Below are 144,179 nucleotides of genomic sequence, written 5' to 3'. Positions count from 1 at the left end.
CATTAAGGTGCCTGCTTGGCATATAGTTTCTAGTTATTATTATTATTATTAGGGCCCGAGCACCGTTCAGTGCGAGACCCTATTGTTTTTGAAGGATTATTATTAGGGCCCGAGCCCTATAGGGCGAAGGCCCTATTGTTCTTGTAAGAGTTCACTATTATTAGGGCCCGAGCCCTATAGGGCGAAGGCCCTATTGTTCTTGTAAGAGTTCACTATTATTATTCTTCCGTCTTCTTCTTCTTCTTCTTCTTTATTTTTCTCCGCTGTTGGGCCATTTTTGGGGCGCTTGCCATGGGCGAAAACGCACCAAATTTGGCACCAGTTCCGAGAATTGCCACCGCTACTCAGAACCAAAAGCCCAAACTTGGCCGGGGCTCAGGGCCTCTATAGCGCCCCCTAAGTCGTTGTGATTTTGGCCTCCCGCATTAAGGTGCCTGGGTGCCGTGTACTTTGTAGTACTGGCATGCCATTTGGTACGCATATGTATCTCACTAAGCCGGACAAAAATTTAATGCCAATGCATTAGCCACGCCCAACAGGAAGTGAGGTAATTTCACTTTTGTGCGAAATGCATGGCCACGAAGACGGCGCAACTCCTCCTAGACCGTTCATAGGAATGTCACCAAAATTGATACACGTCATCTACAGACATGGCTGACAAAAGTTACTAAATACGTTTCACGTTGGATAAACCGTTCAGAAGTTATACATCAATCAATTTTTGATGCAATATTTTACATGCTTAAAAATTCATAACAAATCTTCTGATTGCTCAAAACTGCTCATACTTCACATGCAAATCACTCATTGGGCTTCTGACATGTTACCCAATTTCTGTGGTATTTCGCCACTGGGGGCGCTATTTTTGGGCAAAAAATCCAATCTTTCCTCAAATTTGGTCAAACTTCACGGCCACCCTCTTCCTACCTCCCATGTCATGTATACCACATTTTGGGACTTTTCGTCCATGGGGGGCGCTGTTTTTGGCCGAAGCATTTGCTCCAAAACGGGTTTTTGGTAAATAATTCCATAATGCTTTTCCTTCACACCACTACCTTGTCATAGTACGTTGCTGTTGTAGACTCTTATTTTTCCAACTCATAATCGCTCATGTACAGCATAGCGCCACCTACTGACTTGGGAAAAACCAAAAAATTTATTCTTCAAAAATCTATATCTCATCTTCTATTTACTCAATTGTCATCAAACTTCATTCGCAAACTCTTCATAGCTCACCTGACATATTCGCCAAATTTTGTGCACTTTCGCCACTGGGGGCGCTATTTTTGGGCAAGAAATCCAATCTTTCCTCAAATTTGGTCAAACTCCACAGCCACCCTCTTACTACCTCCCCTGTCATGTATACCACATTTTGGGAATTTTCGTCCATGGGGGGCACTGTTTTTGGCCGACGCAATTGCTCCAAAACGGGTTTTTGGTAAATAATTCCATAATGCTTTTCCTTCACACCACTACCTTGTGATAGTATGTTGCTGTTGTAGACACTTATTTTTCCAACTCATAATCGCTCATGTACAGCATAGCGCCACCTTCTGACATGGGAAAAACCAAAAAATTTACTCTTCTAAAATCTATATCTCATCTTCTATTTACTCAATTGTCATCAAACTTCATACCCAAACTCTTCATAGCTCACCTGACACATACGCCAAATTTTGTGCACTTTCGCCCCTGGGGGTGCTGGTTATGGCAAAAATGATATTGCAGCTTCTGATTTGTCAAACTTGGCAAGCAAACTCTTTTCAAGACCCTTATTGGGGCGCTTACCATGGTCGACAACGCACGAAATTTGGCTCCTTTTTCTTAGACTGCCACCGCTACTGAGAACCAGAAGCCCTGATCCATGCGGGCCTCAGGGCCTCTATAGCGCCCCCCGAGTACCGTTCAGTGCGAGACCCTATTGTTGCCATGTGTCCAATTCTGTGCTTTGTCGCCATTGTGGGAGTAATGTCTCTTGCCGAAGAAGCTGTGGAAGGTCTTTCCCGGGGACGCATGCCCCCGCCCCCCTTGGCCGCTGGCGCGAGGGCCCGTCGAGGCCGCTTGCGGCTTTAATTAGGGCCCGAGCCCTATGGGCGAAGGCCCTATTGTTCTTGTAAGAGTTCACTATTATTATTCTTCCGTCTTCTTCTTCTTCTTTATTTTTCTCCGCTGTTGGGCCATTTTCGGGTCGCTTGCCATGGGCGAAAACGCACGAAATTTGGCACCAGTTCCGAGAATTGCCACCGCTACTCAGAACCAAAAGCCCAAACTTGGCCGGGGCTCAGGGCCTCTATAGCGCCCCCTAAGTCGTTGTGATTTTGGTCTCCCGCCTTAAGGTGCCTGGTTGCCATGTAGTTTGTAGTAGTGGCATGCCATTTGGTACGCATATGTATCTCACTAAGCCGGACAAAAATGTAATGCCAATGCATTAGCCACGCCCAACAGGAAGTGAGGTAATTTCACTTTTGTGCGAAATGCATGGCCACGAAGACGGCGCAACTCCTCCTAGACCGTTCATAGGAATGTCACCAAAATTGATACACATCATCTACAAACATGGCTGACAAAAGTTACTAAATACGTTTCACGTAGCATAAACCGTTCAGATGTTATACGTCAATCAATTTTCAATGCAAAATTTTACATGCTTAAAAATTCATAACAAATCTTCTAATTGCTCAAAACTGCTCATACTTCACACGCAAGTCAGTCATTGGGCTTCTGACATGTTACGCAATTTCTGTGATATTTCGCCACTGGGGGCGCTATTTTTGGGCAAAAAATCCAATCTTTCCTCAAATTTGGTCAAACTTCACGGCCACCCTCTTACTACCTCCCATGTCATGTATACCACATTTTGGGAATTTTTGTCCATGGGGGGCGCTGTTTTTGGCCGACGCAATTGCTCCAAAACGGGTTTTACGTAAATAATTCCATAATGCTTTTCCTTCACACCACTATCTTGTGATAGTGCGTTGCTGTTGTAGACACTTATTTTTCCAACTCATAATCGCTCATGTACAGCATAGCGCCACCTACTGACATGGGAAAAACCAAAAAATTTATTCTTCAAAAATCTATATCTCATCTTCTATTTACTCAATTGTCATCAAACTTCATATGCAAACTCTTCATAGCTCACCTGACATGTATGCCAAATTTTGTGCACTTTCGCCCCTGGGGGTGCTGGTTATGGCAGAAATGATATTGCAGCTTCTGATTTGTCAAACTTGGCAAGCAAACTCTTTACAAGACCCTTATTGGGGCGCTTGCCATGGTCGACATCGCACGAAATTTGGCTCCTTTTTCTTAGACTGCCACCGCTACTGAGAACCAGAAGCCCAGATCCAGGCGGGCCTCAGGGCCTCTATAGCGCCCCCTAACGTGTTGTGATTTTTGCCTCTCGCATTAAGGTGCCTGGTTGCCATGTAGTTTGTAGTAGTGGCATGCCCTTTGGTACGCATATGTATCTCACCAGGCCGGACAAAAATGTAATGCCAATGCATTAGCCACGCCCTACAGGAAGTGAGGTAATTTCACTTTTGTGCGAAATGCATGGCCACGAAGACGGCGCAACTCCTCCTAGACCGTTCATAGGAACGTCACCAAAATTGATACACATCATCTACAGACATGGCTGACAAAAGTTGCTAAGTACGTTTCACGTAGGGTAAACCGTTCAGAAGTTATACGTCAATCATTTTTCAATGCAGAATTTTACATGCTTAAAAATTCATAACAAATCTTCTAAGTGCTCAACACTGCTCATACTTCACACGCAAATCACTCATTGGGCTTCTGACATGTGACCCAATTTCTGTGATGTTTCGCCACTGGGGGCGCTATTTTTGGGCAAAAAATCCAATCTTTCCTCAAATTTGGTCAACCTTCACGGCCACCCTCTTACTACCTCCCATGTCATGTCTACCACATTTTGGGAATTTTCGTCCATGGGGGGCGCTGTTTTTGGCCCACGCAATTGCTCCAAAACGGGTTTTTGGTAAATAATTCCATAATGCTTTTCCTTCACACCACTACCTTGTGATTGTACGTTGCTGTTGTAGACACTTATTTTTCCAACTCATAATCGCTCATGTACAGCATAGCGCCACCTACTGACATGGGAAAAACCAAAAAATTTATTCTTCAAAAATCTATATCTCATCTTCTATTTACTCAATTGTCATCAAACTTCATAGGCAAACTCTTCATAGCTCACCTGACATATACGCCAAATTTTGTGCACTTTCGCCCCTGGGGGTGCTGATAATGGCAAAAATGATATTGCAGCTTCTGATTTGTCAAACTTGGCAAGCAAACTCTTTTCAGGACCCTTATTGAGGCGCTTGCCATGGTCGACAATGCACGAAGTGCGAGACCCTATTGTTGCCATGTGTCCAATTCTGTGCTTTGTCGCCATTGTGGGAGTAATGTCTCTTGCCGCAGAAGCTGTGGAAGGTTTTTCGCAGGGACGCATGCCCCCACCCCCCTTGGCCGCTGGCGCGAGGGCCCGTCGAGGCCGCTTGCGGCTTTAATTAGGGCCCGAGCCCTATAGGGCGAAGGCCCTATTGTTCTTGTAAGAGTTCACTATTATTATTCTTCTTCTTTATTTTTCTCCGCTGTTGGGCCATTTTCGGGGCGCTTGCCATCGGCGAAAACGCGCGAAATTTGGCGCCACTTCCGAGAATTGCCACCGCTACTCAGAACCAAAAGCCCACACTTGGCCGGGGCTCAGGGCCTCTATAGCGCCCCCTAAGTCGTTGTGATTTTGGCCTCCTGCATTAAGGTGCCTGGTTGCCATATAGTTTGTAGTAGTGGCATGCCATTTGGTACGCATATGTATCTCACTAAGCCGGACAAAAATGTAATGCCAATGCATTAGCCACGCCCAACAGGAAGTGAGGTAATTTCACTTTTGTGTGAAATGCATGGCCACGAAGACGGCGCAACTCCTCCTAGACCGTTCATAGGAATGTCACCAAAATTGATACACATCATCTACAGACATGGCTGACAAAAGTTACTAAATACGTTTCACGTAGGATAAACCTTTCAGAAGTTATACGTCAATCAATTTTCACTTCAAAATTTTACATGCTAAAAAATTCATAACAAATCTTCTAATTGCTCAACACTGCTCATACTTCACACGCTAATCACTCATTGGGCTTCTGACATGTTACCCAATTTCTGTGATATTTCGCCACTGGGGGCGCTATTTTTGGGCAAAAAATCCAATCTTTCCTCAAATTTGGTCAAACTTCACGGCCACCCTCTTCCTACCTCCCATGTCATGTATACCACATTTTGGGAATTTTCGTCCATGGGGGGCGCTGTTTTTGGCCGACGCAATTTCTCCAAAACGGGTTTTTGGTAAATTATTCCATAATGCTTTTCCTTTACACCACTACCTTGTGATAGTGCGTTGCTGTTGTGGACACTTATTTTTCCATCTCATAATCACTCATGTACAGCATAGCGCCACCTACTGACATGGGAAAAACCAAAAAGTTTATTCTTCAAAAATCTATTTCTCATCTTCTGTTTACTCAATTGTCATCAAACTTCATACGCAAACTCTTCATAGCTCACCTGACATGTACGCCAAATTTTGTGCACTTTCGCCCCTGGGGGTGCGGGTTATGGCAGAAATGATATTGCAGCTTCTGATTTGTCAAACTTGGCAAGCAAACTCTTTACAAGACCCTTTTTGGGGCGCTTGCCATGGTCGACATCGCACGAAATTTGGCTCCTTTTTCTTAGACTCCCACCGCTACTGAGAACCAGAAGCCCAGATCCAGGCGGGCCTCAGGGCCTCTATAGCGCCCCCTAACTCATTGTGATTTTGGCCTCCCGCATTAAGGTGCCTGGTTGCCATGTAGTTTGTAGTAGTGGCATGCCATTTGGTACGCATATGTATCTCACTAAGCCGGACAAAAATGTAATGCCAATGCATTAGCCACGCCCAACAGGAAGTAAGGTAATTTCACTTTTGTGCGACATGCATGGCCACGAAAACGGCGCAACTCCTCCTAGACCGGTCATAGGAATGTCACCAACATTGATACACATCATCTACAGACATGCCTGACAAAAGGTCCTAAATACGTTTCACGTAGAATAAACCATTCAGAAGTTATACGTCAATCAATTTTCAATGCAAAATTTTACATGCTTAAAAATTCATAACATATCTTCAAATTGCTCAAAACTGCTCATACTTCACACGCAAATCACTCATTGGGCATCTGACATGTTACCCAATTTCTGTGATATTTCGCCACTGGAGGCGCTATTTTTGGGCAAAAAATCCAATCTTTCCTCAAATTTGGTCAAACTTCACGGCCACCCTCTTACTACCTCCCATGTCATGTACACCTCATTTTGTGAATTTTCGTCCATGGGGGGCGCTGTTTTTGGCCAACGCAATTGCTCCAAAACAGGTTTTTGGTAAATAATTCCATAATGCTTCTCCTTCACACCACTACCTTGTGATAGTACGTTGCTGTTGTAGACACTTATTTTTCCAACTCATAATCGCTCATGTGCAGCATAGCGCCACCTACTGACATGGGAGAAACCAAAAAATTTATTCTTCAAAAATCAATATCTCATCTTCTATTTTCTCAATCTTGATCAAACTTGATACACACACTCTTAACAGGTCACCTGACATATGTGCCAAATTTTGTGAACTTTTGCCACTGGGGGCGCTGTTTTCAGGCAACAATTTATATCTCGGCTTCTGATTGGTCAAACTTGATCAAACTTTACAAAACAACTCTTCATAGGTCCCTTGACATGTTTACCAAATTTGGTGAACTTTCACCACTGGGGGTGCTCATTGCGCTGTAGCAGTTGCAGGAGAGGTGTTTACAATCATGAGGCACCAGGAGTATGTTGTTTTGGTTGCCTTAAACACACATGACTTGTGGGGAATGGGTAGGCAGTCGGGAGCAAGTGTTGTAGCATAGCACCACCTACTGACATGGGAGAAACCAAAAAATTTATTCTTCAAAAATCAATATCTCATCTTCTATTTTCTCAATCTTGATCAAACTTGATACGCACACTCTTAACAGGTCACCTGACATATGTGCCAACTTTTGTGAACTTTTGCCACTGGGGGCGCTGTTTTCAGGCAACAATTTATATCTCGGCTTCTGATTGGTCAAACTTGATCAAACTTTACAAAACAACTCTTCATAGGTCCCTTGACATGTATACCAAATTTGGTGAACTTTCACCACTGGGGGCGCTCATTGCGCTGTAGCAGTTGCAGGAGAGGTGTTTACAATCATGAGGCACCAGGAGTATGTTGTTTTGGTTGCCTTAAACACACATGACTTGGGGACCACTGGGGGCGCTCATTGCACTGTAGCAGTTGCGGGAGAGGTGTTTACAATCATGAGGCACCAGGAGTATGTTGTTTTGGTTGCCTTAAACACACATGACTTGTGGGGAATGGGTAGGCAGTCGGGAGCAAGTGTTGTAGCATAGCGCCACCTACTGACATGGGAGAAACCAAAAAATTTATTCTTTAAAAATCAATATCTCATCTTCTATTTTCTCAATCTTGATCAAACTTGATACGCACACTCTTAACAGGTCACCTGACATATGTGCCAAATTTTGTGAACTTTTGCCACTGGGGGCGCTGTTTTCAGGCAACAATTTATATCTCGGCTTCTGATTGGTCAAACTTGATCAAACTTTACAAAACAACTCTTCATAGGTCCCTTGACATGTATACCAAATTTGGTGAACTTTCACCACTGGGGGCGCTCATTGCACTGTAGCAGTTGCAGGAGAGGTGTTTACAATCATGAGGCACCAGGAGTATGTTGTTTTGGTTGCCTTAAACACACATGACTTGTGGACCACTGGGGGCGCTCATTGCACTGTAGCAGTTGCAGGAGAGGTGTTTACAATCATGAGGCACCAGGAGTATGTTGTTTTGGTTGCCTTAAACACACATGACTTGTGGGGAATGGGTAGGCAGTCGGGAGCAAGTGTTGTAGCGTTACATACAGACTAATAGATGTCTAACAGAAGACAATCCTATGTAGCTATAGCTTGGTGACTGATGAGGTAAATACATTAATTTGGTTGGGAAGCCATGGCATAAAATGTTCTGTCCGTGACAACATCTCAGCGCACCGTGTACTCTGTGTCCAATTCTGTGCTTTGTCACCATTGTGGGAGTAATGTCTCTTGCCAAAGAAGCTGTGGAAGGTATTTCGCGGGGACGCATGCCCCCGCCCCCCTTGGCCGCTGGCGCGAGGGCCCGTCGAGGCCGCTTGCGGCTTTAATTCTTCTTCTTCCGTCTTCTTCTTCTTCTTTATTTTTCTCCGCTGTTGGGCCATTTTCGGGGCGCTTGCCATGGGCGAAAACGCACGAAATTTGGCACCAGTTCCGAGAATTGCCACCGCTACTCAGAACCAAAAGCCCAAACTTGGCCGGGGCTCAGGGCCTCTATAGCGCCCCCTAAGTCGTTGTGATTTTGGCCTCCCGCGTTACGGTGCCTGGTTGCCATATAGTTTGTAGTACTGGCATGCCATTTGGTACACATATGTATCTCACTAAGCCGGACAAAAATGTAATGCCAATGCATTAGCCACGCCCAACAGGAAGTGAGGTAATTTCACTTTTGTGCGAAATGCATCGCCACGAAGACGGCGCAACTCCTCCTAGACCGTTCATAGGAATGTCACCAAAATTGATACACATCATCTAGAGACATGGCTGACAAAAGTTACTAAATAAGTTTCACGTAGGATCAACCGTTCAGAAGTTATACGTCAATCAATTTTCACTTCAAAATTTTACATGCTTAAAAATTCATAACAAATCATCTAATTGCTCAAAACTGCTCATACTTCACAGGCAGATCACTCATGGGGCTTCTGACATGTTACCAAATTTCTGTCACATTTCGCCACTGGGGGCGCTATTTTTGGGCAAAAAATCCAATCTTTCCTCAAATTTGGTCAAACTTCACGGCCACCCTCTTCCTACCTCCCATGTCATGTATACCACATTTTGGGAATTTTCGTCCATGGGGGGCGCTGTTTTTGGCCGACGCAATTGCTCCAAAACGGGTTTTTGGTAAATAATTCCATAATGCTTTTCCTTCACACCACTTCCTTGTGATAGTGCGTTGCTGTTGTAGACACTTATTTTTCCAACTCATAATCGCTCATGTACAGCATAGCGCCACCTACTGACATGGGAAAAACCAAAAAATTTATTCTTCAAAAATCTATATCTCATCTTCTATTTTCTCAATTGTCATCAAACTTCATACGCAAACTCTTCATAGCTCACCTGACATGTACGCCAAATTTTGTGCACTTTCGCCCCTGGGGGTGCTGGTTATGGCAGAAATGATATTGCAGCTTCGGATTTGTCAAACTTGGCAAGCAAACTCTTTACAAGACCCTTATTGGGGCGCTTGCCATGGTCGACAACTCACGAAATTTGGCTCCTTTTTCTTAGACTGCCACCGCTACTGAGAACCAGAAGCCCAGATCCAGGCGGGCCTCAGGGCCTCTATAGCGCCCCCTAACTCGTTGTGATTTTGGCCTCCCGCATTAAGGTGCCTGGTTGCCATGTAGTTTGTAGTAGTGGCATGCCATTTGGTACCCATATGTATCTCACTAAGCCAGACAAAAATGTCATGCCAATGCATTAGCCACGCCCAACAGGAAGTGAGGTAATTTCACTTTTGTGCGAAATGCATGGCCACGAAGACGGCGCAACTCCTCCTAGACCGTTCATAGGAATGTCACCAAAATTGATACACATCATCTACAGACAGGTCTGACAAAAGCTACTAAATACGTTTCACGTCGGATAAACCGTTCAGAAGTTATACGTCAATCAATTTTCAATGCACAATTTTACATGCTTAAAAATTCATAACAAATCTTCTACTTGCTCAAAACTGCTCATACTTCACACGCAAATCACTCACTGGGCTTCTGACATGTTACCCAATTTCTGTGATATTTCGCCACTGGGGGCGCTATTTTTGGACAAAAAATCCTATCTTTCCTCAAATTTGGTCAAACTTCACGGCCACCCTCTTACTACCTCCCATGTCATGTATACCACATTTTGGGAATTTTCGTTCATGGGGGGCGCTGTTTTTGGCCGACACAGTTGCTCCAAAACGGCTTTTTGGTTAATAATTCCAAAATGCTTTTCCTTCACACCACTACCTTGTGATAGAACGTTGCTGTTGTAGACTCGTATTTTTCCAACTCATAATCGCTCATGTACAGCATAGCGCCAACTTCTGACATGGGAAAAACCAAAAAATTTATTCTTCAAAAATCAATATCTCATCTTCTATTTACTCAATCTTGATCAAACTTGATACGCACACTCTTAACAGGTCACCTGACATATCTACCAAATTTTGTGAACTTTTGCCACTGGGGGCGCTGTTTTCAGGCAACAATTTATATCTCGGCTTCTGATTGGTCAAACTTGATCAAACTTGACACAACAACTCTTCATAGTTCCCTTGACATGTATACCAAATTTGGTGATCTTTCACCACTGGGGGCGCTCATTGCGCTGTAGCAGTTGCAGGAGAGGTGTTTACAATCATGAGGCACCAGGAGTATGTTGTTTTGGTTGCCTTAAACACAAATGACTTGAGGGGATTGGGTAGGCAGTCGGGAGAAAGTGTTGTAGCGTTACATACAGACTAATAGATGTCTAACAGAAGACAATCCTATGTAGCTATAGCTTGGTGACTGATGAGGTAAATACATTAATTTGGTTGGGAAGCCATGGCATAAAATGTTCTGTCCATGACAACATCTCAGCGCACCGTGTACTCTGTGTCCAATTCTGTGCTTTGTCGCCATTGTGGGAGTAATGTCTATTGCCGAAGAAGCTGTGGAAGGTATTTCGCGGGGACGCATGCCCCCGCCCCCCTTGGCCGCTGGCGCGAGGGCCCGTCGAGGCCGCTTGCGGCTTTAATTATTCTTCTTCCGTCTTCTTCTTTATTTTTCTCCGCTGTTGGGCCATTTTCGGGGCACTTACCATGGGCGAAAACGCACGAAATTTGGCACCAGTTCCGAGAATTGCCACCGCTACTCAGACCCAAAAGCCCAAACTTGGCCGGGGCTCAGGGCCTCTATAGCGCCCCCTAAGTCGTTGTGATTTTGGTCTCCCGCATTAAGGTGCCTGGTTGCCATGTAGTTTGTAGTAGTGGCATGCCATTTGGTACGCATATGTATCTCAGTAGGCCGGACAAAAATGTAATGCCAATGCATTAGCCACGCCCAACAGGAAGTGAGGTAATTTCACTTTTGTGCGAAATGCATGGCCACGAAGACGGCGCAACTCCTCCTAGACCGTTCATAGGAATGTCACCAAAATTGATACACATCATCTACAGACATGGCTGACAAAAGTTACTAAATACGTTTCACGTAGCATACACCGTTCAGAAGTTATACGTCAATCAATTTTCGATGCAAAATTTTACATGCTTAAAAATTCATAACAAATCTTCTAGTTGCTCAAAACTGCTCATAATTCACAGGCACATCACTCATTGGGCTTCTGACATGTTACCCAATTTCTGTGATATTTCGCCACTGGGGGCGCTATTTTTGGGCAAAAAATCCAATCTTTCCTCAAATTTGGTCAAACTTCACGGCCACCCTCTTACTACCTCCCATGTCATGTATACCACATTTTGGGAATTTTCGTCCATGGGGGGCGCTGTTTTTGGCCGACGCAATTGCTCAAAAACGGGTTTTTGGTAAATTATTCCATAATGCTTTCCCTTCACACCACTACCTTGTGATAGTACGTTGCTGTTGTAGACACTTATTTTTCCAACTCATTATCGCTCATGTACAGCATAGCGCCACCTACTGACATGGGAAAAACCAAAAAATTTATTCTTCACAAATCTATATCTCATCTTCTATTTACTCAATTGTCATCAAACTTCATACACAAACTCTTCATAGCTCACCTGACATATACGCCAAATTTTGTGCACTTTCGCCCCTGGGGGTGCTGGTTATGGCAAAAATGATATTGCAGCTTCTGATTTGTCAAACTTGGCTAGCAAACTCTTTACAAGACCCTTTTTGGGGCGCTTGCCATGGTCGACAACGCACGAAATTTGGCTCCTTTTTCTTAGACTGCCACCGCTACTGAGAACCAGAAGCCCAGATCCAGGCGGGCCTCAGGGCCTCTTTAGCGCCCCCTAAGTCGTTGTGAATTTGGCCTCCCGCATAAAGGTGCCTGGTTGCCATGTAGTTTGTAGTAGTGGCATGCCATTTGGTACGCATATGTATCTCACTAAGCTGGACAAAAATGTGTTGCCAATGCATTAGCCACGCCCAACAGGAAGTGAGGTAATTTCACTTTTGTGCGAAATGCATGGCCACGAAGTCGGCGCACCTCCTCCAAGGCCGTTCATAGGAATGTCACCAAAATTGATAGACATCATCTACAGACATGGCTGACAAAAGTTCCTAAATACGTTTCACGTAGGATAAGCCGTTCAGAAGTTATACGTCAATCAATTTTCAATGCAAAATTTTACATGCTTAAAAATTCATAACAAATCTTCTAATTGCTCAAAACTGCTCATACTTCACACGCAAATCACTCATTGGGCTTCTGACATGTTTCCCAATTTCTGTGATATTTCGCCACTGGGGGCGCTATTTTTGGGCAAAAAATCCAATCTTTCCTCAAATTTGGTCAAACTTCACGGCCACCCTCTTACTACCTCCCATGTCATGTATACCCCATTTTGGGAATTTTCGTCCATGGGGGGCGCTGTTTTTGGCCGACGCAATTGCTCCAAAACGGGTTTTTGGTAAATAATTCCTTAATGCTTTTCCTTCACACCACTACCTTGTGATAGTACGTTGCTGTTGTAGACACTTATTTTTCCAACTCATAATCGCTCATGTACAGCATAGCGCCACCTTCTGACATGGGAAAAACCAAAACATTTTTTCTTCAAAAATCAATATCTCATCTTCTATTTACTCAATCTTGATCATACTTGATACGCACACTCGTAACAGGTCACCTGACATATCTCCCAAATTTTGTGAACTTTTGCCTCTGGGGGCGCTGTTTTCAGGCAACATTTTATATCTCGGCTTCTGATTGGTCAAACTTGATCAAACTTGACACAACAACTCTTCATAGGTCCCTTGACATGTATACCAAATTTGGTGAACTTTCACCACTGGGGCCACTCATTGCGCTGTATCAGTTGCGGGAGAGGTGTTTCCAATCATGAGGCACCAGGAGTATGTTGTTTATGTTGCCTTAAACACACATGACTTGTGGGGAATGGGTAGGCAGTCGGGAGCAAGTGTTGTAGCGTTACATACAGACTAATAGATGTCTAACAGAAGACAATCCTATGTAGCTATAGCTTGGTGACTGAGGAGGTAAATACATTAATTTGGTTGGGGAGCCATGGCATAAAATTTTCTGTCCATGACAACATCTCAGCGCACCGTGTACTCTGTGTCCGATTCTGTGCTTTGTCGCCATTGCGGGAGTAATGTCTCTTGCCGAAGAAGCTGTGGAAGGTATTTCGCGGGGACGTATGCCCCCGCCCCCCTTGGCCGCTGGCGCGAGGGCCCGTCGAGGCCGCTTGCGGCTTTAATTAGGGCCCGAGCCCTATGGGCGAAGGCCCTATTGTTCTTGTAAGAGTTCACTTTTATTATTCTTCCGTCTTCTTCTTCTTCTTCCGTCTTCTTCTTTATTTTTCTCCGCTGTTGGGCCATTTTCGGGGCGCTTGCCATGGGCGAAAACGCACGAAATTTGGCACCAGTTCCGAGAATTGCCACCGCTACTCAGAACCAGAAGCCCAAACTTGGCCAGGGCTCAGGGCCTCCATAGCGCCCCCTAAGTCGTTGTGATTTTGGCCTCCCGCATTAAGGTGTCTGGTTGCCATACAGTTTGTAGTAGTGGCATGCAATTTGGTACGCATATGTATCTCACTAAGCCGGACAAAAATGTAATGCCAATGCATTAGCCACGCCCAACAGGAAGTGAGGTAATTTCACTTTTGTGCGAGATGCATGGCCACGTAGACGGCGCAACTCCTCCTAGACCGTTCATAGGAATGTCACCAAAATTGATATACTTCATCTACAGACATGGCTGACAAAAGTTACTAAATACGTTTCACGTAGGATTAACCGTTCAGAAGTTATACGTCAATCAATTTTCGATGCAAAATTTTACATGCTTAAAAATTCATAACAAATCTTCTGATTGCTCAAAACTGCTCATACTTCACACGCAAATCACTCATTGGGCTTCTGACATGTTACCCAATTTCTGTGATATTTCGCCACTGGGGGCGCTATTTTTGGGCAAAAATTCCAATCTTTCCTCAATTTTGGTCAAACTTCACGGCCACCCTCTTACTACCGCCCATGTCATGTATTCCACGTTTTGGAAATTTTCGTCCATGGGGGGCGCTGTTTTTGGCCGACGCAATTGCTCCAAAACGGGTTTTTGGTAAATAATTCCATAATGCTTTTCCTTCACACCACTTCCTTGTGATAGTACGTTGCTGTTGTAGACACTTATTTTTCCAACTCATAATCGCTCATGTACAGCATAGCGCCACCTACTGACATGGGAAAAACCAAAAAATTTATTCTTCAAAAATCTATATCTCATCTTCTATTTACTCAATTGTCATCAAACTTCATACGCAAACTCTTCATAGCTCACCTGACGTCTACGCCAAATTTTGTGCACTTTCGCCCCTGGGGGTGCTGGTTATGGCAAAAATGATATTGCAGCTTCTGATTTGTCAAACTTGCCAAGCAAACTCTTTACAAGACCCTTATTGGGGCGCTTGCCATGGTCGACAATGCACAAAATTTGGCTCCTTTTTCTTAGACTGCCACCGCTACTGAGAACCAGAAGCCCAGATCCAGGCGGGCCTCAGGGCCTCTATAGCGCCCCTTAACTCGTTGTGATTTTGGCCTCCCGCATTAAGGTGCCTGGTTGCCATGTAGTTTGTAGTAGTGGCATGTCATTTGGTATGCATATGTATCTCACTAAGCCGGACAAAAATGTAATGCCAATGCATTAGCCACGCCCAACAGGAAGTGAGGTTATTTCACTTTTGTGCGAAATGCATGGCCACGAAGACGGCGCAACTCCTCCTAGACCGTTCATAGGAATGTCACCAAAATTGATAGACATCATCTACAGACATGGCTGACAAAAGTTACTAAATAGGTTTCACGTAGCATAAACCGTTCAGAAGTTATACGTCAATCAATTTTCAATGCAACATTTTACATGCTTAAAAATTCATAACAAATCTTCTACTTGCTCAAAACTGCTCATACTTCACACGCAGATCACTCATTGGGCTTCTGACATGTTACCCACTTTCTGTGATATTTCGCCACTGGGGGCGCTATTTTTGGGCAAAAATTCCAATCTTTCCTCAAATTTGGTCAAACTTCACGGCCACCCTCTTCCTACCTCCCATGTCATGTATACCACATTTTGGGAATTTTCGTCCATGGGGGGCGCTGTTTTTGGCCGACGCAATTGCTCCAAAACGGGTTTTTGGTAAATAATTCCATAATGCTTTTGCTTCACACCACTACCTTGTGATAGTGCGTTGCTGTTGTAGACACTTATTTTTCCAACTCATAATCGCTCATGTACAGCATAGCACCACCTACTGACATGGGAAAAACCAAAAATTTTATTCTTCAAAAATCTATATCTCATCTTCTATTTACTCAATTGTCATCAAACTTCATACACAAACTCTTCATAGCTCACCTGACATGTACGCCTAATTTTGTGCACTTTCGCCCCTGGGGGTGCTGGTTATGGCATAAATGCTATTGCAGCTTCTGATTTGTCAAACTTGGCAAGCAAACTCTTTACAAGACCCTTATTAGGGCACTATTATTATTAGGGCCCGAGCACCGTACAGTGCGAGACCCTATCGTTGCCATGTGTCCAATTCTGTTCTTTGTCCCCATTGCGGGAGTAATGTCTCTTGCCGAAGAAGCTGTGGAAGGTATTTCGCGGGGACTCATGCCCCCGCCCCCCTTGGCCGCTGGCGCGAGGGCCCGTCGAGGCCGCTTGCGGCTTTAATTAGGGCCCGAGCCCTATAGGGCGAAGGCCCTATTGTTCTTGTAAGAGTTCACTATTATTATTCTTCTTCTTTATTTTTCTCCGCTGTTGGGCCATTTTCGGGGCACTTGCCATGGGCGAAAACGCGCGAAATTTGGCGCCACTTCCGAGAATTGCCACCGCTACTCAGAACCAAAAGCCCACACTTGGCCGGGGCTCAGGGCCTCTATAGCGCCCCCTAACTCATTGTGATTTTGGCCTCCCGCATTAAGGTGCCTGGTTGCCATGTAGTTTGTAGTAGTGGCATGCCATTTGGTACGCATATGTATCTCACTAAGCCGGACAAAAATGTAATGCCAATGCATTAGCCACGCCCAACAGGAAGTAAGGTAATTTCACTTTTGTGCGAAATGCATGGCAACGAAAACGGCGCAACTCCTCCTAGACCGTTCATAGGAATGTCACCAAAATTGATACACATCATCTACAGACATGGCTGACAAAAGTTCCTAAAGAAGTTTCACGTAGAATAAACCGTTCAGAAGTTATACGTCAATCAATTTTCAATGCAAAATTTTACATGCTTAAAAATTCATAACATATCTTCAAATTGCTCAAAACTGCTCATACTTCACACGCAAATCACTCATTGGGCATCTGACATGTTACCCAATTTCTGTGATATTTCGCCACTGGGGGCGCTATTTTTGGGCAAAAAATCCAATCTTTCCTCAAATTTGGTCAAACTTCACGGCCACCCTCTTACTTCCTCCCATGTCATGTACACCTCATTTTGGGAATTTTCGTCCATGGGGGGCGCTGTTTTTGGCCAACGCAATTGCTCCAAAACAGGTTTTTGGTAAATAATTCCATAATGCTTCTCCTTCACACCACTACCTTGTGATAGTACGTTGCTGTTGTAGACACTTATTTTTCCAACTCATAATCGCTCATGTGCAGCATAGCGCCACCTACTGACATGGGAGAAACCAAAAAATTTATTCTTCAAAAATCAATATCTCATCTTCTATTTTCTCAATCTTGATCAAACTTGATACGCACACTCTTAACAGGTCACCTGACATATGTGCCAAATTTTGTGAACTTTTGCCACTGGGGGCGCTGTTTTCAGGCAACAATTTATATCTCGGCTTCTGATTGGTCAAACTTGATCAAACTTTACAAAACAACTCTTCATAGGTCCCTTGACATGTATACCAAATTTGGTGAACTTTCACCACTGGGGGCGCTCATTGCGCTGTAGCAGTTGCAGGAGAGGTGTTTACAATCATGAGGCACCAGGAGTATGTTGTTTTGGTTGCCTTAAACACACATGACTTGTGGACCACTGGGGGCGCTCATTGCACTGTAGCAGTTGCAGGAGAGGTGTTTACAATCATGAGGCACCAGGAGTATGTTGTTTTGGTTGCCTTAAACACACATGACTTGTGGGGAATGGGTAGGCAGTCGGGAGCAAGTGTTGTAGCATAGCGCCACCTACTGACATGGGAGAAACCAAAAAATTTATTCTTCAAAAATCAATATCTCATCTTCTATTTTCTCAATCTTGATCAAACATGATACGCACACTCTTAACAGGTCACCTGACATATGTGCCAAATTTTGTGAACTTTTGCCACTGGGGGCGCTGTTTTCAGGCAACAATTTATATCTCGGCTTCTGATTGGTCAAACTTGATCAAACTTTACAAAACAACTCTTCATAGGTCCCTTGACATGTATACCAAACTTGGTGAACTTTCACCACTGGGGGCGCTCATTGCGCTGTAGCAGTTGCAGGAGAGGTGTTTACAATCATGAGGCACCAGGAGTATGTTGTTTTGGTTGCCTTAAACACACATGACTTGTGGGGAATGGGTAGGCAGTCGGGAGCAAGTGTTGTAGCGTTACATACAGACTAATAGATGTCTAACAGAAGACAATCCTATGTAGCTATAGCTTGGTGACTGATGAGGTAAATACATTAATTTGGTTGGGAAGCCATGGCATAAAATGTTCTGTCCATGACAACATCTCAGCGCACCGTGTACTCTGTGTCCAATTCTGTGCTTTGTCACCATTGTGGGAGTAATGTCTCTTGCCAAAGAAGCTGTGGAAGGTATTTCGCGGGGACGCATGCCCCCGCCCCCCTTGGCCGCTGGCGCGAGGGCCCGTCGAGGCCGCTTGCGGCTTTAATTATTCTTCTTCTTTATTTTTCTCCGCTGTTGGGCCATTTTCGGGGCGCTTGCCATGGGCGAAAACGTGCGAAATTTGGCGCCACTTCCGAGAATTGCCACCGCTACTCAGAACCAAAAGCCCACACTTGGCCGGGGCTCAGGGCCTCTATAGCGCCCCCTAAGTCGTTGTGATTTTGGCCTCCCGCATTAAGGTGCCTGGTTGCCATATAGTTTGTAGTAGTGGCATGCCATTTGGTATGCATATGTATCTCACTAAGCCGGACAAAAATGTATTGCCAATGCATTAGCCACGCCCAACAGGAAGTGAGGTAATTTCACTTTTGTGTGAAATGCATGGCCACGAAGACGGCGCAACTCCTCCTAGACCGTTCATAGGAATGTCACCAAAATTGATACACATCATCTAGAGACATGGCTGACAAAAGTTACTAAATACGTTTCACGTAGGATAAACCGTTCAGAAGTTATACGTCAATCAATTTTCACTTCAAAATTTTACATGCTAAAAAATTCATAACAAATCTTCTAATTGCTCAACACTGCTCATACTTCACACGCTAATCACTCATTGGGCTTCTGACATGTTACCCAATTTCTGTGATATTTCTCCACTGGGGGCGCTATTTTTGGGCAAAAAATCCAATCTTTCCTCAAATATGGTCAAACTTCACGGCCACCCTCTTCCTACCTCCCAAGTCATGTATACCACATTTTGGGAATTTTCGTCCATGGGGGGCGCTGTTTTTGGCCGACGCAATTTCTCCAAAACGGGTTTTTGGTAAATTATTCCATAATGCTTTTCCTTTACACCACTACCTTGTGACAGTGCGTTGCTGTTGTGGACACTTATTTTTCCATCTCATAATCACTCATGTACAGCATAGCGCCACCTACTGACATGGGAAAAACCAAAAAATTTATTCTTCAAAAATCTATATCTCATCTTCTGTTTACTCAATTGTCATCAAACTTCATAGGCAAACTCTTCATAGCTCACCTGACATGTACGCCAAATTTTGTGCACTTTCGCCCCTGGGGGTGCGGGTTATGGCAGAAATGATATTGCAGCTTCTGATTTGTCAAACTTGGCAAGCAAACTCTTTACAAGACCCTTTTTGGGGCGCTTGCCATGGTCGACATCGCACGAAATTTGGCTCCTTTTTCTTAGACTCCCACCGCTACTGAGAACCAGAAGCCCAGATCCAGGCGGGCCTCAGGGCCTCTATAGCGCCCCCTAACTCATTGTGATTTTGGCCTCCCGCATTAAGGTGCCTGGTTGCCATGTAGTTTGTAGTAGTGGCATGCCATTTGGTACGCATATGTATCTCACTAAGCCAGACAAAAATGTAATGCCAATGCATTAGCCACGCCCAACAGGAAGTAAGGTAATTTCACTTTTGTGCGAAATGCATGGCCACGAAAACGGCGCAACTCCTCCTAGACCGTTCATAGGAATGTCACCAAAATTGATACACATCATCTACAGACATGGCTGACAAAAGTTCCTAAATACGTTTCACGTAGAATAAACCGTTCAGAAGTTATACGTCAATCAATTTTCAATGCAAAATTTTACATGCTTAAAAATTCATAACATATCTTCAAATTGCTCAAAACTGCTCATACTTCACACGCAAATCACTCATTGGGCATCTGACATGTTACCCAATTTCTGTGATATTTCGCCACTGGGGGCGCTATTTTTGGGCAAAAAATCCAATCTTTCCTCAAATTTGGTCAAACTTCACGGCCACCCTCTTACTAACTCCCATGTCATGTACACCTCATTTTGGGAATTTTCGTCCATGGGGGGCGCTGTTTTTTGCCAACGCAATTGCTCCAAAACAGGTTTTTGGTAAATAATTCCATAATGCTTCTCCTTCACACCACTACCTTGTGATAGTACGTTGCTGTTGTAGACACTTATTTTTCCAACTCATAATCGCTCATGTGCAGCATAGCGCCCCCTACTGACATGGGAGAAACCAAAAAATTTATTCTTCAAAAATCAATATCTCATCTTCTATTTTCTCAATCTTGATCAAACTTGATACGCACACTCTTAACAGGTCACCTGACATATGTGCCAAATTTTGTGAACTTTTGCCAATGGGGGCGCTGTTTTCAGGCAACAATTTATATCTCGGCTTCTGATTGCTCAAACTTGATCAAACTTTACAAAACAACTCTTCATAGGTCCCTTGACATGTATACCAAATTTGGTGAACTTTCACCACTGGGGGCGCTCATTGCGCTGTAGCAGTTGCAGGAGAGGTGTTTACAATCATGAGGCACCAGGAGTATGTTGTTTTGGTTGCCTTAAACACACATGACTTGTGGGGAATGGGTAGGCAGTCGGGAGCAAGTGTTGTAGCATAGCGCCACCTACTGACATGGGAGAAACCAAAAAATTTATTCTTCAAAAATCAATATCTCATCTTCTATTTAGTCAATCTTGATCAAACTTGATATGCACACTCTTAACAGGTCACCTGACATATGTGCCAAATTTTGTGAACTTTTGCCACTGGGGGCGCTGTTTTCAGGCAACAATTTATATCTCGGCTTCTGATTGGTCAAACTTGATCAAACTTTACAAAACAACTCTTCATAGGTCCCTTGACATGTATACCAAATTTGGTGAATGTTCACCACTGGGGGCGCTCATTGCGCTGTAGCAGTTGCAGGAGAGGTGTTTACAATCATGAGGTACCAGGAGTATGTTGTTTTGGTTGCCTTAAACACACATGACTTGTGGGGAATGGGTAGGCAGTCGGGAGCAAGTGTTGTAGCGTTACAAACAGACTAATAGATGTCTAACAGAAGACAATCCTATGTAGCTATAGCTTGGTGACTGATGAGGTAAATACATTAATTTGGTTGGGAAGCCATGGCATAAAATGTTCTGTCCATGACAACATCTCAGCGCACCGTGTACTCTGTGTCCAATTCTGTGCTTTGTCACCATTGTGGGAGTAATGTCTCTTGCCAAAGAAGCTGTGGAAGGTATTTCGTGGGGACGCATGCCCCCGCCCCCCTTGGCCGCTGGCGCGAGGGCCCGTCGAGGCCGCTTGCGGCTTTAATTATTCTTCCGTCTTCTTCTTCTTCTTCTTCTTCTTCTTCCGTCTTCTTCTTCTTCTTTATTTTTCTCCGCTGTTGGGCCATTTTCGGGGCACTTGCCATGGGCAAAAACGCACGAAATTTGGCGCCACTTCCGAGAATTGCCACCGCTACTCAGAACCAGAAGCCCAAACTTGGCCGGGGCTCAGGGCCTCTATAGCGCCCCCTAAGTCATTGTGATTTTGGCCTCCCGCTTTAAGGTGCCTGGGTGCCATGTAGTTTGTAGTAGTGGCATGCCATTTGGTACGCATATGTGTCTCACTAAGCCGGACAAAAATGTAATGCCAATGCATTAGCCACGCCCAACAGGAAGTGAGGTAATTTCACTTTTGTGCGAAATGCATGGCCACGAAGACAGCGCAACTCCTCCTAGACAGTTCATAGGAATGTCACCAAAATTGATACACATCATCTAGAGACATGGCTGACAAAAGTTACTAAATACGTTTCATGTAGGATATAGCGTTCAGAAGTTATACGTCAATCAATTTTCGATGCAAAATTTTACATGCTTAAAAATTCATTACAAATCTTCTGATTGCTCAAAACTGCTCATACTTCACACGCAAATCACTCATTGGGCTTCTGACATGTTACCCAATTTCTGTGATATTTCGCCACTGGGGGCGCTATTTTTGGGCAAAAATTCCAATCTTTCCTCAAATTTGGTCAAACTTCATGGCCACCCTCTATCTACCTCCCATGTCATGTATACCACATTTTGGAAATTTTCGTCCATGGGGGGCGCTGTTTTTGGCCAACGCAATTGCTCCAAAACGGGTTTTTGGTTAATATTTGCATGATGCTTTTCCTTCACACCACTACCTTGTGACAGTACGTTGCTGTTGTAGACACTTACTTTTCCAACTCATAATCGCTCATGTACAGCATAGCGCCACCTACTGACATGGGAAAAACCAAAAAATTTATTCTTCAAAAATCTATATCTCATCTTCTATTTACTCAATTGTCATCAAACTTCATACGCAAACTCTTCATAGCTCACCTGACATATACGCCAAATTTTGTGCACTTTCGCCACTGGGGGCGCTATTTTTGGGCAAAAAATCCAATCTTTCCTCAAATTTGGTCAAACTTCACGGCCACCCTCTTACTACCTCCCATGTCATGTATACCACATTTTGGGAATTTTCGTCCATGGGGGGCGCTGTTTTTGGCCGACGCAATTGCTCCAAAACGGGTTTTTGGGAAATAATTCCATAATGCTTTTCCTTCACGCCACAACCTTGTGATAGTACGTTGCTGTTGTAGACACTTATTTCTCCAACTCATAATCGCTCATGTACAGCATAGCGCCACCTACTGACATGGGAAAAACCAAAAAATTTATTCTTCAAAAATCTATATCTCATCTTCTATTTACTCAATTGTCATCAAACTTCATACGCAAACTCTTCATAGCTCACCTGACATTTACGCCAAATTTTGTGCACTTTCGCTATTATTATTAGGCCCCGAGCACCGTACAGTGCGAGACCCTATTGTTGCCATGTGTCCAATTCTGTGCTTTGTCGCCATTGTGGGAGTAATGTCTCTTGCCGAGGACGCTGTGGAAGGTATTTCGCGGGGACGCATGCCCCCGCCCCCCTTGGCCGCTGGCGCGAGGGCCCGTCGAGGCCGCTTGCGGCTTTAATTAGTTTTATTATTATTAGGCCCCAAGCACCGTACAGTGCGAGACCCTATTGTTGCCATGTGTCCAATTCTGTGCTTTGTCGCCATTGTGGGAGTGATGTCTCTTGCCGAAGAAGCTGTGGAAGGTTTTTCGCGGGGACGCATGCCCCCGCCCCCCTTGGCCGCTGGCGCGAGGGCCCGTCGAGGCCGCTTGCGGCTTTAATTAGGGCCCAAGCCCTATGGGCGAAGGCCCTATTGTTCTTGTAAGAGTTCACTATTATTATTCTTCTGACTTCTTCTTCTTCTTCTTCTTCCGTCTTCTTCTTCTTCTTTATTTTTCTCCGCTGTTGGGCCATTTTCGGGGTGCTTGCCATGGGCGAAAACGCACGAAATTTGGCACCAGTTCCGAGAATTGCCACCGCTACTCAGAACCAGAAGCCCAAACTTGGCCGGGGCTCAGGGCCTCCATAGCGCCCCCTAAGTCGTTGTGATTTTGGCCTCCCGCATTAAGGTGCCTGGTTGCCATATAGTTTGTAGTAGTGGCATGCAATTTGGTACACGTATGTATCTCACTAAGCCGGACAAAAATGTAATGCCAATGCATTAGCCACGCCCAACAGGAAGTGAGGTAATTTCACTTTTGTGCGAAATGCATGGCCACGAAGACGGCGCAACTCCTCCTAGACCGTTCATAGGAATATCACCAAAATTGATACACATCATCTACAGACATGGCTGACAAAAGTTACTAAATACGTTTCACGTAGGATTAACCGTTCAGAAGTTATACGTCAATCAATTTTCGATGCAAAATTTTACATGCTTAAAAATTCATAACAAATCTTCTGATTGCTCAAAACTGCTCATACTTCACACGCAAATCACTCATTGGGCTTCTGACATGTTACCCAATTTCTGTGATATTTCGCCACTGGGGGCGCTATTTTTGGGCAAAAATTCCAATCTTTCCTCAATTTTGGTCAAACTTCACGGCCGCCCTCTTACTACCTCCCATGTCATGTATACCACGTTTTGGAAATTTTCGTCCATGGGGGGCGCTGTTTTTGGCCGACGCAATTGCTCCAAAACGGGTTTTTGGTAAATAATTCCATTATGCTTTTCCTTCACACCACCACCTTGTGATAGTACGTTGCTGTTGTAGACACTTATTTTTCCAACTCATAATCGCTCATGTACAGCATAGCGCCACCTACTGACATGGGAAAAACCAAAAAATTTATTCTTCAAAAATCTATATCTCATCTTCTATTTACTCAATTGTCATCAAACTTCATACGCAAACTCTTCATAGCTCACCTGACGTCTACGCCAAATTTTGTGCACTTTCGCCCCTGGGGGTGCTGGTTATGGCAAAAATGATATTGCAGCTTCTGATTTGTCAAACTTGCCAAGCAAACTCTTTACAAGACCCTTATTGGGGCGCTTGCCATGGTCGACAACGCACGAAATTTGGCTCCTTTTTCTTAGACTGCCACCGCTACTGAGAACCAGAAGCCCAGATCCAGGCGGGCCTCAGGGCCTCTATAGCGCCCCCTAACTCGTTGTGATTTTGGCCTCCCGCATTAAGGTGCCTGGTTGCCATGTAGTTTGTAGTAGTGGCATGCCATTTGGTATGCATATGTATCTCACTAAGCCAGACAAAAATGTAATGCCTATGCATTAGCCACGCCCAACAGGAAGTGAGGTAATTTCACTTTTGTGCGAAATGCATGGCCACGAAGACGGCGCACCTCCTCCTAGACCGTTCATAGGAATGTCACCAAAATTGATACACATCATCTACAGACATGGCTGACAGAAGTTACTAAATAGGTTTCACGTAGCATTAACCGTTCAGAAGTTATACGTCAATCAATTTTCAATGCAACATTTTACATGCTTAAAAGTTCATAACAAATCTTCTACTTGCTCAAAACTGCTCATACTTCACAAGCAGATCACTCATTGGGCTTCTGACATGTTACCCACTTTCTGTGATATTTCGCCACTGGGGGCGCTATTTTTGGGCAAAAATTCCAGTCTTTCCTCAAATTTGGTCAAACTTCACGGCCACCCACTTCCTACCTCCCATGTCATGTATACCACATTTTGGGAACTTTCGTCCATGGGGGGCCCTGTTTTTGGCCGACGCAATTGCTCCAAAACGGGTTTTTGGTAAATAATTCCATAATGCTTTCCCTTCACACCACTACCTTGTGATAGTGCGTTGCTGTTGTAGACACTTATTTTTCCAACTCATAATCGCTCATGTACAGCATAGTGCCACCTACTGACATGGGAAAAACCAAAAATTTTATTCTTCAAAAATCTATATCTCATCTTCTATTTACTCAATTGTCATCAAACTTCATACGCAAACTCTTCATAGCTCACCTGACATGTACGCCTAATTTTGTGCACTTTCGCCCCTGGGGGTGTTGGTTATGGCAAAAATGATATTGCAGCTTCTGATTTGTCAAACTTGGCAAGCAAACTCTTTACAAGACCCTTATTAGGGCGCTATTATTATTAGGGCCCGAGCACCGTACAGTGCGAGACCCTATCGTTGCCATGTGTCCAATTCTGTTCTTTGTCGCCATTGCGGGAGTAATGTCTCTTGCCGAAGAAGCTGTGGAAGGTATTTCGCGGGGACGCATGCCCCCGCCCCCCTTGGCCGCTGGCGCGAGGGCCCGTCGAGGCCGCTTGCGGCTTTAATTATTCTTCTTCTTTATTTTTCTCCGCTGTTGGGCCATTTTCGGGGCGCTTGCCATGGGCGAAAACGCGCGAAATTTTGCGCCACTTCCGAGAATTGCCACCGCTACTCAGAACCAAAAGCCCACACTTGGCCGGGGCTCAGGGCCTCTATAGCGCCCCCTAAGTCATTGTGATTTTGGCCTCCCGCATTAAGGTGCCTGGTTGCCATATAGTTTGTAGTAGTGGCATGCCATTTGGTATGCATATGTATCTCACTAAGCCGGACAAAAATGTAATGCCAATGCATTAGCCACGCCCAACAGGAAGTGAGGTAATTTCACTTTTGTGTGAAATGCATGGCCACGAAGACGGCGCAACTCCTCCTAGACCGTTCATAGCAATGTCACCAAAATTGATACACCTCATCTACAGACATGGCTGACAAAAGTTACTAAATACGTTTCACGTAGGATAAACCGTTCAGAAGTTATACGTCAATCAATTTTCACTTCAAAATTTTACATGCTAAAAAATTCATAACAAATCTTCTAATTGCTCAACACTGCTCATACTTCACACGCTAATCAATCATTGGGCTTCTGACATGCTACCCAATTTCTGTGATATTTCGCCACTGGGGGCGCTATTTTTGGGCAAAAAATCCAATCTTTCCTCAAATTTGGTCAAACTTCACGGCCACCCTCTTACTACCTCCCATGTCATGTATACCACATTTTGGGAATTTTCGTCCATGGGGGGCGCTGTTTTTGGCCGACGCAATTTCTCCAAAACGGGTTTTTGGTAAATTATTCCATAATGCTTTTCCTTTACACCACTACCTTGTGCTAGTGCGTTGCTGTTGTGGACACTTATTTTTCCATCTCATAATCACTCATGTACAGCATAGCGCCACCTACTGACATGGGAAAAACCAAAAAATTTATTCTTCAAAAATCTATATCTCATCTTCTGTTTACTCAATTGTCATCAAACTTCATACGCAAACTCTTCATAGCTCACCTGACATGTACGCCAAATTTTGTGCACTTTCGCCCCTGGGGGTGCGGGTTATGGCAGAAATGATATTGCAGCTTCTGATTTGTCAAACTTGGCAAGCAAACTCTTTACAAGACCCTTTTTGGGGCACTTGCCATGGTCGACATCGCACGAAATTTGGCTCCTTTTTCTTAGACTCCCACCGCTACTGAGAACCAGAAGCCCAGATCCAGGCGGGCCTCAGGGCCTCTATAGCGCCCCCTAACTCATTGTGATTTTGGCCTCCCGCATTAAGGTGCCTGGTTGCCATGTAGTTTGTAGTAGTGGCATGCCATTTGGTACGCATATGTATCTCACTAAGCCGGACAAAAATGTAATGCCAATGCATTAGCCACGCCCAACAGGAAGTAAGGTAATTTCACTTTTGTGCGAAATGCATGGCCACGAAAACGGCGCAACTCCTCCTAGACCGTTCATAGGAATGTCACCAAAATTGATACACATCATCTACAGACATGGCTGACAAAAGTTCCTAAATACGTTTCACGTAGAATAAACCGTTCAGAAGTTATACGTCAATCAATTTTCAATGCAAAATTTTACATGCTTAAAAATTCATAACATATCTTCAAATTGCTCAAAACTGCTCATACTTCACACGCATATCACTCATTGGGCATCTGACATGTTACCCAATTTCTGTGATATTTCGCCACTGGGGGCGCTATTTTTGGGCAAAAAATCCAATCTTTCCTCAAATTTGGTCAAACTTCACGGCCACCCTCTTACTACCTCCCATATCATGTACACCTCATTTTTGGAATTTTCGTCCATGGGGGGCGCTGTTTTTGGCCAACGCAATTGCTCCAAAACAGGTTTTTGGTAAATAATTCCATAATGCTTCTCCTTCACACCACTACCTTGTGATAGTACGCTGCTGTTGTAGACACTTATTTTTCCAACTCATAATCGCTCATGTGCAGCATAGCGCCACCTACTGACATGGGAGAAACCAAAAAATTTATTCTTCAAAAATCAATATCTCATCTTCTATTTTCTCAATCTTGATCAAACTTGATACGCACACTCGTAACAGGTCACCTGACATATGTGCCAAATTTTGTGAACTTTTGCCACTGGGGGCGCTGTTTTCAGGCAGCAATTTATATCTCGGCTTCTGATTGGTCAAACTTGATCAAACTTTACAGAACAACTCTTCTTAGGTCCCTTGACATGTATACCAAATTTGGTGAACTTTCACCACTGGGGGCGCTCATTGCGCTGTAGCAGTTGCAGGAGAGGTGTTTACAATCATGAGGCACCAGGAGTATGTTGTTTTGGTTGCCTTAAACACACATGACTTGTGGGGAATGGGTAGGCAGTCGGGAGCAAGTGTTGTAGCATAGCGCCACCTACTGACATGGGAGAAACCAAAAAATTTATTCTTCAAAAATCAATTTCTCATCTTCTATTTTCTCAATCTTGATCAAACTTGATACGCACACTCTTAACAGGTCACCTGACATATGTGCCAAATTTTGTGAACTTTTGCCTCTGGGGGCGCTGTTTTCAGGCAACAATTTATATCTCGGCTTCTGATTGCTCAAACTTGATCAAACTTTACAAAACAACTCTTCATAGGTCCCTTGACATGTATACCAAATTTGGTGAACTTTCACCACTGGGGGCGCTCATTGCGCTCTAGCAGTTGCAGGAGAGGTGTTTACAATCATGAGGCACCAGGAGTATGTTGTTTTGGTTGCCTTAAACACACATGACTTGTGGACCACTGGGGGCGCTCATTGCACTGTAGCAGTTGCAGGAGAGGTGTTTACAATCATGAGGCACCAGGAGTATGTTGTTTTGGTTGCCTTAAACACACATGACTTGTGGGGAATGGGTAGGCAGTCGGGAGCAAGTGTTGTAGCGTTACATACAGACTAATAGATGTCTAACAGAAGACAATCCTATGTAGCTATAGCTTGGTGACTGATGAGGTAAATACATTAATTTGGTTGGGAAGCCATGGCATAAAATGTTCTGTCCATGACAACATCTCAGCGCACCGTGTACTCTGTGTCCAATTCTGTGCTTTGTCACCATTGTGGGAGTAATGTCTCTTGCCAAAGAAGCTGTGGAAGGTATTTCGCGGGGACGCATGCCCCCGCCCCCCTTGGCCGCTGGCGCGAGGGCCCGTCGAGGCCGCTTGCGGCTTTAATTTTAAACTTGAAACTATAAAAGGACCACGAAAAGTCAAATGCACACATCGGTACTATAATATCAAAACCGGCAAAGATGGCTGGTCACTACAGGACAGCATTGCTTTCAAGTCCCTGGCTGTCATGACGTCGGCTGAGCTGGAGAGGATTGAGCTGCTGTTAGGAAACGTTCACACGATTGGAAAGAAGTTGATCCCGCCCCAACTATCAACTTATGGCCTGCTGGAAGCCTCAGGTCACGAAGACCATTTTTCATGGACCATTCAGACTCATCTGATAATGAATGTAATGAGGACATTTAATGTCTCTCTCTACACATGTTCACACACACTATTAATAGATAATACATAATATACATAATAATACTTGATAATACACTGTGGCAGCGGGGGCGTGGTTAAGCGTCGGTCTGTGAATGGAGGGCGGAGTCAGGGAAGGTAAGTGGCAGAATCACTGCACCTGATGTAAGTTAACCTGTGTTTGTGTGTCTTCCCCAGTGACCGCACCCTATAAAAGGAGAGAGAGAGAGCAGAGGAAGGGAGCTCTCTCCCCAACCAGAACACGTGTGTGTGTGCGCGTGCGTGGCTGGGAGAGTGTGAAAAGCTACAAATAAAAAGGAGTTTTGAGAACTCAGTTCTGGCCTGCCGTGCTTCTGTGCTCCACCCACCCGCTCTGATTCCTACAGTGGTGCTGAAACCCGGGACCGGAGCACAGAGGAGAACAGCCCCATGGAGTCCTCCCCCTTCAAGGACCTGATCCATGCCCTCGCTACGGCCCAACAGAGCCAGCACCAGGCGCTGGTCGCCCTCCGGAAGGAGCAGGAGCAAAGGTTCGAGGCCCTGGTGCTGGCGCAGCAGGAAGATCGTCAGGCGTTCCGGCACCTACTCGGGTCGGCGGGGTCCACTGCCGCAGGCCCTCCCCATCTCACCCTAACAAAGATGGGCCCACACGACGACCCCGAGGCCTTCCTCGAGCTCTTTGTTATTACAAAACATGCCCAGAAGCGCAGCGCCGCACCGCGCCCCCCTCCCCCCCTCTTTTTTTCCGCACCGGAGCCGCTCATCCTCTGCGCTCCGGGACCTCCCACTTTACAAATTAAGCACTGCCTACAAATAAGTGTTCAAAACAAGAGGAACATGTATTTGTCTCTTAAATCCAGGCCGTTCCCTGTAATCTGTAACAACGGTTGGAGAAAGTAATGGCAAATAGTGAGTGCACAAACCATAGAAGGTAAACTGTACACAGCGCCAGGGCAGTGTGATGGTATGTCTACTTTTAGATTGTGTTAGCTTATCAATGAACACACTCGTCAGTTGACGAGTTTCACGTCTTTACGACGGATACTTAAATGTGTGTTAGGTATTATTGTTGCAGTCTAAGCAGTCATTGTAGCAGCTAGATGAGCGAGAACCGAAAGGGTCTGTGCCATAAACCGTTATTTCTGTATGGCATTGCTAATGTGTCGTTACTGTTGTTATTTCTCCCTCTGCTCGCCCTGTAAATGCCCTACGTCGCTGGATAGCGAAGGTGTTTTCTGCATCTCGCTCCTTTTTCTTGTATGTTCTCCATTTGTCGCCTTCCTCGCATTCAAACCAATTCGAGCCGAAGTCCGCTACATGTCCAAAATGGTGGTCGCGTTTATGAAGGTCACGTGACTGAAAAGGGTCTATACGGAATGTCCGTATTTTATATGGATTTGATTCAATAAACGTAGTATACGGGCGTATAAATAAAGTTATACGGATTCTTTAAAAAAACTTCAATATTTATTTAGAGCTATAATCAATTCCCACGATGATAAAAGAGCGCATAACATTTACAAACGTACTGTATACCACAGACAGCCAGTAAAGAGTCTTATGAAATTGCGCGTTATCTTGTGGTAGCGAGACTTCGTTCCACTTTTGATCATGCGCACACCGCATTGCGAGAATCCCGCCAACCGTGAAGTCATAGACATATAAACATAGACGCCGCCTTCTGCGTAGAATCATACGTCATCCTCGCCGCCATATTGGATGTGGCAAAGTGGAGATTCTTCAACCGTCTCTGGTATAGCGTCTAGACAGTAGCCGAGAATAAAGATGCCTCATTCATGTGCTGCGTTTAACTGTACCAACAGGTTTACCGTCTGTAGCAGCGGGGGCGTGGTCAAGCGCCGGTCTGTGACAGGAGGGCGGAGTCGGGGAAGGTAAGTGGCAGAATCGCTACACCTGAGGGTAATTAACCTGTGTTTGTGTGTGTTTTCCCCAGTGAACCGCCCTCTACTTAAGGAGGGAGAGGGAGAGGGGAAGGGAGCTCTCTCCCCAGCCAGACGACTTGTGTGTGTGTGTGCCTGTGTGCGTGGCTGAGAGAGTGGTGTATGCGTCTGAAAAGAGCAAATAAAAAGAGTGATTGAATTTTACTCTGTCCTGCCGTCCTCTGTGCTCCACCCACACGCGATTCTCGCTACAGTGGTGCTGAAACCCGGGAAAGGTGGAGCATCAGTCCTGCAGCCCCATGGAATCCTCCCCGTTCGCGGACTTGGTCCACGCCCTCGCCATGGCTCAGCAGAGCCAGCACCAGGCACTCGTCACGCTCCGGAAGGAGCAGGAGCACCGCTTCGAAGCCCTGGTGCTGGCTCAGCAGGAAGATCGAGAGGCGTTCCGGCGTCTCCTCGCGTCGGCGGGGTCCCCCAGCGCCCCGGCCGCGGGCCCGTCTCCCCTCACCTTAACCAAGATGGGCCCGCAGGACGACCCTGAGGCTTTCATCACGTTGTTCGAGCAGGTCGCCGAAGCCTCGGGGTGGCCGATGGAGCAGCGCGCGGCGTGCCTCCTCCCCCTCCTGACGGGAGAGGCGCAGCTAGCCGCACTACAGCTCCCCGCCGATCGCCGGCTGGCCTACGCCGACCTTCGCCGGGCTGTCCTCCAGCGCGTGGGGCGCACGCCGAAGCAGCAGCGCCAGCGCTTCTGCGCGCTGCGGATGGAGGAAGGCGGCAGCCCGTTCGCGTTTGGCCAGCAGCTCCGGGACGCCTGCTGGCGGTGGCTGAGGGCCGAAGATCGCGACGCCGAGGGAATCATCGACCAGGTGGCGCTGGAACAGTTCATCGCCCGCTTACCAGCCGGAACCGCGGAGTGGGTCCAGTGCCACCGCCCGGCGTCGCTGGATCAGGCCGTAGGACTGGCGGAGGATCATCTGGCGGCTGTTCCGGCGGCAGGACAACCAACGACATCGTCTTCTCTTTCTTCTTCTCTCTCTCTTTCTCCCCCCCCCGTGTCCCGTCCTCGCCCCATTCCCCCACCACAGAGGTGGGAGCTGGCTCCACCCCAGCCGGCCCGCCGCACCCGTGGTGCCCTCCTGTTTCTCCCTTCTGTGTCTGTCTCTCCCCCCCCTCAGGTGAGTGAGCCTCAGAACACAGCTGCAAAGGGAAGGCCCGGGCCGGTTTGCTGGTGCTGTGGGGAACCGGGCCACCTGCAGCAACAGTGTGCAGCGATGGAGGTGGGGGCGGTGGTGTGGATCCCCGACGCGCCAGAGGCTGCCCTCGATCGGGCCGGAGCGTATCGCATACCGGTAAGTGTACAAGGGGCTACATATCAGGCGTTGGTGGATTCAGGCTGCAATCAGACCTCGATCCGCCAAAGCCTGGTGCAAGACGAGGCATTGGGGGGAGCACAAGGGGTGAAGGTGTTGTGTGTGCACAGGGATATTCACAGCTACCCGTTGGTGTCGGTCCACATACATTTCAGAGGGGAAAAATCAATAGTGAAGGCGGCGGTTAATCCTCGCCTTACCCACTCTTTGATCTTGGGGACTGATTGGCCGGGATTTCGGGGTTTGATGGCACGCCTAGTAAAGAGTGGGTCCTGCCGGTTGATAGGGGAGGGTCCCGGTGTCGCTTTGGCTGGAGCTGCGGTCGCAGAGCCGTCTACGTCATCTCCGCGACAGAGTGAGGAGCCCCCGGCCCCTCCTCTTTCTATTGGGGAATCCCTCGCAGATTTCCCACTGGAACAATCGCGAGACGAGACTCTGCGACACGCGTTTGACCAAGTGAGAGTAATCGATGGTCAAACGCTCCAGCCGAACGCCACCCCGTCCTTCCCCTATTTTTCCATTTTGAAGGATAGGTTATACCGAGTGACGCAGGACACTCAGACGAAAGAGCGAGTCACCCAGTTGTTAATTCCAAAGAGCCGCCGGGAATTGGTATTCCAGGCGGCTCACTTTAATCCCATGGCTGGACACCTCGGGCAGGATAAGACACTCGCCCGGATAATGGCCCGATTCTATTGGCCGGGGATTCGCGGCGACGTCCATAAGTGGTGTACGGCGTGCCTCGAATGCCAGTTAGTAAATCCAGCGGCCATTCCAAAAGTGCCCTTGCGCCCCCTACCATTAATCGAGACCCCATTCGAAAGAATTGGGATGGATCTCGTCGGGCCATTAGATCGGTCAACACGAGGGTACCGCTTTATATTGGTTCTGGTGGACTATGCAACGCGATACCCGGAAGCGGTGCCTCTTCGCAATATCTCAGCACGCAGTATTGCAGAGGCCCTCTTCCATGTCATCTCCCGGGTTGGAATCCCGAAAGAGATTCTGACTGACCAAGGCACCTCGTTTACGTCACGAACACTGAGCGAACTGTATGGGCTACTGGGTATTAAGCCGATCCGCACCAGCGTTTATCACCCACAGACGGACGGTTTAGTTGAACAGTTCAATCGCACCCTCAAGAATATTATCAAAAAATTCGTAAGTGAGGACGCACGTAACTGGGATAAGTGGCTCGAACCCTTGCTGTTTGCAGTGCGAGAGGTCCCCCAAGCCTCCACGGGGTTCTCCCCGTTTGAATTATTATACGGGCGTAAGCCGCGCGGCATCTTAGATGTACTGCGGGAAAATTGGGAGGAGGGACCTTCACAGAGCAAAAACGAGATTCAGTACGTTATGGATCTGCGCGCAAAACTCCACACGCTCACCCACCTAACTCAGGAGAATTTGCGGCAGGCCCAGGAACGGCAAACCCGCCTGTACAACAAGGGCACGTGCCTTAGAGAGTTCACTCCGGGAGATAAGGTACTCGTCCTGTTGCCCACGTCGAGCTCCAAATTAATCGCCAAGTGGCAAGGACCCTTTGAGGTCACACGGCGAGTCGGGGACGTCGACTATGAGGTGAGGCGAATGGACAGGGAGGGGGCGCTACAGATCTACCACCTCAATCTGCTAAAACTCTGGAACGAGGAGGTCCCCGTGGCGTTGGTGTCGGTAGTTCCGGAGAAGGCGGAGCTGGGGCCGGAGGTCCAAAAAGGGACATTGGCATCTCGTACCTCTCCGGTCCCCTGTGGAGACCACCTCTCCCCAACCCAACTCACGGAGGTCGCCCAGTTGCAGGCCGAGTTTTCGGATGTGTTCTCGCCCCTGCCCGGTCGCACTAACCTCATAGAACACCACATAGAGATGCCCCCGGGGGTGATAGTGCGTAGCCGTCCTTATAGATTACCCGAACACAAAAAAAAGGTGGTTCGGGAAGAACTTCAGGCCATGCTCGAAATGGGCATCGTCGAGGAGTCCCACAGTGACTGGAGCAGCCCGGTGGTCTTGGTTCCTAAGGCCGACGGCTCGGTCCGGTTCTGTGTGGACTATAGAAAAGTCAACGCGGTGTCTAAATTCGACGCGTACCCAATGCCTCGTATTGACGAGCTGCTCGATCGACTAGGCACGGCTCGCTTTTACTCGACACTGGATTTGACAAAGGGATATTGGCAGATCCCCTTGACTCCATTATCCCGGGAAAAAACGGCCTTTTCCACACCGTTCGGCTTACACCAGTTCGTCACACTTCCGTTTGGGCTGTTTGGGGCGCCTGCTACGTTTCAGCGGCTGATGGACCGGGTCCTCCGGCCCCACGCCACCTACGCGGCCGCTTACCTTGACGACATCATTATTTATAGTAATGACTGGCAGCGGCACCTGCAACACCTGCTGGGGCGCTCTTTCACCCTCTGTTCGGACCACGCGCCCCTCCAGTGGCTCCACCGCATGAAGGATGCCAACGCGCGGATCACCCGTTGGTATCTGGCACTCCAACCCTTCAACTTCAAGGTGGTCCACAGGCCAGGGGCGCAGATGGTCGTGGCGGACTTCCTCTCCCATTCAAGGGGGGGGAGTCGGTTGCGGGCCGGACGGGCGCCCGGCCTGAGTCGGGCGGTGGGGGTATGTGGCAGCGGGGGCGTGGTCAAGCGCCGGTCTGTGACAGGAGGGCGGAGTCAGGGAAGGTAAGTGGCAGAATCGCTACACCTGAGGGTAATTAACCTGTGTTTGTGTGTGTTTTCCCCAGTGAACCGCCCTCTACTTAAGGAGGGAGAGGGAGAGTGGAAGGGAGCTCTCTCCCCAGCCAGACGACTTGTGTGTGTGTGTGCCTGTGTGCGTGGCTGAGAGAGTGGTGTATGCGTCTGAAAAGAGCAAATAAAAAGAGTGATTGAATTTTACTCTGTCCTGCCGTCCTCTGTGCTCCACCCACACGCGATTCTCGCTACACCATCCAAACGAGATCACATGGGATTACCTTTCACAGGTGAGACTGGAAAAATACTTTTCATTGTATTTGGTCATTATAACGTAATTTTACGAACAGATTTTCCTGACTTTGTGGCTAATATGAAGTCTCGCGCATAATAGCCGCTCGGTGAAACCTGTCTCCAAACAACGAAGTATTTCCTTCGTAACTATGCTGATAACACTTTGTGTTTTTGTCAAACATTGGAGCTTTGTATTCATTCTGAAGGTTTATTGTTATTAATATTGAATAAAAAGTAACTGGGATATATCATTGTTAATTATCATTCAAATTTTAGGTAAATTATTTTAATTTGCATCTTATACGGATTTTGGAGGTTGGTTATACAGGTTTGATTGACCAAAGGTTGACATGTATGCCGCCGACAGCCGGCTGGTCTACGCCGACCTCCGCCGGGCCGTCCTCCAGCGTGTGGGGCGCACCCCGGAACAACAACGGCAGCGCTTCTGTGCTCTGCGCCTGGAGGAGGTCGGCCGGCCATTCGCCTTTGGCCAGCAACTCCGGGACGCCTGCCGGCGGTGGCTGAGGGCCGACAACCGCGACGCCAAGGGAATCGTCGATCTGGTGGCGCTGGAACAATTTATCGCCCGACTTCCCGAAGGAACAAGTGTTCTGGTTGGGGAGAGAGCTCCCTTCCTCTGCTCTCTCTCTCCTTTTATAGGGCGCGGTCACTGGGGAAGACACACAAACACAGGTTAACTTACATCAGGTGCAGTGATTCTGCCACTTACCTTCCCTGGCTCCGCCCTCCATTCACAGACTGACGCTTGACCACGCCCCCACTGCCACATACACATAATACTTGCATATCAAAACATCACATGTTTTTCAATGATAAATGTTTTGAATTGGACTTTTAATATTAGAATCAGTTCAGTTGTACTGAATGTTATTTTTCATATTATTCGATGTTTCATATTGTAAGGGGCTTGGATTTGAGTTCAATAAACAGAATGCTCTGTTTATATTTTTGCCTGAATTGGTTCCATGTTTTCATATAGGGAGCTACCTTAACAGCACTGAATACTTGAGTGCTACTGTAGATATATATTATATGCTGCCATTCATAATTAAATCTAGATCTTCCGAACTTTAAGGGATCATGGTGAAGAAAAAACTGCGATTTCCTGGCAACAAAATTGTGGCTAGTGAAAAGGCTGAATGGCTAGTGACTCGGGAAAACCACTAGCCACAGTGGCTGGTGAGCAAAAAAGTTAATGTAAAGCCCTGCTGCAAACTATATTAAATGCTCATTTTTTATCTGTTTCCATTCTTAAATAAACCACTCTGGCTCCAGGTAAAAGAAAACAAACTACCTGTTCATTTCTTATCTCATCTCAATATCTCGAGCCACTTTATCCTTCTACAGGGTCGCAGGCAAGCTGGAGCCTATCCCAGCTGACTATGGGCGAAAGGCGGGGTACACCCTGGACAAGTCTCCAGGTCATCACAGGGCTGACACATAGACACAGACACCCATTCACACCTACAATCAATTTAGAGTCACCAGTTAACCTAACCTGCATGTTTTTGGACTGTGGGGGAAACTGGAGCACGCAGAGGAAACCCACGCGGACACGGGGAGAACATGCAAACTCCGCACAGAAAGGCCCTCACCGGCCACGGGGCTCGAACCCGGACCTTCTTGCTGTGAGGCGACAGCGCTAACCACTACACCACCGTGCTGCCCACACCTGTTCATTCCATCCGCTAAATTATAAGGGCACTCGGTTCATACCTCCGCCAAGCCACATATTATCAACATCAAAATCAAAGGACTTGAACCAAGGATAATACTAAAGCTAGACACCAAATTTCATCAAACTCAGTTCTCTACTTTTTGAGTTATGTTGGGAACAGACAAAAAAAATCCTGAATCCTTATACAACCCCAATTCCATAAATTTGGGACACTGTGTAAAACGTAAATAAGAAACAGAATATAACGATTTGCAGATCCTGAAAACCCTATATTTCACTGAAAATAATACAAAGACAACATATCAAATGTTGAAACAAATTTAATTGTTTTTTGAAAAATATATATGCTCGTTTTGGGGGCAGCACAGTGGTGTAGTGGTTATCACTGTCGCCTCACAGCAAGAAGGTCCCGGGTTTGAGCACAGTGGCTGGCAAGGGTCTTTCTGTGCAGAGTTTGCATGTTCTCCCCATGTCTGCGTGGGTTTCCCCCAAAGACATGCAGGTTAGGTTAATTGGTGGCTCTAAATTGACTGTAGGTGTGAATGTGAGTATGAATGGTTGTTTGTCTCTGTGTCAGCCCTGCGATGACCTGGCGACTTGTCCAGGGTGTACCCCACCTCTCGCCCATAGTCAGCTGGGATAGGCTCCATCGACCCTGTAGAACAGGATAAGCGGCTACAGATAATGGATGGATATGCTCATTTTGAATTTGATGTCAGCAACACATTTCAAAAAAGTTGGGACTGGGCCATGTTTACCATTGTGTTGCATCACCTCTACTTTTAACAGCACTCTGCAAACATTTGGGAACTGAGGAGTCCAATTGCTGTCGTCTTGAAATAGAAATGTCCCATTCTTGGCTAACATACAATTTCAGTTGCTCAACAGTTCAGGGTCTCCTTTTTTGTATTTTGCACTTCATAATGCGCCAAATGTTTTAAATGGTAGACGGGTCTGGACTGCAGGCAGGCCAGTTTAGCACACTGACTCTCTTACTACGAAGCCATGCAGTTTTAATATGTGCAGAAAGCAGTTTGGCATTGTCTCGCTGAAATAAGGAAGGCCTTCCCTGAAAAAGATTTTGTCTGGATGGCAGCATATTGCTCTGAAACATGTATACATCATTCAGCATTAATTATGCCTTCCCAGATGTACAAGTTACCCATGTCAAGTGCACTAATGCACCCTCATACCATCACAGATGCTGGCTTTTGAACTGTGTACTGATAACAAGCCGGATGGTCCATCTCTTCTTCAGCCTGGAGGATGTGGTGTCCATGATTTCTGAAAAGAATTTCTACTTTTGATTTGTCAGAATTCAGGACAATTTTCCACTTCGCCTCAGTCCATCATAAAAGAGCTTGGGCCCAAAGAAGGTAGCGGGGTTTCTGGATATTGTTTATATATATGGTTTTAACTTGCATTTGTGGATGCAGTAATGAACTGTTTTCACAGACAATGGTTTCCTGAAGTGTTCCTGAGCCTATACAGTGATTTCCACTACAGACAAGTCAGGTTTATTTTTATAGCACTTTTAACAATATATATTGTTGCAAAGCAGCTTTACAGAAATTTAAAGACTTTAAACATGAGCTAATTTTATCCCTAATGTATCCCCAATGAGCAAGCCTGTGGCAATGGTGGCAAGGGAAAATTCCCTCAGATGACACAAGGAAGAAACCTCAAGAGGAACCAGACTCAAAAGGGAACCCATTCTCATTTGGCTGATAACAGACAACATGATTATAAATAACTTTTTTCTATAACAGTGTCCTGTATAGTCACAAAGTATAACTGTGAAACCAGGAAGTTCATTACAGTTTTAACATGAAGTCTGTTTTTTTTTTAAAGTTATAAATTGTTCATTGATGGAAACTTGAGTACAAAACTGTTCATGACAACTGCTGTCCTAAGGTTAGCAAGTTAACTGTAGTCCTCAGCTATAAAAGTATTACTGTAAGTGTCCAGAGACATCTTCCAAATGCGACTTTTGACTGTCCATACGGGGCTGTCCTCCACAGGAACAATGTGATTAGACTTTAGCCAGACGTAGGGCATCAGGATGGATCAGGCAGGTCCGAGGAGTAGAAGAGGTCAGGATCTCGATCTCAGGATCAACATGTAACTCAGAGGGACAGATGGGGCAGGGGGGGACACACAGGTTGTTAGGTATGCCCAATGTCACCTAATGAGTAAGAACAGTATACATTTTGCGCTGAGTGCAAGCAGAGACTCCGGCAAAACTAACTATGACAACATAACTAAAAGGGGAGAGCCAGAAGGTAACACAGGCATGAGGGCACCCTGGGACATAAAGCAGGCAGCCACTACACTGTCAACAAACCTGAGTGAGCGAGTGAGAGTCTGACACGTGTCTGCTTTTAATGCAGTGTTGCCTGACGGCCTGAAGATCACAGGCATCGAATGTCAGTTTTTAGCCTTGTCTGCTGCATACAGAGATTTCTCCAGATTCTCTGAATCTTTTAATGATGTTATGTACCATAGATGTTGTGAGCCCCAAATTCTTTGTAACTTTACATTGAGGTACATTATTCTTAAATTATTGCACCGTTTGGCCATGTAGTCTTTCACAGAGCGGTGAACCCCTCTCCATCTTTACTTCTGAGAGACTCAGCCTCTCTGGGATGCTCTTTTTATACCCAATTATGTCATTGACCTGTTGCCAATTAAGCAAATTAGTTTTTTAGGACAACTTTTTCAGTCTTTTGTTGCCCTTGTTCCAACTTTTCTGAAACGTGTTGTTGACATCAAATTCAAAATGAGCATATATTTTTAAAAAACAATAAAATTTCTCAGTTTCAACATTTGATATGTTGTCTGTACTATTTTCAATTAAATATGTGGTTTCCATGTTTTGCAAATCATCGTATTCTGTTTTTATTTACATTTTACACAGTGTCCCAAATTTATGGAATTGGGATTGTACATATCTGGATTTACAATAAAATCTAATCAATTGTTCCTTGGCCCATGGCCCACCTTTCCTCAAAATTTCATCAAAACCTGTTCACTAAATTTTGAGTTACTGGGAACAGACAAATAAACAACCAAACTGAGGTGAAAACATTACCTCCTCCAAAAAAGTTGGCAGAGGTAAAAAGTATACCATGAATTATGTCTACTTATTGAAACAAAATTGCCACAGTGAACATTTACATACTAAATATCAACAGAGTGAAGGTCTTACTATTAATAAAGCCTCTATTTTATCCCGTTGTTTTGCAAATCCCATTTCCAGAAAAGTTGTGATATTTTCCAAAATGCAATAAAAATAAAAATCTGTGATTTGTTAATTCAGATGAACCTTTATTTAACTGATAAAAGTACAAATAAAAGATTTTCAATAGTTTTACTGGCCAACTTAATTGTATTTTGTAAATATAAATGGAGTTAGAATTTGATGCCTGCAACACAAAAAAAAGTTGGGACAGCATATAAATTCCAAAATGATGAAAAAAAGGACAAGAAGATATCTTTTCACCGCTTACCTGGCCAGAATCATCTGACTATTTACAAGAAATGGATTCATGCCATCGGAAGACCTCAAAAAAGCCTGCGATGCCCTACTTATGCTCCGAACATTTTGAAACATCCTGTTTCAATGAATCAACGGAATTAAAAGCAAGATTAATGGGGGCTTCAGTGAGATAAACATCAAAGATGCTTTGCTACAAGCCTGAAGCTACTAGGATGATGGTGCTGGAGAATAACAGGAAACTCCCTATGTTGATACTCCTAAGTAAGAGGATGGTCTGTGCTTCCACAATGTTGAGAACCCTTCTGCATCATCAGCAAGTGTCTCAGGTTCACCTGTGTTTTGCCCCTTAACCTGTACGCTTCGCCTGAGTGGAGCAGCAAAGGGTGGTTAGCCTTCACCTGCAGAAGGGTTCCAACTGTGGGCTCTCTTTAACCACAGCCATCTTGAACTGGTCTCAGCTGCCAGGCCTATTTCCCTGATGGCTTTCTTCAAGTGTCTTGGCTCCAGGCCGAGCCTTTGCAAGAAGTAGTCCACCAATGTTGCTGGGAAACCTCGACAGCCTACTTCAATGGGAAAAGTGTTTGCATGCCATCCTTTGATAACAGCCTCGTCAATCAAATCCTGGTATTTTGCTTTTTTCTGTTGGTGTGAGATGGCTAGCCTGTCTTCCCAAGGTACGGTAAGTTCAGCTAGTATGATGGTCTTAGTGCTCCTGGATATCAGTACCATGTCAGGACGGAGTGAGGTCACTGCTACCTCTTGTGGAAAGATAAGTTTCCTTCTCAAGTCCACTTGCAACTCCCAGTCGGCCGCATGCTGTAAAATGGAAGGTGAGTTCATGGCTATCATCTTTGCCCTGGGAACCTGGTCACCTTGAAGGTGAAATTTGGTGACTACAGGAGGAGGTGCCTGGTTCTTGTTGGCTCTAACTTTCTGGAACTCCACCCATTTGGCAATTCCTGTTAGTACCTTGTCATGCCTCCACCTGTATCATCCTTCTCCCAGTGCTTTTGGACATCCTGTCAAGGTACGATTCAGTGTGCACAGTGTTGCACCACATAATGTGCATGATGAGCTTTCCTCCTTCCCCCAAATCTTTAAATTACTTGGGGTTGGCAAGAGATCAGCCACGGCACGCAATAAGAAGGTCAGCTTGCCTTGATCAGTGTTCCATAGCTCCTTCCAGGACAGCGGTCGATCAAGTGCTTGGTCCCACTGCATCCACTGACCCTGGGAGGCAAACCCCACCACTTTCACCTGCCAGTCTTTTTCTGCTGCCTCTCGGACCCTCTACACCAACAGCTCTCTCCTACCTTTAGCATTGGCCTTGCTCCACTGCCTTGTGTTGTAATTTCCAAGGCCCAAGCGACCCTGGCAAACGACGCCAATGATTTCTTGGTTGCACTGTACTGACTGCTCTTGCCTTGGTAGCTTTGAATTCTTCAACCACTGATGAAACTGGTAAGCGGAGCTTTGATGTCTTACTATACAGGTTCACAGAGCTGAAAGAAGGGGGAACACCCAGCCACTTTCGCAGAAACTTGCTCCACAGCTTCTCCATTATTTCCACTTGTGACATGGGGAAGTCATACAGTAGGAATGGCCACTGCAGTCTGGGTATGATGCCAAACTGAAAGCACCATCCCTTAAATCGACCAAGCTGTTGTTAATTGCCTTGAGCCAAGCAGAATAAAAAGAAAGAAAAGACGATGCCGTGCCAACAATATTTGCCCATCATTCAACTCCAAACATCCGCCGATGCAGTGTTGAGTGGCAACAGAGACAGACACAGTGGTGTTACAGTGTGATGTACTTCTTGTTTCCTGAGTTGTTTGCAATGAGTCTTTTTTCCGTAGGTGTTGGCGTTAATCACTAATCTTTTTTATCTTCTCTACTAATAATTTTCCAGTATCCTTTTCATTTTTGATTGTACTTTCACTTTACTTTTTCTGCATTTTACATTTTTTTTCAGAAGAACACAGAGACCGGAAGTTTTTTTCCTCCCACGACTTGTACTAGGACCACATACAGCTAGAAGTAAGTTTTCTGATTACACAGTGACTCTGGATGGCCTTTCTGTTTCTTCACGTGCAGCAGTAAAAGACCTCGGGGTGATTATTGACCCCAGTCTTTCGTTCGAAACTCACATTGATAACATTACCCGGATAGCTTTCTTTCATCTCAGAAATATTGCTAAGATAAGAAATTTAATGTCACTACATGATGCGGGAAAAACTAGTTCATGCTTTCGTTACCTCCAGTTTGGATTACTGTAATGCCTTACTGTCTGGATGTTCCAATAAGTGCATAAACAAGCTCCAGTTAGTTCAAAATGCACCAGCAAGAGTCCTTACTAGAACTAGAAAATATGACCACATCACCCCTGTCTTATCCACACTGCAGTGGCTCCCAATCAAATTTCGTATTGATTATAAAATACTACTATTGACCTTTAAAGCACTAAATGGTCTCGCACCACAGTACCTGAGTGAACTTCTGGTCCTCTGTGACCCGCCACGCCGACTCCCCTTTTAGTTATGCTGTCATAGTTAGTTGCCGGAGTCCCTGCTTGTACTCAGTGCAATATGTATACTGTTCCTACTTATTTAGGTGACATTGGGCATACCTAACAACTTGTGTTTTCTCTCTCTCTCTCTCTCTCTCTCTCTTTCCCCTCCCCCCCCCAAATCTGTCCCTCTGAGTTACATGTCGGTCCTGGGATTGAGATGCTGACCTCTTCTGCCCCTTGGACCTGCTTGATCCATCCTGGTGCCCTGTGTCTGGTTGGAGTCTTATCGCATCACTCCTGTGGAGGATGGCCCCATGAGGACAGTTGAAATTTACACCTGGAGGACGCTCTGGACTCTTACAGTAATGCTTTTATGGCTGAGGACTACAGTTGACTTGCTAACTTTAGGACTGCAGTTGTCATGAACAGTTTTGCACTCAAGTTTCCATCAATGAAGAGTTACAACATCAACGAAACTGACTTCATGTTAAAACTGTTAATGTTATAGTCATACTGTCTGTTGTTGCCCAAATGAGGATGGGTTCCCTTTTGAGTCTGGTTCCTCTCGAGGTTTCTTCCTCATGTCGTCTGAGGGAGTTTTTCCTTGCCACCGTCGCCGCAGGCTTGCTCATTGGGGATAGATTAGGGATAAAATTAGCTTATGTTTTAAGTCGTTCAAATTCTGTAAAGCTGCTTTGCGACAATGTTTATTGTTAAAAGCGCTATACAAATAAACTTGACTTGACTTGATTAGAGAGAAAAAATTAGCACCCTGGTATAACGATGACACTCACACTTTAAAATAGACCACTCAAAAATTGGAATGTAAATGAAATCAAACAAAATTGGTAGCATTCAAATTAGCTTGGAAGGAGAGCTTCTTGAAGTACAGAAAAGCTCTTAGTGCTGCAACATATCTCTCCTCCCTAATAGAAGATAACAAAAATAATCCTAGATTCCTATTTAATGCTGTAGCAAAATTAACCAGGAAAAAGACCACTACAGACACATGCACACCAGTAATATGTAGTAGCAACGACTTCATGAATTTTTTCAAGCAAGAGTCCCGGCCCCCATCATGCACACATTCTACAGAGGCACCATCGAGAACATCCTGACCAGCCGCATCACCGTGTGGTACGGCGCCTGCACCGTGTCCTGCTGCAAGACTCTACAGCGCATCGTGAGAGCAGCTGAGAGGATCATCGGTGTCTCTCTCCCTTCTCTTATAGATATTTATAACTCCCACCTCACCCGCAAAGCCATCAGGATCGCAGGTGACCCCACCCACCCATCTCACAGCCTCTTCAGCCTGCTGCCGTTGGGGAGGAGACTGCGGAGTCTCCAGGCCAAAACCAGCAGGCTCAAGAACAGTTTCTTTCACCAGGCGGTCAGGAGGCTCAACTCCCTCCCTGTTCTGCCCCTCCTCCCCCCTCTGCCCCCTGCCACAGATTCTGCTCGCACACCCCCCTGCCCCCCCTTCAGCATCTGACATGTCATCCTCACAGTTTCCCCCCAACACACACACACACACATCTCATCGTTCATTAACACACTGAACTCAGGGACCGCACATCTCACTTTACCTCGTTCATTAACGCACTGAACTCAGGGACCACACATCTCACTTTACCTCACTCATTTGCACTATTCCACACTACCTCACCTTAACAGCTGCTAGTTTGTTTATACTGCTTATTTCATGTTTCATGTTTACCTGCTATACCTCAAGTGCCCTTGACTGTTTGGTTATTTGTACCAATTTATATGTGTGTGTATATGAGTGTTTAGTCTAGTTCATATCTAGAGTGTTTATACTGTTTATATTGTCTGTTTGAGTGTTTAGTCTGTCTTGTTCTTATCTAGTGTTTATACTGTTTATTTATACTGTTTATATTGTTTGAGTGTTTAGTCTGTCTAGTTCCTATCTAGAGTGTTTATACTGTTTATTTATACTGTTTATATTGTTTGAGTGTTTAGTCTGTCTAGTTCCTATCTAGAGTGTTTATACTGTTTATATTGTTTGTTTTTTTCAATTATTCTATTTTTATTTATTGCATTGCCAGTTTGCACCGTGGGTCAGAGAGGACTGATATTTCATCTGTGCTGTATGTCGAGCATGTATAGCATATTTGACAATAAAGTTGACTTGAAAATATCCAACAAAAAATTCAAACTACTAATTTAAGGCCAGACAATTTAAGTGACAATTTAAGGAACCCTGTAGTTAACAATATAAGTGTATCAGATCAGCAATTAGAATGTTTTACTCCCCTTAGCAAAATCGAACTAATTTCATTAATCTCCGCATCAAAATCCTCAACTTGTTTACTAGATCCCTTACCTACATGACTCTTCAAACAGATAATACCAGAAGTAATTGACTCGCTTCTAAAAATAATAAATTATTCCCTTAGAATTGGCTATGTACCCAAATCCTTTAAACTCACAGTTATCAAACCTCTGATTAAAAATACCTGACCTTGACCCCATCAGCTGTCCAATTATTGGCCAATATCAAACCTCTCCTTTATCTCCAAGATCCTAGAAAAAGCTGTGGCACAGCAGTTATGCTTCTATTTACATAGGAATAACATCCATGAAATGTATCAGTCAGGATTTAGACCTCATCATAGCACAGAAACAGCACTGGTTAAAGTAGTAAATGACCTACTGTTGGCATCTGATCAGGGCTGTGTCTCGCTGCTTGTGTTGCTTGATCTTATTAGTGCAGCATTTGACACCATTGATCATTCCATTCTCCTGGATAGACTAGAAAATGTTGTGGGAGTTAAGGGAACGGCCCTCTCCTGGCTCAGCTCTTAATTAACTGATCGCTATCAGTATGTTGATTATAAATGGTGATTTTTCTAGACATACTGAAGTAAAGCTTGGTGTTCCACAAGGTTCTGTCTTTCTGCCTACTGCTTTTTTCTTTATATACGTTACCTCTGGGTGATATTATTCATAAGCATGGTATTAGTTTCTACTGTTATTCTGATGACACACAGTTGTATGTTTCTGCAAAACCAGATGAGAGACACCAGCTTAATAGAATTGAGGAATGTGTAAAGGACATTAGACACTGGATGCTTATTAATTTCCTTCTGCTAAATTCTGACAAGACAGACGTACTTGTACTAGGACCACATGCAGCTAGAAGTAGGTTTTCTGATTACACAGTAACTCTGGATGGCCTTTCTGTTTCTTCAGCAGCAGTAAAAGACTTCGGGGTGATCACTGATTCCAGTCTTTTATTTGACACTCATTTCGATAACATTACCTGGATAGCTTTCTTTCACCTCAGAAATATTTCTAAGATAAGAAATATAATGTCAGTACATGATGCAGAAAAACTAGTTCATGCTTTTGTTACCTCTAGGTTGGATTATTGTAATGCCTTACTGTCTGGATGTATGTGCATAAACTGGGATGTATGGATGCTGTCAGCCCCCCACTCACTTGCTCACTTGGGTTTGTTGACGGTGTAGTGGCTGGCTGCTTTATGTCCCAGGGTGCCCTCATGCCTGTGTTACCTTCTGGCTCTCCCCTTTTAGTTACATTGTCATAGTTAGCTTTGCTGGAGTCCCTGCTTGCACTCAGCGCAAAATGTATACTGTTCTTACTCATCAGGTGACATAGGGTATACTTAACAACCTGTGTTTTCTCTTCCCCCCTTCACTCTGTCTCTCCCTCTGAGTTACATGTCGATCCTGAGATCAAGATCCTGACCTCTTCTGCTCCTCGGACCTGCCTGATTCATCCTGATGCCCTACGTCTGGCTGGAGTCTAATCACATTGCTCCTATGGAGGACAGCCCCAAATGGACAGTCGAAAGTCGCATTTGGAAGATGGCTCAGGACATTTACAGTAATGCTTTTATGGCTGAGGACTAAGTTGATTTGCTAACTTTAGGACTGCAGTTGTCATGAACAGTTTTGCGCTCAAGTTTCCATCAATGAACAGTTTATAACTTCAACAAAACAGACTTCATGGTAAAACTATAATGAATTTCCTGGTTTCACAGTTATACTTTGTGACTATATAGGACACTGTTATAGAAGCAAGTTATTTATAATAACGTTGTCTGTTATCACCCAAATGAGGATGGGTTCCCTTTTGAGTCTAGTTCCTTTCAAGGTTTCTTCCTCATGTCATCTAAGGGAGTTTTTCCTTGCCACCGTCACCACAGGCTTGCTCATTGGGAATAAATTAGGGATAAAATTAGCTCATGTTTAAAGTCTTTAAATTTCTGTAAAGCTGCTTTGCGACAATGTCTATTGTTAAAAGCGCTATAAAAATAAACTTGACAACACCGGGAGATTAGTTTCAACTTTGTTCTACCATGGTTTTATGTAGTATAACAGGGACAGATCCAGCCCAAGAATCTGACAGATGCACATTTGCAGAAATATTTTCACTAATTTTAACAGATCACTATGGATTTTCACAGGGACGTAGAGCACGCTGAGCCCTTTCCGAAGAAGGCAGCCACGGCTCGCTACGACCGCAGCTCAGCCCGGTCTGTTGGTTGAGCATGGCTATAGCCCATGTAGCTGGCTAGCGGTAAAGTAAACAAACGCCCCATGACCGATGCCAAGTGGTGCACATACATTTCTGCATGTGCATCAGTCTGGATCCATCCCTGGTATATTATTGGTGTCTTACCTGGTGAATTGTAATTGGCATTCTGATGCATTGTAGGCTCTTCAGCATATACTGGAAGAAAATATGAGTAACAAAGAAAACACTGAGATGAAAGAACAATTACAGACGGATCAAGAGATGGAGTATTCGACTGAGCTTCAGGTACGGTCAACTACAGTTGTGTTCAAAATTATTCAACCCCCAATGCTGTAAAGGGTTTTAGGGAATTCAGTGTACATTTGTAATTGTGTTCATAATGACATCTTACAAGGACTTGTTAAAGAACCAAATGCAACTAAAATGACATCAATTGCTTTTGTAATAAAGTATTAAATGGCCTTTTTGTGATTTCTTCATTGACACAATTATTCAACCCCTTTAAGACTACCACTCTTAAGAACAGAGGTTCATTCAAGTGTTTTCAATCAGGTATTGAAAACACCTGTGGATGTCAATGAGCATCAATCAAGCATAATAAGCACCAATTAGGCAGATTTAAAAGGACTGTGATACTCAGCTCCTTCTAGACATTTACTGGTGTGTTGACAAACATGGTGAAGGCAAGAGAATGGTCCCAGAAGACAAGAGAAGAGGTTATTTCTCTTCACAAGAATGGCAATGGATATAAGAAGATTTCCAAAATGTTAAACATTCCAAGAGATACTATCGGAAGCATCATCTGTAAATTCAAGGCAAAGGGCACAGTGGAAACGCTACCTGGTTGTGGCAGAAAGAAGATCCTGACGGCGACTGCTGTGCGCTACCTGAAGCGCCAGGTGGATAAAAATCCCAGTGTGACTGGTGAGGAACTGAAAAAAGATCTGTCAGATGTGGGCATTGAGGTTTCAGCACAGACAATAAGGCGCACACTGCGTAATGACGGCCTCTATGCCAGAACTCCCAGGCGCACCCCCTTGCTGACTCCAAAGAATAAGAAAAGTCGACTGCAGTATGCCAAAAGTCATGTGGACAAGCCACAAAAGTTTTGGGAAAGTGTTCTGTGGACTGATGAAACTAAATTAGAACTGTTTGGGCCCATGGACCAGCGCTATGTTTGGAGGAGGAAGAACCAGGCCTATGAAGAAAAGAACACCTTGCCTACTGTGAAGCATGGCGGGGGGTCAATTATGCTTTGGGGCTGTTTTGCTTCTAATGGTACAGGGAAGCTTCATCGTGTGCAGGGTACCATGAATTCTCTTCAGTACCAGGAAATCTTGGAAGAAAATGTGATGGAGTCTGTCACAAACCTGCGGCTTGGGAGACGTTGAACCTTTCAGCAGGACAATGATCCTAAGCACACATCCAAGTCCACTAGAGCATGGTTGAAGATGAAGGGCTGGAACATTCTGGAGTGGCCATCGCAGTCACCAGACTTAAATCCGATTGAGATCCTCTGGTGGGACCTAAAGAAGGCAGTTGCAGCGCGCAAGCCTAAGAATGTGACTGAACTGGAGGCTTTTGCCCATGAAGAATGGGCTAAGATACCCGTTGGTCGCTGCAAGACACTTGTGTCAAGCTATGCTTCACGCTTGAAAGATGTTATAACTGGAAAAGGATGTTGTACTAAGTACTAAGAATGAATGTCACTTGGGGGTTGAATAAAACTGATAATGATGTGAGCACAGAAAAGACATTTGTGGTCATTTTATTATAAATGTTATGTTATATTTGTCTAATTTACAAGTGCCTCTTTGATTTAATTGTAAATAAGATGACTGAAATGATCAAAATTGGTCAAACTGGCCAAAACACTTAATTTCAGTGGGGGTTGAATAATTGTGAACACAACTGTATACTCCAGATAAGAAAATTACTCAGAACATTTTGCATGAAACTCACTCATTTGAAAGTTCCAAAGTTTTATTTCATGGTAGTTTCAGTTTCATTTTCATTTATGTGCTCAGAATGTGAATTGACCGGAAAGAGGGATATTGCTGTGCAAACAGATGAACCAGTCAGTGTTGAAATCCAGACAGAGACAGTTGTCTTCAAACACAAGATTATCCAGTGTTCTTTGTTGGGAGAAGAAAGCATCCCATTAGATGATTCTTTTGAACTCTACTCGCAAAACCATGATGTAAGCAGAGGATATAAACAGCCAGGTTGCTCCAAGCTTCCACTAAGACACATCATCGCATACGTCACTTCTGCAGGAGGCCCATCACATATTTTAATAAAAATTTATTTTTCTAGAACACTATTTGGTCTCTGAAAATGAATGTTTGACTGAGATCTACAAATACTTTTATTTCACATAAGTTTAAGAGTAAATCCACTGGCAGATCCCTTTAAAAACAGAATGAACTTCAGATGCATGCTGTGGTCAAAGACTGTTGTCCATTTTATGCAGACAAATCTGTTATTGTGAATATTTTATTTGTCTCCGTGTCCACACCAAACATGGTTTCATTTCTAACAATGTGTAACTTTAATTTCAGTGGGGGCTGCAAGTTTATCTGAATATTTCACACTGTGCAAGCTGTTTACAATTTTCCAAACTAAATACCATCGCAGGAGTGCTTTAGCAATCTCTAATTTCAGAACATATCAATATATTTCTAACCAGAGAATAAAAAACATTTAAAATTTATTAGAATTTTAAAATCATACTTTTTAAAATCAACAATCAATAAGGAAATTAGGGAATAAATACATTTATTTAGTCTATAAGGAATAGCTTAAAATCATGATATTGAGCAGTGTAATATTAGCAGATAAGTTTTTACTGTTGCCATCTCTATTACAAATCAGTCATAATAAATGTTTCCTTACACTTTAGCCACTTACAATAAGCTGACTGATGTGGGTGGGTAGAGTGTACAAGATCAGGAAAAGGAACAGTGCCAGAATTGCCAGAATAACCAAAGCAATGATATATTTCTTGTATTTCTTCCAGATAAAGAATACAAATGTCTTCATTGGGTTCACAAACCAGTTAAAAGATGTCTTGGGGCGACTGTAAGAGACAAAGTGAGAAGAATTATAGATAATTTCACACAAATAGAACTCTATTATTCCAAAGTTACCAGATTGCTAAGCTGGTTGAAGTCAAATGAATCAGTTTGAATTTATCAGAACATTCTTGAAACTTTCCAATGATCACACAAGCTGTTCACAACATCACTGTGAGTGAGTGTTTTAGTTATTCTTGTGTGGCTTCAGTTTTGGTTCAGTGTATAAAATAGATATGATACAGAAAACTGAATATCACAGTAGCTGTATGAATGTATAGATAGGCACTTGTACTAATCTCTTACTTTGGCTTATCTAGTGGCTCTGGTTCCTTGCGTGCTTTGCCCACAGGGTTCTTCTCAGCTTCTTCAGCAGTGACTAAGTGGAATTCAGCCTCAACTTTGCCCTTAAAAGCAGACAGTGTGAATAGTAGTTCCTAAAAGAGAGCCTTTACCACAGTCATCAGATTGTTTTACAATCCATGAAACCAATATTCTTGACAATAATTATCATCATTATCATAACAGCAGAAAAATAAAGTGATCTTTGCACATTTAATACCATTAAGAGGAAGGTGTTCCCACTGCTGTCCACAAACTGTATATCTTCTGGCTTCATCTTGCTGCGTTTGCTCCTTTTCTTTTTCTTTTTCTTCTTATTCTTCTTCTCTAGTTCAGCTTCTCTCTCCTCCCTCTCTATGTCCTCTTGACTCTTCAGTTTGATGAGGGGCCACCAGCCTTTCATCCTCTTGCTGCGAAAGATGGAGAACCGTGGGCTGGCCTTGTCCTTAGCCATCTTCACGGTACAGTGCTCGGAGGATTTAGCTGCACGGACCATGTCGCTCAGTCGCAGTTCAATGGAACCTTATGAAAATAATAATTTAAAAAAAGATTCTGAGCTGACATTTATTGCAATAAAATGAAGGAAAGTAATAAATTAGATGCTTTGACATCCAAAAGTACTGGAACAGCAAGGACTATTCTTTTGTTTTTGACATAAACTGAAGGCATTTTGTTTCAAAAGACGAACTTGAGATGATAAAACAGAATTTCTGCTTTCATGTCCATATATTTACATCTAACTGTGTTAATTTAGAACATTGCACCTTTTGTGCCAAACCACTAAGTGAATGAAAGTATTGGAACAGACTTAATGTCAATTAAAGTGAATAACACTTTGGTTGCATATTCCTTGCCTGCAATAACTGCATCAAGCCAGTGACCCACTGACATCTCCAAACTGTTGCATTCTTCTTTTCCAGGCTTGTACTGTGAAATGCATGCTCAGTTGGGTTAAGGTCTGGTGACTGATTTGGTCAATCTAAAGCCTTTCACTTTTCCCCCCCGATGAAGTACTTTGTTGTGTTGGTGTATATTTTGGGTCATTGTTTTACTGTATGATGAAGTTCCTTCCAATTAGATTGGATGCATTTCTCTGTAAATTGGCAGACAGAATGCTTCTGTAGATTTCTAAATTCATTCTGCTGTTGCCATCATGAATTACATTGTCAGTAAAGATAGATTAGTTAACCTGTTCCTGACCCATTCCTGGCCTAGTGGTTAGCATGTCCCCCTCTCAACTGGGAGAACGCGAGTTCTATTCGCAGTTGGGTCATACCAAAGACCATTAACAAAATGGTACCTACTGTCATCTGGCAATGCACGCCTCAATACAGATGTGAGTAGGGAGTTAAACTCTCGTGGTGACCAGAAGACTGGCCCCCACTGTAACCCCAGCTATGTAATAGGCGAGAAGCCAAGGGCTACTGAAACGGAGATTGGTGCCGCCCAATGCACCTCAGGGGCCTGGTTAGGACTGGGACAAGAGACTGCCTGGGAAGATCAGGTCCTGGCATGGGAAGGGACTTTGAACTTTTGAGTTAATCCGTTCCAGAAGCAGCCATGCAAGCCCACGCCATGATACTACCTTCACAGTGCTTGACAAATGAGCTTGTATGTTTTGGATCATGAGCAGATCCCCCCTTTTTTTTCTTTGGCCTTTGCATCACTTTGGTAAAGGTTAATCTTGGTTCCAAAACTTTTGTGGCTCATCTCTGTATTTCATTGTGGAATTCCAAACTGGCGGGGCGGCACGGTGGTGTATTGGTTAGCACTGTCGCCTCACAGCAAGAAGGTCCGGGTTCGAGCCCCGTGGCCGGCGAGGGCCTTTCTGTGTGGAGTTTGCATGTTCTCCCCATGTCCGCGTGGGTTTCCTCCGGGTGCTCCGGTTTCCCCCACAGTCCAAAGACATGCAGATTAGGTTAACTGGTGACTCTAAATTGACCGTAGGTGTGAATGTGAGTGTGAATGGTTGTCTGTGTCTATGTGTCAGCCCTGTGATGACCTGGCGACTTGTCCAGGGTGTACCCCGCCTTTTGCCCGTAGTCAGCTGGGATAGGCTCCAGCTTGCCTGCGACCCTGTAGAACAGGATAAAGCGGCTACAGATAATGAGATGAGATGAGATTCCAAACTGGCCTTCTGATTCTTACTTTTGATGAGTAGTTTGCATCTTGTGCTATAGCCTCTATATTTCTGCTCTTAAAGTCAGCTTTGAATAGTGGATTGTGATACCTTCACCCCTCCCATGTAGAGGTCATTGGAGATATCACTGTTAGTTTTAGGTTTTTCTTCACAGCTCTCACAATGTTTGTCATCAACTGCTGTAGTTTTTGTTGGATGATCTGTTCAATATCTGGTTGTTAGTACATGAGTGGTTCATTTCTTTTTCAGGGCATTCCACATATTTGTATTGGTTACATCCCATGGTCCTGGTCAATTTTCCCTCATTTCTCAGCTTTAAAATAGCTTGCTTTGTCCCCATAGACAGCTCTCTAGTCTTCATGTTGTTTTATCCTTTTTAACAACAAATGCAGTCTTCACATGGGAACCCAGGGCTCAAACCAAGAGTAGATATTCAGAACTATTAATTGTTCATACAGTCAAGCTAATAGGGCATACCTGGGTAACAAGAAGCACCTACGGTATCAGTCACATGTTCCAATATTTTTGATCACTTGAAAATGGATGGGTTTTAAACAAATGGTACCATGTTCTAAATTGTTTAACACATCTAGATGTAAATATTAGACAATGAAATCTTCTCATATTCATCTTTTGATCGCAAACCAGAATTTCTTCAGTGTAAAACAAAAGAATTGGCCTTGCCCTTCTAATACATTTGGAGGGGACTATATCAAGCAATGCTAAGACTAGCTTTGATGGTGTTATACAATGAGTTGTTCTTGGACCTGGACTCATGGGCCATGTTTTCAGTTAAACCTACTACGTGAATTTTTACTGACTGTAGCCCACCTGATCTGTGTCTAATTTGTTAATCTGTACCCATTCATTAACATGAGAGGGCCACTACAGGACCACCACTGACTAGATATCACTTGGATGGTGGTTCCTTCAGAGTATAGCAATGACATGGACTGACATGGTAGTGTGTTATAATAATATCTATTTAGAATTGGTCCTAGATTTCTACAGAGTGCACCTATAATGTAGGCAATAAGCTAAAACAAAAACAAACTAGAAGGGCACTTGGTAGAGTGCATACCTCCACCAAGCCACATATTCGGATTTGCATCAAAATCTAATCAATTGTTCCTTGGCCCATTGCAAGCTTTTCCTCAACATTTCCTCAAAATCCATTCACTACTTTTTGAGTTACATTAGGAACAGGCAAACAAACAAACAAACAAACAAACAAACAAACAAACAGAGGTGAAAACATAACTTCTTCCAACAAAGTTGGCAGAGGTAAAAACTAGTGACTCAGTGTATTATCACACATTGTATAAACACAATCATTTTAGATTTTAATCAAATAAGTGTCTGTTTACTCAGAAACCTTTTCATATCAATGGATGCAACAAAGTTTTCATTTATCAAGCTGCTCAGCAGTGATGTCCATATCAGCAAATGTTTACTACTGGATCAATGTCTGACAAAGCTATAGAGAGGAAAGAAAGTGACACCTTTCTAAATATTCCTGCTTCATGTCTGTACACACAGCTTACCCAAGAAGTCATTGGAACCAATGCGGTCATAGTCCCAGACCTGGAGCACCAGCACAGCAGGCTGCCGAAACTCTGACTCTTCTAGAGAAAAGATGGACTCTTTCTTTTTATATGTGATCTCTTTCTCTGTGGGTAAGTAGTCAAAGCAGAAGATGAAGCGCCAGTTGAAATTGCCTTCTCCTGTCAGTGAATTAAAATGCACATCTGTCTCTTGCTTTTCATTCTCCAGTCCCTTAATCCAGCTGGAGGATACGCACACACACACACACACACACACACACACACACACACACACACACACACACACACACACACACACACACACACAAATTTGGCAGTTAGCCATGAAGGTCAGACATTGCTGTAATTGTACAAGCCTATAAAAATCAACAAAGAACCTATCAAACCATTAAAAGATTACATTGTGAAATATTAAATCAAATAAACTGTGTGATTGTGTTATGCATATGTGTTCTGACTGACCCTTTAACATAAATGTCACTTGAAGGCTCTCCTGTAAAGGGGTTAACATCATCCAGGACAACATCATCAGTATTCCAAATAATGACCCGGAGCTCATAGCTGGAAAGAAAAGAAGAGAAAGACAATGGAAATAGGAGACAGGGAAGAAAAGAAACATGTTTTACTCCATCCAAGCTCAGAATATAGGATGCACTCTTTTGAGTAATATATAATGTTCTATAAGTTCATATTCTTCATACTACATGTATTTATTGTTATTTCTTATTTGATAGACTCTAAACATACTGTAAGATCATATCCAGAACTTCAGCAACAGATACTAATCACAGCTCTTTATTTAATACAGTTATTCTAACTTGAGTAGTACCTTATGGGGAGTCTGGGTTTGATGTTGATGGGTGGAGGAGCAGGTACATCCACAGGAAACATGTCAATCCACATATGAACATAGCCCTGCCATAAACATAAAGACTTGTTTAAGTGTGCTTATTCTCAAACTACACAACATCTGGAAAAGACACAATTCTCAAAAGACCTTTTGTACTGAAAGAATACAGGGTGTTTCAAAAAAATGTACATTATTTGAGATGTAAATATCCCAGAAACTACACAGTCTAGGCAAATTAAACTGAACAGGCTTAATGTTGAGCAATATAAGATTTATTCCTCAAAATTTGAATAAGAAATTCAAAGGTATGTGGATTCCATGAACGATTTCACAAATTTTCAATATGCGTGTCACCTGAGACACAGACACACACAGACAGACAGCCTCCTCTTTGAACTTTTTGTGCCGTGTCCAAATCTGCATTGCAGTTGGTGCATTTTTAGAGAATTCTCTCATAAATGCACGTGGCACAGTCTTGTTCAACTGTGTTCAAGCGTACTCGAACACAAAACACCTTTTCTTTTCCAGTGAATGGCATTTCTATACTTAAAAAGATAAAAACAAAAACATTAAACATAAAATTTTGACCTGTTTGCACACATGCTGTTAAAATTTGAGGTCAATTTAATGAGAATTGGTAAAGTTATTAGATTGTGAAATGATATAAAAAATTTTTGAAACACCCTGTACATCTATTTCTGACTTTTATATAAACATAGTTCATCTTTTATAACCTAAAGTTTAACCAACCTGGGGCAGGCCTGGTTTGTCTGGGTTGAGTAGTGATCGGACCTCCACATGCTCAGGCACCAGAGGACATGCTCCCACACAAAACTCTCTCATCTCTGCCCAACGGTGAAGAACACTCAGGGCCCTGTGCTGGTCCATCTCCTCATAGTCCTCCTCTGTCTTCTTATTCTTCTTCAGCAGCTCTGAGAGAAGTGAATTGTTTTTTAAACTCAACAACTATCTTGCCACAGCTACTATGATTAATAACTAATATAACAACCAGTGTGTTAGCATATATTAAACAATGTAAATATGAGAGTTATGATTCAGTTCATGCATGTATTACTCTTTATTGAACATTAAGCTATATGTTAATCCACAGACCTTCTGGAAAATCCTCATTGGGGATTTTGAATATTTTGTTGAGAACTTTGACTGCTGACTCTCTGTATTCCGGGGAGGGGATCCCATTCTTGCGGCAGAGTTCAGCCAAGAGGGTGCACGGTTTCTTGGCATCTCGCCACTGATTATAGCCATCCCTACCATCACAAGACATGTACTTCTACAGCTTAGTCTGATTTAGGTTATATTTAGCACCAACACATCAAATCAAATATACTCGACAGCATCACCAGCAGAACCATTCATTCTTAATGTGAGACATTCTACTGTATTTATTCTATTTCTAAATATACACATACAATATAAAATAAAGTTCCAGAGTCTCATAAATAATTTAAGGGTAAAGTTGATCATTTTCGTTTTGGCCAGATGCCAGTGAAAAGTGGTGATCATGATGATGATGATATTGACCACAGATGCCATCACTCACTTGTCATAATGCAGTGAGATACCACATGTAGCTCGGTGGTGGCTGTAGAAACGATTCTCCAGGTCAATGTGTGTTTCTCCAATCATATCATCAGATCCCACCAAGTCATGATCAAACACAGTCAGTATAAGCTCCGTCTCCAGAGGAAAGGACACAGTCAGCTCAAACACTCTACAGAAAAAGCAGGGATCGCAAGCTGTCAAACAAACACCCTACACACACAAAATAGACGGTGGACTGGTCACTTTTAGAAATGACTGTTTCCGTATAACCACCTTAAGAGTTCCTCAGTTTGTCCCATTGGGGACCTTTAAAGGCTCACTGTAGAACCTTACAACAGAAGGTTCCAAGCATAACTACAGTGGCATGCAAAAGTTTGGGCACCCTTACTGAAAATGTCTGTTACTGTGAATAGTTAAGTGAGCAGAAGATGAACTGATCACCAAAAGGCAGAAAGGTAAAGACGACACATTTCTTTTCAGCGTTTTCTGCAAGATGTGTGTATTATTTTTGTTTTGTACAATTGGAGAGTGAAAAAAGAAAAGGAACACCATGCGAAAGTTTGGGCACCCCAATACATTTGAGTTCTCAGGTAACTTTTACCAAGGTTCCAGACCTTAATTAGCTTATTGAGCTGTGGCTTGTTCAAATTCTTCATTAGGAAAGGTCAGATGATGCAGATTTCAAAGCTGTATAAATTCTGACTCCTCAAACTTGTCCCTAAAATCAACAGCCATGGGCTCCTCTAAGCAACTCCCTCGCATTCTGAATAATAAAATAATTGATGCTCACAAAGCAGGAGAAGGCTACAAGAACGTAGCAAAGTGTTTTCAGGTAGCTGTTTCCTCAGATTGTAATGTTATTAAGAAATGGCAGTTAACAGAAACAGTGGAGATCAAAGTGAGGTCTGGAAGATGAAGAAAACTTTCTGAAAGAACTGCTCGTGGGATTGCTAGAAAGGCAAATAAAAACCCCTGTTTGACTGCAAAAGACCTTCAGAAAGATTTAGCAGACCCTGGAGTGGTGGTGCACTGTTCTACTATGCAGCGACACCTGAACAAATATGACCTTCATAGGAGAGTCATCAGAAGAAACCCTTTCCGGCATCCTAGCCACAAAATTCAGCATCTGAAGTTTGCAAATGAACCTCTAAGCAAACCTGATGCATTTTGGAAACAAGTCCTGTGGACTGATGAAATCAAAATAGAACTTTTTGGCCACAATGTGCAAAGGTATGTTTGGAGAAAAAAAGGGTGCCAAATTCCAGGAAAAGAACACCTCTCCAACTCTGAAGCATGGGTGTGGATCGATCATGCTTTGGGGTTGTGTTGCAGCCAGTGGCACAGGGCACATTTCATTGGTTGAGGGAAGCATGGATTTGAATAAATACCAGCAAATTCTGGAAGCAAACATCACACCATCTATAAAAAAGTTGAAGTTAAAAAGAGGATGGGTCCTACAATAAGACGATGATTCAAAACACACCTCAAAATCTACAATGGAATACCTCAAGAGGCACAAGCTGAAGGTTTTGCCCTGGCCCTCACAGTCCCCTGACCTAAACATCATTGAAAATCTGTGGATAGATCTCAAAAGGGCAGTGCATGCAAGACAGCCCAAGAAACTTGTAGAACTGGAAGCCTTTTGCAAGGACGAATGTGTGAAAATCCCCCAGGTAAGAACTGAAAGATTATTAGCTGGCTACAAAAAGTGTTTACAAGCTGTGATACTTGCCAAAGGGGTTGTTACTAGGTACTAACCATGCAGGGTGCCCAAACTTTTGCTTCGGGCCCTTTTCCTTTTTTGTCATTTAGAAAATGTAAAAGATGAAAATAAAAAATTGTTTTTGCTTAAAATATTAAGGGAATGAGTCATCTTTAAGTTTATGCCTTTTGGAGATCATTTCATCTTCAACTTGCTTAACTGTTCACAGTAACAGCAATTTTGACCAGGGGTGCCCAAACTTTTGCATACCACTGTACTTCAGGAAGTCAAGAACCCTTTAACTATTCAAGAAACCTTGAGGAACTTAAACACACACACACACACACACACTGTAAAGTCAAACATAAGCTTCATGTGGTGTTGGGGTTACTCATAGGAAAACGTGCGTGGAAAAAAATAAATAAATAAAAATAGAAAAAATGAGTGGCATTTGAGTGGTGTAAAGCGCGAGTCAGCGCGTTGATAATTGGAGCGGAGCAAGTCGGCTGATCAGCGTCAGCTGGCCGCACTTTGGCCTAGTTGAGTGGGCGGAAAAAGGGAGCGTAGGTGTTTTTAATTACCTTGGTGCATTCAGTTTGGAGAAGCGTTGGTGAGGGCTACACACGCAGAAACATGCTCGCTCTGAAAATTGGAAACTTGTGCTAACTGAATTCTGGAACGGCAGCCGGTAAGCGCTTGTTTATTGTATTTCTCGGGTTTGGTAACTTGTGCTTTCTGGAACATTGGAGAGGCAGCCGGTAAGCGTTTGTTTATTGTATTCCTTGGGTTTGGTAACTTGCGCTCAAATCACGTCCAGTGGATTTGATGTCTGCTTCGGCACTCTTGTTGGCTGTAATGTCTAGCATTTGTTGTTGCTGTAATGTTAATATCATGGGCACGAGGTGCATTTTCTTGAACTGACCGTTGGATGGTTGTATTTAGAGTAATTGGTGTCATTGCGGAGGCTCGCGTTACTTATTAAATGTGAGCGTCTGGTATTTGTAGTGGGGTGGCTTATGGTAGTAATTCTACAGCTTTTGGTTAATTTTAAATGTGCATTTTTGTATACATATAGTTTATTTTTCTATAGTAGTTAGAATTAATTTATAGGTTCTGGTCTGTAATTTAGGGTGGCACGGTGGTGTAGTGGTTGGTGCTGTCGCCTCACAGCAAGAAGGTCCTGGGTTCGAGCCCCGGGGCCGGCGAGGGCCTTTCTGTGTGGAGTTTGCATGTTCTCCCCGTGTCCACGTGGGTTTCCTCCGGGTGCTCCGGTTTCCCCCACAGTCCAAAGACATGCAGGTTAGGTTAACTGGTGACTCTAAATTGACCGTAGGTGTGAATGTGAGTGTGAATGGTTGTCTGTGTCTATGTGTCAGCCCTGTGATGACCTGGCGACTTGTCCAGGGTGTACCCCGCCTTTCGCCCGTAGTCAGCTGGGATAGGCTCCAGCTTGCCTGCAACCCTGTAGAAGGATAAAGTGGCTAGAGATAATGAGATGAGATGAGGTCTGTAATTTAACAAATTGTATAGTTTATTTTTGATAAATACTTATTGTCATGTTTGCATATTGCAGTCTCTGCATGGACATATTTACACAGTAAGAGATTGCATTTTTGCACAGAATTATTGTACATTTAACTAACACCCGCTGTTTCCATTTTTTTCATTTGTTTACCCTTAGGTTTTTCACCTAAGGGTGGTCCGCTGGAAATGAGTTGTTTCTTGTATTAAAGCATCGTTTGAACTATGAACTTTTAAATAAAAAGGAAAAAAAAGGAAAATTCAAATGGAAACTACTGTTGTTGCGTCATCTCCTTGAGTGAAGTCCAGTGCCTTAAATCTCCACCAGAGTTCACACCCTTTTCAAGTTGGGGAAAAGTGCACAAACCAACTAACCAAACAAATAAATCAACCAAACAAATAAACCAAACCAACAAGCAGGCAAAACTTGACAGTGAAAAACTGGGAGTCCAGGAACTGGAACCGGAAAGGAACCCATCCAGCCAACGAAGCAGAGCAGAGCCCTGATGACCAAGACCTGGCCATTAAGGATATTGAGCCAGGTGCTGGAGGGAGAATCAGGAGCCTGACTGCTGTTGCCTGGAAAAAGGAGAAGGAAAAAGAAAAAGACAGAGAGGAGAGATCATTCACCTTGCTGTCCACACCCAACCTGCAGGGGGAGACATGTCGAAGACCGTGGAGGAGTTGAAGAGGGATCGGGCTGTGGCAAAAAGGGCATTCACCCGAGCAGCGAACTCCTTGCAGAGGACGTTCAAAGACAAGTCAGCGGAGGAGCTGGAAGGTTTATTCAATACCCTCTCAAAAGCAGCAGAAAAGGTTTGGGAAGCCAACGATGATCTGGAGGCCAAGCTCCTTGAAGATAAAGAGGAAGAGGGTGATGCGATCTTGGATGAGTGTCAAAAGGTTGACCTATCAAGGACCGCTGCTGAATGTGAGGATAAAATGAACGAGATCAAAAGTCTGCTCCAAGAGATGCTGTGGTCGAATGCTGTAGAGGTGCTTAGTGCACTCCAGATGGCAGAGATCGAAGGAAAACGTACAGCTTCAGTAGACCCCAACAGCAATCTAGAGGGCTACCAGTTCCTGCTTGCACACCTCCGAGACCTCACCGCAGCAGCAAAGGTCTCCTTTGAGCGGTGGAAGAGATGGGCCCCAGCTGGACGGAGTCATGAAATCCAGGACCGGCTGAGAGAGCTAAACCAGCAAATCCCTATGCTCACGTCCAGAAAAGCAGACTTCATTTACCAGAGACTGAAACAAGAGCAGCATCAAGTCACCTCAATCTCACAGAACCCAACCACCCCTGCTGTTAGACTGCGACCAACTGCACTCCCAAAGTTCTCTGGCAATAAGCGAGACTTCCATAGATGGAGGAAAGATTGGGAGGCTCTGCAGAAGCAAGGTGAGTCCTCAGGCTCCAAAGAGGTGAGGAAGTTCCAGCTGCTGGATAGCCTGGAGGAGAGGATCGCTCGGGACTTGAGGCTTACCAGCTATCAAGAGGCAGATGATATCTTCCGCATTCTGGAGAACCGCTTTGGCAATCAAACCACCATTGCTATCGAGATTGTGGAGGAGGTGCAAAAAATGCCGGCTGTTAAGAACCATCAACCAAGTAAAATAGTGGAACTCATTCAAACAGTGGAGAAGGCTCTGCAAGATTTGTGTGACCTCGGAGACAGGGGTGCGATCAAGAATCCCCTTGTCACAAAGTCCATTGAAAGCAAGCTCCCTGATACCCTGAAGAAAGAATGGCTGGTGCACGCAGCAGATGGCCAGAACAAAGTGGTCCCTGGCAACTGGTTCGACAGTCTGCTGGCCTTCCTTAAAAAACAAGAAGCCATTTATGAGCAGCTTGAGCACTTGAAGGAGGAGGAGCCAAAGAGGGACGCACGAGCCGAGCCAAGGCACGCGAGGACCAGAGCCACCAAGTCCAGCGATTGAACCTACTGGATGTGTTGTCTGTGGTGACATAAAGCACAAAAGGAAGCTGTTCTTCTGTAAGCAGTTCCGGGCCCTGAAACCAGCAGAGAAGGGTGCTGCTGTTAAGAAGCTGGGGGTGTGCGAAAGGTGCCTGGAGGTGCATGACAGCCAAGCGTTCTGCAAGCCAACGTACCTCTGCAGACAATCTGATTGCAAGGATGGACGCCGTCCAGAGCACCACTATTTCCTCTGCTCAAATGCTGCTGCTCGAACCACTGCTGCACTGAGAAGGAAAGATAACCTCAAGGCAGGGAGGAAAGGATGCACTGCTGAGCAGGAGGACTTCATCAGCAGCCTGCCCATAGAGCTTGCAGTGCGGTGTCGAGATGTGTTTTCCAACTCTGCCTCACGGACTCTTAATACAACAAGGGAACCATCAAGCCTCCTCATGCAGCATGGTTTGAGAGAACTGCCAGTCATAATGATGCTCCTTCAGGTGACTGCAAACGCTGGGCAACAGATTGGCACCCTGATTGACTTGGCCTCTGATACGAATTATATCACCCACAAGGCAGCAGACAGACTCAACCTCCGTAGTGAAGAGATGACCCTCGTCGTCCACGGTGTCGGAGGGATGAAGGTCCATGTGCAGACAAAAAGGTACCTGTTGAAGATCAGGGTGAAGACCTCAAAAGGTAGCCTCCAGTCTCACCAGTTGGTCTGTTACGGACTAGACAATATTGCAGACATCCAATGTGGCGTAACTGCAAAACAGCTGCACCGATTATTCCCTGATGTACTCATAAGAGAGCTCACTAGACCCAAAGAAATTGACCTTCTGATAAGCCAGAGAGGGCAAGCTGGCACCACAGCGAATCAGGGTTATTGGAGATCTTGTGCTCTGGGACGGGCCACTGGGGAAAACGGTTGGAGGCACGCACCCAGATCTTTTTGAAGATGTCTCGATGTCAGCCTATACATCAGGCACGCACTTTGCCAGGTCCATGAGAACTGCTGCCACCAAGTATGAGGAACTTTCAGCCAGGCTTCCCAATCAGCTGCTGCCAACCACCCAGTCTTATTGTGGCATCCAGGAGGCTGCAACTCTGACCACCTGCCGAGACTTCCGGGAGTGGTGGAGGTGGGATAGCATTGGCGCTGCCTGCGAGCCAAGATGTGGAGGCTGTCGATGTGGAAACTGCCAGCCTGGGGGCAAAGAAATGACGCTTGCAGAGGAACGGGAACTTGAAGTAGTGAGAGGGGGACTCACCTATGTCACAAGCGACAACCACAGTGAGGATCCACATTGGCATGCTAAATACCCCTGGCTAGAAGAGCCAGCTGCACTTCCAAACAATAGAGGAGCTGTTGAGGCAACATTCCTCAGAACAGAACGACAGCTTGCAAAAGAGCCCAAGTGGAAGGCAGTCTACGCTTCCCAAGTGCATGACATGGTCTCCCGAGGAGCTGTAGTCAAGCTGTCTCAGGAAGAAGTTACCAGCTGGGCCGGACCTGTGTGGTATGTGAGTCACCTCATAGCACCGAACCCTCACTCCATCACAACCCCAGTCAGGCTCGTTTGGAACAGCAGCCAAAAGTTCAGAGGTGTGAGCCTGAACGACATGCTCATGAAAGGTCCAGACATCCTCAACCCCATTCGAGCAGTCCTCCTGAAATTTCGAAGTGGAGTGTTTGTGGCTCTGGGTGACATCAAAAAGATGTACAACTCTGTCTGGTTGGAAGAACGTGAGGTACACCTGCACAGGTTCCTGTGGCGGGACACTGAGGATGAAGAGCTTGGAGTGTATGCTATTACAAGGGTGAATATCGGAGACAAGCCTGCAGGATGCATTGCCCAGCTTGCCATGTGAGAAACGGCCAATCTTCCTCAGTTCATGCACCTTGAGCAAGAACGCCGAGTACAGCAACAAGACAGCTATGTAGATGACATTCTTACCTCGGACAATGACCTAAGCCGGCTTAAAGCCACTGCCACAAATGTAGAGCTCATCCTCAAGGCCGGAGGGTTCCAGCTCAAGCCGTGGGTGTTCTCTGGGCAAAGTGGGAGGCAGGAGTCTCCTGAAGAGCTACGGTCCAGAGACGGGGCTAAAACTCAAGTTATTGTCCTTCCAAACCAAATGGGTGATGACGACAATAAAGCACTTGGCTTAGGCTACATTGTCCAGGAAGACAAGCTTCATGTCATGTCCTCCATTAATTTCTCAAAGAGGAAAAAGATGCGGCTTGGCCAGAACCTCCTTCAAGAGGAAGTGAAAGCTCAGACCCCAAATCCCCTGACAAGAAGAGAGCTGCTCAGTCAAGTGGCTGGACTGTATGACCCTGCTGGCCTTGTCACTCCTGCTAAGCAAAAGGGAGCAATCCTAGTGCGTAAAGCATTCCAGGAAGCCAAAGGCAGTGGTTTTTCTGCTAAAGACACATGGGACACAGCGCTCTCTGATGGTCTGAGAGCAGATGCAATTGAGCTCTTTAAAGAGTATGTCCAGCTTTGCCAAGTGCAGTTCTCCAGGGCCCTGACTCCACCATCTCACACACAGATGCCACTTGCAGTTACATTCTCTGATGGGAGCGAGCACGCATATGGTGCAGTGATGTACTTGAGGTGGTGTTCTAGTCAAGGTCCCATCGTGAGGTTAGTGGAGTCAAAAGCCAAACTGACCCCTTTAGACCAGAAGGGTGATGCTGTGAAAGCCGAAGTCTGTGGTGCTGTGTTCGCCTCCCGTCTTAAGAAGTACTTTGAAGCCCACTGCAGGATCCAGGTGGAGAAGTGGTTCCACTTTGTGGACAGCCAGACAGTCCTTGGTGCGATCCAGAGGGAGAGCTATGGATACCAAACCTTCTTTGCGAATCGCATTGGAGAGATCCAAAGCAACTCACAAGTTCAGGACTGGTGGTGGGTCCCAGGGCCTCAGAACATCGCAGACCTGATTACAAGAGGTGGAGGCCCCAAAGACCTGGATGAGGACTCGGAATGGCAGACTGGTCCTAAGTTCTTGACTCTACCTGTGAGCGAGTGGCCCATCAAGTCTGCAAAGGAAATTGCTGCTGCTGTAAGAGAAGGCATCAACAAGCTGCAAAAGAAAGCTTTCGTGGCTGCACTAACAAGGTCCCAGTCTGTAAAGCAAGTGCCAGTCCAGAGTCAAGACCAGAAGGCAAGTGGTCAGAGGCTGATAGGATCGGCAGTTCAGAGGCTCATTGATGTGAAGCGGTTCAGTGATTTTGTCCAAGCTCCTGAAAACCATTGCCTGGGTCTGGAGAGCAGCAAAACGGTTCCTCAGACCAAACCGAACCCTCAACAGGCCAAAGTGGGAGGAGGTTCCACTAAACGGCATCACTGCCAAGGAGAGGAAAGATGCACTGATGGACCTTCTACTTGATGCACAAGAGGGTGCCAAATTCCCTGGCACCACAACAGACCGGCTTGTGGTCTTCAAAGAACAAGGCACAGGACTCCTTGTGTGCGGAGGAAGAGTGCAGAGTTTCAAAGAAGACCATGCTGCCGTTCCGTTGCTACCAGGTGACTCGTGGGTGTCCACATTGCTAGCTCATGAGTCTCATGGTGAAGCACATGATGGAGTGGCCGGGACCCTGCTCAAAATGAGGAAGAAGGCCTGGGTCATCAGAGGAAGGAGAATTGCCCAAAAAGTTGTTGACTCTTGCCTCTTCTGCAGAAAATCAAGAGTAAGGAAGTGCCAACAAGTTATGGCTGACCTGCCTCTCGAGAGAACTGAGCCCGCTGCACCTTTTGAATTCACCACTGTGGACCTCTTCGGGCCGTACCAGGTCAAAGATGAGGTCAAGAAAAGGGTGACTATGAAGGTCTGGGGTGTGGTTTTCTGTTGCATGGCCAGCAGAGCCATCCACACCGAGCTGGCCAGTGCAGCATCCACAGAAGCTTTCCTGATGGCTTATCAAAAGTTCACAGCAGTCCGGGGCCATCCAAGAAAGATCTGGTCAGACCCAGGCACCAACTTTATAGGTGCAAAGCCAGTCTTGGCTGACTTGATTGAGTTCCTGGACAACCAGAATAAGGGGGCCCTGGAAGAGACTGCTGCGAGGAATGGAACTGCATGGGAGTGGAAGATCCATCCAGCTGATTCCCCACACAGAAACGGTGCTGCAGAGGCTGCTGTCCGCATTGTCAAGAAGGCACTACAGAGTTTGGGGAAGGAATCAATGCTGAGTTACAGTGAGTTCCAAACGGCTTTGTACATGGCAGCCAACCTTGCAAATGAACGCCCGATTGATGCCAGGATGCAGAGCCGGGAGGACTGTGTCCAGTATGTAACTCCTAACTCTCTCTCTTGTTGGGAAGAGCTTCCCAATGTAGTGATGTCAAGACTTTTGATTTCACCACTTACCCTTACAAAAGACTTCAAGCAATGCAGTCAGAGGTCAGCAAGTACTGGAAAAGCTGGAGTCAGCTGGCTGGTCCCAACCTCTTTGTAAGAAGCAAGTGGCACACAGCTGAGAGGAACGTGGCTGTTGGAGACATTGTCTGGCTGTGCGACCAGAATGCAATGCGAGGTCAATTCAGACTGGGCAGAGTGGTCAGCACCAACCCCGACAGCAAAGGCATCGTGAGATGCAAACGTGAGAGTCGTCCCAAGCTACTGTGTTCCACTGGTGAGAGCTTTTGGTGCAAGGCAGTTGAAGACAGACGAGCAGAAGGAGGCAATCCAAACTACCGTCCTCCACAGAGATGTCCGTCGTCTGGTGGTTCTGTTGCCTGTCGAGGAGCAGGAGGGTCAATGAAGGGGTTTGTGTTTGACCTTTTGAGCAAGCGACCTTCCCAGTATGTCCACTGGGAAGGTCGAGGGGGAGGTGTAAAGTCAAACATAAGCTTCATGTGGTGTTGGGGTTACTCATAGGAAAACATGCGTGGAAAAATAAATAAATAAAAATAGAAAAAATGGGTGGCATTTGAGTGGTGTAAAGCGCGAGTCAGCGCGTTGATAATTGGAGCGGAGCAAGTCGGCTGATCAGCGTCAGCTGGCCGCACTTTGGCCTAGTTGAGTGGGCGGAAAAAGGGAGCGTAGGTGTTTTTTAATTACCTTGGTGCATTCAGTTTGGAGAAGCGTTGGTGAGGGCTACACACGCAGAAACATGCTCGCTCTGAAAATTGGAAACTTGTGCTAACTGAATTCTGGAACACTGGAGAGGCAGCCGGTAAGCGCTTGTTTATTGTATTTCTCGGGTTTGGTAACTTGTGCTTTCTGGAACATTGGAGAGGCAGCCGGTAAGCGTTTGTTTATTGTATTCCTTGGGTTTGGTAACTTGCGCTCAAATCACGTCCAGTGGATTTGATGTCTGCTTCGGCACTCTTGTTGGCTGTAATGTCTAGCATTTGTTGTTGCTGTAATGTTAATATCATGGGCACGAGGTGCATTTTCTTGAACTGACCGTTGGATGGTTGTATTTAGAGTAATTGGTGTCATTGCGGAGGCTCGCGTTACTTATTAAATGTGAGCGTCTGGTATTTGTAGTGGGGTGGCTTATGGTAGTAATTCTACAGCTTTTGGTTAATTTTAAATGTGCATTTTTGTATACATATAGTTTATTTTTCTATAGTAGTTAGAATTAATTTATAGGTTCTGGTCTGTAATTTAACAAATTTGTATAGTTTATTTTTGATAATACTTATTGTCATGTTTGCATATTGCAGTCTCTGCATGGACATATTTGCACAGTGAGATTGCATTTTTGCACAAAATTATTGTACATTTAACTAACACCCGCTGTTTCCATTTTTTTTCATTTGTTTACCCTTAGGTTTTTCACCTAAGGGCGGTCCGCTGGAAATGAGTTGTTTCCTGTATTAAAGCATCGTTTGAACTTTGAACTATGAACTTTTAAATAAAAAGGAAAATTCAAATGGAAACTACTGTTGCGTCATCTCCTTGAGTGAAGTCCAGTGCCTTAAATCTCCACTAGAGTTCACACCCTTTTCAAGTTGGGGAAAAGTGCACAAACCAACTAACCAAACCAACAAGCAGGCAAAACTTGACACACACACACACACACACACACACACAAAACTGAAAAAGTGAGCAACTGGGTGACCAGGAAGTTTACATTACTTTTATAGCATTTTGCAAAATATTAAAATAAAAGGAGCAAAAAATGAAGAGCTTCATAAGAAATGAACTATTATATTGTATTACACAGTCATATCCATAAATATTTAGGCATTTACAATTGACAGTAATTATTTTACCTGTCTCCTACAGTATTTTGGATGCATAGTGTTAAAGTGTTAAAGTATTTAATACACAGTATTAAATAACGAATATGAGCTCAAAGTGACTTTCAGCTTTAAATTTAAATCTAAATCAGGTGAACTGTGTACAATTTACAGCAGTTTTTATGTGGTCATAACCCTCCTTCCACCCCTTTTTTAATGAACCAAAAGTAATTGGACAAACTAAAATAATGCTAAATTAAATTGTCATTTTAAATACATTCAGATCATTTGCAGTCAATATCTGCCTGAAGTCTGGAATCCACAGACATCAGATACTAGGCCTTTACTGCAACTGTCATCAGTTCTGGTTTGTTCTGAGGAAATTTTGCCATCAGCAAGTGAAATGCATCCTCACTTGAACTCAGGTCTGATGATTGACTTGGCATTCCAAGAACATTCCACTTTTTTTGAACATTCCACTACTTGTCAGGTCATTGTCCATCTGCTCTGTGAAGGGCTGTCTAATGAGTTTTGAAGCCTTTGGCAGAATCTAAGAAGATAATATACTCTATACACTTCACAATTCATCCTGATACTTTTGTCAGCAGTCACATCAATGAATACAAGGGAATCAGTTCCATTGGCATGCCCACACCATAAGATGAGGTGGTGTGCTTCAAATCATGAGCTGTTCCTTCCCTTGGCCTGCTCATTCCATTGTTCTGGGAGAAGTTGATCTTTGCTTCATCTGTCCCTCTGGTCTAAGCCTGTCTTTTAGGCTTACCAACAGTTTATATATTGTTGCAAACCATCTGTATTTACTCTGGTGAAGTCTCATCTTGATTATTGACTTTGAAAAAGACATACCCACCTCCTGGAGGTTGTTCTTGATCTGGTTAATTGTTGTAAAAAGGATTTTATTTCTTCACAAGAGAAAGAATAAGTCTGTCATTCACCAGTTATTTTATGTGATCTTCTGGTCCTTTTGATAGTCTTGAGCTGAACTCTTTTGAAGAATGCACTAAATAATTGATTTGACCACACTTTTTTTCGATTTCTCTGATGGGTTTGTTTGGATTTTGTTTTTAGACTAATGATGGATTGATTCACCAGCAATGATGGCTCTTTGGACTTCATATTGAGACTGAACAGAAACAGATTCCTCATGAAACTGGCACACTCTAGAATTTTTATCTGCTTACTTGTAAGTGAAATAATGAGGGAATATCACACACCTGACCAAAGAAGAGCTGAACAACTATCCAGTTACCTTTTGATGTAAATCCCCTTAAATTAAAGCTGAAAGACAATGTTGAAATGTTTATGAACTTGACTGTATATATGGGAAGTCAACCAACTATATTAGAAACTACGAAACAGGCTACAAAGAGTAATAATTGAGCAGTGGGCGGGCTAGGCGTTGAAAGAATGCACAAACACAGTACAACGTAGATTATTTATGGTCATTGACTGATGTGTATGTTCATTTGGGCCTGGGAATCTGTGAGACTTAACAGCAAAGCCTGAACTCTGGGATAACTTGAGTCAGCAGAACACCAGTGTAACTGCTAGTTCATCATTGGCAATTTCTCCATTTGAGAATTTTTTTTAAATCATAAAATATTTCTTAAGACAATAACAGGGTTTGATATAAAGGCAGGTATATAAAAGGAATACCGGCTAGTGGCCTAGTGGTAGCATGTCCGCCTCTCGATCGGGAGTTCTATTCACGGTCGGGTCATACCAAAGACCATCATAAAAATGGTACCTACTACCATCTGGCAAGGCACGCTGCAATACAGATGCGAGTGGGGAATTAAACTCTCGTGGTTACCAGAGGACTAGCCCCCCACTGTAACCCTAGCTATGTAGTAGGCGAGAGGCCGAGGGCTGCGGAAACGGAGATCGGCACCGCCCGATGCGCCACACGGCGCGGGAAGGGAAGGAGGAGGATATACAGTGGTGCTTGAAAGTTTGTGAACCCTTTAGAATTTTCTATATTTCTGCATAAATATGACCTAAAACATCAGATTTTCACACAAGTCCTAAAAGTAGATAAAGAGAACCCAGTTAAATAAATGAGACAAAAATATTATACTTGGCCATTTATTTATTGAGGAAAATGATCCAATATTACATATCGGTGAGTGGCAAAAGTACGTGAACCTCTAGGATTAGCAGTTCATTTGAAGGTGAAATTTGAGTCAGGTGTTTTCAATCAATGGGATGACAATCAGGTGTGAGTGGGCACCCTGTTTTATTTAAATAACTGGGATCTATCAAAGTCTGATCTTCACAACACATGTTTGTGGAAGTGTATCATGGCACGAACAAAGGAAATTTCTGAGGACCTCAGAAAAAGCGTTGTTGATGCTCATCAGGCTAGAAAAGGTTACAAAACCATGTCTAAAGAGTTCGGACTCCACCAATCCACAGTCAGACAAATTGTGTACAAATGGAGGAAATTCAAGACCATTGTTACCCTCCCCAGGAGTGGTTGACCAACAAAGATCACTCCAAGAGCAAGGCGTGTAATAGTCGGTGAGGTCACAAAGGACCCCAGGGTAACTTCTAAGCAACTGAAGGCCTCTCTCACATTGGCTAATGTTAATGTTCATGAGTCCACCATCAGAAGAACACTGAACACCAATGGTGTGCATGGCAGGGTTGCAAGGAGAAAGCCACTGCTCTCCAAAAAGAACATTGCTGTTCATCTGCAGTTTGCTAAAGATCACGTGGACAAGCCAGAAGGCTACTGGAAAAATGTTTTGTGGACAGATGAGACCAAAATAGAACCTTTTGGTTTAAATGAGAAGCGTTATGTTTGGAGAAAGGAAAACACTCCATTCCAGCATAAGAACCTTATCCCATCTGTGAAACATGGTGGTGGTAGTATCATGGTTTGGGCCTGTTTTGCTGCATCTGGGCCAGGACGGCTTGCCGTCATTGATGGAACAATGAATTGTGAATTATACCAGCGAATTCTAAAGGAAAATGTCAGGACATCTGCCCATGAACTGAATCTCAAGAGAAGGTGGGTCATGCAGCAAGACAACGACCCTAAGCACACAAGTCATTCTACCAAAGAATGGTTAAAGAAGAATAAAGTTAATGTTTTGGAATGGCCAAGTCAAAGTCCTGACCTTAATCCAATGGAAATGTTGTGGAAGGACCTGAAGTGAGCAGTTCATGTGAGGAAACCCACCAACATCCCAGAGTTGAAGCTGTTCTTTATGGAGGAATGGGCTAAAATTCCTCCAAGCCGGTGTGCAGGACCAATCAGCAGTTACTGGAAACATTTAGTTGCAGTTATTGCTGCACAAGGGGGTTACACCAGATACTGAAAGCAAAGATTCACATACTTTTGCCACTCACAGATATGTAATATTGGATAATTTTCCTCAATAAATAAATGGCCAAGTATAATATTTTTGTCTCATTTGTTTAACTGGGTTCTCTATCTACTTTTAGGACTTGTGTGAAAATTTGATGTTTTCAGTCATATTTATGCAGAAATAAAGAAAATTCTAAAGGGTTCACAAACTTTCAAGCACCACTGTAAAAGGAATCAGAGCAGAAGAACCAAAAGGGAAATCTAGAAATAATGAAATGTGACTCAGGTACATGTCCACAGTCTGTACTAGACAATGAAACTCAACAGTTAGGCAAAACAAAACTGAAACCAGAATAACAATACATATGCTAGAAATGCTCAAAAACGTCAGTGATGGTTGCATGAGTAAAACCTGACAAATATGGTGAGATGGTGGTAAATTGGTGATTAAATCTATGGACAGGTGTTACCAAGGGTATTGTGAACAGGGAATACTGATCAGTTTAATTTAGGTTATATTTCTACACTACACTGCTCCATACGCTTGTATTGTTATGGTTTGGTAACTGGAAAAAGAAATCACAATTGTATGATTTTAAATTATTATAAAATTAGACCGAGTAATTACAAAATCACAACTGTTGAATATAAACTCAGTTTTGAGATATGAAGTCACAACTGAGTTGTGAAAATGGATCCCATTGTGCATGTTTGTAAGACTCTTTCAGCAAAAAAAATCACAGTAAAAGAAATCTTAATTCAGTTATTTCACTAATGAATATTATTAATATCAAATACTCTACTAATACTTATCAAGATGATCAAAAAATGCTAAAAAATAAAGGAAAATAGAGACTATGTAAAGAAACACACTCACTCTCCAAACACAGGGTGCAGTTGTTTGGGAATGTAGCGCTCCTTAGAGTCTAGTTGCTGCTCTCCAACCTTCACCACCACGTATGGGTCAGCCTTCCCATTTGGATCAGCTGGGGCCAAATTTGTGGCCTTTAAACAACATCAAGAACATCATGAAGAATTATAAATATTTTCTCTGAGAGGAAAAAAAAGCATAAAAATAATATTTTTGCTAATGCTAATTTACTAATAAATCTAATGTGATATACAGTACTGTGCAAAAGTCTTAGGCACATGTAAAGAAATTATGTAGCCCAAAAATGACTTTAAAATAATGAAATGTTTCAACATAAAACTCTATAAACAGCAGTAAGCCCTAATCAATGAAATAAAGTCAATATTTGGTGTGAGACAACCCTTTGCTTTAAAAAAAAAATGGTAATCTCAGGTACTATTAGTGCAGTTTTATAAGGAAATGAGCTGTAGGCTTTACTGAGCCTCTTACAGAACCAGCCACAGTTCTTCTGTCACACTTGCTTCTTAATTTTGCAGCAAAACCCAGTAGCCTTCATTATGTTTTCTTTTATAATCTGAAAAGTGGTCTCTTATGTAATATGCTGATCAGATATAAACTTTTTTCAGTAGCATTTAATTTTGTGCTGGAAACAAATGTTTGGAAGTCTAAAATGTTTTTGTACTGACTCGATAATGCAGAAGTCATAAAATAGAAATATATAACAAAGTTTGTATGAAAAAAATAGGGTGCCGAAGCCTTTTGCATAGTACTATATCCAGTGTCTTGCAAAAGTATTCATCCCCCTTGGTGTTTGTCCTGTTTTGTCGCATTACAAGATGGAATTAAAATGGATGTTTTTGGGTGATTAACACCATTTGATTTACACAGCATGCCTACAGATTTAAAGGTGAAAATTGTTGTTTTATTGTGACACAAAAAATAATTAAGATGAAAAAACAGAAACCTGGAGTGTGCATAGGTATTCACCCCCTTTTGTATGAAACCCCTAAATAAGAGCTGCTCCAACCAATTCACTTCATAAGTCACATAATTAGTTAAGAGCAACCTGTGCGCAATCAAAGTGTCACATGATCTATCACATGATGTCTGTAGAAATCAACCTGTTCTGGAAGAACCCTGACTTTGAAACACTACTAAGCAAGTAACATGAAAACCAAGGAGCACTCCAAATATGTCAGAGACAAAGTTTTGGAGATGTATAGATCAGGGTTATAAAAAATATCCCAAACTTTGAATATCCCAGGGAGCACCATTAAATTCATTAGAGCAAAATGGAAAGAAAATGTCACCACTATAAACCTGACAAGAGAAGGCCACCCACCAAAACTCACAGACCAGGTAAGGAGGGCATTAATCAGAGATGCAACAAAGACACCAAAGATAACACTGAAGGAGCTGCAAAGATCCACAGCAGAGATGGGAGTATCTGTCCATAGGACCACTTTAAGCTGATTACAGATAACAGAATGGGGCTTTATGGAAGAGTGGCCAGAAAAAAAGCCATTACTTAAAGAAAAAATATATATAAGAAAACACATTTGGAGTTTGCCCAACAGCATATGGCAGACTCCCCAAACACATGGGAGAAGATTGTCTGGCCAAATGAGACTAAAATTGATCTTTTTGGCCATCATGGGAAACACCATGTGTGGTGCAAACCCAACACCCTGAGAATACCATTCCTACAGTGAAGCACGGTGGTGGCAGCATCATGCTGTGGGGATATTTTTCATCTGCAGGGACAGGAAAGCTGGTCAGGACTGAAGGAAAGATGGATGGCACTAAATACAGGGCAATTCTGGAGGAAAACCTGTTTGAGTCAGCCAGAGGTTTGAGACTGGGACGAAGGTTCACATTCCAGCAGGACAATGACCCTAAACATACTGCTAAATCTACACTGGAGTGGTTTAAAGGGAAACATTTAAATGTCTTGGAATGGCCTAGTCAAAGCCCAGACCTCAATCTAGTTGAGAATCTGTGGCATAACTTGAAGATTGCTGTACACCAACACAACCCATCTAACTTGAAGGAGTTGGAGCAGTTTTGCCTTGAGGAAAGAGCAAAAATCCCAGTGGCTAGATGTGCTAAGCTAATAGAGACATACCCCAAGCGACCTGCAGCTGTAATTGCAGCAAAAGGTGGCTCTACAAAGTATTGACTTTGGGGGGTGAATACCTATGCACACTCCAGATTTCTGGGTTTATTTGTTTTTTCATCTTAATTATTGTTTGTCACAATAAAACAACAATTTTTACCTTTAAAGTTGTATACAAGTAGTGTAAATCAAATGGTGCTAACCCCCCAAAAATCCATTTTAATTCTTGTGTATAAATATACACACACACACACACACACACACACACACACACACACACACACACACATACATATATGTATGTATGTAAGTAAGAGAGTGTGTGCGTGTGTGTGTGCGCGCGCGCATGCGTGCGTGGACACCAGTGTTTTACTGGGAAATATGCCACTTGTATTTTTCATGCAAACTACATCCAGGATATGGAGAGGCAAAACTGACATAAATCTCTCTATGTCACTCATGAGGAAATCAATGAATTGTTTTGATAAATTTGGGTACTTTTTGTTTGTGAATGTGTCTATATAATGAAAAGAAAATCACACATTGGCTTGAAGATATCAAGTTTATCTTCTCGTGTTGAAAAACTCGCGTTTTTCATATGAAATACATCGCGGATCTGAGTGACATATTTTCTAGCATTTCATTCCAATGACGTCACTCCCAGTGTTTTCCAGCTTACTCAACGCGTGTTGTCAAAATGGCAAACTGGTTCAAAATTAAAATTCTTTTGATGAACTTACGTATTTTTTTTTGTGAATGTATCCATATGCTGTAATATCAAGAACGTTACACAGTGGCACGAAGATATGAAGTTTATCTTCTCATGTTGAAAAATATATACAATCACCACTCGAAGATAAACTTCATATCTTCACACAACCATGTAATATCATATATATATATATGGATGCTAGTGGTATGTATAAATGAAGCTCAGGAATTTAAGCATGAAATAATTTGAAACTAAACATACAAATTCAAACTGAAGCAAAGATTATACATGTTTATATAAACCAAACATCCATCCATCCATCAAGTATCTATTCCGCTTATCCATCAGGGTTGTGGGTTGACTTCAGGCAAGAAGTGAGGTACACCATGGACAGGTCTCCAATCTTTTGCAGGGCTAACACGGAGACAAACAACCATTCACACTGACACCCTCCCCTAACTCTAACTATTTACACCTATAGACAATTTAGAGTAGCCAGTTGACCTCGTCCACATGTCTTTGGACTGTTGGAGGAAACCGGAGCACCCAGAGGAAACATGAATTTAAGCCTGAAAGATTAGAAATCAAACATAAAATATACTCACACCTCAAAGGGCTAAAGCATAGGCAACTGGGCAATATGTCTACACATCATGTTCACACATAACTCTGATGAAAAATCCAGCTCAGTCTCACCAACTGCTAAAACACAGTCCAAGCTGTTTGACCATCTCCACCAACTGGTAAGTTATTTTAAGCACCCTTATTACTTCACCGCAGTGATCAATAAATGGTTGAGATTTCCTAATTGCCTTATTGTTATTTTCTCGTAGTAGGTATTTATAAACTGTTTCCATCCTCCAGCTCAACCAGCTCTGTGTTCTGGCAGCTGACATCAATCAAAGAAGCAGCAAAATTTCGAAATAATTAGTGCAGTGTTTTATTTGGTTAGTTTCATTTTTACCTTTACCACATACACACGGGCAAGGATTTTGATTGGGGAATTTCTGGGGATTCCATTAGTGATCTGGAAGTCAACGTCCTCATCTTCAGCATCAATGGGATAAATCAGAAAAGAACCCTGCAACACAACAAAACAATTGTAGTGATGACTGCCATAATACAAACACTGAAGCTTCAAAGTTACAAAAAATTATGTAACAAACAGAGGAGAAGTGATGAACCTGTTAAATAAAGTTCATTATGTGTCATTCACCTTGTATTTTCCCATGATCCTTTCACTTTCATCCTCATCATCATCATCACAATTAGACTTGCCTTTGTAGAGGGGAAAGGTGTGTAGACAGTCCATGAACTGATCAAATTCATTTTCTAGCTCTGACTTGTACAGCTAATGTAGGGAGGAAAGGACATTGTTTTGAATGTTACTAGTTAACACAATTATTGTACAGTATCTGAGGAATAATCATGGAGTAAAAAATAAGAACCTTTAAGGTAGCAATTTTCTTTCTCTTTGGTTTGGGTGGCTCTATCTCAACAATCACAGCATTATCCTCCTCTGCTTCTAAAGATGATATGTTAAAGTTCCCTCCCTCTGGTGAAAGAAACGTTAAAGGTGAAATTATTTGTGTTTAGGACACAGTTATAATCATGCAAAGAACCATGAACAAACAGCTGAACTACCTCCTTTCACAAGTGAAGAAATCATGGATGATACAGAAAGTGTAAAGCAAAATGATTGAAATGCATGCACTGGTACACTATTGGTGTTTTTCAGTAAAAGCCATAAAGAGAATCAAAATGCTAATGAGGTCCACATTAGCCACCTCATACATCACAATCCCAAATGTATAGACACTTGAGCGAGACACATTATTCTTTTTTTGGGGGGGGGCTTTTTTCACCTTTATTGGATAGGACAGTGCAGAGACAGGACAGGAAATGAGAGGGAGAGAGAGACGGGGAGGGACATGACCTCGGGTCGGAACCGAACCCGGGTCCCAGGATTCATGGCACGGCACCCCAGCCACCTGAGCCACGATGCCCCGAGACACATTATTCTGATGTCAGATGCATATCCTGGTTGTAAACACATAGGAGGAGACTACAGTGATTTTAAGGCTACATCCACACGACAACGGCAACGAGATTTTATTTAAAAAAATATCGCGTCCACATGGGCAACGGATCAGTAAAATATCAGGTACATATGGCAACTACCTACATAGGACATTCATGAAATGTATATCAGTTAGGATTTAGACCTCATGTAGCACAGAGACAGCACTGGTTAAAGTAGTAAATGACTGACTACTGGACTCTGATCAGGGTTGTCTCTCCATGCTTGTGTTGCTTGACCTTAGTGCAGCTTTTGACACCATTTATTATACTATTTTCCTTGATAGACTAGAAAATGTTGTTGGAGTTAAAGGAATGGCCTTCTCCTGGCTCAGGTCATATTTAACTAATCATTATCCGTTTATTTATGTAAATGGAGACTTCTCTATGCATACTAAAGTAAAGCTTGGTGTTCCAGAGGGTTCTGTCTTAGGCCCACTGCTTTTTTCTTTATATATGCTACCTCTAGGTAATATTATTCATAAGCATGGTATTAACTTGCACTGTTATGCTGATGACACACAGTTGTATGCTTCTGCAAAGCCAGATGAGAGACACCAGTTTAATAAAATTGAGAAAAAATGTAAAGGACATTAGACATTGGATGCTTATTGACTTCCTTCTACTTAATTTTGACAAGACAGAAGTACTTGTACTAGGACCACATGCTAAGCTTTCTGATTACATAGGAACTCTGGATGGCCTTTCTGTTTCTTCATGTGTAGCAGTAAAAGACCTTGGTGTGATTATTGATTCCAGTCTTTCATTTGAAACTCATATCGATAATATTACTAGGATAGCCTTCTTTCATCTCAAAAATATTGCTAAGATAAGAAATGTCACTACACAATGCAGAAAAACTAGTTCATGCCTTTGTTACCTCAAGGTTGGATTATTATAATACCTTATTGTCTGGATTTTCTAGTAGTAGTAAAGCATAAATATCCTTTAGGTAGTCCAGAATGCAGCAGCAAGGGTCCTTACTAGAACCAGAAGATATGACCATTTCACTCCTATCTTATCCACACTACATTGGCCCAATTAAATTTTTCATTGACTATAAAATACTACTATTGACCTATAAAGCCCTGAATGGTCTCTTGCCACAGTACCTGAGTGAACGTCTGGTCTTTTATGACCTGCTATGTCCACTTAGATCAAAAGGTGCAGGCTATTTGTTGGTACCTCAAACAGTAAAAGGCTAAAGCGGGATAGAGCCTTCTCTTTCAAAGCCCCACAGGTATGGAACAACCTTCCAAGTAGTGTTTGGGACTCACACAGTATCAGTGTTCAAGTGTCAGCTGAAAACAAAATTGTTTAGTCAAGCCTTTTGTTAATTGCTTGTTATTAGGTAAAGGAGCAGATCTGGAGGGTTCTTGGGCATAGAGTGTTTTGATAAACTGGGATGTATGAATGCTGTCACACCCCCACTACTCTTACACGTTGACTCAGGTTTGTTGATGGTGGAATGGTTGGCCACTTTATGTCCCAGGGCTCCCTCATGTCTGTGTTACCTTCTGGCTCTCCTTTTTAGTTATGCTGTCATAGTTAGTCTTGCTGGAGTCCTTGCTTGCACTCAGCACACAATGTACACTGTTCTTAACCATTAGGTGACAACATGCATACCTAACAATCTGTTTTTTTCCTCTCTCTGTCGAGTTAAACATGACAATCCTGAGATACCAGTGATGCTGACCTCTCCTGCTCTCTGGACCTGCCTGATCCATCCTGATGCCCTACTTCTGGCTGAGGTTCTCATTGCTTCACTCCTGTGGAAGATGGCCCTATATGGACAGCTTAAAAGTACACTTAGAAGATAGCTTTGGCCACTTGATACAAACGGTAAAACTTTAGAACTACAGTTGTCATGAACAGTCTCCATCAATGAACAGTTGATAATTTCAACAAAATAGAGTTCATGTCAAAATTATAATGAATTTCTTGGTTACACAATTGCACTTTTCGACAATTTAAAGCCAGACAATTTGATAAGTAACCATTTAGATAACAATATAACTATCATATAACTATATCAGATCAGCAATTAGAATGTTTACTCCCCTTAGAGAGACCAAAATAAGTTCACTAATTTCCTCATCAAAATCTTCAACTTGTGTGCTAGATCCCTTACCATAACAGATAACACCAGAAGCAATCAAACCTCTTCTAAAAATAACAAATTCTTCCTTTAGCATTGACTATGTATCTAAAACCTTTAAACTAGGAGTTATTAGACCCCAATTAAAAAAAACTGACCTTGGCCCCTGTCAGCTGTCCAAAAATAGGCCGATATCAAACCTTCCCTTTATCTCTAAGATCCGAGAAAAAGCTATGGCACAGCAGTTATGCTCATACCTACATAGGACATTCATGAAATGTATATCAGTTAGGATTTAGACCTCATGTAGCACAGAGACAGCACTGGTTAAAGTAGTAAATGACCGACTACTGGACTCTGATCAGGGTTGTCTCTCCATCCTTGTGTTGCTTGACCTTAGTGCAGCTTTTGATACCATTTATTATACTATTTTCCTTGATAGACTAGAAAATGTTGTTGGAGTTAAAGGAATGGCCTTCTCCTTCTCTACACTTAGAGAAGCAAGTTATTTATAATCACACTATATTTCATCACCCAAATGAGGAGGGGTTCCTTTTTGAGTCTGATTCCTCTCAAGGTTTCTTCCACATATCATCTCAGTGAGTTTTTCCTTGCCACTGCCTCTATTTTGCTCAATAGGGATAACTGTATTAATTCATATGTTTAAAGTCTATATTTTTCTGTAAAGCTGCTTTGCAACTATGTCTATTGTTAAAAGCGCTATACAAATAAATTGATTTGACTTAAACCAACTTTGACATTGCTTCATGAGTGGGACTTGTTTGCTTGTTTATAAAAAAATAAAAGCTTTTACTTGCAACCATTTCTGCTTGACATGCAGTTCCCAAGCTCATCTCTCAAACTGAAAAGTATGTTGCGTGTGTGCAGACTAAAAGCAGAACAAGAGAGACCGAAGAAAACTAGGTTCCTCCCTCTGTTCCTTCTTTCACATCATGGTCACATTGATAGTCCTGCTGCAAAGATAATGTAACAGTCACACCGATACTGTGACCAGCACACTTCTCCAAAGCGAATACTGAAAATGGAGACATTAAAAATGCCATGCGTCCTGCAGCTAACAAGGGGTACACTGGCTAATGGTATAGGAATTGGCTAAACTTTACTGCATCTAGCAAGTTGATTTGGGTAGCAATGTCATGATTAATTTGCCTTTTACAAACCACTAAACGTTCACATTTGTATATACATTTATTAAATAGGAAAAAAACTTCACAAATGACTTAAGTCTGGACCTCACTGTCCTCGTATAGTTACGGCCATGTTTTTAGTTTTTGGTTGTAGCATCAAAGACAGTCAGAGACCAGCTCTTTTTTTCTCTGAATCTCAAACATCAAATAGATAGCTCTAAGAATGTAATACACCTTCATGGACTTTAGGCATGAAAGAAGTCTGACTGCCCTTTGGCAGGTGAGTGCAAAATTAATCTGGACCAGACTCTGAATAAATGTCTCATAAATTTTGACTGGTTCCCCTCAATCTGTCCCAGATGCACATCAGGGTGAAAAGAGCATGGGTTCCAGATTGTAAGCAGGGCTCTCACTAGCCCTATTCTATCACTTCTTCAGTACTCCTCCTGTCTCATCTATTTTACATCTTCCTCTGAATCAGTTCAGCACCAGTTTTTACCATTTGCTGTTCTCAAGAAATCAGTTTGCATATACTACATTTAAAACTAAATTTCTCATTTATTTTTAAATAAGTAGTAGTTCACATAATATTAAGACGTTAGTTTTATCCTAGCACATTGTATGACATTAACATCATAAACATAAAAAATTTTTTAAATTAATTTATTTTTTATTGATTTACTGTGCACTATCTTAATGTCAGTTGGATTATTCTTGGGTACTGTGATCTGTAGGACTTGATCCAATGCACTGTGTCACTAACCTGAAGAGACACCACAGTTAAGACATGCATTACTATTACAGTATACCGTGTTATCAGTTTTTACATTATGAAGTACAACATACACTTTTTTCTTATAAATGTCTTTTTTTAATCATGCAATCATTTATTTTATCCATTCTAAGTGACAAGGTTTTTTTCCCTGAAAACAACCTCAGCATCTTTTCGATGATGCTACGTTTCAGAGCAGTGTAACACATTCAGAGTAAAGTGCTGTCTGCCTTGTTGTGCACACATGAACTCACAGATGTGAAGTAATTTTGTCGCATCATGCACAGCTTTTGTTTTAAATTGCAATATGCTGCTATGAGTCTGAATGAATCACACAAACACTGTCATTATGATGTTTCAGTTATTGAATTTTTATGCATATATTGAATGTTTTAGGGGTCGTATGGTGGTGCAGTGGTTAGCACTGTCACTTCACAGCAAGAAGGTTCTGGATTCGAACCTCATGGCCAACTGGGGCCTTTCTGTGTGGAGTTTGTATGTTCTCCTCGTGCCTGTGTGGGTTTCCTCCAGGTGCTCTGGTTTCCTCCCATAGTCAAAAGACATGCAGATGAGGTCAACTGGTTATTCTAAACTGTTCGTAGGTGTGAGTGTGACTGGTTGTTTGTCTCTGTGTTATCCCTGTGATGGACTGGTGACCTGCCTAGAGTGTACCCTGCCTCTCATACAAAGTCAGCTGACTCCAGCATTCCCTGCAGCCCTGATGGATAAGCGCTATAGATGATGGATGGATGAATGTTTAAGTCAAATGAAAAACTTAAGGGACATCTCATCTCATTATCTCTAGCCACTTTATCCTGTTCTACAGGGTCGCAGGCAAGCTGCAGCCTATCCCAGCTGACTATGGGCGAAAGGCAGGGTACACCCTGGACAAGTCGCCAGGTCATCACAGGGCTGACACATAGACACAGACAACCATTCACACTCACATTCACACCTACGGTCAATTTAGAGTCACCAGTTAACCTAACCTGCATGTCTTTGGACTGTGGGGAAAAACGGAGCACCCAGAGGAAACCCACGTGGACACGGGGAGAACATGCAAACTCCACACAGAAAGGCCCTTGCCGGCCACGGGGCTCGAACCTGGACCTTCTTGCTGTGAGGCGACAGTGCTAACCACTACACCACCGTGCCGGCCCTTAAGGGACATATTCCAGTAATTCTTATTTTTTCTGTATCAAAAATGTATCATATCCAGACACACTGTGTCATAACAACTTTGAATTTTGTGTATTGTTACACCACTAATAAAGGTTTTGAATGATATATAATTAAACAAAGACAGGTAAAATATCAGTTCTGTTGATGCTAGACCTTAGTGCTGTATTAGACACTGTAGATAATAGTATATGTATAAACAGGTTGTAAACTTGAGTAGGACTTTCTAGAAGAGTCCTTAACTGGTTTAGGTCTTATTTAGAAGGTTGGAGCTGCTTTGTCACCATTGACAACTACAGTTGTGGTCAGAGGTTTACATACACAGACATGAATATCATGGCAGTGTTGGGCTTTTAGTGATTTCTTTGAACTGTTCTTTTTCTGTGGCAGAATGAGTGTACAACATGCATTTTAACACACACACACACACACACACACACACACACACACACACACACACACACAGAATTTGGTTCACAAGTTTTAATTTATTTTGGGTTTTCTGAAACCAACACAGGGTCAAAACTATACATACAGGATCAAAAATTTAGATATGCCTACTTAGATTATTAATTCAGTGGTGCTGAAAGTTCCAAAATGTCTTTTAGCTTGCCAAGGCCTCTTAACTTCTTGTTAGTGATTATGATTGACTACAGCTGGTACAGGTAGCTTCTCTTTATCGACATAAAAAGAGTTTGTTTGACAGCACTCACTGGAGTGACCAATAGGAAAGTCCAAGGAGCTCAGTGCAGATTTAAGAAAGAGGATCATAGATTTACACAGCTCAAGAATGACTCTTGAAGCCATTTTAAATAACTGCAGATTCCAAGATCATCAGTTCAAACAACTGTATGCAAGTACAAGTTATTGGAAAGTGTAGCCATTTTGCCAAGCAATTTTGCTGAAAGAAGACCCAAACTGTCACCCTCAGCTGAGAGAAAATTGGTTCACATTGTCAGAAACAACCCAGGCAAGGCACAGGACTGCCATGAATTGGAATCTGCTGGAACCCAGTGTCACTGTCTATAGTCAAGCAAGTTTTACATCTCCATGGGCTGAGAGGCCACTTTCCAAGGAAGAAAATTGACACCTAATGTCTAAAATAGATACCTTCAAGCTTGACTAAAGCTTGCAGCTGGCCACATGAACAAAGAAAAAGCCTTTTAGTGCATTGCACAAATAATGAAAAAGGACTACCTTAGAATTCTGCAACATAACCTGAAACCATCAGAAACTCAGACATAATTGAAACTGACTTCATGGTAAAACTGTTAATGTTGTAGTCATGCTGTCTGTTGTTGCCCAAATGAGGATGGGTTCCCTTTTGAGTCTGGTTCCTCTTGAGGTTTCTTCCTCATGTCGTCTGAGGGAGTTTTTCCTTGCCACTGTCGCCACAGGCTTGCTCATTGGGGATAGATTAGGGATAAAATTAGCTCATGTTTTAAGTCATTCAAATTCTGTAAAGCTGCTTTGCAACAATGTTTATTGTTAAAAGCGCTATACAAATAAACTTGACTTGACTGAGGCAGCGCCATCGTCCTTGGACACTGGTTCTGGAACAGGCTCAGGTTCTGGCATTGGCTCAGACTCTGGTGCTGGCACTGGTTCTGGAGCAGACACTGGCGCTGACTCTGACTCCAACTCTGGTGCTGGCACTGGTTGTGGAGCCGACACTGGTGCTGGAGCAGACACTGGAGCTGACTCTGACTCCGACTCTGGCAGTAGCACTGGTTCTGGAGCTGGTGCTGGCTCTGACGCTGGTATTGGCACCAGCTCTGACACTGGGACTGGTTCTGGAGCGGACACTGACTCTAGCTCTGATGCTGGCACAGGCTCTGCCACTGGAGATGACTCCAACTCTGGCACTGGTTCAGGAGCTGGTACTGGCTCTGATGCTGGCATTGGCTCTGGTGCTGACTCTGGCACTAAAGCTGGCTCTGACTCTGGCACTGGTTCTGGTTCAGGTGCTTGTTCTTGTTCAGGCACAGATTCTGATGCAGGCTCTGGTTCAGGTATTCTTGCAGGTGCTGGGTCTGATGCCAGCTCTGGTTCAGACATTGGTTCAGGTGCTGGCTCTGATGCAGGCTGAGAAACCAGCTCTGGAACAACAGCCTCTAGGAGGGAGCTCTGGAGCAATGGCCTCCTCCGCTGCCACTGCATTGGCCATAGCCATGATAGGCCCCCCCCCAAAAAAAAAAAATTTATGGGGGTCCTCCTTTTCTAAAGATTCATCGATGAACTGGAGCATGGCTAAGAAAGTCTGTGAGCTCCACAGGCACGGGCACTCTACTCGGATCAGGTAATCCACCCATTGGCGTACTTGTCCAGCAATCAGCGTGATCATGAAGCTCACCCAGATTGGTTCTGGTGGCTTGGGTTCTTCGAGGTCCAAGTAGAAAATATTACACTGCAGACTGAATCCCCCAGGAGGATATATTCCATAGTACGGTGCTGGGGCTTCAATCCCAATACGCCGCCAGAAATAAAAAGTGAGGGGCTTAGGTATGGAGACCTGGAAGCGGCGTGGAATGGCATAATGGAATACTTCTGCTACATCCACCGTTTGTCAAAGTATTCTGTCAGGTACAAAGTGGGAGGCAGATGTATGTGCAAAAGTGATGTCTATTTACAGTGCAAAACACACACAGGCAAACAGTTCAAATTGGCAGGCAAAATCCAAAACATAAAACAAGCCAAGGGTCAGACAAGGTGCAAACAGGATATCACAGGCAACAAGAAAACAGGAATGAAGAACAGGTACAGGAATCAGGAAACCAGGATATCAAACATGGGTAACAAGGCTCAGTAATGTGTACTAATGTAGCATAATATTTTGCACCAATAGTGCATCTAAACAGTCTATATATAGGTGCACATATAGCTCCTTAATTATGTTCAGGTGTGCGTCATTAACGGCATGCGTGCAAGAGTCCGCTTGATGTGCACGCAGCCCGGGGAGTGCCTGAGAGTTCTTCAGGTGCACGCGCCACAGCGCACAGGACTGACAGAAACACACACACACACCAAAGAGCTCCCTTTGGGAGTGACAATCCATCCTTCTTGGCTCTAATGGGGGCTCAGGTTCAGGCTCAGGACAAAACTTGGACTCCTGACTTGCACTGGTCTTGGGCTCTGAAAATGGCTCTGGCTCTGTACTGGACTTGGGCTCAAGCTGTGGAGATGATGCTGGCTCTGGACTGGACTTGGGCTCTGGGCAGGAAGCACGGCCAGTCTCTGGACTTGACTTGGACCCTGGACTTGGCTCAGATCCAGGATTGAAAGTGGGCTCGAGCTTTGGACTGGACTTGGGCTGTGGGGATGACTTGAGCTGTGGGCTGGACTCTGGCTCCAGCTCAGGAGATGACTCAAGCTTGAGCTCAGGATCTGGCTCGGACTCAGGGCTGGTAGTGTGCTCGAACTCTGGGGATGACTCAAGCTCTGGGCTGGACTCTGGCTTGAACTCTGAACTGGACTCAGGCATGGGCTCAAGCTCTGTCAAGTGCATTGGTATGGTCCTGGTCAGGACCTGGCGGTGGGACAACGACGACGCCTTCATGTCCGGGTGGCAGCGGGACGATGATGTCCTCATTACCAGCATAATTTTAGGACTTGTAGTCTGGAGCAGCCATGCTGGAAGGCTGCTCCAAACTCATGTTTGCAGCATCATTACTGACAGAACCCCCCTGAAGAGCTCCCTCTGGGAGCAACTATCTTTCTTGGCCACCCTCTCCTTCTCTGTGCAGGTTTGTTAGGGTGTTGACTGTGGAACTCTTGAGTCAGGAGGGGGTCGAATATGCCCCTGGAAGTCACCCAGCTTCGTTCCTCAGGGTCAAAGCCCTCCCAATCTACCAGGTATTCTAGCTGACCCTGTCTGTGGCAAGAGTTTAAGATCTTAGTTACCTGGTAGATGGGTTCACCCTCGATGTCTGGGGGTAGGGGCTCCTGGGTGGGTGTATCCATGGCTAGGGGACCTTATATGGCTGGTTTTAGGCAGGAGACATGGAAGGTAGGTGCCATTCTGCTGTAAGGTGGTAGTTCTAGCCTATAGGATACCTCATTGATCCTGTGCAGTATGGGCCAAAGTAACGTGCTTGCAGTTTCTTACACCTGTTTGGTTCCCTTAGGTCCCTTGTGAAGATCCATACCTGATCTCCTGGAGCACACTCTGGGTTCTCAGTTCTGTGTTTATCTGTGTATTGTTTATACTTGGCATTTACTAATTCCAGCCTCTAGTGAAGCTCCTCCCACACCTGTTGGCTTCTTTTGAACCAGGTGTCAATGGCTGGTAACTGGGTGCATACTCGGCCCATGGGAGAAACTGTGCCCAGTCCTTCTGGTTTCTCATGCAGGATATTCTCAGAAAACAACCCACCTCCTAGTTAGCGCATTCCACCTGACTGTTGGACTGTGGGTGGTAGCTGGACATGAGGCTTACTGATATGCCTAATCTCTCCATAAAATTGGACCAAAACCTAGAGATGAATTGAGGACCCTGGTCACTTACAATGTCCTCAGGGATACCAAAATAGCCAAAGACATGATTAAACATCAGTTTGGCTGTCTGGAAAGCAGTAGGTAGGCCAGGTAGTGGGATGAGTCGTTGAGCTTTGGAGAATCTGTCAATGATTACCATGATGACTGTGTTTCCCTGTGATGGTGGTAAGTCCGTGATAAAGTCTGTGGCTATGTGTGACCAGGATCTCTGAGGCACTGAGAGAGGGCATAGTTTCCTGGCAGGTAGGGCATGTGGTATCTTGGCTTGGTCACACACTGAACAAGAGAAAACAAAATGATTAATGTCCGAAATCATGTTCTCCCACCAATACTTGTTCCTGATGAGTTGATGTGTGATGACTGCTGGAATGACCTGGGGCAGGGGAAGAGTGGGCCCAGGTGATGAGCTTCCCTCTGAGGTCAGGTGGACCATGTAAGAATCTGGGGGGGACTGTTGGATCTTCTTATCTATGTCCCAAGTAATGGATTGTATGAAGCATTCTGGTGGTAGTATGGGAGTGGGTTCCAAGGCATGGGGTGAGGGGTTATGGATTCTAGAAAGAGCATCTGCCTTAGTATTTCTGGAACTGGGGTGGTAGGATATTGTGAATCGGAACTGAGTGAAAAACAGGACCCACCTGGCTTGCTTTGGGTTGAAACGTTTTGCCGTCTTCAGGTATTCTAAGTTCTTATGGTCAGTTAGAATTGCGAATGGGTGTGTGGCACCCTCCAGCCAGTGTCTCCACCCTTCCAAAGCTAGTTTAATGGCTAGGAGCTCTCAATTACCAATGTCATAGTTTCTCTCTGTAGGTATGAGTTTCTTGGAAAAGAAGGCAACCGGGTGCAATTTTGGCTTCTCCCTGAATCACTGCGCACCTACTCCTGTTTCTGATGCATCTACCTATACAATGGTAGAGGTTTGGTAGGGTCTTGATGTTGTAAAATGGGAGCAGAGGTGAATGCTGCCTTGAGCCAGTTGAAAGCCTCCTCAGCTGCTGGGTTCCATTGGAGGTGACATGGACAGTTCTTTAACAGAGAGGTTAGGGGAGCGGCGATAGTACTGAAGCCCCAAATGAAGTGCCAGTAAAAATTTGCAAAGCCCAAGAAGCATTGTAGTTATTTCACTGATGTGGGTGTGGGCCATGATGTGACTGCTGAGATCTTCACCTGGTCCATGCTTACTCCCTTAGAACTGATTATATACCCTAGGAAAGAGATCTGATTGACATGAAATTGCCACTTCTCTGCCTTGACAAAGAGGTGGTTCTCAAACAGGCAGGATAGTACAGATATGACATGTTCTAAATGACTGTCTTTGTCTGGGGAGTAAATCAGGATATCGTCCATGTAAGCAATTATGAATTTCTCCAACATGTCTCTTAAAACATCAATCAGACATTGGAAGACGCTTGGTGCTGAAGAAAGGCCATAAGACATCACCAAGTACTCAAAATGGCCAGCGGTGCTAAAGACCATCTTTTGTTCATCCCCTTCTCGAATTCATACCAGGTTTTATGCACTGTGAAGGTCCAGTTTTGAAAAGATTTTTGATGATCTTAATTGTTCCAAGGCTGAAGGCACCAGAGGAAGTGGATATGGATATTTCACACTGATTTGGTTTAGTCCACAGTAATCAATACAGGGTCAGAAATCCCCTCCCTTCTTTTCCACAAAGAAGCTTGCAGATGCTAGAGAGGTAGGTGGTCTGATATAACCTTATTTCAGTGCCTCTTGAACATAATCCTCCATGGCACCTTGTTCTTTTAGGGACAATGGATAGATTCAGGAGGAGGTCGATGGCACAATCATAGGGACAATGAGGGGGTTAAGCCACATGCTTTACCTTTGTTGAAAACCTCCTTCAGGTCAAGATGACAGGCTGGAATGTTATCAAGAGAATCAGGTAGAGGATTCTCCACAGAGGTAGATGAGATGGCCAGTTGAGGGCATTGTAAACAATTCCTAAAACAGGTTGATGACCATTGTAAGATGTCCTTCTACTGCCAGGAAATTACAGGGTTATGGAGTTGGAGCTAGGGATACCCTAGAACAGGGGTGTCCAAACTGATCCATAAAGGGCTGTGTGGCTGCAGGTTTTCATTCCAGCCATGCAGCAGCACACCTGATTTGGCTTATTCAATCAACTGACACACCCACCCTTTAATCAAGGGTGGGTGTGGCTGCAAGTATTTGACTGTGTGAAGACAGTTCAGTTGATTGAATGAGCCAAGTCAGGTGTGCTGCTGCATGGCTGGAATGAAAACCTGCAGCCACATGTCCCTTTATGGATCAGTTTGGACACCCCTGCCCTAGAATGATGTTGTGGTTAGCTGTTTAGGTGTTGAAGAGTGAGATGTACTCAGAATGAAGGCCCCCACCTGAATCTGGAGATGAGCAGTGGCATAGTGATCAGTCCTTCTCTAGTGGGCCCCCTGTCGATAGTTTTTATTTTAATGGGTCTTTGTAGATTGTCAGTGGACAGGTTGAGTCTTTGGACAACCAAGCAGTTGATGAGATTTCCTTCTGCCCCTGAGAGGACATGGGTAGACTCAATAACACAGATAATCTAAAGGATTGTGTTTTCTGATTACGGAACTCACTGGGCTGGGCTGATCACTAGCTTGATGGGCCATGGCTCCCCGAGGTGGGTGGACTGGGCATTTAGCAATGATGCGGCTGGAATCACCACAGTAGAAGTACAGCCCCTCTCGCTGTCTTCTTTCTCTGATCATTGCAATCGTGTGCAAGAAACCTCCATGGGTGTCGGCATATCAGTGGGATGAGAAGGAGTTGTTGAGGGTCGCAGTGAGGGCCTGTTCTTGATTAGGTGGTCCAGATGAATCACTACATCAATGAGGGCATCTAAGGACAAATGTTCATCTCGGCAGGTCATTTCGCTCAGTATTTCTCGATGCAACCCCTGGTGGAACATGGCTTTTAACGCAGGCTCATTCCAACCACTACCAGCAGCCAGTGTGCAAAATACCAGGGTGTACTCTGTGACTCTTCTGTCCCCTTGTTGAATTGTTAGGAGATTCTCTCCGGCCTCTATTCCCTCATGTTCATTGTCAAACACCCACTTAAAAAGTTCTAGGAAACAATCGTAGGACGAGGTGTGTTCACCACCGCATTCCCACACAGTGCTGGCCCACTGTAGAGCTTTACCCGTGAGTAAGGTGAGAAAGTTTGCAATCTTCTGCTTGTCAGAAACCCCAGAGAGTGAGGAGAAGTATAGTGAGCATTGGAGAAGAAATCCCCTACACTGTGATACTTTACCAGAGAACTTTTCTGGGAGAGGAATAAGCTGAGCTGCACCAGCGGGGGAATGTGGGGCATGTTAGGAGAGCCTGTGACATTACAGCAGCAAGTTGCGCCATTCTGGTGTTGAGGTCGCTGAGCATCTGCTGACGTTCACCTAACAAGCACCCCTGAGCATTGAGTGCAGTCTGCTTCGACTCCTCTGCCGCATCCATAGTTCGGCGAAGTATCCTGTCAGAGTGCAGGTACTTATGGATGCAGGTGCAGAGGAGACCGGGAGCTTCGCAAACAGCACACTGAGCCAAATCAAAGAGCAGGAATCGTAGTCCGGAAATGAGTGAGGGTCAGTCAATCAGCAAACAACACAACGCAGGGAGAACAATGAGACGAGTTCAAGACTAAACATAAACACGGGTCATACAGTGGAAGTCAGGCGGAAAACAAATGGCTCAGTAAAGTTAGACACAGAGTACTAGACAATACTTCGTGAAGTGGGAAAGTGAGAGCTGAGTTTATATTGCTGAGTTTCAGTCATGTGACCTTTCTTAGCAGTTTTACCGGAAGTGAAATAATTGATGGTCTAAACGGCTGCCTAGTGCAAACAACTAGCGATAATTTATCAGAGTATGTTCGTAATCTAGAAGCCACTACTTGCTTTAGATATATTCAGAAGATTGCTACCGTAAAATACCAAATAATAGCCGAGTTCCAATTAACCGCCGAGTTCCCTTTAACGGCCGGGTGTACGCGTGTGTTGTGACAAATAAAGGCCGGTTCCGAATACTCGCCGGGGTCTAAAAAAAAAAAAAAAGCGTCCGAACGTTCTATCTAGAATCTTGAGGCCCAGCACTTTTCTGGTTTTCTGGTGTTTAAACGATTTTGCATTGCATAGTTTTCTACCGAAACAATATGAATGAATGAATGAATGAATGAATGAAATTATTTCTATAATACTGTTTACAACATTTTGTTACGTGATAATAAACATGCCATTTCAATGTTATAATCTTGGTCTACCGTAATATTTCTTGAGGAATGCAACTCCGTAACTTTTGACAGATGTCTTAGCCACCCCTTTGGGTATACCCAACGAAAGCCAGCGTGTGTGGTGACATTGAGGACTGCAGGTTTCCAAGGTTGGACTGCTGCTTCTGTTAAACGACCTAAATTGCCGAATGCATGCGTCAAAGCACACACTGAGTTTTATTAAAGACCTTATACCATTTCACTTGCCCTTACCCATTCGGATCTGGAAGACGCTTTACAAAAAAGGTGAGAGCGTTCTAACATGCATTTCAGTCTGCTCGTGGCCAATCTAATCCAAGGGGCCTTTTCAACAAGTAATCTGTCGTGCAAGTTGGGCAGAAGCACGCGTCAGGCAGGCAACATGTAGGCCTACAAGTCAGTAACCTATTCAACTAACTTTCATCCGAACTTTAAGTTTTCTACGGGGTCGAGCCACCGTACCAACTCACTCGGGGAATAGGCTCATATCGGCCAAATAGGGAGACGTCTTGGAGAGAAACGTGATGCAAGATGACAGTATGTAGCCACTGCAGGTCACTTATTTTTCAGCATAAGAAAAAACCCTTTGGTTTGACACTTCGCACCCTAATTATGTTGCTTCAACGTCGCGCCCTCCATGCAATTTCAGATTGACAGACATCGCGAAGCGCAAAGGGTGGAGGCTGCATGGGTGAGGGTGATAGCAAGTGACCATAACTTTGCAGAGTAATTAAATCACAGTGCTGCGCACAGACAATGGTGTGGTTTCTTGATTATTTTGTAAAGCATGCGCTTAACTAGTCATTAACAGGAAAAGGTGTGTGATTTATCCTTTATCCACCCCGACTGTGCCATGCGAAGATGCATTCTGCGTCTTCAAAATTCCCCGAAGTCGGCACCGTGCTATCTGTAATCTAACTCTAAACAAACTGTAAGTTATACTGGTTAAAAGTAGGCCTATCTGAGAATGATTTTTTCCCCGTTTTGAGGTAGATTTTGGGGAAGGTATTTGTGAAGAAGGAATTAATCGCCTGTTCCAAATAGCCGCCTAGTCTCTAATACGCGCCGGGTCTCTTACGTGATTGAGACAAATAATCGCCCGGGCTATTATTTGGTATTTTACGGTATGTGCCATGGAATAGACCCCTACAGTCTGGGAAAGAAGGATTTGTCATACAATCTCAAAAATGACCTGTCAGTCGAGTTCCCCGACATCTCGAACTATCTGGTGTTGCAGACATCCTTCTACACCGCAAAACAGATGAAAGCGTGGAAGAGTATGGAGGCTTACAACTTTTTTGTATGTGGGTGGGTACAAGACCTCGGTATCAAGTCGCTGCCGAATGAATCCTGTACTGTTTTTGCCCGTGTAAATATGTTTTTTTTTAAGCTTTTTGTTCGCGTCTTTACAACGAAGCGCTGCAAGTTGAAGTGTAAACAAACAACAGTTCACTTGATTTTCACTTGTGTTCACACTTATCTCTCAGGTAAATCATTCACAAAGATCATCAGAAACCTCTTTAAAGACCTGGATCTTAGTTAAACAAGACAGATAAGTGATCACGGTGCATTGTAACTGTATGACTGGGTAAAAATTTTGTTGTGACCTTCATGCATATAGACTTTGTGAGGAGTGAGGAGTAAGCAAAGAAACAGCTGGGGACTTTAGCGCTTTGTGACTAAAAAAAAGTACTGTAAAATAACCACACATAGCAAGAAAAGTACTTGGAAAACACTAAGGCTGGGCTGCCAACTCTCACGCAATGAGCGTGAGACACACGCATTTGATTGTCTTCACACGCTCACACGCCATACCTCCGATTTCTCACGCTAGAAAAAAAATCTAGTTTATCTATCTAATCTAGGCTACCCATTGCGTCGCGCCAACCACTTGCGATTGATCAATTACGCCTTACGCACGGCTAAACAGGCAGAGAGGTGTTCCCTTCTGTTCACACTCCCCTATGGTAGGTGGCGCATCTAATGATGCTGCACTCGCCGGAAGTTGGATAATTGCCTACCGTCAATTTAGAGGAAGAGGAGAGAGAAGAAGGTATCCGAGTTGAAGACGGGTGTCTCAGACAGGTTTGTACATATGCACGACAATGTGTGGTGTTACTGGCGTAATTATGAACTTATATAAAGTTTCTTAATCGTTTTAGCCTATAAGTGTTGTAAGAATATTTAATGCCATATCGAGAGCTGTGTACTAGGCATGCTAAATCATTATAGGCCTCCTGCCGTGCCACAGTCTCTATCTTCCCCAACAAGCAGCACGGGAGAGCACCTCCTTAGCACACGTTTATTAAGGCGCATTTTTAGTTTGTTTACTGTATGTTATCATACTTTATGACTTTATTTGAAGCCATACTGGAAATGTTGTAAAATAAAGCAAGTAAGAGATAATATTACAAATGCAAGAAGAGCCATTAGCCACCATACCTATTGTTTATTTACAGGGTATTTATTTTTAATTATTTATAATGTATGTAATTGCTCAGTTAAAGTAAATAAAGCATGGTCACCTGTAATATCAAAGAACTTGAACTTGTGAATAATTAAAAAAAAGACAGAGAACAATATACTGAGGACACAGGGTTTCAAAGAGGGCAAGACAGGTGGAGAATATTTGTCAGATAACAGGCCCTGACGAATGCTCTATTACTAATAAGAAACATAGATAAGAAATAAATTAATAAGAAATATATTAATATAGCTTATTTAAGTATGACCAAAATTTTTAAGCCCAACTTTGTGTGCACATTCCCACCTATGGCCAAGGTTCAGCTTTTTGTGTTTCAAGACTGTTCAAACTTAATCATTTTAATGTTTCTTGTAGCACATGCACATTTTGCTTACTGTTTAAGCATTTTATTTGTTCTTTTGCTGTTGATATTTTTCCCCATGCCAATCTTCTGCTGAACCCAGTGGTGGGGAAAGCCCTTAAATGCATAATGAATAGTCAGTGAGGGACAATCTTATTTTTTGCAACAGTTATTAAAAACTTAACATTTAGTTTCAATTCAGAAGGTGTTTAGGCTTAGCTGATGAAATATTTTCAAACATGAACTTGCCTTTAAATCTGAAACACAGGTCTATAGGGCTACAGGAACATTGGCAGTCATCTGTAGTTTTCTAGTGTGGGGGCTTTTAAGCCAAAACTTGGTGCTTTTGTTGGCCACAAGCTGAAGGCTTGGCAAGTCAGGGTGTGTAAGAATGTAGGTATGGCAAAGCAGGCCACTCCAAAAATCCACCAGAATGCAGGAACATCTACTAAATCCAAAATCTCAACCCCCCCCCCTCCATCTCCAGCTGGATGACCCACAAACAAAACACCAGAATGCAGGGGGACAAGTGAATATCAAACTGAATACAAAATTCCCACTTACTGCATGGTGTGCGGAAAAATTTTGCCGTCGACCCCCCCCAAAAAAAAATCTCACTCCAAGGAATTTCGAAAAGTTGGCAGCCCTGACTAAGGACATAGCTAAGAGGGTTATACAAACCTTTCACCAAGTGATCACTGCAAGCTTGAGCATGCTTCGACTCGGCTCCCTTCGATTTCAGTGAGAGGATCAAAAGCTACCTTTCTCGACATCTTTTTGTGAAATCCTGTGTTCGTTCATCCTTTTTTATTAGTTCATGGGGAACCCAAAAGAAACTTTTCAGTTTCACGGTTTGATCAATTCAAACAACCTAAAACAATGCAAGCGTAAGGCATTTTTCCTGTAAGCAATGCACCTTCGCCATACAAACGCTTTGTCAACTGAACTTTGGTAGACCACCAGCTAAAGTTTTGAATAACTAATGAGGCGGCTGTGACATCACGTGAAACCCAGCAGTAGGCGAGCTGATAATTGCTGGGTGAAAGACAGGTGGAGTGATTAATAGTCAGGTGACAGAGGGCGCTGTGACTCTTGGGACTTGTAGTCCGGAGCGGCCATGTTGGGAGGCTGCTCTGAACTCGTGTTTTCAGCACTGTTATTGACATTTATGTTTTAAAGCATCCTTTTTTAAGATTTTTTCCCCACTGTGTTTGTAATTTCCTATTTACTCTTTTAAATTGTATTTTTTAATAATCTCCTTATTGTTTTTAGCTCATCCTAAATTTAATAAACTCCTTGAGGGTAAAGTCTAGCACTGGTATCCCAAGGTCTAATTGATATTTTAGTTGTTTTGTAATCTTCTTTTTTCAGGTGCCAGAAAAGACTCAAGTATAACTGACTTGAGTAATTCTGCCTATTTTACATTTTTTTCATGTCACTTTGTTTTTAACCTTCTCCTAATGCACTTGGCTGGTATTTATGTAATGATCCCTGAATTGTTATTGTGTATGATATGTGCTGTATAAATAAACCTGCCTTGCCTCATACTGATATATACAGGATCAGTCAAAAGTTTGGATACACCTTCTAATTCAATGTTTTTTCTTTATTTTTATTAATTAAAAGGCACTTCATGTTTTAAAGTAATGATGGATGTTGTTTCTCTTTACTTAGTTGAGCGGTTCTTGACGTATGGATTACGACAGTTGTGGAATAGGGCTATTTACTGTATTTTTATTATTTACTATTTACTGTTTGATCTCAAACACATTAAGAAGGCAAGAAATTACACTAATTAACTTTTGATGAGACACACCTGCTAATTGAAAAGCATTCCAGATGACTACCTCATGAAGCTGGTTAAGATAATGCCAATAGTGTGCAAAGCATCATAATGGTAAACGGTGGCTACTCTGAAGAATCTAAAATATGAATCATGTTTTTTTTTAAACACTTTTTTGTTTACCACATAATTCCATATATGTATAATCAAAATACAGAAAAACCTATGGATGAGTGTGTCCAAACTTTTGACTGGTACTATATTTGGACAGATGTACAGTTTTGTTTTGAAATATTTTAATGGATCTATGTATTTGAAGAGAAGTATACTAATGTACTTTTTATATGCTTGGGTTTATTTATTAATTGTGCAAATTAATTTATTTATGTTTTTAATGTGAGCAACATGTAATCCAGTAACATTACATAAACATTTTAAGAATGCACTTTTTTAAATTAAAAATTAAATTGTATTTGGAGAAGACATTTTTATTTTGTTTTACTCAAATATTTTATTGTGATTTTACTATGCAACTCTTTGGGCAATACTGGAAAAGCAACTTGACTCAAGAAATTAACCAGTGAGAGGCTCACCTCCATCTTGTGGATCATCCAGCTCATCATCCTTTTCCTCCTGAAACAGAAAACAGCTAATTGACTCCGTGAAAGTGTTCATCACTGTTTGAACAAGAACTGTTTTTCTGTATTTATTCACGCTATCAAATGTTAAACAAAGCCATTGGCACCTGCTTTTCAAGTTCCTCCAGTGATGCATAATATTTAGACCACCAATCAAGCTCTTCCTTTTCTGGCTCCTCCTCTTCAAGTTCTTCCTTCTTCTTAGTGACTGCTTTCAGCGGAGCCTGAAAGGTTAATCGTAATTATGGGTACCTTATTATGCATGTGCCTGCTAAGATAGTTGAAATCTGCAAACTCACAATACTGAGACTCGCATCAGATTTTCCTCAATTCACCCCTTATTCTCTTAGTTGGGTCAGATTCTCCTTGGCATTATCTACTCGGAGTACTGCACATCCCAATTGAAGTGAACAGTAATCCAAATGCTAGTGTGGCTGTGTGGTTTTCTCTACCCATCCCATGAGCTGGTTTACTCTGCCAAATTAGCTGGATCACTACGCAGCTGTGGGACTGGAGTTGGTTTTACCTCCATCAGACCCCAAGTTATAGTCCAATGATTACTCACGCTTACTGTTCTTCACTGAGATGCAAGCATGTTATGTCTACATCTGATTCTCAGAGATTCTTCTTGGGCTGATAATGACTTGCTAGTTGAACTACCATGTTATGTTCACTTTGGTCTCAGCAATGCCTGAAAGCAGATCTGGGTCTTTAAGTACCTTCATTAGGAGCCTACACAGAATGCCAAACTGAAATATGAGTCTCTGAAAACTTCTTTTTTGCAATTAATAATAGGCGTGTGTGAACTACATGTTCTGGTGATAAACTTGCACTGCATATTTTAGTGCCCTTCAGAGCTTTCCTTGTTGTTCTGGGTACTGCACTATTTAGATATTGTGGCCATTACGTGTTCAGACCAACTGTTCATCTGTCACAAAAGCTTCCTTGTCTAAGCAGCAAATTAGCCAGAACTTAGACAGAAGGATTCAGGTAAAGATTGCTGTATGATAGCAGTATTCATGGCAAATCAAACAAAATGCAAAACATCAAAAGCCCAGTAATTAGGAGTGGATATTAAAATAAGTGTGCTGATGTAATGATTTTCTAGTATGTAAATAATTCATCATGAGAAATAAACAGTGCTGAATGATGATCAGGTTGGCTCTAATTGCAAATGACACACACACAGGCATACATTTTGACATGCAGTGAGTCAAGAATTCCCACTGAGAAGTCACAGTAGGGTTTCTACAAATGTGCACAGTGCTGAATTAATCAGAGAGCAATCACGCTGCAGGAGCACCAAACACTTTCTGATTCATCATCATCATCATCATCCACTGGTTTTCTGCATCTACAGTCATGGAAGCGTCCTGCAGCTGCATTCAGTCTTTCTTCATCTTCTTCCACTGCGTCTCACATCCTGCAAGCTCCCTTAGCCCTCGGAGTTTCTTTTCTGTTGTAGGGGGACCTCATCCTCTGTGCTTGAGGTCTGCCTTCAGCGTGCCGAGCAGATTTACACAATGCCTTCCTTTACGGGCCTTGTATCTGCTGGAGCCTAATACTGCAAATTCCAAAGCTTTTTGCGCAGGTGTGTCTTGTGGCATTCTAAAGATGTGTCCAAACACAGACCACCTGAGTTGATTGACTTTTACGGAGAGAGGTGTTGTGTTGAAGATTCTGTATAAGGTGTCATTTGTTACCATACTCTTAGGCCACTGATGACCTGTGATAGCACCCAGGTGTTTACGGTGGCAGATGTCAAGCTTCTCTAAAACTGCCTTTGGTGTTGCCCAGCTGTTGCAGTTACTGTATATAGCATGATGGAGACACAACAAGCATTGTATAGTTGTAGCTTCTTTGCCAAAGGAATCCTAGATCTTCGGATCCAAATCTTCCAGAATGATCGAAATGCAATGTTACCCATGATGCAACGTGCCTCTACATCAGCAGAGCTACAGAGGAGGGAACCCAGGATTTTACTTTTCCTCCATTCCTCTTCTCCTCGTAGTGATTTGTCATTCTCATCCTTCTCTGATGTATCAGCCAGGTAGACATGAGTGAACTCTGTTTTACCTTCGTTCATGAACAGGTTTGAGTCCACACTTTCTTATTGGACACTAAAAACTGAGCATGCGCACAGCTTCAAGTCATAATAAATGGTCCAAAAAGTCCAACTACTCATTAGGAGCTATTTTAAACACCACACAGCAATGTCCTTACACCCATCCTCCCATGAAGCTATCATGAGAGATGGGAGCTTCCAAAACAGTCTTCCAACTGTTTTGGAAGCTCCCATCCAACTCATGGTGGACAAAAGGACATAATGGTAGATAACTGAGTGAGTGATAGTAGATAATTCCAAATCTAATCTGGTTTTATAGGCCACAGATGCAGGCTTATGTTTATAACCTTTATTTGGATTATGTATAAATAAATATAAATCTAGCTAAGTAGCACTGCACATTAGTAATGCACTTGGAAAAACAACAAGACTTCACAATTATGACTTTGCTGAACCCATGAACATGTAAAGATAGCATAAAATGCATAAATCCTCTAAACCCAGCATAATGGAGAGATGTCCTAGTTATACAGACAAGTGGAAAATTAATGTCAGAGAAATAATAGAGATGGGGATGCAGCAAGTGAAACTCACTGTGATTAGATTGATAGGGTTAATGGGAATTTTTGTGTCTTTTAGGGGAAGTCCTCTCAGATCCATGCTCATAACTGTTTGAAGAGGAGTGTTCTGTTTTGGTGGTTTTTTCTCTGAAAATAAGAACAGTTGTCATTGCCAGTGACTGTCATAGGTGTGCTGTCATAAGTATGCTTTTTAAGTTAAACAGATTCACATACCCTCACAAGGCTCCTCCTCATCCTCCTCCTTCCAGTCATCCAGGTCTTTGGGTGCAAAGTGCATGAGACTCTGCACAACATGAGTCCCCACCAGTACCAGCCGTCCAAATGCCCATTGCTCCATCACAAAGATGGTGAGGGGAGGATGTAAGTACACTAGCTCTGGAAGCTCCTGAAACATACATGTCACACTGTTTCAGCTCCATGCAACTGGCATACATGTAATCATCTCTGTAATAATAATCACTGTAATAATCAGTACTGTAATAATCATTACAGTGGCATCACAGAAATTAAAGGACTGTCATAGCAAGAGAACAACATAAATTGTGACACAATAATGGTAGCGTGCAGCACAGATTATTTTTTTAATCCCCTTTCTGAGAAGACTTACCACATCAAAATGCTTAACAATCTCAGTGAAGTTTGGGTTCTGCTTGTAGTTTGCAATTTCTTCTGACTCAATCATCTGCCCTGCACATTCCATCCGAACCTGAGGTTTTTCCACTTCAAACAGGTTCACACGTCTCAGGTCCCGCAGACCCCAATATAGGACCTGCCATATGTGAAAACCACACTGCACTCTGTAGCCACTCAGAAGATGAATGCAAGTAATGTAAAACCTCAATGAGGTGTGAATATATTTGCAGTGTAAAATTATCTAAAATCATCCCCATACTCTTATCTGGTCTACCGACATTTTGATTGTTGTACCTCTATCCTGAATTTCCTTAGAATGGGCCGCACTCCTTCTGGGATAATGTAACACCTCTCTGACTCCATGTTCTCTGGCTCTCTGGGCTCCACATCCAGTGGCAGGACTGGCTGCTCATGTACATTACATTTAAAGGGAAAAAATATGCATATGCTATTAATGGTGCCACATCTGTGATAAGCATTCCACTGAAAAACAAGTTTGTTAACTAAGTAACATTAAACACCAAATCTTGCAGATTTGACTGCCTGAATATGAAGAATTTTGTCTTCACTGACATTAGCAGTTAAATTAAGCAGGAAGACTGAAGGACATACCGCTCCAAAGCCCGAGTAATCCAGCTCAATTAACTCAAAGGCAGCCAGTAGCTCTCCAGCTTTGCTTTTCCCTTTTGTGAACTCAAAGAACTTCAGCATGGGTTTCTTATATGGCTCTTCCACAAATTTCAGCTCTGGTTCAGCAAACGCTCGACCTAGGGACTGTGGACTACCCTGTGTTTAATTCATAACAGATCAGTTAAAATATGCCAAATCTACCCCTGGCGAAAAAAAAAATGTACTTTATTGTATTTAAAGTATATTCATATTTTCAATAGTATATTGAAAATGTACTTACACAAATTGTACTTTTTGTAAATATATAAAAAGTATACTAACATCACGCTTTCACGGTAACACTTTTAACACACTTTAAAATAATTATATTATATTACACTTTATAGAAATATATTATACTAAAATATACTTTAAGTGAAAGTTATGTGTAATTTCTAAAGTGCACTAATTTTTAAGGTACTTATAATACAAACAAAGTACTAATTAAGCATATATTAGTACATATAAAGTCATATACTTAAAGTATACAAAATATACTTTAAGTTGTTCCACTTTAGCACATAAAAGTACACTAAATACACTTCAAGTTGCACTTTTCTACAATTTAATTACAATTAAAATATATTTAGTACAAAATTAGTTGTTCCAAAATAGCTTGCCTCAAGTTAACTAATCATAAACACACTTGAAGTATATTGATGATTAATGTGGCTTCAAGTACACAAAAGTATGCTAAATATTAGTACACTTAGCACATTTATTTTTCACCAGGGACCTGATCATGGGAACACAGGAATATATACACATACACACATATATACATACACACACACACATACACACGTGTGTGTGTGTGTGTGTGTGTGTGTGTGTGTGTGTGTGTGTGTGTGTGTGTGTGTCTGTACATACATATATATGTGTGTGTGTGTGTGTGTGTGTGTACACACACACACTCCCCTCCGAAAGTACTGTTGTTGTGATACACTGAAGACAAAAGATGAATGTGAGACAACAGATCAGAATTTCAGCTTTCAGTTCCTGATACTGGCATCTAGATGCGTTTAAAAATAAATAAATTAAAACCCTTTGGTGACTGACCCCTGGAAAATGGTTCCTCCAGGAACGATGATGTTTCAGTTGTCAAGACAACGGAAAAACTAAAATACAAAAACAGAAAGATACGTCACAATGCTCTTGTGCACAAAACAAAATGCTCTTGTATTTTAGTTTTTCCGTTGTCTTGACAACTGAAACGTCATCGTTCCTGGAGGAACCATTTTCAAGGGGTCAGTCACCAAAGGGTTTAAACATTTTCAAGTGATCAAAAATATGGGAACATGGGACTGATAGGTGTTTCTTGTTGATTGTATTTAACAATTATTTGCCGAAGGTGAGGTGAATATCAGTGAATAATAACCAAGATAAAGCCGAGGTTATTATTCACTGATATTCACTGAGCCTGAGGCAGATAATTGTTTTAGTATAAATACACTGGTGATTATTAAAAAAATTTGAAGTCACATTTAAAAAATCATTTATTTCAATCTTCAAATGCAAATTTAATACGTATAGACTTGTGTCACTTATCGATGGTGAGTTACACAAAATACTTTGCTTTGAAATAGATAACATAAATCACAATTCCACCTTACCTTTGAATAGCTTTAGATCAAACTTCTTTTAAAAAAGCATGTTTAGTGATTTTAGGAACAGCATTTTCTTTCATAATTTCTAATTCTCTCTCACTTACGGTAGCAAAGCCACCATTTTGGCGAGTCGCTCGAGGTGATTATCGAGAAATAATCTGAATCTCTCGACCAATCAGCATGCAATTTCCTATAATCACCTCCATTTTGTACTAAAACAATTAATAGCTCTGAATGTCTACTCTTGGATTGAGCCCTGGGTTTTGTCTGGGAAGACTGCATTTGTTGTCAAAAAATGATAAAGTGACAAAGTCCAGAGAGCTGTTTATCAGGCCAAAGCAAGCCATTTTGAAGCTGACAAAAGAGGGGAAAATCAGTCAGAGCCATTGCATAAGCATTGGGCATAGCCAGTACAACAAATTGGAATGTCCTGAAAAAGAAAGAACCCACTGGTGTTGTAACCACCAGACATCAGATAATACGGTTGTAAAGATGAGTTACTCTATCCTTCCTGGCAGCACGAACCAATGTCACCATTTTCCTCTGACTTCTCTTACCAAAAAGGCATTTCTACCTATGAAACTGCCACTCACTAAATGTTTTTTTGTTTTTCGCACCATTCTATGTAAACTCTAGAGACTGTGGTGTGTGAAAACTGCAGGAGCTCAGCAGAAGCATTGGAGTATTCATTTAAGAATGTTCTGTACTGTTTTGTGCATGAGTGTGATAAGCTCACTAGTTTGTTATAGTCGTAGATATTGATGATAACCACCGGGGGGTCATCCCTGAAGTCATCTTTACTGCCTTCCATGAGGATTTGATCATACAGCAGCAACTCACACCAGGTTGGGGACAGTGTCCCCTCTATTATCTACAACACACATGCACAGTGTGCTCAGCAAGAAATATATTTAAAATGCCATTCAGTAAATTTACAGTATATTCTTAGGAATTATGAAATACTTCATATCCCTAACAGCCTTCCAGTCTGTTGCACACTAAATAAAACAGAAACAAGTGATGCACTCTTTCAGAGAAGAGTAATTTAAAATGGAAAAACATCTATCAAAACACATAGATCTCAAGTGTTTGAGCTGTATAAAATGTGTTCAACACACCTGTGTAACTTGACACTGAGTGGAGAACACAACCTTGATGAAAGGATCTGAGAGGCCATTATCATCTGCAGCAATGATGCCACGTGCTTGGTAAATGTGGGCACGGAGCTGGAAATAACGACTGTCTGGAGAAACCACACACAGCACATACAGAAGTGATTAGCATTACATTATGAAACAAGCTTCCATTAAAAATTATCATCATTAATAATTATAGGGTGTTTTTTAAAATAAATTTATAAAAGAGAATGTAACTACAGATTACGGTCATAATTAGTAAGTCATAATTAACATTCCTAGTTTATGGGAAATAAGAACTTTAGAAACACATATTCACAAAACAACATACTTACCATCCACAGCTAATTTAGTAGGGGGCATATTTGGGGGTATTGGAGTCCCAAAAGTTGCTTCCTCATATATGGGCCTGAATTCAGAAGGCAGGCTTGTGACACAGTTTTTTGAATACTTGGTGACACCAAGCCACATGTAGATTTCAAGTTTTGCAAAGATCTCACCCAGTGGTCCTCCAGGGGTCTAGAGATCATTGTTGAAATGCTTTTTAAGAAAAACTCAGTTGTTGCTGATCTTTAGTAGAATCTTTAGCTGTTGCTAATCTTTTTAAGATTAGGCTATAGAAATACGTTTTGCAGTTATAAACAATAATCTTAAGATACCTTCATGTAAACGGACGTGATTTTACCACAGTTTTTGCCTTTCTCTTCCTCCACCAGAGAGAAAAGGATGGAGTGTGCTGGGATCCGGGCATATGCTATCCTCCTTCCTCCAGTCATCATCCAGAGGAACACATCAGGCAGAGTGCTCTGGGGCTGAAGATACATGAAAAAAGACACAAAGTAATAAGTCACAGGTAAATACACACAATAAACCCTTCAAAATACTGACATATAATTTCAAGGGCACAGGCCACAATCACCTCTTTAGCCAGGAAGTGTATTCTCTTTAGGATGCGCCTGACGTCAGCCAGCTTCTCTTGGACTGTACGTCGTGTCACCCTCCTCTGTACTCTCAGAGCCTGCTTGGCCAGAATGATCTACCAAAAGTAATATTCAACTGAACAAGCAAATTCTGAAAGCCATGGTTAAGAAAGAAACAATTGTCCTTTTGAGTAGAAATAAAGAATGATGCCAGTTTATCTCACTATGTTTCTCTTGATGAAGGTTGTGCGGCACTTGTCCAGGTTGTTTGGTCGAGACTGCCGTTTCCTGTCCAAGTTTGTACTATACTGTCTGGAAATTAGAAAGAAGCGTCATGTGCTTTATTGTGCAGTGAAAAAATTCTAATGAGTGAAAATAAATTCGTTCAAAGCAGATACCTACTTGCAGGTGGAAACAAACTCCAACATGAGTTCCACCAAGCGCTCCTTAGCATTACTTCTTGGTCTTTTTAAGAGCATCTCTACCTCATCAAGGCCAAATTCCTAAAGATAATACCAAAGAAACCTCATTAAAAACTACTGTATTATTTGACTCAGTTAATTTTAAGAAAAATTGGGAATTTACAAGGTATATAACAGTGAACATGCCAGTCTGTCAGCCATCTTGGACAGCCAGTTGCAGTTGTGGTAACGGAAAGTGTGGTCCTCAAAATAGTTCCACACATAGAGACAGGGTTTCTCACGAAGCAGGGGAATACAGCAGAATGACCTGCAAAAGTAGAGCAGTTTAAGAAGTAACACCAGGTCATGGCAGTGAGAATTATCTGGATAGCTTCTAAGACGCACGTGGGGAGACTTTCCAACAAAGTCATGAAGTCATATCTGATGCAGCATTTACAATAAATACCACTGGTATACAGCCATCTATCCTGGAAATGTCTTACTAAGTTCTCACAGTTTAGCTGATAATTAGCATTTTATTCCACCTTTGGGCGGCAAGGTGGTGCAGTGGTTAGTACTGTCAGCTCACAGCAAGAAGGTTCTGGGTTCAGGCCTTGTGGCCAACAGGGGCCTTTCTGTGTGCAGTTCACATGTTCTCCCTGTGTCTGCATGGATTTGCCTCCAGGTGCTCCAGTTTCCCCCACAATCCTAAGACATGCAGTTAGGTTAACTGGCTACTCTAAATTGTCCATAGGTGTGAATGGTTGTGTGTCTGGGAAGCTGCGACAGGCCTGGCAAGGTGGCAGTGGATGAAGTGTGCATGCGATAGATGCAGACAGCCTCATAAGAAGCTGGCAACTGACAGGCCAACTGGCCTACAGAATGAAGAAAGAAAAATTCTACCCTTCCTTACTGCCAGGGGTAGTGAGAGTCACCTGGGTAATAATATGTGCTATAATGTCATGAAAATCTGACACACCTTAGGACTACTTGAAAAGGTGTTTGGAGCCGACCATTACACTCACATAGTAGCTGCAAAAGTGCAAGTCTTTTAGAATGGATTGGTTAACTGTTTGGTGTATTATGGAAAAAACAAGGTGTCTATTGTGTGGTGGGAAAACCAACTCCAGCCCTAGAAATGTGTGCTAGCAGAAATCCAGTTAACTTAGCAGATTAAACTGATAACAGCAAGTGGTATGGTGAGGGTAACCACCCAACCATGCAGAGAGAGTGCTATGCGAGAACCCAACCTTGCTGGGAGAATGAGAGGTGAGTGCCAATTGTGAGTATCACAGCAAGAAATAACTAGTAAATAGGACAGTGCGAAATAGCTAACTTGGCTAGCCAAATTAAAGCTAGAAGGTACTTTGGAGTTCATAAGTGCTTCACTATAAAATTGTTCACAATATTTAAAACAATTACACACATCATGGCAGAAGAAATGAGAGATCCCTCTTGCCAGGCTACTGGAGAACAGGTTACTTGTAGCTCTGACCACAGGGTAAAGCTACTTTCTGATTGCTCCATATGGTGTATATGTAATCCAATGTGTATGAGACAAGAAGTAGTAAGGGGAAAGTTGGCTGTATGACAACATGCATATATCATATAAATACAATGGTAATGATATAAAATGCCATTAAATACTGCACACAAGAAAGTATCTAGGTTATTCTGACTACCCGTGTTGTACAGGAGGGGTGAAATAAAACTGTGTAATGGCATATGATAGACACTGAAACATCTGCATCTGCTATTGAAAGAATGAAAGCTGCATCTGCTGTTGAAATAATGAAAGCTATCAAACATAGATATTCTCTTCTCAAATGTATTCAATGTTAGTATTATAAATATGATTGTGGCAGCGGGGGCGTGGTCAAGCGCCGGTCTGCGACAGGAGGGCGGAGTCAGGGAAGGTAAGTGGCAGAATCACTACACCTGACGGCAATTAACCTGTGTTTGTGTGTGTCTTCCCAGTGACCGCGCCCTATTTAAGGAGGGAGAGCGAGAGCAGAGGGGCTCTTCCCAGAACCAGACGCCGAGTGTGTGTGTGTGTCTGTAAACTTGAAACCATAGCTGTTAGACTGAAAAGTGTGACAATAAAACAGTGTATCAACCTGATCTCTGCCCTGCCGTCCTCTGTGCTCCACTCATACCTATCGAACTGCTACAGTGGTGCTGAAACCTGGGAGAAAGTGGAGCACCAGCCGATCAGCCCCATGGAGTCCTCCCCGTTCGCCGACCTGGTCCACACTCTCGCCACGGCCCAGCAAAGCCAGCACCAGGCGCTCGTCATCCTCCGAAAGGAACAAGAGCGATGCTTCGAGGCCCTGGTGCTGGCCCAGCATGAAGACCGAGAGGCGTTCCGGCACCTCCTTGCGTCGGCGGGGTCCACCAGCACTCCTAACGCGGGCCTGTCTCCCCTCACCGTCACCAAGATGGGCCCGCAGGACGACCCCAAGGCATTCATCACGCTCTTCGAGCAAGTCGCAGAAGCCTCGGGGTGGCCGATGGAGCAGCGTGCGGCGCGTCTCCTCCCCCTGCTAACGGGAGAGGCACAGCTGGCCGCGCTACAGCTCCCCGCTGACCGCCGGCTGGCCTACGCGGACCTCTGCCGGGCCGTCCTCCAGCGCGTGGGGCGCACCCCAGAACAGCAGCGCCAGCGCTTCCGCGCGTTGCGCTTGGAGGAAGTCAGCCGGCCGTTCGCGTTTGGCCAGCAGCTCCGGGACGCCTGCTGGCGGTGGTTAAGGGCCGACAACCGCGACGCCGAGGGAATCATCGACCAGGTGGTGCTGGAACAATTCATCGCTCGCTTGCCAGCAGGAACCGCGGAGTGGGTCCAGTGCCACCGCCCGGTGTCGCTGGATCAGGCAGTCGAGCTGGCGGAGGACCATTTGGCGACTGTCCCGGCGGCAGGACAGCAAACGGCATCTTCTCTTCTCTCCTCTTCTCTCTCTCTCTCCCCCTCCTTCTGTGTCCCGTCCTCGCCCCATTCCCCCACTGCGGAGGTGGGGGCCGGCACCACCCCAGCCGGCCCGCCGCACCCGCAGTGCCCTCCCGTTTCTCCCTTCTGTGTCTGTCTCTCCCTCCCCTCACGTGAGTGAGCCCCAGAACACCGGTGCAGAGGGAAAGCCCGGGCCGGTTTGCTGGCTCTGCGGGGAGCCGGGCCACCTTCAACAGCAGTGCACGGCGATGGAAGTGGGCACGGTGGTTCGGATCCCTGATGCGCCAGAGGCCGCCCTCGATCGGGCCGGAGCGTATCACATACCGGTGAGTATCCAAGGGGATACATATCAGGCGTTGGTGAATTCTGGCTGTAATCAGACCTCGATTCACCAAAGCCTGGTACAAAACGAGGCATTGGGGGGAGCACAGGGGGTGAAGGTATTATGTGTGCACGGGGACGTTCACAGCTACCCTTTGGTGTCGGTCCACATTTTTTTCAGGGGGGAAAAAGTTATAGTGAAGGCGGCAGTTAATCCTCGCCTTACCCACTCTTTAATTTTGGGATTTAATGACGCACTTAGTCAAGAGTGGGTCCTGCCATTTCACAGGGGGAGGTCCCGGGGTCGCTTTGGCGGGAGCAGCTGTCACAGAGCCGTCTACGTCATCTCCGCGTCAGAGTGAGGAGCCGCCGGCCCCTCCTCTCTCTATTGGGGAATCCCTCGCAGATTTCCCATTAAAGCAATCGCGAGACAAGACTCTGCGACATGCGTTTGACCAAGTGAGAGTAATCGATGGTCAAACGCTCCAGCCGAACGCCACCCCGCCCTTCCCCTACTTCGCGATTATGAAGGATAGGTTATACCGAGTGACGCAGGACACTCAAACTAAAGAGCGAGTCACGCAGCTTTTAATTCTGAAGAGCCGCCGGGAATTGGTATTCCAGGCGGCTCACTTTAATCCCATGGCTGGAAACTTAGGGCAGGATAAGACACTAGCCCGAATAATGGCCCGATTCTATTGGCCGGGGATTCGCGGTGATGTTCGTAAGTGGTGTACAGCATGCCGCGAATGCCAGTTAGTAAATCCAGCGGCCATTCCAAAAGCGCCTTTGCGCCCTCTTCCATTGATTGAGACCCCATTTGAGAGAATGGGGATGAATCTCGCCGGGCCATTAGATCGGTCAGCACGGGGGTACCGCTTTATATTAGTTCTGGTGGACTATGCAACGTGATACCCGGAAACAGTGCCTCTGTGCAATATCTCAGCACACAGTATTGCAGAGGCGCTCTTCCGCGTCATCTCCCGAGTTGGAATCCCGAAAGAGATTCTGACTGATCAAGGCACTACATTTATGTCACGGACACTGCGCGAACTGTATGGGTTATTGGGGATTAAGCCGATCCGCACCAGTGTGTATCACCCACAAACGGACAGTTTAGTGGAACGGTTCAATCGCACCCTCAAAAATATCATTAAAAAATTCGTAAGTGAGGACGCACGTAATTGGGATAAGTGGCTCGAGCCCTTGTTGTTCTCAGTGCGAGAGGTTCCCCAAGCCTCCACGGGGTTCTCCCCTTTCAAATTATTATATGGGCGTAAGCCGCGCGGCATTCTAGACGTGCTGCGGGAAAATTGGGAGGAGGGACCTTCACAAAGCAAGAACGAAATTCAATACGTTATGGACCTGCGCGCAAAACTCCACACGCTCACCCACCTAACCCAGGAGAATTTGCGGCAGGCCCAGGAACGGCAAGCCCACCTGTACAACAAGGGTACGCGCCTTAGGGAGTTCACACAGGGAGATAAAGTACTCATACTATTGCCCACTTCGAGCTCCAAATTGATCGCCAAGTGGCAAGGACCCTTTGAGGTCACACGGCGAGTCGGGGACGTCGACTACGAGGTGAGGCGAACGGACAGGGGTGGGGCGCTACAAATTTACCACCTCAATCTGCTTAAACTCTGGAAGGAGGAGGTCCCCGTGGCGTTGGTGTCGGTGGTTCTGGAGAAGGTGGAGCTGGGGCAGGAGGTTCAAAAAGGGGCATTGACATCACGTACCCCTCCGGTCCCCTGTGGAGACCACCTCTCCCTGACCCAGCTCACAGAGGTCGCCCAGTTGCAGACCAAGTTTTCGGATGTGTTCTTGCCCCTGCCCGGTCGCACTAACCTCATAGAGCACCACATAGAGACGCCCCCGGGGGTAGTAGTGCGTAGCCGCCCTTACAGACTACCCGAACACAAAAAAAAGGTGGTTCGGGAAGAACTTGAGACCATGCTCGAAATGGGCATCGTTGAGGAGTCCCACAGTGACTGGAGCAGCCCGGTGGTCTTGGTACCCAAGGCCGACGGGTCGGTCCGGTTCTGTGTGGACTACAGAAAAGTCAACGCGGTGTCTAAATTCGACGTGTACCCAATGCCTCGTATTGATGAGTTGCTCGATCGACTAGGCACTGCTCGCTTTTATTCGACACTGGATTTGACGAAGGGATATTGGCAGATCCCCTTGACTCCCCTATCCTGAGAAAAAAACGGCCTTTTCCACACCGTTTGGTTTACACCAATTCATCACCCTTCCATTTGGGCTGTTTGGGGCGCCCGCTATGTTTCAGCGGCTGATGGACAGAGTCCTCCGCCCCCACGCCACTTATGCGGCCGCTTACCTAGACTATATCATCATCTATAGTAATGACTGGCCGAGGCACCTTGAACATCTGAGGGCCGTCCTTAGGTCGCTGAGGCGAGCGGGGCTCACAGCCAACCCAAAGAAGTGTGCGATTGGGTGGGTGGAAGTATGGTATCTGGGCTTCCACTTGGGCAACGGGCAGGTGCGTCCCCAAATTAATAAGACGGCAGCGATTGCAGCCTGCCCGAGGCCCAAGACCAAAAAGGGGGTGAGACAGTTCCTGGGGCTGGCTGGCTATTACCTTAGGTTTGTACCTAATTATTCGGACGTTACCAGCCCGCTGACTGATCTCACTAAAAAGGGGGCACCAGATCCGGTCCAGTGGATGGAGCAATGCCAGCGGGCTTTTTCCGAGGTAAAGGCTGCACTGTGTGGGGGGCCACTTTTACACTCCCCTGACTTTTCTCTCCCCTTTGTGTTGCAGACCGATGCGTCGGACAGAGGGCTGGGGGCAGTTTTGTCCCAGGAGGTGGAGGGGGAGGACCGCCCCGTCCTCTACATCAGTAGGAAGCTGTCAGTGCGTGAGGGGCGCTACTGCACCATTGAAAAGGAGTGTCTGGCGATCAAGTGGGCGGTCCTCGCCCTCCGTTACTACCTGCTGGGGCGCCATTTCACCCTCTGTTCGGACCACGCGCCCCTCCAGTGGCTCCACCGCATGAAAGATGCCAACGCGCGGATCACCCATTGGTATCTGGCACTCCAACCCTTTAATTTCAAGGTGGTCCACAGGCCGGGGGCGCAGATGGTCGTGGCGGACTTCCTCTCCTGTCAAGGGGGGGGGGGGAGTCGGCTGCGGGCTGGACGGCCACCCGGCCTGAGTCGGGCGGTGGGGGTATGTGGCAGCAGGGGAGTGGTCAAGCGCCGGTCTGCGACAGGAGGGCGGAGTCAGGGAAGGTAAGTGGCAGAATCACTACACCTGACGGCAATTAACCTGTGTTTGTGTGTGTCTTCCCAGTGACCACGCCCTATTTAAGGAGGGAGAGCGAGAGCAGAGGGGCTCTTCCCGGAACCAGACGCCGAGTGTGTGTGTGTCTGTAAACTTGAAACCATAGTTGTTAGACTGAAAAGTGTGACAATAAAACAGTGTATCAACCTGATCTCTGTCCTGTCGTCCTCTGTGCTCCACTCATACCTATCAAACTGCTACAATGAGTCATCTGGATCTCATCAAAACCATCTGCCAAACGCTAAAAAAAAAAGGGCCAAACAATGACAATCACCACTAACTCGACTGATCATTTCTGCATTGTTTTCAGCACTGCTCCAACATACTGACAGCTTGTTTTATTTCATCATGCAGTAAAATAATGCTGTCCTGAATTCATCTACATGCAGGACATTAACAAAATATGGCATATAATTTGGGTTGCAGGTAGCATTTTTTTGTAGATGCAAGCTGCTAAATTGACCCACAAAAACAGATTTGTAGTGCTGCAGAAATGCCATGTGTTTCTGATATTTGGACAAAGTAAAAAAGAAAATAAACCTGGTTTGTGATGCACACATTATCAAACTAATTACTTAGATCATTATATAATAATTTATTTAAAACCAAGGCCATGTTCTTTTTGCTTGAGTGATTTTTGTGGTTTGTATGCGCATAAGGCAAAGGCCCCCCCTCTTGCCAGAAGTCAGCTGGGATTGACCCCAGCTTCCCTGTGACTCTGATGGATAAGCAGTATAGACCCTTCCCACTGACGTCACCAGAAACCGGAAGTAAACAGACCCTGCGCCATATTGGAAGACCAACAAACTCGTGATCAGGGGGAAATAACGGCAGCGCGCGGAATTTAAACCCACGAGGCACTTGATTCATCATAAACCTACAATGGTAAACTTTTGTGCTGTGTTAGGGTGTTCCAACAAAGCTGATGGGAAAGGTGAAAAGAAGTCGTTCTTCAGAATACCAGCTGTGATTGAGACACAAGGGGAGCAAACTAAGGAGCTTTCTGCCAGGAGACAGAGAATAAGTGCATTACTGAGTGTCTGTGAGCAAAGGAGAGCCTGAACGTTGCAACCTCCCTATTGGCTGTTTATTGGCTGTTTGTAAAAATGTATCAATTGTTGCCCTTCATCGTGGACTCGAGAGACGAGACCTGACGAGTTAGTTCGTTGGTAGCAGAACAAAATGTCTGGACACAAATCGGGTTTTCAGAAAAGGAAAGAAAATAAACGCAGGGTCGAAAATACAAAAAAGGAGGGAGAAAATGCAAAACGAGTTTTAAGGTAGGACAAATGGTTACTTTTCTGAGGCAGCCCGCTGTGGCTGCAGGCTTTCAGTTGTGTCATTGAATAGTTACTTTTCTGAGGCAGCCCACCGTGGCTGCCTGCAGGATTATTTATTATAGCCCATTTAGTTAAAATACTTGATCTAAAATGTTTATAGTTATAGTTATGTGATGGTTGTCCTCAGTGTTCGAACTATGCCGATATTTTCGGGGGGTCCCTTTTTTTCCCTGGGGGGTGCTTGCGCTTGTCTCGGAGCGCGGATCTCCAAACACATGAGAAGCCTATCTTACGCACATATCACGCGGACTCCACACCTCCACACACGCATTGCGTCTGAAGTCATAACTCATCAGGGGAAATCGTGTCCGCATTGGCATGTTCAAAAAACAACCTCGCGTCAACAATGATACCACACGCAAGAAAAAAAACAGTCAGGCTACTCAACAACCAACCTGGCAGCAGCAGTCGTTGTCATGTAAACACAACACTTCGGATATGCAAATGCTTCCCATTACACACGATTGCTATATCAATAAACATCATTTTGCCAATATTTTAGAGACCCCCCAACATTTCCCAAATCATGTTTTCAAGGGATCTCATGTCTGTTTCAGGGGATCTCGGATCCCCCGAGTACCCCCGTAGTTCGAACACTGGTTGTCCTGATTTAGACTGGTGTATTTTTTTTGGGGGGGGGGGGGGGGGGGGGGGGGGTGTTGCGCGATGTTGCACCCGGGTCCAGATTAGGGCAGAACCGGCCCTGGCTACATTTCAGGTGTAGTTTGTTTTATGTATGTATGTACTTGCATAGATGTGTACTTGGTCTTCCAATATGGCGACTACCGAAATCTCGCGGCGCGGTGACGTCATGCGGGATCCCTCTATAGATGATTGACGGATGGATGGATAAGGCAAAGGTTTTTTTCTACTTCCATGAATAATCTTTCTTTCATTGGTCAGAAATATTGTTATTTCTGACCAATGAAAGAAAGATTATGATGACTATCTTTTCAGGTTGGTTCACAGGATGTTCATATTAATATTAATATGAAATACTAAAATATTAATTCCAGTAGTTGGCCTTGGCAAGCAGACTAATAGGGAATGGTGAACAAGGTTCCTGTAGTGTTTGGCTTTGTTTCCAGTTTGACCAGCACAGGAGCGGCAACCCTGAGTTTTCTCCTGGGTGTCAACTAAGGATCTCAAGGAACCCAATACTTGTAGGAAGCTACAGGCACACTACATCGGATCTTACAAGGTGCTCTGATGCATCAACAAAGTCTCCTACAGGCTAGAGCTCCCACCACACAGTTGCTTGCCACCCACGTATCATGTCTCCTGCCTAAAATCTGCCATCCAAGGTCCTCTGTCTACAAATACGCTCACCCCTGACCACCCGTCACCTTGTCCAGAAGGGGATCCATCTATCAGGTAAACAGAATCCTAGGCTCTAGGTGCAGGAGAGGTCAGCTTGAGTACCTCGTAGATTGGGAGGACTATGGACCTGAAGAGCAAAGCTGGGTAGGAACAAGGGACATTCTGGACCCTCTCCTGACTCAGGAGTTCTACAGCCAACACCCCGACAAGCCTGCACCCAGAGGGAGAGGGCATCCTAGGAAGAATGTAGCTTCTGGAGGGAGCTCCTTGGGGGGGAGGGGTTCTGTCAGTAAGGCTGTTGAGAATACCAGTCCGAACCCAACTACAAACATGGCTGCTCAGAACTACAACATCCACAAACCACAGCACCCTCTATCACCTGTTTATTAAATACACCTGTCACTTGCTTCCTGGTTCATCAGCCCCTGCTATATAAACACCTCTCCCACTTTCACTTAATGCAAGGTATCGTTCCGTGTTCATTCCTGTCATATTGAGCCTTTCTTCTACTGCCTGCTTTATTGTGTTCTCAATCCTCCCTCTCGTATCTTTCTTGTTATTCTCTAGCCCTGTCTGCATTGCCCTGTCTACCGATTGATCGACCCTCGCCTTTCCCACGACCTTGATTCTAGTCTTGCGTTTTGGCTTTGTTTCCAGTTTGCTTTCCCTGCTCTCCCCTGCACATACATCCATAAGTGCCTGCATCCTGACATACTGCTACTGTCGTAATAATTCACTTCAGTAAAAGTAGTGATCAAGAAAATGAAATCAAGTAAGAAGTCTGATGAAGTGTGATAAGTAGTCTAGTGAAAAACCACTTCAGTAATTACTTTACAAATTACTTTATATATATTCATATGGGGGCGGCATGGTGGTGTAGTGGTTAGCGCTGTCGCCTCACAGCAAGAAGGTCCTGGGTTCAAGCCCCGGGGCCGGCGAGGGCCTTTCTGTGTGGAGTTTGCATGTTCTCCCCGTGTCCGCGTGGGTTTCCTCCGGGTGCTCCGGTTTCCCCCACAGTCCAAAGACATGCAGGTTAGGTTAACTGGTGACTCTAAATTGACCGTGGGTGTGAGTGTGAGTGGTTGTCTGTGTCTATGTGTCAGCCCTGTGATGACCTGGCGACTTGTCCAGGGTATACCCCGCCTTTCGCCCGTAGTCAGCTGGGATAGGCTCCAGCTTGCCTGCGACCCTGTAGAAGGATAAAGCGGCTAGAGATAATGAGATGAGATGAGATATTCATATGGGTGCAACAGACACAACTAATCCAAAAATATTTTAAAGTAATAACCATGACACGTCATGAACATCAACCAAATTTATTTTGGCACTTTGTTTAATTATACTCAAACTTTTTGTTGTTAAAATTGTGAACTAGGTACTCAAGTATTGTAACAAGAGTGCATGTCATTTGTTACTTTTCACCCATGTGATACCAAACCACGCCAAATAGTGAATGAGCCAAAATCATTAATTTCTGTCTTATTTTGGTTTGGTAATGGGCTAATGGCTATCTGTAACGTTCCCTACGTGTGGGTGGAGCACAGAGGACGGCAGGACAGAGATCAGGGGTAAATAGCGGCTTTATTGCCAAACTTTTCAGTCTAACAATCTGTATACTTTTAATACACAGAGAGACACACACGCACTAGCGTCTCGTTCAGGGATCAGCTCTACTCTGCTCTCAGCTCTCCCTCTTTAAATCGGGCGCGGTCACTGGGAAGACACACAAACACAGGTTAATTGCTCTCAGGTGTAGTGATTCTGCCACTTACCTTCCCTGACTCCGCCCTCCTGCCACAGACCGGCGCTTGACCACGCCCCCTCTGCCACATACCCCCACGGCCCGACTCAGGCCGGGTGGCCGTCCGGCCTGCAGCCGACTCCCCCCCGACAGGAGAGGAAGTCCGCCACAACCATCTGCGCCCCCGGCCTGTGGACCACCTTGAAATTAAAGGGTTGGAGTGCCAGATACCAACGGGTGATCCGCACGTTGGCATCTTTCATGCGGTGGAGCCACTGGAGGGGCGCGTGGTCCGAACAGAGGGTGAAAGGGCGCCCCAGCAGGTAGTACCAGAGGGCGAGGACCGCCCACTTGATGGCCAGACACTCTTTCTCTATGTGCTGTAGCGCCCCTCACGCACCGACAGCTTCCTGCTGATGTACAGGACAGGGCGGTCCTCCCCCTCCAGCTCCTGGGACAAAACCGCCCCCAGCCCTCTGTCCGACGCATCGGTCTGCAATATAAAGGGGAGAGAAAAGTCAGGGGAGTGTAGAAGTGGCCCCCCACACAGTGCAGCCTTTACCTCAGAAAAAGCCCGCTGGCATTGCTCCGTCCACTGGACCAGATCTGGTGCCCCCTTTTTAGTGAGATCAGTCAGCGGGCTGGTGACGTCTGAATAATTAGGTATAAACCTACGATAATAGCCAGCCAGCCCCAGGAACTGTCTCACCCCCTTTTTGGTCTTGGGCCTCGGGCAGGCCGCAATTGCTGCGGTCTTGTTAATTTGGGGACACACCTGCCCATTGCCCAAGTGGAAGCCCAGATACCGTACTTCCACCCGCCCAATCGCACACTTCTTTGGGTTGGCTGTGAGCCCCGCTCGCCTCAGCGACCTAAGGATGGCCCTTAGGTGTTCAAGGTGCCTCGGCCAGTCATTACTATATATGATTATGTCATCGAGATAGGCGGCCGCATAGGTGGCGTAGGGGCAGAGGACCCTGTCCATCAGCCTCTGAAACGTAGCGGGCGCCCTAAACAGCCCAAACGGAAGGGTGACGAATTGGTGCAACCCAAACGTGTGGAAAAGGCCGTTTTTTCTCGGGATAGTGGAGTCAAGGGGATCTGCCAATATCCCTTCATCAAATCCAGTGTCGAATAAAAGCGAGCCGTGCCTAGTCGATCGAGCAACTCATCAATATGAGGCATTGGGTACGCGTTGAATTTAGACACCGCATTGACTTTTCTATAGTCCACACAGAACCGGACCGACCCGTCGGCCTTGGGTACAAAGACCACCGGGCTGCTCCAGTCACTGTGGGACTCCTCGACGATGCCCATTTCGAGCATGGTCTGAAGTTCTTCCCGAACCACCTTTTTTTTGTGTTCGGGTAGCCTGTAAGGGCGGCTACGCACTACCACCCCCGGGGGCATCTCTATGTGGTGCTCTATGAGGTTAGTGTGACCGGGCAGGGGCGAGAACACATCCGAAAACTCAGTCTGCAACTGGGCGACCTCCGTGAGTTGGGTCAGGGAGAGGTGGTCTCCACAGGGGACCGGAGAGGTACGTGATGCCAATGTCCCTTTTTGAACCTCCGGCCCCAGCTCCGCCTTCTCCGGAACCACCGACACCAACGCCACGGGGACCTCCTCATTCCAGAGTTTAAGCAGGTTGAGGTGGTAAATCTGTAGCGCCCCACCCCTGTCCGTTCGCCTCACCTCATAGTCGACGTCCCCGACTCGCCGTGTGACCTCAAAGGGTCCTTGCCATTTGGCGATCAATTTAGAGCTCGACGTGGGCAACAGTACGAGTACCTTATCTCCCGGTGTGAACTCCATAAGGCGTGTACCCTTGTTGTACAGGCGGGCTTGCCGTTCTTGGGCCTGCCGCAAATTCTCTTGGGTTAAGTGGGTGAGCGTGTGGAGTTTTGCGCGCAGGTCCATAATGTATTGAATTTCATTCTTACTTTGTGAAGGTCCCTCCTTCCAATTTTCCCACAGCACATCTAGAATGCCGCGCGGCTTATGCCCATACAATAATTCGAACGGGGAGAACCCCGTGGAGGCTTGGGGGACCTCTCGCACTGAGAACAACAAGGGCTCGAGCCACTTATCCCAATTACGTGCGTCCTCACTTACGAATTTTTTAATGATATTTTTGAGGGTGCGATTGAACCGTTCTACTAAACTGTCCATTTGTGGGTGATACACGCTGGTGTGGATCGGCTTAATTCCCAATAACCCATACAGTTTGCGCAGTGTCCGTGACATAAATGTAGTGCCTTGATCAGTCAGAATCTCTTTCGGGATTCCAACTCGGGAGATGACGCGGAAGAGTGCCTTGGCAATACTGCATGCTGAGATATTGCACAGAGGCACTGCTTCCGGGTATCGCGTTGCATAGTCCACCAGGACTAATATAAAGCGGTACCCTCGTGCTGACCGATCTAATGGCCCGACGAGATCCATCCCAATTCTTTCGAACGGGGTCTCGATTAAAGGTAGAGGGCGCAAAGGCGCTTTTGGAATGGCCGCTGGATTTACTAATTGGCATTCGCGGCACGCTGTACACCACCTACGGACATCGCCGCGAATCCCCGGCCAGTAGAATCGGGCCATTATTCGGGCTAGTGTCTTATCCTGCCCTAGGTGTCCAGCCATGGGATTAAAGTGAGCCGCCTGGAATACCAATTCCCGGCGGCTCTTTGGAATTAAAAGCTGCGTGACTCGCTCTTTCGTCTGAGTGTCCTGCGTCACTCGGTATAATCTATCCTTCATAATAGAGAAATAGGGGAAGGACGGGGTGGTGTTCGGCGGGAGCGTTTGACCATCGATTACTCTCACTTGGTCAAACACATGTCGCAGAGTCTCGTCTCGCGATTGTTCTAATGGGAAATCCGCAAGGGATTCCCCAATAGAGAGGAGGAGCCGGCGGCTCCTCACTCTGACGCGAAGATGACGTAGACGGCTCTGTGACAGCTGCTCCCGCCAAAGCGACCCCGGGACCTCCCCCTGTCAAATGGCAGGACCCACTCTTTACTAAGCGTATCATTAACCCCCGAAATCCCGGCCAATCAGTCCCCAAAATCAAAGAGTGGGTAAGGCGAGGATTAACTGCCGCCTTCACTATAAATTTTTCCCCTCTGAAGAAAATGTGGACCGACACCAAAGGGTAGCTGTGAACATCCCCATGCACACACAACACCTTCACCCCCTGTGCTTCCCCCAATGCCTCGTTTTGCACCAGGCTTTGGCGAATTGAGGTCTGATTACAACCCGAATCCACCAACACCTGATATGTAGCCCCTTGGATACTCACCGGTATGCGATACGCTCCGGCCCGATCGAGGGCAGCCTCTGGCGCGTCGGGGATCCGAACCACCGCGCCCACTTCCATTGCCGTGCACTGTTGTTGAAGGTGGCCCGGCTCCCCGCAACACCAGCAAACCGGCCCGGGCTTTCCCTCTGCACCGGTGTTCTGGGGCTCACTCACCTGAGGGGGGGTAGAGACAGACACAGAAGGGAGAAACGGGAGGGCACCGCGGATGCGGCGGGCCGGCTGGGGTGGAGCCAGGCCCCCGTCTCCGTGGTGGGGGAATGGGGCGAGGACGGGACACAGAATGAGGGGGAGAGAGAGAGAGAGAGAGAAGAGGAGAGAAAGGTCGACGTCATCTGCTGTCCTGCCACCGGAACAGCCGCCAAATGATCTTCCGCCAGCTCGACTGCCTGGTCCAGCGACGCCGGGCGGTGGCACTGGACCCACTCCGCGGTTCCTGCTGGTAAGCAGGCGATGAATTGTTCCAGCACCACCTGGTCGATGATCCCCTCGGCGTCGTGGTCGTTGGCCCTCAACCACCGCCAGCAGGCGTCCCGGAGCTGCTGGCCAAACGCGAACGGCCGGCCGACTTCCTCCAATCGTAGAGCGCGGAAACACTGGCGCTGTTGCGCTGTTGGAGGACGGCCCGGCGGAGGTCCGCGTAGGCCAGCCGGCGGTCGGCGGGGAGCTGTAGCGCGGCCAGCTGTGCCTCTCCCGTTAGGAGGGGGAGGAGGCGCGCCGCGCGCTGCTCCATCGGCCACCCCGAGGCTTCTGCGACCTGTTCAAACAGCGTGATGAACGCCTCGGGGTCATCCTGCAGGCCCATCTTGGTGACGGTGAGGGGAGACGGGCCCGCGGCCGGAGCGCTGGTGGACCCCGCCGACGCGAGGAGGTGCCGGAATGCCTCGCGGTCTTCCTGCTGGGCCAGCACCAGGGCTTCGAAGCACCGCTCTTGTTCCTTCCGGAGTGTGACGAGCGCCTGGTGCTGGCTTTGCTGGGCCGTGGCGAGGGCGTGGACCAGGTCGGCGAATGGGGAGGATTCCATGGGGCTGCTTGGTTGGTGCTCCACTCTGGTTCCCGGGTTTCAGCACCACTGTAACGTTCCCTACGTGTGGGTGGAGCACAGAGGATGGCAGGACAGAGATCAGGGGTAAATAGCGGCTTTATTGCCAAACTTTTCAGTCTAACAATCTGTATACTTTTAATACACAGAGAGACACACACGCACTAGCGCCTCGTTCAGGGATCAGCTCTCCTCTGCTCTCAGCTCTTCCTCTTTAAATCGGGCGCGGTCACTGGGAAGACACACAAACACAGGTTAATTGCTCTCAGGTGTAGTGATTCTGCCACTTACCTTCCCTGACTCCGCCCTCCTGCCACAGACCGGCGCTTGACCACGCCCCCGCTGCCACACTATCAAAGCACCCTTAAGGGTCAAAAGGTCTATTAAACTCTTCCATACTGATAAACAAACACCAGCACTCCAGAGTTGATAGTTTGCTTCAGAAAGTTCAGTGGAATAATTGACAAGCCAAACAAACCATTTTAGAGACTTTTTAACGATTCAGAACCAACTTAATGTCAGAGGTTTTGTTTGTGTGTGTATTTGGTTTCTTTATTAGGTGTATAAAAGATTTTAGGAGTGCTGCTGTGTTACCCATCATATTCAGTGGGCTGTGCTCTTCTGGGTACTGTAACAGACTGGTTCCTAGAGCCCAGTACTGGCAGCTCTTGTCTCTCCAGCTCATCCTCTGTCTCTAGCAGAGGCTGTCTATCTTCTGCCACATCTTCCTGATCATTGCCCTTCTCACTCTTTACTACCACATCAGATGTTTTGCCATAGTTTCCTAGAAAAGCGTAAAAAATGTATATAATCCTGCAGTATGTTCTGAGGATTTTGTTTGTTTGTTTTTGCTTTTATTTTACATTTCAGACATTCAACCATCATGTTTCCATCTAGCATCTTGTTTCATCATTCAGTTATTCATTTATATCTAGAAATAAATTATTCATATAATTATAATTTGACAATACAAGGCTAGGAAGAAGTGATAAAATGAACTTGTCTTGCCTTTCACAGTAAAAACACATGGTCATTCATAAATACATGAATATGTTGATTGACTTACAAGAAAATTATACAGTCAGTCCCATAAATATTTGGACATTGACAAAGTTATTATTTTAGCTTTCTAGCTCAGTGTATTGGAGCTGAAATTAAATAATAAATATGAGATGAAAGTGCAGATCACAGAATGGTGTAAGAATTAAAACACTTTTTTTTAATATATATGTGGTGTCCGTTTTTTGAGGAACCAAAAGTATTTTTACAGTTGGATGCTCAGATGTTCCATGGTAAGGTGTGTATTATTCCTTCATTATTTTGCTTATAAGTAAGGAGATAAAAGATCTAGAGTTGATTTCAAGTGTGCAATTAGCATTTTGATTCAGTTGCTGTTACCTCTCAATATGAAGTCCAAAGAGTTGCCACTGCCAGTGAAGCAAGCCATCGTTAGGCTGAAAAATCTAAAGAAACCCATCAGAGATACACTATACAGCCAAATGTTTGTGGAGACCTGACCATCATGCTTATATGTGGGTCTTCCCAAAACTGTTTCAACAAAATTGGAAGCAGGCAATTTGTGTGCTGTAGCATTACAGTTTCTTAGGGGCTCAGACCTGTTCCAGCATGACAATCCCCTGGTGCACAAAGCATGGTCCATGAAGACATGGTTTGCCAAGGTTGGTGTGGAAGAACTCAAGTGGGAACTGGAACGCCAACTATAGACCAGACCTCCTCACCCAATATGTCAGTAATGCTCTTGTGGCTGAATGAGCAAATCCCTACAGCCACACTCCAAAATCTAGTGGAAAGCCTTCCCGGAAGAGTGGAGGTCATTGCAACAACAAAGGGGGACTAAATCTGGAATGGGATATTCTAAAATCTTCCTTGGATAGTCTTAGGATTACAATTCCTACAAACAGTTAAGTTTCCATTGTTGAACAGTTAATAACATCAGTTTGATAGGATAGACTTTAAGTTAAAACTACAATGAATTAAGAAAGGGTGGCACAGTGGTGTAGTGGTTAGCACTGTCACCTCATCGCAAGAAGGTTCTGGGTTTGAGCCCAGTGGCCAACGGGGGCCTTTCTGTGTGGAGTTTACATGTTCTCCCCATGTTTGCATGGGTTTCCTCCGGGTGCTCCAGTTTCCCCCCACAGTCCAAAGACATGCAGGTCAGGCTAATTCGTGGCTCTAAATTGACTGTAGGTGTGAATGTGAGTGTGAACTGTTGTTTGTCTCTGTGTCAGCTCTGCGATGATTTGGCAACTTGTCCAGGGTGTACCCCGCCTCTCACCCATAGTCAGCTGGGATAGGCTCCAGCTTGCCCGCAACCCTGCATAGGATAAGCAGTTACAGATGATGGATGGATTAAGAAATGACTCTGATGCTCATATTCATAAATTGCTAATAAGTTCCTGTTAACACAATTGCACTTTCTGATGATAAAGTATACAGTTATAGAAGAGAAATTATTTTTAACCACACTATCCTATGTCACCCAGATGAGAATGAGTTTCCTTTTGTGTCTGCTTCCTCACAAGGTTTCTTCCTCTTGTCATCTCGGAGTTTTTCCTTGCCTCTGTTGCCTCTACCTTGCTCATTAGGGATAAATTTTTAAATGTAAAATTTATATAAACTAAATATCTGGAATTTATATGTTTCAGTAACACTGTTTTGAGACAATGTCCACTGTTAAAAGTGCTATACAAATAAAGTGTATTGAATTAAAAAGCAAAGTGTGATGGTCAGGTGTCTACAAACTTTTGGCCATAGAGTGTAGCACAATACTAGATGCAGCCAAATCAAGTATTCGGTACAGTTAGTAAAATGTTTCAAAGAAAGAATGCACTGGTGAGCTCAGGAACACTAAAAGGTGCAGAAGATGAGAGAAAACAACTGTAGTGAATGACCAAAGAATTCTTTCTTTGGTGAAGTAAAGATCCATTCACAACAGGTGGTGAGATCAAGAACAACCTTCAGAAGGTAGGCGTATGTGTGTCAAAGTCACTATCAACAATCAAGAGAAGACATCACCATAGTAAATACAGAGGGTTTACCAGATGATGAAAACAGGTAGACCAGATTAGAGTTTGTCAAAAAATAAATAAATGCCAGAACAATTCTGGAACCACATCTTATGGACAGACAAGAAAATGATCAACTTGTATCAGAATATAGGTGAAAATAGGTGAGTACAAGTTGTATCATCTGCTCAGATTCAGCCAAATGCTTCAGAACCCATTGGATAGAGCTTCACAGTGCAGATAGACATTGACCTGAAGCATACTGAAAGCAACCCAAGAGTTTTATGGCAAAGATGTGGAATGTTCTGTAATGGCCAAGTCAATCACCTGAATCCAACTGAGAAAGAATTTCAGTTCATGAAAGAAGAACAACTTTATTTATCACACGTACACTTAAACACAGTTAAATTCCTCTCTGCATTTAACCCACCTGAAGCAGTGAACACACACATGCACACACGTGAGCAATGAGCATACACACGTACCCAGAGCAGTGGGCAGCCACGCTGCAGCGCCCGGGGAGCAGTTGAGGGTTAGGTGCCTCGCTCAAGGGCACCTCAGCCCAAGGCAGCCCCATGTTAACCTAATCTCAAGTCTTTGGACTGTGGGGGAAACCGGAGCACCTGGAGGAAACCCATGCAGACACAGGGAGAACGTGCAAACCCCACACAGAAAGGCCCCCATTTGACACTGGGCCCAAACCCAGAACCTTCTTGCTGTGAGGCAACAGTGCAAATCCAAAGGCAAAATGCTCAAAGAGCAAGCAGGAGCTGAAGACAGCTGCAGTAACGGCCTGACAAAACGTCAACAGCAAAGAAACCCAGACACGGGGAGAACATGCAAACCCCACACAGAAAGGCCCCCATTTGACACTGGGCCCAAACCCAGAACCTTCTTGCTGTGAGGCAACAGTGCAAATCCAAAAGCAAAATGCTCAAAGAGCAAGCAGGAGCTGAAGACAGCTGCAGTAACGGCCTGATAAAGCATCAACAGCAAAGAAACCCAGTACCTGATTTCAGATTTCAGGCAGTCACTGATTGCAAAAAAAATATGCAAGCATGTATAAAAAAAAATCACAATTTATTTTATGTCAGTGTGTCCAATTACCTTTGGTCACTTGGGAGGGACCAAATAAAAAAAAGGTGTACCTGTAGATGTTTTAGATATAAATACCCTCAAATTAAAGTTGAAAGTCTGCACTTTGAGGTCATATTTATTATTTAATTTCTAATCAAATATATGATAGACAGCTAAAATAACAATGACTTTGTCGATGTCCAAATATTTATGGACCTGACACTATGTAGATGTTTTAGGCATTTGTTCATACCTATAGATAGTTCAAAGGTGACATATCTGGAGCCTATGGATGGATCTATCATGGTCACCTCAAAGAATGATGCAAATAGCAAGAATTCCTCTTTTGCCCCTGTGAAGTTCTGCAAAGTTAAGTTAAACATTAGAACATCTCTCCCTGAAAATATATACAAGTACAAGAACTGGCCACTTTAACAGGAACACCTGTATACCTGCTCATTGAATTCAATGAGATACTCATGTGGCAGATGATGTGATTTTCCCCCCCAATCCTCTGTCCACTGTGGCCTCAGATTCCTGTTCTGAGATACATTCTGACATGCTTTTCTGCTCACCATGGTTGTAAAGAGTTTGAGTTATTGTAGACGTCTTGTCAGCTCAAATGAGTTTGCCTATTCTCCTCTGATCTCTCTTATCAATAAGGTGTTTCTGCCCACATCACTGCCACCCAATGGACATTTTCTTACACCAAAAAGTTTCTGTGTAAACTTTAGGGACTGCTGTAAGTAAAAAAAAATAAAATAATAAAATAAATCCCCAAAGGTGCAGTTTCTGAAACACTTTAAAGGCCTGTAGGGCACCAACAAGCATGCCACAGTAAAAGTCTAAGATTTTTTTTTTCAATTTCCGTCATTCTGATGACTTATACGAATGTTAACTGACGCTCATGACCTGTATCAGATGATTTTATGCATTGTGCTACTACTCCACAATTGGCTGATTGACAACTGCATGAGCAGGGGTACAGGTGCTCCTATTAAAGTGACCAGTAGTGTATATAAATATAAGGCATTTATAACAGAAACATTTTTGACCTCAGGAAGAGGATGAATCTCCTCTACTTCAACAGTGACAGCTGCTGGAACCTCAGTTGTGGCCCCCTCTGACTCCTCAGAAGGACCACTGCGACCCTGCACGCCTGAACAGTACGATGACATACTATCAGTTTTAAAATTGAGCTATAAAACATGTTTGAAACACAGACAAGAAACAAAAATGAAAATAGATTGCATAAACACTGCTTTCACAGAATCATTCGACAAAACACATCATGAATCCGGCTCCTTCCATAGCAAGATAACCCTACTTTTGTCTCTGAGTCCACAATTTCTAAAACTGTTATTATTTCAGTTACTATGCGAGGAAATTACACATTATCCAGTGTTTTTATCCAGATGTGAAAACAAATACTTATTTTATTTGCTTGTGAAATCTTTGTTTTGAGTATCTAATCTGATCCACAAGGTATACTATGCTTTATTTTCAAATCACTGAAAATGACACTGTTAACATCATCTTCTAACAGCTGCCACACTGAATCGACTACAATCACTAACTAGAGTTATTACAGTGCATTTGGAAAGTATTCAAACCTCTTCAGTTTTTGAACACTTTGTGTTATAGATTAAATTCAAAATGGACTTTTTTTTGGCCATTAATCTATACATAATAAACAATAATGACTATGCAATAACAGATTTTTAGAAATTTTTGATAAATTATTAAACATAAAACATGAACCTTTCCTTAATACTTTGTAGAAGTGCCTTTGGAAGTAATTATAGCTTCATGTCTTCTTGGGTAAGTTTCTATAAGACTTACACACCTAGATTTGGGCAGTTTCTCCCATTCTCCCTGGCACCACTCTCTCAAGCTCGTCTCGTCTCGTCTTCTTCCGCTTATCTGGGACCGGGTCACGGAGGCAGCAGTCTAAGCATGGAAGCCCAAACTTCCCTTTCCCCAGACACCTCGGCCAGCTCCTCGGGAAGAACACCGAGGCGTTCCCAGGCCAGCCGAGAGACATAGTCCCTCCAGCGTGTCCTGGGTCTTCCCCGGGGCCTCCTCCCAGGGGGACATGCCTGGAACACCTCCCTAGGGAGGCATCCAGGAGGCATCCAAAAAAGATGCCCGAGCCACCTCAGCTGATTCCTCTCGATATGGAGGAGCAGCGGCTCTACTCCGAGCTCCTCCTGAGTGACTGTGCTTCTCACCCTATCTCTAAGGGAGCGCCCAGCCACCCTGCGAAGGAAACTCATTTCCGCTGCTTGTATCCGCGATCTTGTTCTTTCGGTCATTACCCAAAGCTCATGACCATAGGTGAGAGTCGGAACGTAGATCGACCGGTAAATTGAGAGCTTCGCCTTTTGGCTCAGCTCCTTCTTCACCACGACGGACCGGTAAAGCGACCGCATCACTGCGAAGGCTGCACCGATCCGCCTGTCGATCTCACGCTCCATCCTTCCCTCACTCGTGAACAAGATCCCGAGATACTTAAACTCCTCCACTTGAGGCAGGACTTCTCCACCAACCTGGAGAGGGCAAGCCACCCTTTTCCGGTCGAGAACCATGGCCTCGGACTTGGAGGTGCTGATTCTCATCCCAGCCGCTTCACACTCGACTGCAAACCGCCCCAGTGCATGCTGAAGGTCCTGGTTTGAAGAAGCCAACAGGACAACATCATCCGCAAAAAGCAGAGATGAAATCCTGTGGTTCCCAAACAGGATTCCTTCCGGCCCCTGGCTGCACCTAGAAATTCTGTCCATAAAAATTATGAACAGAACCGGTGACAAAGGGCAGCCCTGCCGGAGTCCAACATGCACTGGGAACAGGTCTGACTTACTGCCGGCAATGCGAACCAGACTCCTGCTCCGTTCGTACAGGGACCGGACAGCCCTTAGCAAAGAGCCCCGAACCCCATACTCCCGAAGCACCCCCCACAGAATACCACAGGGGACACGGTCAAATGCCTTCTCCAGATCCACAAAGCACATGTGGACTGGTTGGGCAAACTCCCATGAACCCTCGAGCACCCTATGAAGGGTATAGAGCTGGTTCAGTGTTCCGCGACCAGGACAAAAACCGCATTGTTCCTCCTGGATCCGAGGTTCGACTATTGGTTGAATTCTCCTCTCCAGTACCCTGGAGTAAACCTTCCCTGGGAGGCTGAGAAGTGTGATTCCCCTATAATTGGAGCACACTCTCCGGTCCCCTTTCTTAAAAAGAGGGACCACCACCCCAGTCTGCCACTCCAGAGGCACTGTCCCCGACCACCACGCGATGTTGCAGAGGCGTGTCAACCAAGACAGCCCCACAACATCCAGAGACTTGAGATACTCAGGGCGGATCTCATCCACCCCCGGTGCCTTGCCACCGAGGAGCTTGCAAACCACCTCAGTGACTTCGGCTTGGGTAATGGACGAGTCCACCTCGGAGTCATCAGCCTCAGTCTCCTCAGTGGAAGACATGATGGTGGGATTGAGGAGATCCTCAAAGTATTCCTTCCACTGCCCGACAATGTCCCCAGTTGAGGTCAACAGCTCCCCACCCGCACTGTAAACAGTGTTGGCAGAGTACTGCTTCCCCCTCCTGAGGCGCCGGACGGTTTGCCAGAATTTCTTCGAGGCCGACCGATGGTCCTTCTCCATGGCCTCCCCGAACTCCTCCCAGTTCCGAGTTTTTGCCTCCGCAACTGCCCGAGCTGCAGCATGTCTGGCCTGCCGATACCCGTCAGCTGCCTCAGGAGTCCCGGAGGTCAACATGGCCCGATAGGACTCCTTCTTCAGCTTGATGGCATCCCTTACTTCTGGTGTCCACCACCGGGTTAGGGGATTGCCGCCACGACAGGCACCGGAGACCTTGCGGCCACAGCTCCGAACAGCTGCGTCCACAATGGAGGTAGAGAACATGGTCCATTCAGACTCAATGTCCCCCGCCTCCCTCGGAAGCTGGGAAAAGCTCTCCCAGAGGTGGGAGTTAAAGACCTCCCCAACAGAGTGCTCGGCCAGACGTTCCCAGCAGACCCTCACCATACGTTTGGGCCTGCCAGGTCTGTCCAGCTTCCTCCTCCGCCAGCGGATCCAACTCACCACCAGGTGGTGATCAGTTGACAGCTCAGCCCCTCTCTTCACCCGAGTGTCCAAGACATAGGGCCGGAGATCAGATGAAACGACTACAAAGTCGATCATCGACCTCCGACCTAAGGTGTCCTGGTGCCACGTGCACTTATGGACACCCCTATGCTCGAACATGGTGTTCGTTATGGACAAACTGTGACTAGCACAGAAGTCCAATAACAAAACACCACTCGGGTTCAGATCGGGGAGGCCGTTCCTCCCAACCACGCCCCTCCAGGTGTCACTGTCGTCGCCCACGTGAGCACTGAAGTCCCCCAGTAGCACAATGGAGTCCCCAGTCTGAGCACCCCTCAGTACCACTCCCAGGGACTCCAAGAAGGCCGGATACTCTATACTGCTATTTGGCCCGTAGGCACAAACAACAGCAAGAGCCCTCTCCCCAATCTGAAGGCGCAGAGAGGCGACCCTCTCGTTCACTGGGGTAAACTCCAACACATGGCAGCTGAGCTGGGGAGCTATAAGCAAGCCCACACCAGCCCGCCGCCGCTCACCACGGGCGACTCCAGAGAAGTGGAAAGTCCAGCCCCTCTCGAGGAGCTGGGTTCCAGAGCCCAAGCTGTGCATGGAGGTGAGCCCGACTATCTCTAGCCGGTACCTCTCAACCTCCCGCAAAAGCTCAGGCTCTTTCCCCCCCAGCAAAGTGACATTCCATGTCCCAACAGCCAGCCGCTGTGTCCGGGGATCAGGTCGTCGAGGCCCCTGCCTTCGACTGCCACCCAATCCACACTGCACCAATCCCCTACTGCTACCTCTGTGGGTGGTGAACCCACAGGAGGTCGGGCCCACGTCACCTCTTCTGGCTGAGCCCGGCCGGGCCCCATGGGCAAAGGCCTGGCCACCAAGCGCTCGCATACGAGCCCCAACCCCGGGCCTGGCTCTAGGGTGGGGCCCCGGCTGCGTCATACCGGGTGACGTCACGTTCCTTGATTTTTTTCTCCATAGGGGTTTTTGGTGAACTGCTCTTGGTCTGGCCTGTCACCTAGGACCTGTCTGCCTTGGGAAACCCTGACAGGGGCATAATGCCCCTGACAACATAGCTCCTAGGATCATTCAAGCACACAAACCCCTCCACCACAATAAGGTGGCAGTTCTAGGAGGGGTCTCTCAAGCTCAATCAGACTAAATGGGCAGCATCTGTGAACTGCCATCTTCAAGTATCTTCACAGTTGTTCAATGATACTTGTCCCAAAGCCACTCTGGCATTGTCTTGGTTGTATGGTGAACCTTTACCACAGTCTGGTGTTCTGTGCACTATCAAGCAGGTTTTCTTCAAGAACCTCTCTGTATTTGGCTGCATTCATCCTTTTCCTCTGAGAAATACCCCCAGAGCATGATGCTGCCACCACCATGCTTCACCATAGGAATGGTATTATCAGTTCATGAGCAGTACCTGGTTTTTGCCAGACACAACACTTGGAGTTCAGCCCAAAAAATAAAAACTTTATCTCATCAGACCAGAGAATCATTTTCCTTGTGTTCTCAGAGTCATTTGAGGGCCTGCCTTATGCTTTTTGCTTAAATATGGCTTCTATTCTATTGTACCATAAAGGCCTGATTGACAGTGTGTTTATTGTTGTCCTTATGGCAGGTTCTCCCTTTTCTGAGAAGGACTTCTGATATTCTGTTAGAAGTTACATGTTCTGATATTCTGTTATTCTTATCCAGCCTAGGAAGCAGTTGCTCAAGGGCACTTCAGCCATTCCTCCAGGGAATTGAACCGGTAACCTTTTGGTCCCAAAGCTGCTTCTCTAACCATTAGGCCATGGCATCCCCCTTTCACAGATGGTTTAATACCTTGTTCAGATCTATGTTTTGACACAATTTGATCACAAAGGTACACAAAGGGTTCCTTGGACTTCATGGCTCAGATTTTGGTTTGACATGCATTGTGAATTGAGGGACTTTATATGCACACTGGTGTGTGCCTTCCTTAATCAAGTCCAATTAACTGAAATTGCCACAAGTGGATTCCAAGGAAAATAAAGTTCTTGGAATCAAGTTCAAGGAAAACCTCAAGATAGCAACATCAAAGCAAACAGGATGAACCTGGGCTCAATTTGGAGTGCCTTTAGCCAAGGGTCTGAATACTTATCTAAATTAGATATTTCAGCTTTTGATTTTTAATAAAATTGCAAACATTTCTCAAAACATGCCTTGTTTATCATTATGGATTACTGTGTGTAGATGAATGGTAAAGTCAAATCAGGCATAGTTTTAGAAAACAATATACTTTTAAACTAAATTAAATTAAAATAAATTAAATTTACTTGTCTTGTGCCCTTACCATCATTGTCTTTTGTCTTTTTTTCTTTGGACTTCTTGCTTTTCCGTTTGAATGTAAGTTTGCTCAACGTGCTCTTGACATTGGCGATGGCTTTGCTCTCCACTGCAGCAGCAGCAGGGGATGAGTAAACCTCCACTGTCAGAGAGAGCAGCACTCTGCCCCGGTAGAAAATGCCCTCACTCAGGCCCTCATTCAGGTCACGATGGATGTCACGCAGTGTGGAGTTTTGAGGTGACCCATATAGGTTAATCCATGATGGCCCAAAAGTTGGATTAAACCCTATAACATAGTAGCAGAGAATCCAGGTCAGGAAAGGAATGGAAGGTAAGAAACAAGGCTACACATTATGCTCTAAGATTTTAAAAACAGAGTAGCCTACTTTAGGACCCCAGTTTCTACAATAACTGAAAACCTAGCATAAATAATTTTATTTCATGAAAATGTTAATCTGTAAGGATTATATATAATATAGACATGAGTGTTTTATTGGGAAATACACCACTCGTATTTTTCATACAAACTACATCCAGGACATGGAGAACCAAAACCATGATATAAATCTCTTTATTAGATCCATATTCACTAGATATAAGCAATTGCTCACTCTGATTGGCTACTCTACGACTAGGCTATCAGCTCACATACCGTGAGTAGAGAAAAACAAAATGGCGGAGCGTGTTGCTGAACCAACCAAGGACGAAATAAAAACTCTACTCGAAAACAAAACCCTAAAAAATATAAAAAAGCAACAAAATATGGAATGAAAGTATTTGATGGTAAGAATGTACCTTATCTATTTTTCAAGAATTATTATTATAACATTTTTCACAAATTGCTACTGTCATTTCACCAGTTTGTTTACATTATCATTAATTATTAAAATTTGTTGAATTTTTTTCAACTGGTTAAGAAGCTCAAAGAAGTTTGAAAATTACATAACTGAAATGTCCAAGGAAGAATTAAATAAATGCCTAAAGCTATTCTATACCTCGGCACAACAGCAAGCCGGCACTTTCTAAAAAAACAGCAACACTTAAAGTCAATTTGTGCAGCCATCGATAGGTTTTTAAGAAGTCCGCCTAAGTGGAAATTATTTTGTCGGACGTTTTGTATAAAGTTTTTATTTATCAAATTTGCAAATAATAAAAAAATGCTCTGTTTCTCAAAATCCATTGAATCTGGATATAATAAAACAATTATTCCACTCAATCTCGTCATACATGGCTTATAGCCATCTCGGTGCTACACGCCTTGTCGGCTATCAGCTCTTTATCAACTAATTGTTAAATATGTAACTCGTGAGGAAATCAATTGATTGTTTTGATAAATTTGGGTACTTTTTGTTTGTGAATGTGTCTATATAATAAAGAGGAAATCACATATTGGCTTGAAGATATGAAGTTTATCTTCTCGTGTTGAAAACCCAGCATTTTTCAGACCAAATACATTGTGGATCTGAGTGACATATTTCACTCTGATGATGTCACTCCCAGTGTTTTCACACTGACTCGCTGTGTGTTATCAAAATGGTGAACTGGTTCAAAATTAAAATTCTTTTGATTAACTTGCGTATTTGTTTTTGTATGTGTGGATGTGTCCATACAATATAAAGAACATTACACAGTTGCACAAAGATATGAAGTTTATCTTCTTGTGTTGAAAATATTTTCACCTGTTCATTTTGTTCATTCATGACATATACATTCACCACTCGAAGATAAACTTCATATCTTCGCGCAACCATGTAATATCCTCTATATATTGAAAGACAGTAAAATAAAGTGGATAAAGAATCTTAAAAGGTTACAGCAGACTGAACAGCTCAAAAAGAGTATTCCACAAAATATCAGAGGGCAAACACTTAAAGAAAGGCAGCAGGATATTGATGTACACAGAGGGGCAGCAATACAAAAGAAAAAGCTTGTACTGTAGTGCAATATGTTGTGGAGAACATTACCATTTCTGTTGGGGTTTGAGATTTGCTGGAGGTCAAGGAAGTGTGTGGCCACAGCTACATCGCCAATGTTGGCATCATCGAGGATCTTAATTTTGATTCGTCGAGCAAGGGGAGGAAACTGCTCGATAAAGGAGATCTGCTCGTTCCACACTGGTGAAATGGTGCTGCTCTCCACTGATGTCTCTCCCTAAGAACAACACCTTCCACTTAATCCAACCGCCACTACCAATCAGAGAGAACTGGGATACATAAAGTACTGGCAGCTGATGTTTATTAAATAAAGAATAGGGGTGTACTGTCCATGGTTTCATGGTATTAGAACACCTTTGCGAGAGGGGAAAGTCTTGACTTGGTGTTCCAAGTACATTACTATTTGCTGTATATGCTGTTAGTTAATAAGGAAACAAATAGACAGAAAATATGTGCACCACAGCCCATTTAACAAACAGACCTTCTGTTAGTGTGTGTGTGTGCTTGTTTAAACTTGCAGTACACACAGATTTGCATGTGTAATAACTGGCCCTGGTTAAGATTTATGTTTAAGAAAACTCTGGAAAAATGCAGCTTACAGAAAGCATTTAAATTATGAGAGAGAATTAGGCTTACATCTTAATGATCCAACTCCTAATAACGTACAGAGAGAAAATGAAATAAAATAAATGTCACATTACATTTCCCTTTAAGTGTTCTGAAAACAAATGCCAGTCAATGTCACTTCATTCAGTTTTTTTACATCTGTGATTTCCCACTAACATGTTCATCTGACTGTATCTAGAGGTGATAAAGTGTGAAAAGGAGTGTCATAAGGGAAGCACCTGTTGACCAGCAAATGTGACCTGCACATAAGGGTCAATGAAGACTTTTTTATCACCAATCATTTTGGAGAAGTTGCCCAGAAAACCAGCATTCATGCTGGGTAGATCTTCAGCTCTGTAGATTTTCAGCAGGAACTTGGCCCATGGTCGTTCCACCGGCATCCTCTTAGGAAGCATTAGGTTCCTGTATAAAAGAAAATGCTTTTAAACCTCTGCATGAAGCAAAGAAAATGCAGAATAGTTTTTGTTTTGTTTTTTTAAATTAGGCATGGCAGGAGAAGAGCTATGCTTAAGTGACGAATGGTTAAGTCATCAGCGCATGTTTTAGCACTCACTTCTCAATGTCATCATTCTGACTGGTGGCGGGAGGCAGGCTGGCGATTCCCATAGGGTCCCCCTTCATCATAATGCTCAGCGTGCACTTTACGTAGCCCTTTATCCCTGAGCGTGTGTCCTTAGGGTCTGTGAGTGGAGCCCATTTCTGGTAGAAACGGTGGTCTAGAGAGAGAGAAGAACTATGAACTATCTTGATGACTAATAATTATAGTTAACATGCAATTCTTTATAGACCCCTGTAATTAGCACCCACACTGTGATGACCTAATTACCGTCATTAAAGTGGACACCATACTGTTATCTCTGTACAAATGTCATACATTTTAGTGGAAATGGGAAACGATGGACTGAGATAAGTGTCTGTCCATGTCTTTTTTAGATCCAGTTCACACTATGACCATTGTATGATATTAAACTGGTATTTGTTAATAATTAATTTGGAATGAGTCAGCATACCTGGCTGCTGGTAGACTGTGCTAATGTCTACCTTGAAGGATCCAATGTGGGTCATCAAAAATGCAAGCATCTTTTTGTGAACAACCTGAAATCTCAAATAAATGCTTTACTTGAGCATGAACTGCTTCAAGAGAACTTGATTCCAATGTATCTCTTTACACTGTAAACCACTTACAGAAATCTGGATAACTTTATCGAAAAGCACATCTTGGGTTTCCTGAAACTCAAACATGAAGTTCTGAAAGACAAAGAGCAACATAAATATAAATAAACAATGCCCTGAGCAAAAACTTTTCTGTGGCCAGGGCTCTATATTTTAATCTTTAGAAGTCATGTACCTCATTAAAGAATGGACAGTTGGTGGATTTTTGGGTGACTGTATGCTTCTTCTCATCTCCTACAGTGATGTACACAGCAGGATTGATGTTTACACCTACCAACTTCTGAGCCTCTATCACGTTGACATTCACCTGAAACAGGATATCGGATTAACACTAAGATCACAACATCTTATCCACCACCTTCAGACAGCACAGCTTACATACATGATTGTGAATCCTCAGAATTACATCATATTACAGAATAAAAAGGCTTTTCATTTACATTTTATTTTCAGTCGACCCCTTACAGGTTTATTCAGCGTGTGTTACTGAACATTTATATCATGATAATGATATAAAGTTGACATTATGTGTCAGATTTTCTACATGTACTAATGAGATATTTAGTGGCTCACCTGGAATGACTTGACTTTTGGAGCAACAGCAAGTTCATGCTTCGGTAAAGGTGCACATCGGCTAAAGAAAATAAACGTGTGTGAATATTGAAAGAAATATTCATACAAGGAGAAATGTGAGAACCAGGCTCTGTGTAATAAAAATTAATCCCTTTTAAAATGTATATTATAAACATGGAGCCAAAGATGTGGTGGTAGCTGTGAGATAACTGACAAAGAGGATTCCTAACTCATTAGAAATTAAAAGTGAATTGACTTGGATGACAGCAGGTAAACTTATCAGCTTGTTGGCCAGTCACTGACTCGATTTTTCTTGCATGATCATGTAATTAGCGAAATAACATGATTTATAGGCTAATTAGTTTCATTCACATATTCACCTTCTTGGGTTGAATATATGACCAATCCTTGTCCAATCCTTCTTGGCTTGTTAATTTGCTAATCATCTTCTTAAAAGTTCTTTTGCTTTCAGAATCTTCAGATTGTACACCTTATAGGTAGGTCATTAAAAAATATAGGCTAGACTATTAGCACAACTGTTTGTTAAATACAACTAACAGCCTACATAACAGTGAACCTGGTTATGTAGCATTTGGATGACAAAACTTTTAAGATTATGCTTTATCCATTCCACTTTTTTTCAAGATCAACCCACAAATAGCACTATCATATGAACTTTATATTATTGTCAAGAAACAGAATCTGTATTAATATATTGTTTTAGCACACATTTCACCTAAAACTGTCTATACATGAATATAGCCATCTAGTATCATTTTATTGATTTTAACAGAGATGCAAGTGTATATCCCAGTTTCATAGGGTGCTTTATTATTACTTTTTAAATGGTTGGTTATTTTAACGTATTTAAATTGAGTAAATTTATTAGTATTCCACAAAAGAACCTGGGCCTGCTCTCACGTATCATATCTAATGAGAAACAATAGTGAAATTCCTCAGGAACAAATATCAAATACGTACATTATAATAGATTAGATTAGATAAGAGAAAACTTTATTGATCCCTTTGGGAGGGTTCCCTCAGGGAAATTAAGAATTAATAGACTGTTATAAAATACCTGAAGATAGGGGTGAATGTCATATTGGCACAATCCATGTCTGAAAAATCATAATCATCATCATAGTCGTCGTCATCATCATAATCATCTCCATCGCCATTGTCAGTCTTTATCAAACTGCGGCCAAGTGTCCTGGCTTCTCGATCCAGCTGTTGCGGCCGCAAGTTTCTGAAAATTACACGATCGTGAAAATTTAAGGAGCATGCAAGTCCATAATTTGGTATGACAAAAATGTCGAATGGCTATACATACCCAGGTTCAAGAAAGCCTGTGTTTCTAATCACAAGACTTGCTCTATAGAGATAAAAGAATGGATGAACAGACTCGTACAAAATGCATCATATAAACCAAGACCAGGGTAATTACATAGCTATAAAGACATGAGTAAATAGACAGATATAGAGGATAAATGCAGATTAATGGATGGATCCATGGATGGATGTCACTTACTCATCACCATCCTCCACTTTAAGGAAGTCTTCACTGGTCCAATCGCCAGCTGCACCTTGTACAGGGTGGTACCTCACATCTAGCTCCACATATATCTGAAAGCAAAAATGCAGTGAAACTCAATATTGGGTTACGTGTAAAGACACAAAAACACTTTAACCACCAAAAATATACACTAGACTCGTCTCTGATACTAATGCACATCCACTTAGAACTCAGATGGAGTAGATTTTGGGACTGAACAGTTATGAGAGATAAGTGTGGACAAATGGAAGGGTAATAGTTTTACTTAGCCCTTTAGAAGCTCACATCAGTCAAGCTGTGGTTGTTGTCTGTGAGAGGCTCCCTCAGGATCAGCCTCCCTGCTGTCACCACATGCTGCAGACTGATCACCAGCTTCCCCAGCAGCCTGCAAAGATGCACGCGTGGGCGCACACACACACACACACACACACACACACACAGAGTAAAGCAATAAACATCATAAAACCTTGAAGACACATGAATGATATAGTAACTATCAAATGATTACTATAGCCATATTTATTACTTTACAAAGAAAATGTTTGAGAGACAACATTATATATTTCACTCAAATGGATCTATATGTATAGCCTGACCTGTTACTGAACATCTTGCTGCAGTTGTACACACTGATGGAAAGCAATTCATTCTTCACTATTTTCCCATAGTGTGGCCATCTGAAGTGCTAGACAATCACAAATGTCAGTAAAACGAGGCACAGAAGCAGTTGGTTTTTTTATTAATTTACTACAAAACCAAGATGTGTGTAACAAACAATATAACAAAAACATACAACATTAGTGAACCAGGACATAGGACATTCAATAAGGGCTAGGGACATGGTACTGGGGGGGAGGTTTATTAAAATATATGTATGTGTGTGTGTGTGTGTGTGTGTGTGTGTGTGTGTGTGTGTGTGTGTGTGTGTTTGTGAGTGTGTTAGAGGGGGATGTTTGAGTGTATGCGTGTGTGTATGTGTGTGTGTACATGAATACATATGTATATTATCAGTTTAGCAATTATGTAAATGATATGTGAGCAGAAAAGTCCGGGGCATGGGGGATTAGGATGAGTCCCACTAGGAGGGAGTGGAGGAAGGGAGGAAGAGACAAGGGAGGGAGAAACAGACTTCGGGCAAACTGACGCACCCCCAAGAGAAAAAATAAATAAATAAAATAAAATGGAGGGGGTGGTGGTAAGATGACTTCCTCTGACCACTCCAAGCCCCAGTGCATCAGAGGTACAAGCCGAACCCTCGCGGGAGGAGAGGACAGGAAAGGGCCGCCTATATGTATAGCCTGACCTGTTACTGAACATCTTGCTGCAGTTGTACACACTGATGGAAAGCAATTCATTCTTCACTATTTTCCCATAGTGTGGCCATCTGAAGTGCTAGACAATCACAAATGTCAGTAAAACGAGGCACAGAAGCAGTTGTTGAGACTAGTCGAACTTGTTCATTAAATCTTCCAGTTCTTTATCCCAATGGTTCTACAAGTAGGGTCCATGAATCATAGCCAAGGGCTTTATAATGACTGCAGTGGAAATCATATCCAACCACTTTCCATGTTGTTACATTATAATACATGGTATACAGGAAGTTAAATTTAGGTTAAGTTATAAGCCTATCTGATTGGTCAATTAAATCGAAGAGCAATTAAATAAGGACAGGTAAATTTAACCGCAGTTTTAACAAAACTAGAAAATAGTTTTCCCGCTGAATTCTTGAATCATATTAGTCAGAGCATGTTCATTAATTTTCTATAAAGGCACGGATCTGACGATAGGTTTAAACACATTAATGTACTCATTATAAAACATGATTGTTTCCATAGTAACAGCTCATCCACAGGAACTTGCATGTGGCAGATGGTCCATGTAATTAAGGCAAATAATAAATTAAAACAGGCGGCACGGTGGTGTAGTGGTTAGTGCTGTCACCTCACAGCAAGAAGGTCCGGGTTCGAGCCCCGTGGCCGGCAAGGGCCTTTCTGTGCAGAGTTTGCATGTTCTCCCCGTGTCCACGTGGGTTTCCTCCGGGTGCTCCGGTTTCCCCCCACAGTCCAAAGACATGCAGGTTAGGTTAACTGGTGACTCTAAATTGACCGTAGGTGTGAATGTGAGTGTGAATGATTGTCTGTGTCTATGTGTCAGCCCTGTGATGACCTGGCGACTTGTCCAGGGTGTACCCCGCCTTTCGCCCGTAGTCAGCTGGGATAGGCTCCAGCTCGCCTGCGACCCTGTAGAACAGGATAAAGCGGCTAGAGATAATGAGATGAGATGAGAATAAATTAAAAACTTATTTAACAAAGAAAAGTGCAGACTTGTTAATATGGGGAAGTTTTCTGTGATGAGAGGTTTGACATTTTATAGGAGGAGTATTTGTAAGTCAGTGATGCTTCTTGGTAACATATGTAGTGTTATAAAATTCAAGAGAGAGGAAAGACTTTAAGAAATATGTGTGTGTATAATACTACTATAACATAGTATGTGATAACAGGAACTAGCTTGTCTTGAATAGAATGCCTTTATTGTCACTGCACAAATGTACAACGAAATTTAGTTCATCACAGGAGAGCAAAGCCGCTGCATACGTACACGCCGCCACTCTTGGGCACTTCAGCCCAAGGCCGTCCTATGTTAACCTAACTGCATGTCTTTGAACTGTGGGGGAAACTGGAGCACCCGGAGGAAACCCACGCAGACACAAGGAGAACATGCAAACTCCACACAGAAAGGCCCCCATTGGCCACTGGGCTCGAACCCGGAACCTTCTTGCTGTGAGGCGACAGTGCTAACCACTACACCACCGTGCCACCCGTCACGGTGGTGGAGAATGTTCCACAATATTAAATGTATTTTTAAATAGCTAAAAAGCATGACATGTTGTTCAGTAATAAATTGTGTCATAATCAGTAAAATCACTGTGGTATAGGAAGAATAAAACACTTGGTGAGGTTCTGTTAAGGAAAATGATCCACTTCAGGATGGTAACAATAACTTTTTTTGTGTCGGGTCGCATCACACCACACCACCATGGATTATTTTCCTATAACTGCACGCTCTATCTTGTTTTATTCCTTTTGTAACTGGTTTGGGTTATATGGGTGGAAGGTTCAGAAATAAAGTTTTAATAGCTCCAATAAATAAATGTGATGGTATATAATTACATATGGGTGGCACGGTGGTGCAGTGGTTAGCCCTGTCGTCTTACAGCAATAAAGTTCTGGGTTCAAACCTCTGGAGCCATTCTGTGTGGAGTTTCAATGTTCTCTTTGTGTCTGTATCGGTTTCCTCCCACAGTACAAACACATGCAGATTAGGTCAACTGGCTACTCTAAATTGCCCACAGATGTGAACATGAGTGCGAATGGTTGTTCATCTCTGTGCTAGCCCTACAATGGACTGGCAACCTGCTTAGGGTGATGTCAGCTGGGATTAACTCCAGCGTCCCCCATGATCCTGATGGATAAGCGGTACAGTGGTGCTTGAAAGTTTGTGAACCCTTTAGAATTTTCTATATTTCTGCATAATTTTGACCTAAAACATCATCAGATTTTCACACAAGTCCTAAAAGTAGATAAAGAGAACCCAGTTAAACAAATTAGACAGTAATATTATACTTGGTTGTTTATTTATTGAGGAAAATTATTCAATACTACTTATCTGTGAGTGGCAAAAGTATGTGAACCTTTGCTTTCAGTATCTGGTGTGACCCCCTTGTGCAGCAATAACTGCAACTAAACATTTCCGGTAACTGTTGATCAGTCCTGCACACCGGCTTGGAGGAATGTTAGTCCATTCCTCCGTACAGAACAGCTTCAACTCTGGGATGTTGGTGGGTTTCTTCACATGAACTGCTCGCTTCAGGTCCTTCCACAACATTTTAATAGGATTAAGGTCAGGACTTTGACTTGGCCATTCCAAAACATTAACTTTATTCTTCTTTAACCATTCTTTGGTAGAATGACTTGTGTGCTTAGAGTCGTTGTCTTGCTACATGACCCATCTTCTCTTGAGATTCAGTTCACGGACAGATGTTCTGACATTTTCCTTTAGAATTCGCTGGTATAATTCAGAATTCATTGTTCCATCAATGATGGCAAGCCGTCCTGGCCCAGATGCAGCAAAACAGGCTCAAACCATGATCCTACCACCACCATGTTTCACAGATGGGATAAGGTTCTTATGCTGGAATGCAGAGTTTTCCTTTCTCCGAACACAACACTTCTCATTTAAACCAAAAAGTTCTATTTTGGTCTCATCCGTCCACAAAACATTTTTCCAACAGCTTTCTGGCTTGTTCACGTGATCTTTAGCAAACTGCAGATGAGCAGCAATGCTCTTTTTGGAGAGCAGTGGCTTTCTCCTTGCAACCTTGCTATGCACACCATTGTTGTTCAGTGTTCTCCTGATGGAGGATTCATGAACATTAGCCAATGTGAGAGAGGCCTTCAGTTGCTTAGAAGTTACCCTGGGGTCCTTTGTGACCTCGCCGACTGTTCCACACCTTGCTCTTGGAGTGATCTTTGTTGGTTGACCACTCCTGGGGAGGGTAACAATGGTCTTGAATTTCTTCCATTGTACACAATCTGTCTGACTGTGGATTGGTGGAGTCCAAACTCTTTAGAGATGGTTTTGTAACCTTTTCCAGCCTCATGAGCATCAACAACCCTTTTTCTGAGGTCCTCAGAAATCTCCTTTGTTCATGCCATGATACACTTCCACAAACATGTGTTGTGAAGATCAGACTTTGATAGATCCCTGTTCTTTAAATAAAACAGGGTGCCCACTCACACCTGATTGTCATCCCATTGATTGAAAACACCTGACTAATTTCACCTTCAAATTAACTGCTAATCTTAGAGGTTCACATCATTTTGCTACTCACAGATATGTCATATTGGATCATTTTCCTCAATAAATAAATGACCAAGTATAATATTTTTGTCTCATTTATTTAACTGGGTTCTCTGCATCTACTTTTAGGACTTGTGTGAAAATCTGTTGTTTTAGGTCATATTTATGCAGAAATATAGAAAATTCTAAAGGGTTCACAACCTCCAAGCACCACTGTATAAAAAAAATGGATGAATGGATGATTATTATTTGAAGAGTTGGAAGATTCATCAACTCTGTGAGAATAGCACAGGTCACTAGAAGTGGTCACTTGCTGAAACCAGAATTCCTGCTTTATCACCTAGTCAAAGTGAGTAACTGTTGTAATAGCCATTTGCTGATATGGGCCACATGCTTGATACCTAGGAAACAATCAAATTGCTTTCAAAATCTGATTATGGTTGAAACATACAGAATTTCACCTCCATTTCAACACTTGTTAACATCTCAACATTTAATAACACAAGTTAAAATTTAACTCCTGGAACAGACAGCAGCGTAAATATTGCACATTCATTCCTCAATGTATGCAGGGCGCTGGTCATTTATTGATACGGAGACGAATCTGAGGGTGCCTTGAGTGACTAAGCCCAGAGGGAGTGGTTTGTGTGAGGAACAGAGCCACACCTCTGCCCTGCCAAAAGCCAAACACTGAAACTATTAAAAAAACAGCACAAACAAGAGAGGCAGGCCTGCTGTTTTCTCAAACTGTTTCTGAAATATTTTAGATTTTCTTTTTATAAAGCATTGTTTGGTTAAGTCAAACAACCCATAAAGTTCCTCAACATGCTGATTTCGTCTGAATTATGGGTGTAAAGGGCATAAAAATATAAAAGTTTAAAGATGACATTTAAATAAAGATCAAGGAACGACACACTGTGGCTTCATGTAGCTGTATGTCAGAAGTGGCTTTATACACAGTAAAACTGCACTAAGTTTCTATCCTCTCTCTCTCTCACACACACGTAAAATCGTACAGCAACAGGTTTTCCTTACCTCATTGAAAATTGCTATATTTTCACACTGGAGAATCTTGGTTTTGTGAGTAAAGTCTAGATGAATAAAATGTAAATTATGTACCCAAATATAAAATTGATGGCTGAGCATCACAACATACATAAAAGCCAAATTTACAATCAATCAATCTCATAAAATTTGTAATTACCATTTTTATCACAACACACCCTGGTGTTGAAAAATTAATCAGACATGCACATTAGATGACCTTTTTGCTTCTTACCCCGAAAAGACAATTCCACTTTCCGATCATATTTTCCAGGTAGGTTCGTAATCTTCCTCAGATGGACAGCAATAGACATCTTTCAGTTATGCAAAGCTGTCTTTCAACAGTCTTCAAACATCTCCTTTATCTTCCTGTCCTACTAGTTAACATGATGCTTCCATGAATCTATTCTGTTCATCCAAAGAAATGAGAGAGTAAAAGAAAAGCTTTATTTTACTCTGATTGGTTTAGTTGGACAGGCCTATAAATAGCTGAGCTACTCAGTGTAATACCTGAACACTGAGGACGTGCAGAAGACTCCTGAAGGAATTCACCTACACTCAGTACTTCCCACTGTTTGCACATGGTAATGTGACGGGTAGGAAGTACTAACAATGACGGTGTAAGGACTAACAGATGACTGAACTGGAAATTTCTGTTGCACAGAACACTTTTCAATATTAAATACAGTGGTGCTTGAAAGTTTGTGAACCCTTTAGAATATTTCTGCATAAAAATGACCTAAAACATCAGATTTTCACACAAGTCCTAAAAGTAGATAAAAAGAACCCAGTTAAACAAATGAGACAAAAATATTATACTTGGTCATTTATTTATTGAGGAAAATATTACATATCTGTGAGTGGCAAAAGTATGTGAACCTCTAGGATTAGCAGTTAATTTGAAGGTGAAATTAGAGTCAGGTGTTTTCAATCAATGGGATGACAATCAGGTGTGAGTGGGCACCCTGTTTTATTTAAAGAACAGGGATCTATCAAAGTCTGATCTTCACAGCACATGTTTGTGGAAGTGTATCATGGTAAGAACAAAGGAGATTTCTGAGGACATCAGAAAAAGCGTTGTTGATGCTCATCAGGCTGGAAAAGGTTACAAAACCATCTCTAAAGAGTTTGGACTCCATCAATCCACAGACTCTATACAAATGGAGGAAATTCAAGACCATTGTTACCCTCCCCAGGAGTAGTCGACCAACAAAGATCACTCCAAGAGCAAGGCGTGGAATAGTCGGTGAGGTCACAAAGGACCCTAGGGTAACTTCTAAGCAACTGAAGGCCTCGCTCACATTGGCTAAATGTTAATGTTCATGAGTCTGCCATCAGGAGAACACTGAATAGCAATGGTGTGCATGGCAGGGTTGCAAGGAGAAAGCCACTGCTCTCCAAAAAGAACATTGCTGTTTGTCTACAGTTTGCTAAAGAACACGTGGACAAGCCAGAAGGCTATTGGAAAAACGTTTTGTGAACGGATGAGACCAAAATAGAACTTACACTGCATTCCAGCATAAGAACCTTATCCCATCTGTGAAACATGGTGGTGGTAGTATCATGGTTTG

General features: G+C 44.0%; 1 protein-coding gene across 1 annotated transcript; it reads right to left on the bottom strand.

Moving 5' to 3' along the window:
* Positions 1-50,255: 50,255 nt before the first annotated feature.
* fer1l4 (fer-1 like family member 4) lies at positions 50,256-137,385 on the bottom strand. Its single transcript, XM_060910489.1, has 44 exons — positions 137,301-137,385; positions 136,990-137,089; positions 136,681-136,775; positions 136,483-136,524; positions 136,231-136,398; positions 135,153-135,213; positions 134,755-134,886; positions 134,592-134,654; positions 134,417-134,501; positions 133,960-134,122; positions 133,625-133,808; positions 132,810-132,996; positions 130,853-131,131; positions 125,470-125,573; positions 124,668-124,776; positions 120,906-121,095; positions 105,188-105,308; positions 104,982-105,082; positions 104,804-104,891; positions 104,579-104,695; positions 104,319-104,471; positions 103,995-104,178; positions 103,642-103,766; positions 103,260-103,394; positions 100,860-101,033; positions 100,542-100,652; positions 100,222-100,383; positions 99,828-99,999; positions 99,628-99,740; positions 97,076-97,192; positions 96,924-96,963; positions 77,138-77,244; positions 76,906-77,040; positions 76,654-76,770; positions 72,868-72,995; positions 57,310-57,480; positions 56,862-57,016; positions 56,499-56,680; positions 55,728-55,813; positions 55,361-55,459; positions 54,878-55,119; positions 51,414-51,715; positions 51,158-51,258; positions 50,256-50,856 (listed from the first exon to the last, which is right to left on the bottom strand). Exons 1-44 carry the CDS (start codon positions 137,312-137,314, stop codon positions 50,676-50,678), a joined length of 5,895 nt encoding a protein of 1,964 aa, XP_060766472.1. The 5' UTR covers positions 137,315-137,385; the 3' UTR covers positions 50,256-50,675.
* Positions 137,386-144,179: the final 6,794 nt, after the last annotated feature.

The sequence above is a fragment of the Neoarius graeffei genome, chromosome 26 (assembly GCF_027579695.1).
Source record: "Neoarius graeffei isolate fNeoGra1 chromosome 26, fNeoGra1.pri, whole genome shotgun sequence".
In the NCBI taxonomy this organism is placed as follows: Eukaryota; Metazoa; Chordata; class Actinopteri; order Siluriformes; family Ariidae; genus Neoarius; species Neoarius graeffei.
This window is presented reverse-complemented; position numbering and strand designations above follow the sequence as displayed.

Coding starts and splice junctions, on each gene's coding strand:
- fer1l4 (XM_060910489.1), bottom strand. Junction 136,525..136,680: donor AAAGTGGAGGATGGTGATGA/GTAAGTGACATC, acceptor TTATCTCTATAG/AGCAAGTCTTGTGATTAGAA. Junction 51,716..54,877: donor TGGTTCCAATGACTTCTTGG/GTAAGCTGTGTG, acceptor TATTTTCATAAG/GTTCCATTGAACTGCGACTG.